General features: G+C 43.4%; 2 protein-coding genes across 4 annotated transcripts; both read right to left on the reverse strand.

Annotated features, from left to right (window-relative positions):
* Window positions 1–1264: 1264 nt before the first annotated feature.
* On the reverse strand, window positions 1265–34733 carry C1HXorf38 (chromosome 1 CXorf38 homolog). Of its 2 annotated transcripts, XM_074994982.1 has the most exons (7): window positions 34536–34733; window positions 27907–28041; window positions 23558–23680; window positions 23274–23423; window positions 17688–17867; window positions 12830–13001; window positions 1265–12075 (listed from the first exon to the last, which is right to left on the reverse strand). In XM_074994982.1, exons 1-7 carry the CDS (start codon window positions 34728–34730, stop codon window positions 12029–12031), a joined length of 1002 nt encoding a protein of 333 aa, XP_074851083.1. In that variant the 5' UTR covers window positions 34731–34733; the 3' UTR covers window positions 1265–12028. The 2 variants fall into 2 exon arrangements, with proteins under 2 accessions (XP_074851083.1, XP_074851092.1); XM_074994991.1 differs by lacking the exon at window positions 27907–28041.
* Window positions 34734–40634: 5901 nt separating this feature from the next.
* On the reverse strand, window positions 40635–100408 carry MED14 (mediator complex subunit 14). Of its 2 annotated transcripts, XM_074995003.1 has the most exons (31): window positions 100023–100408; window positions 98099–98125; window positions 92670–92775; window positions 90822–90995; window positions 89735–89864; window positions 87175–87303; window positions 86698–86805; window positions 84586–84718; window positions 82427–82577; window positions 79977–80088; window positions 79087–79212; window positions 78022–78100; window positions 75623–75782; window positions 75012–75206; window positions 71891–72025; window positions 71333–71409; window positions 67706–67866; window positions 67473–67619; window positions 67280–67371; window positions 65712–65864; window positions 59045–59314; window positions 55904–56047; window positions 55166–55277; window positions 54254–54385; window positions 52109–52291; window positions 48786–49021; window positions 48340–48519; window positions 47994–48101; window positions 47409–47534; window positions 46201–46390; window positions 40635–41387 (listed from the first exon to the last, which is right to left on the reverse strand). In XM_074995003.1, the coding sequence occupies exons 1-31, from the start codon at window positions 100202–100204 to the stop codon at window positions 41314–41316; spliced, it is 4332 nt and encodes a 1443-aa protein (XP_074851104.1). In that variant the 5' UTR covers window positions 100205–100408; the 3' UTR covers window positions 40635–41313. The 2 variants fall into 2 exon arrangements, with proteins under 2 accessions (XP_074851104.1, XP_074851113.1); XM_074995012.1 differs by lacking the exons at window positions 40635–41387; window positions 46201–46390; window positions 47409–47534; window positions 47994–48101; window positions 48340–48519 and having other exon boundaries at window positions 48792–49021; window positions 52109–52248.
* Window positions 100409–144179: the final 43771 nt, after the last annotated feature.

A 144179-nucleotide genomic window follows, 5' to 3' on the forward strand; every position in this document is an offset into this window, starting at 1 on the left:
CCTCCTTCTTCTACTTACCTTCTCCCACAGCTAGCACCCACCATAGTCTGGAATATCCCCTCTGCACAAGTTTAAGGTCACTGGGTCTTTGTATGTGAAGACTCCCTGGCATTCCCCAATCCACTATCTTCAGGCCTCCCCTGGACACTGGTTCCAATGCCACATACCATATCCATGGTCAGGTTTCTCCCTGGCACTTACACAGATGATTTTACTGTAAGCAAAAATGGCTCATGTGACAATGGTTGATTTGCATTCATCAGCTGATGACTTGGGGAAAGAACCATGGGTGGGGCTCCACAGGAGATTGATAGTACACAGGGTTTCAAGGCACCCTTTACAATGCCAGAAACTCATTGCATTTGTCATGCCAAAAGAACAGTGTGGATTCTGTGAAGGATTTAGTTGTTAAATTACCTTGGCTACCTTCGGTGTCATGCTTTTCATGTGACAGATGATGGGCTATATGGTCTGGAAGTTCTGTGCAACAATGCTCTCTTATGATAAAGAGAGCAAAGATACTGGCTGCTGCTGAAAGCTCTTTTCATTACCAGAATCCAGAGACCCACATAATGTTCCTGAAGACATTCCCCTTTATCTTTTATAGGCAGCCTCTGGTGAGATCAATCAATTTTTACAAGAGCCCAGGGAGTGATTCTCTCCAGCGCACACTCTCCACCTTATGCCTTAACTAGACACTGATAAACAGGTCTCTGAACCTGGCAAGGAAACATAGCTTAAGGACAAAAAAATCTGTTGAGATCAATTTGAGATGAGTCATTAGGAAAACTCTTCTGGGACAGATGGCGGAATAATGGGGATGACACAGCTAGGGTGCATCTATGCTCATGCTGGCTGATGACAGCTTTCTGAGCATCAGGACCCTCCTAACACATGGAGACACATCATCAGCTACAAGACCAGAGGATAAAAAGAACCATCCTTTTGGTTAGGAATTTCAAGATTTGCAGCACAATAATGGATTCTACAGCAACCAGCCTTACCACAGATCTCGTGTTATCTATGATCACCTCAACATGTCACTTACTTCCTGCTGAGCAGTTCTAATATTCAAGAACATGGCATAAACACATTCAAAGTGCATAGGGCTGTCAAACTCAGTCTCAAGGGGTCATATTTTATTTATCATGTTGGCCCATTTGTGGTTCATAAATATATGAAAACATACTTGATTCATCCAAAGAGTGGGGTTTATACAAAACCAAGGGTAGAATATGGCCCTTTTGTATTGAATAAATACAAGTTTAGCTTAGTTACTTGTTTATTATCTTATAGTCATGTCTACACCACGCAGTTGGAATATACACATGCACTCATGAGGGCAGCACTGTTTATGTCTTTCATCCTTCTCAGTTTTTCCCCCCTCTACCTCCCACATCTCTCGCTCTGCGTTTTTCCATTTTCAATTCCTTCCCTGCAGCATCAGTTCCAAACTGTTCCCCATCCCTGTCCACTAAGATCATCAGATGTGGAAAAGTGAATGCCAATGTCTAAATTTGATCAATTTGGTGTTAACCCCCAATGAGTTAAATGTGGGGTAGGAAGGTCACATTATTTCAGGCACTTTTCAGACTTCAGAAATACTGCAGCAGTCACATATGGATGGTGTTCATCATACCTATGAAGAGCAATGAATCTATTTGTTGTTAAATGAAAGCTTAAGACCTCCATGGGCCCCATAATTCCATAAATAAAGGGGGATATTTGATACCTCTGCATTACACTCAATATGAAGGGTCTAAAGCAGAGTGCTAAAATTTGATCTTTAGACCTCACTGTATGATCCAAGTGCCAGTGATACTTTTTAAAGTCACTAGTAGTCCTACGTACAAAAGACAGTTACCTGTTCCGTAACTGGCAGTCTTCGAGATGTGTTGCTCATGTCCATTCCAAGTTGGGTGTGCGCTGACACATGCCCAGTTGTTGGAAGCTTTTTGCCCTGGCCAGTAGCCCTAGGGTCGGTGAAGTGCCCCCTGGACTGGCACCTGTATGGCAACCAATATATGCATCACACAACCCACCCCCACTCAGTTCCTTCTTGCTAGCTACTCTGACAGAGGGGAAGGCAGGAGAGGGTTGGAATGGACATGAGCAACACATCTCAAAGAACACCAGTTACGGAACAGGTAACTGTCTTTTCTTCTTCAAGTGATTGCTCATGTGCATTCCAAGTTAGGCATTGGCTTGTATTCACTAGGGAGGTGGGGTCGGAGCCCCAGATGGAATGTAGTACAGCCCTGCCTACTGCAGTGTCTTCTCTAGTGTGCTGTGTCAACATGTAATGGACTGTGAACGTGTGTATGGAGGACCAGGTGGCCATCCTGCAGATATCCTGGATCAGGACCCAGGCCAAATATGCTGCTGAGGAAACTTGAGCTCTGGTCAAGGGAGGTGGACCCCCACCAGCTTACAGCATTCCTTAATGCAGGCCACTATCCAGGAGGCAATCCACTGGGAGGCCCTTCATCCTGTCTGCCAGTACCACAAACGGCTGTTGAGACTTCCTAAAATGTTTGGTCCTGTCCATATAGAAGGCCAGCACCCTCCAAACATCCAAGGTGTGCAGACTCTGCTCCCTAGGGGAGGCATGAGGCTTTGGGTAAAAGTCTGGTAGGGAAATGTCCAAGTTAACATGAAAGGGGGATATCATCTTCAGCAGGAACACTGGGTGGGATCTCAACCTGACCTTGTCCTTGTGGAACACTGCATAGAATGGGTCCACTATATCAGGGCCCTTAGTTCCGACACCCTCCTGGCCGAAGTAATGGCCACCAAAAATGCTGTTTTGTAACTAAGAAATCGGAGGGAACAGGAAGCAAGGGGTTCAGAAGGTGCCCCCATGAGTCTTGACAATACCAAATTGAGGTCCCACACCAGCAGAGGGTAACACAACTGCAGCCTGACCCTTTCCAGGTCCTTCATAAACCTTTTTACCACAGGGTCTGAGAAGACCGATGATAGGCCAGGCCAGGCCCAGGGTGAAAGGCTGAGATAGCCGCTAAGTGCACCTTGATAGAGGATAGTGATAACCCTTCCTGACTCAACAACAAATAGTCCAGAATAACCAGTATTGGAGTCTGTCCAAGGGGATAACACCTTTTGAGCTGCTCAGATAGAAAATCTTTTCCACTTGGCTACTTATGTTGCCCTTGTGGAAGGCTTCCCGCTGTTCAACAGTATATCTCTCATTAGTCCCAAGCATGAGAGCTCCACTGCTTTCAGCCATGGAGCTTTCACGCTGTGAGATGTAGCACTTAAAGGTTGGGGTGCTGCAGTTTCCCCTCCACCTGTGTCAACAGCTCCGGGTGTAATGGGAGTGTGATTGGGTCGCAGATGGACAGCTCCAAGAGGGTTGAGTACCAGTGTTGTCAAGCCCATGTTGGGGCCACTAGAATGACCGATGCCCAGCCTGACCAAATTTTGAGTAGGGTCTGGTGGATGAGTAGCACTGGAGGGAAGGCATAAAGCAGAGGGCCTGTCCAGTGAGTGCTGAATGCATCTGTCCAGGGGCCCAGGCTCCAATTCTGGTATGAACAGAACGTCCGGCACTTTGCGTTTAGATGTGAGGCAAATAAGTCTACTCGGGGACACCCCCACTTCTGGAAAATTAAATATAGCATGTCCAGGTGTAGTGACCACTCGTGGTCCATGGGAGACCTGTTGAGATGGTCTGCCAGGGAGTTGTGGGCCCTGATAGGTAATACGCTTTCAGGATAATTTGATGTTGAATGCAAAACTCCCAGAGCCTGAGGACCTTGTGACATAGGGGAGAGGAGCGTGCGCCCCCTTGCTTGTTTATATAGTACATTGCAGTGGCATTGTCCGTGCTCACTGCAACACCTTGATCCTTTAAACTGTTGTAACACCTCGCATGCGAGTCTGATGGCCCTGACTTCTCGAATATTTATGTGGAGCTGTGCCTCCTCCTCGCTCCACAGGGCCTGGGCATTTGGTCTCTGTTTTTTGGGGAAGGGCCTTGAAACTCTTGTCTCTCCCTATGGTTCACTGCATCAATGACAAGGAAGTCAGGGGGAGGGAGAGTAAAGAGGTGCTCATTGCCCTGGGCAGGAACAAAGTACTGACACTCATTCCTTCTAGCCATGGGTAGGGCGGAGGCTGGGGTCTGCCACACTGTCTTTGCTGTATCAGCAATTGTTTTAATAATGGGCAGTGCTACCCTTGCGAGCCCCGATGCTGAGAGGATATCTGTTACTGGATCTGTTTCGTCCCTGAATTCCTCTGCTTGTATACCCAGGCCCTGGGCTACCCTGAGCAGTAATTGCTGGTATGCTCTACCATCGTCCATAACTGGGGATCCTGAAGATCCGTCCAAGGCCTCGTCTGGGGAGGACGAGGACGATATCCCCACCCCTCCTATGCCCACCAGCAAGAGGAGTTCCAATTCCCCTGTTTGAGTCCCTGGCACCATGGGCTGCGGTGCTGTACTCGGTGCCCAGGGTAGAGCGCTCGAATAAAATGTGGGCTGCATTATGGGCATGTTGGGGTAGTTTAGCGCCTGGGATGGGACCGGCCCTGCCGGTGCTGTTGCCAATGGTGCCGTGGGTCCTGGTGCCTGCAAGGGTGGTGCCCAAAGTTGAGTTGGTGCCATGTGTAATGGTGTTGACGCCGGTGCCAAGCTCACCGAAGGGGCCTCTGGCACGGTCCGTCCCTGTGATAGTTCCGGTGGAGGTGCTCCCAATGATGCCGATGATGCCAACCTGGGGAGTGCCGAGTGCCCTAGTTGGGAGTCCCACAGCCTACCCTTGCATTTCATGGACTGCCCACAGGGTCCAAAAGGGCCACCGGGTTGCACCTTGAGAGGACACCTGCCAACCTTTGTCCACAGGGAGATGATTCCAGGGCCAATGTCCGCTGTGGCACGACGATCTCATGCTCCTACTCCTGACTGAGCTGGAGTAATAAGAGTTGGACTCTGATGCTGACTCTCACACTGACAACCAGGGCGGTGCCATGGGGCCCAGGGTTTGCGCAGGCTCCTGTCTCCCTTAAGACGCACTGGACAGGATCACCCTAGTTGGTCTGCCCTGTGGAGGCTGGTCCGGTGCCAGGAACTGTGACGGTGCTATAGAGGATGACTCCTGCCTGATGGTCTGCATTGATGCCTGCGTCTGGGATGCTCTTCTGGTGGCAATGAGGACTCCCAGCACGGCATCAGTCCCGGCACCAAGATCTGTGACAGGCCCTGTACCACACTGAATGCCTCCGACATTGAGGGCAGCCTCAGACAGCACAGGCTCCCACCTCACGCTGGTGTCGACACCCACACTTCATGACCCAGCTGATGGTACTATCTGGCAGATGCCTTGGAGGGTTCTCGGTGCTTGACCTTTTCGGGGGACCAGCCCTGTTCATGCCTCTTTTTCTTGTGAGGCACCAGGGACTGATTTCTATGTTGCCAGTGGGATTAGGCGCCAATCACTGGTCCCAACGTCAGGGAGCTTTCTGATGGCACTGATGGTGCCAGAGTGCTCTGTACCAACAATGCACCACTCTGAGCTCCTGCAGGGGAAACATCTAGGCGCAAGGCCGCATCGATTAGGACTTTTAAATGATACACTCTGTCCCTTAGAGTCGTAGGCTTGAAGGCCGTACAGACTGAACAACGTTCACGAAGGTGTGCCTCACTGAGGCAACTCAGACAAGTCCTGCGTGGATCATTCTTGGGTATTTGTTTGCCACATTTTGAACAGGTTTTGAAATCTGGGGAGCCAGACATCCCCTGGCACCGAAGGGCTGAGAGGGGTTAACGTCCCACCTCTGCTCACTAATAACTAAGTGAAAACTATTTACAGGTGATAAGTAACTAAAAAATTTACAACTATTTACACTAACAATTACTAACTAATTTGCAAGTGATGGCCACCAGCCGAACTACAAAAGAAGAGAGAAATCCAGCAACCAACAGTGGGGCAAGAAGGAACTGAGCAGGGGGTGGGTCAGGCAGTGCATATATTGGTCACCATACAGGCGCCACTCCAGGGGGCGCCACACCGACCCTCTGGCTACTGCCTAGGGCAAAAAAGCTTCCAGCAACTGAGCATGCGCCAGCACACACCCAACTTGGAATGCACATGAGCAATCACTTGAAGAACAGCTTGATTAATAAGTGAATTAAAATGCACCACCATTTAGGTGATGGTTGGTAGCATTAGCTGGTCTTTTGTTAATCCACAGGTGGTATGGATTTGAGCAAGCCCCCAGGTACATGCAAGCTCCCACCTCGCATGCTGATGAAAAAAGACTCATTTGGCACACGTGCCAGGAGTTGCTGACCCCTGGTCTAAAGTGTCCTGTCCTTGTTTTTTTTATAATTTAAACAAACTGGATCTGAAAAGAATCAAACTTTTTGAATTTTTGCCACTGTGTTTTGATGTGCCAGGACTGAATGTTAAAATACGATTTATCACAAGGATGGTTTTTCACTCCACTGGATGGCATGCGTTACTGGAAATTAATACATTTCTTAGGTCGTGGTCTGGCAAAAATATTTTTTATAAATGTTACATGCCTCATTAAAAAAACAATGTAAATGCAATATTTCATTAAGGGGTCACATCCTATTGAAAGACTCCAGTACAACTATATTTCTTTTTACAGTAAGCTCTCTTTTATCCAGTATTGATTCAACCGGAATGCTCAGACAACCAGCACAAACATGCCACTTTCCCCTGGCCCCATCACTGCAAGAGTTCACCTAGTCCTAGCTGGCTTCCTGGAGCTGCTGGCATTCCCCCACACCCCTGCAGGTTTCCCAGCCCCAGTGCTGCTGGCTTCACCCCAGCCCCGGCACTGCTGGCTTTACCCTGACTCCAGTCAGCTTCACCCCAGCCCTGGACAGCTTCCCAGCTCTCGAGTTCCCTCAGCCCCATTCAGGGGACCTGTAGCTTTGCCTCTCCTGAGCCCTGCCTGTGCCTCCCTAGCTAAAAATTTACTGTATGTGGTAAACCATTCCCTATTAGTACTCACCTCATAATGCTGAATTTAGTCCTTTGTGAGACTAACCAACAAAAGAAAGGACTCTGCTACACTTGTGTAACCTATTACAGTGTTGAGAACACAGCTGAACTGACAGACAACTATTGCTTTCTTGTACGCTATCGTACGCCAGCCCAGAATATCATCAGTCAAAAACCTGGCTAATGGCGAACTTCAACACTGAACCGCAAAACCCGTTCAGCAGCTCAGACAACTCTCTCAAATCCTAGGAATCTATTTCTGTCACCCCAATTCTTTGTTATAGTGGGGGGAAAAATAAAGTGTGCCAATTGCTCTCAAATTCAGATGTTCTAACAACTTAGAACTGCAACTGAGAGCTAGATTAGTCTCCCTTTTATCGCCATAGCAAAACTTCCTCTGACTTTTGCAGGGAGAGGGGAAGGATCAGACTCATTTTTTTTGAAAGTGCGTGTCTCTAGTAACTGTCATAGCCAATACTCAATGCAGCCTTGGATTTTCAAAAGATTAGGTATTGTAGTGTGAACTGTAGTAAATAAGGGATATCACTGGCTTCCATAACCTCCTCGGAGGTGAGGCTAAGCCACTTCCTTAAAAGTAAATGCAAAAAGAGTATGACCTACTCACTTAGCCTCCCTTGTATCTGTTCCACTATTCTAACAACAGGCACAGTGGTGAATTCAAGCAACACCTAGAAGCAGTTATACATAGACAGTGAATCTGAGGAGAGGAGACAAAATATTAACATTACATTCAGAATACTGTATATGAATTTTTTTCCTTTCATAGAGTAAAAGGCTTTATTAAAAATAAATGGTAAGTGCCAAGATGTTGTGGAAGATCTCTTCCAGCCCTTTAGAAGGCACCAGCAAGTGAAATGTACCATAACACACACATTTTGTAAAGATGAGATTTTAAAAAAATTTAAAGACAGAAATGCTTCCGTTAAAAATAAAATCTAATGAAAACAATTGCAGGGAACATTTAAGTAAAAACAGAGTTCGGAAAAAAAACAATGTGACACTAACATTAAAATATTATAATGTGCACTGCATAAAATTGAAACTGACTTTGCTGATTTTCATTATTTTAAAGAGAAAAAAATTAAAACTTTGCTTTTTCAATTTTAAGTGGTGTTTTAAAATTACATCAATTTCAGTATTCTGAAATGTCATTAATTAAAAATGTTTTATTGTAAATGTATGACTGTTTTAATTGTCAGTGTCCCTCACTTTCTATATTTTTGCTCTTAGTGGGGAAAAACTGGGAGAGATTGATATTCTCAAACATTAACAATAGTATGCTCTGCCACTAAGTGCATCATCTGTTGTCATAAGTAAAGGTTTATTTTTTGAATGTGTTATTGTGCTTGCAAGCATGCTTTAATATATATAAAAAAAGAGTCAGGACTTTGCTCCACAGACAATTCTGATAGCTGCAAACTTAGCAGAAATCCTGAATCCGCTGTTTTCAGGGTTAAGTGACTACATAGGACTTAACCCCGTGAAGCACCACACAAAGCAGCAAAGCTAAAGCTCCGGGGATGAACATTTTGTCAACAACTGTGCAGTGGTTTGCATGTGGTACTGAGACACAAACAGAGTTTTGAATCATGAAAGCAAATTATAATGCCCACACTGCAACGAGCACTTGTGAAAGGGAAAAACACCCATGCTGTGAATAAAGATAGGGTATAGTCAGGGAATGGTGGCTCAAATGTAAAATCTGTTGTACACTGTTGATTTTAATGATTTTATGACTGTTCTGCTGCCACCCTTAAGTATTGCTGGTTTACATCCAAGGAGCCAACATTAAATTGAGAACAGAGGATGTCAGGAGATCCAGACACAAATGAAACTGTATCTTTGCAGCCAGCTGCTAAAGGCCTCATGGCATATGCTAGTGATTACCTCTGGGGAATAGGTAGCAAGGGAAATAAAACTGGCACGAGAGTAAGGTAACCCCTGTATTAGAGGGATGTCAGGCCCACCTTTACCCATATCATGTCAGTGGTGGAATAGCCCACCTTACTACATGTAGCCCTCCCCAGTGGTGCAAATACAAAAAGATGACAGACAAAAGAATCAGGTGCAACCACGGTTAAACGTATCGAAGGGATTCAGTTACAGAGTTTGGGGAACAGACGATAGCCACAACATATGACTAATAAAAAATGAACAATGAGCTAACACAGCAGAACAATAAGCTTCCCCTGTGAAAACCATGCCCATGGGACCACAATGGAGCATGGAGCCCAGGCCCTAACTATCCCACTTGGTCAGAAGGAAGAAAAAGGAGATGAAAAAGAACCCTTTATGGTTCTATGGGCAGGACGGCAGTACACGATGCGGTGCCTGGGACCTATAGCCTGCAGGCTAGCGTAAAGCCCTGAAGGAGGAACACCAGGGAGATCCAGCAAGTGATGTCAATTCTCATGAAGAGAAGCCCTCTAGGACGCAAGATTGATGGTACGTAGACTTCTCTTTCTCCTTTGTTATGGAACAGATGGTGTTTTCCTGAGGAACAGTCTGAACCTCTTGAGATTGACCCAGTGTATACCCGGTCCCTAATGGTGGCTAATGGCAGCACGGGAAGGCAGAGCTGACACGCAATCACTGAGATGGAAGGCCCCTCACTGCAGCTCTGCAGAGCCTTATGTAGAGCCTTTAGTGGACAGACCAACTGACCAGGGGGAGAAAAGGGGTGCAAAGGGGACAGCTGCGCCAGGGCCTGAAATTTCAAAGGGGCCCAGAGCTCCCAGACACTGCTGCTGCTGCAGCATCAGCTGGAGCCCCAGACCCCTTTGAATAGCCACCGGAGCACTATTTTGTGTGCCTCTGGGGGCTGGGGATGTGCCGCAGGCTGGGCAGCGCTAAGGGCTGGCTGCCTTTGGCCTCACCCCTTCTGGGGGTGCAGAGCTGCCCCATCCCCACCTTGCCAGGGGCCCGCAGTAGCTGTGGTCAGGAACAGCTCAAAAGAGGTGGTACCATCAGACGAGAAAAGCCAGATTGATCTGGTTCTAGCTGACACAGTCTAGATTCAGAGAGCCTCAGTGGCTGATGCAATAACAATCTGGAGTTTATGGTCATAGTTCGCAGGCTCCATTTTGATTTCACAAAGGCATGACTAATGTATATAAAGCCCATGACAATTAACAGTATAAAATGATTAATCTTGATTAACAGAAAGTATTTAATCCTGACACTAGGGACTGTATTTGTGCTGCCCAACATCCAGTCCATTCAGCTTAACTGCCTTACTAGATCAACAACAACAATCCCCCGGTGGGTCTGCAGTACCTTCTTCTCAGCTTTCCATAGCCTTGCAAGAGGAAGTCCTTCAAGCCTACAGTTTTTTTCCTGGCTCTAGCAATGCTAATGCTTCTCCATAGGCTAGAAACTGATAAAAAGGGATAGGGGCAATCTTCCATCTAATCTTTTCCATCTGGTGTGTGGGTTTTTCCCAACCATGTGAGGAACATTTTTTTATGTGCACCAAGGCATCTGTGAATGTGCACCACTAGTAGAAACAAAAATCTAGCTGTGGGCACTCTGCTAATCAGCTGGATGGCATTTGTATCTCTCCTGAGCAGCCACAACAGTGAACAGGTTACAGGTGTAAAAAATCTGCCAGCAGGAGCTCACAACTGCTGAAGGACTTTGGGAATGTGTCCTTTAGAGATCATTTGTATAAAAATGCAAAGGTGTGCATATGTAATACCTTGTAAACAAAGCTTGATGGGTAGTAGGTGAAGCAATGAAGCCCTGGTAAACAACATGTTGTTGTAAAGTCACAATTTATGCTATCACCCAGTGTAAGAATTGTGGAGTCTCACCAATCCTTGAAGTTGGGAGTGGGGGGTGGGGTACAGAGCAGTCATCACCACTGCGTAAGATAAGCACAGGGCTCCCCCCATCTGAGCATTGTGAGGGAGAAGGGGGAATGGACAGTAGTTGAACCAGCTGGCTGGGAGCCTTTTGGCCATACAGCTGTAAGATTATTTTGGCTAATTCTCCCCGACACTGTTCAAAGATAGATCTAAACCTGAGGTATATAGTTATTTTGTGAGAATCCACCTTGGTGGATACTGAGATGCTATGGCTAGACCCAGAGCTGCAGCTACTATGAGCTGAAATCATTGGCAGCTGAAGCCAGAGAGAGCTGGAATCACCAAAACCCACAATACAGCAGGCAAGCAGCTGGCAGAGCACAGCGAACAAGTGGCTGGCAGGAGTGACTGGGGGGCAGCTTGCAGGAGCGGGCGGCCAGGGGGCAGTTGGCAGGAGCAAACAGACCACAGGGCCAGCACAAATGTGGCATTGCCTCAGTTTCAGTGAGGGAGTGCACCAGTGTGACGTGTCAGAGCTTGCATAGACTGGACAGAGCTGTAACGGGGCATCTGAAGGTTGGGTATGGAAAAAGTTTGGGTATGTGAATGGGACCCTTACAGTATTGAACTGGTGAGCCTGAGAGGCAAAGGACACTACTCAATCCATTACAGTTACTTGAGGGTTGGTTATGAATTCTGCGTGTGTGGTATTTTCCCAAGCTAATGCCACGTGACTTCTCTGCCTCTTTCATTAAAAGTTTCTTTTCTACACTCAGACTTTCAGCTTGTGAGAGGGGAAGCATTGCCTCTCCCAGGCGCCCCGGGGTGTGTGAACTTCCCAAGCTACTGGATGGGGACTTGAGCTGATTGTATGAGAGATGGATGAAAAGGAACCCCCCAGATATTGAACCAGGCCCTCATTGCTGCCAACTGCTTCCGGCCAAAGGGTTACACAGGGAACACGGGTGGGGGATGGAGTACATTACTTTCTCCCTGCGCCCTCCCCAATACCAAAAAAAAAAAAAAAATCAACCCCTAATAAGAAATTTTAGGAAGGTGTCTCATGACAATTCACCTTTTAAGTTTGCTATCTCAGCCACTGAAGGGGCTGACCACACCCACACAAAGTGAAAAGCACAGTGTGTGCTGGCATGTCAATCATTTACAGGAACTTCTCTTCAGAATGCAGTCACCGGGGCACTTTCACAGAAGTTGTTCTTTAGAAATGCACTTTTTCCTTAACGAACAACCTATGAAAAATAAAACAAAATACAACAGTAAATCTTATTCTAATCAAGGGTCGCACTGGTTTCTTAGTTCAGAATTTTTTATTGTTTTTAACTTGGTTGGAAATCCTCCTACAGCTCATGTTTACTCCTTTTAACCTGCACTTCATCATTTCCGTAAAGACAACTGATCTTAACAATTACACACGTGAAGAAATACTACAAATGCTGGAACTGACAAGATGTACACCCATTAAATAAAAAAGTTTTACTAACACTGTATAACCACCTCTGCCACTCATTATGATAGCCTAATTAGGCTTGGTTTACACTAGGGAATTATGTCAATTACAGATATGCAATTCTAGCTCTGGCAATTGCATAGCCAGAATTGACTTATCTGGCCATCGACACAGAGGTAGGTAGACAGGAGAATTTCTCCCATTGACTTCCCTTACGCCTCACATATCAAGATGTACAGGGGCTGATTGCCAACTCCAGATAGTTTGAATTCGCACGTCTCCATAAGGCATGTGAAATCGAACTCAGGAAGATTGACCCTGACCAGGTCAATCTTCCCAGTAGTGTAGACATGCACTTAAACTTTCCTGGGAGATATCCCACTAAAGCATCTGTGTCAATGAAACACAACCTGAAAAAGAGAACTATTCTACATGACAGTACTCTCTTTCTCCAGCTCCTTTATAAAGTTTTTGGTGTAACACCAAGAGCATCTTAACAGAAAGGAAAAACATCTTTCCTAAGTGAGTAAACTTGCCTTCATCTTCCTCCTGATGGGGATATTCTTCCTTGCTGTTTTTCATAGAACTTTTTTGGTTGTACACCCCTTTTTCAAGGGCTTCTAGCTTCTGCAGATCTTCCTGAAGACTTTTTTGGAGATCGCCATTGTCCTTTAAGAAGTGCTTTATCATCTGTATCCTATTTAAGTTCTACAGCAACAGCAAGAGAAAAAACCAAACTTATCTTGACTGGAACCAAATCACTATAATATAAGCTTCTGATACTATCATCCTTTCTTAATATTCACTCTTTAGCATGTGACTGTTACATTTTGTAATTATAGAAAGGCTTTTTTGTTGGCTTGCTTAGGATTTTTACATTTTCTGGACAGAAACATACATAGCTGCTACTAGACTCATTTATTTTAGCAATACAGTGTTGTTGTAGCTGTGTCAGTCCAAGGACTTTGGAGAGACAAAGCAGATGAGGTAGTATATTTTACCGGACCAACGTCTATTGATAAGCGAGACAAGCTTTTGAGCTTATACACAACTGACCTGAAAAAGAACTCTGTGTAAGGTGAAAAGCTGGTGTACTACCTCATCCACCTTGTCTGTTTCTATTTTAAGAGAGAATTTGTTTTAAGCTATTTTTAAGAGCAAAACTGGTAAGTTGGAGTGTAGCTTTAGCAAAACGAGGACAGAAGATGTGGAAAATGTGTGAAGCTGAGGGTAAGCTGCAACATGCATTTGAAGGAATATTCCCAGTTCATTCCTCCTCTCCCCATAAGCAAGAAAATTCAGTGCAAAGACTGTTAAGGTTATCTAAACTTACTCATTTTTTTTTCAAAACGTGAGAGTGAAATGAATTCATTTTAAAAATATTGGCCTATGTGCAATTTCAAACGAAAAAAAAAGTTCCCAATTTTTGGCAGGTTCCCCATTTTCATGGTATGATGATGTGAGAGGAAAATGTACTTGCAGTCTTTTGCAATCAAGTCTTCCCTGGAAGTAGAGGGAGGCTACAGCACAGATCAACCCAGAAGATCTTTTCAGGTGGGCAGCTCTGGGTGAGCTCATGGGCTGTGTCTACCCTGGCACAAATCTTCAAAACAGCCATGTTAATGGCCATTTCGAAGATTACTAATGAGGCGCTAAATTGAATATTCAGTGCCTCATTAGCATTAGCAGTCTTCCAGCTGTGGCGCTTTGAAAGGACCACTTCTGAATGCCCCTGGCATGGCATGGCTATCCGGGGGCCCTCAGCTGAAGGAAATACAGGGATTTCGAAATGTGCAGGGTCCTTTTGAAAAGGACCCCCACGTAGCTGTGCCGCGGCCAGAAGCATGCTAATGCTAACGAGATGCTGAATATTCAATTCAGCGCCTCATTAGTAATCTTCGAAATGGCCATTAGCATGGCTATTTCAAAGATTTGTGCCGGTGTAGAGACAGCCATGAAGTCAGTCCTGGGAAAAGCAATTCTGCCAGAAACCAGCAGGGGGGCACATACTACACAAATACAGGAAGCCAAATTACAGCTATTGTGATAGCCACATCTTTGCATGGCATGCAAGTTTAAAATATCTGATATAAATATTGAAAGGATTTTAAAATGTAGCTATTTGGTTTGTTGATCTACAAGGTACAGTTCTTTAAAGAAATCTCATTGGGTTAAGATGGGGATTTTAGATCTGGTGTACAGAAAGAGTACTAAACTTTAAAAATTATAAACAGCTGATGATAGGAGGGTAAGTGTAAACCACGAGCCAGCTGTTGACCATCAGTGGTGTCACAATTTCAATCTATGAAATTAAACATTTGGTGTTTGGGGGAGAAGGGGAAGAAGGTCAGAGTGAAATGATCTCTCTCAAAGTGGACAGGAAAAATGAGACTGGAAAACACGTGGACTAGAAAGAGATGTATCTGAATGTATGGCACCATTTTAAAATTGTATTTAAAAGAATATTCTCAGCTCAGGTTTGAGCACACAGCAGAAGCGGTGAATAAATAGGAAGTGTGGGACATGGAAATGATCAGCAAAGGGGTAGAAGTCTTTCCCTCTTTTTAAAATGTTCTGTTACGGATTAGCAGCCTATCCTGGGTGCTTCTGGGGGTGAGAAGCATTCAGATTATACTAGAAGTATGGACCCTACATACTGTACTTGTACTTGCACATACTGTACAAGCAATTTTATTTTTACTGAGACAGAAAGGAAAGCCAAACTGAGGGCATTTTCCCAAAAGGAAAAATCCACTGCATGAGCAATAAGTGAGTTCTTCAAAAACACTTGCAAAAAGTAAAAATGAGTTTGTACAATAAAAAAGTCAATGAGAATGGAATACTGAGAATAAAGATATGCCAAGTTTGTTAAATATTTATTTTACTTTCTAATTTAGAGCAGAGGAAGAGAATGAGTCGTATACAGCTTGATCGTAACTCGCAGAATGAGAGGGAGGGTAACAACTGAGACTGGCAAAAAAGGGAGGGTATTTATTACAGCAGAGAAAGGAGACTCAGATAATATGCTTTGCACAGATGACACTGAAAAAAAAAGATGCTTGTACTTACATAAGCATTGGACAGTGTCCAGGTTCAGGGCCAAAAATGTCACTTACTTGACAAGTGCTTTTTGCTCAAGGTTTCCCCTTTGATTCTTTCCACATTAACTTGACAATACAAGAACGATGAAAAGGAGCAGAGGGTAGGAAAGAAATTAGAAAGACACCCAACCAGTCTTTGTGTTCTATCCCTAGGATAAACAAACCTCTTCAAGGCTTTTATCCTCTATTGTGACCAGTCAGATGAAAGTTGGGACAGTTTCATAGGGTCTCACAGACCAAAGGCTTTGGGAATTATTTTATGTATTTTAATACCTCTCCATAGAATTTAAACTGAAAAAAAAAATCTTTCAGCCTGGGTTCAGAGCCTTGTAAAACATGACCAATTCTTCACGTAATAAAAGCTTATATGGAGCTCAGAAAAGCAGCCATCAATCCAGTCTTGTTTTAAAACAAGAAAGGGCTTTTTACATAGCATATTCCTCTTCCCTTTACCTCACAGGAAGGTTTTGCTCTTGGTGCCAGGCACACAACAGCACCTGGGAATACCTCCCTCTTATGAATATCCTGGGAAATTAACAGATAACAGCTGGCCCAGTCCCATTACTCTGACAATCACTAAGGTAACAGCAAGCTCCTGTAGTCTTGATTGCAATGTTCCCACCCATCCCTGGATAGGATTTGCAGAATTTGTCACAGCTTTCAACATACTCATGCAAAGCCTTATGTTGAGATAAAAGTTACATTTTTAAAAATGTCTTGTCACTTAAATGGGGGAAAGATTTAAAATTCAAAGAAACACTGTTTGGGATATGACTTTCTTTAAAAAAGTCTTCTCCAACCTTCTGCTACTGACAAAAGGTTAAAGTATTGAAAACAAAATAATTCGAACCTAGTTTACTTTTCTCCTTTGTGGTCTTTGTTCTCTGATTTTCACCCACATACAAAAAGGAAACACAGTGTCTGTGTTTGCCAACGTGGGAGATGTTTATTTAAAAAAAACCTATTTGTACTGGAATTTAAAAAAAAAAGAAAAAAAAACAATTTCAGGGTTTGTAAACATGTTTTGTTTTAGTCACAACTTTTTGTACAATTAAAATGCCCAGTGGTGTGACCTTCCACTATAAATGCAGAAACAGGTTTTAAGACAATTAGAAGTTTGTGCTAAACACCTTCTAAATCTTTTTTTAAACGCATCTTTAGAAGTTTCGATAATTCAAACATAACACTATAATTTTGCACGAACATTTAAAGAAAATACAGAACATATACAGGGAAAAATTCAGCAACAATATCCTGCTTGCTTAAGAGTAGGGTGACCACGTTTCCCTAGGCCAAATATGAGACACTGGAGGGGCAAAGGACATGATGCCTTTCTGGTGCCTGAAATACAACTGTCCTGACCAAAACAGTATAGATGGTCACCCTGCTAAGGTGGTGGTTGCCACCCTGCTGGTGTCAGGGGGGCGGTACTCCCTGGCTTTGGGGGGCAGCTGTAGCTCCCGGCTGCCCCTTGCCTCAGAGTGCCAGGAACAGGACTTCAGCCCTGCCAGCAAAGCTTCCACCTTCCCCAAGCTGTGAGAAGCCAGGAACAGGAGGGCAGCTGCACTGGTGCTACTCCCAGCCTCCCTGAGCTGTGGGGAACTGGGAACCAGGCAGCGGTTGTGCTCCCTGATCAGATGAAATGGGTAGCTCAGCAGGGGATCCTTCTGGGGCAATTAGCCCTTTTTTAAAAATAAATCAGGATGCCTTCTTGGCTTCTGAAATACAGGGCTGTCCCAGCCAAATTGGGAATGAGGGTCACCCTACTTGAGAGAACCGTTCTATTATAGGTGCAAATATGTAACCACTATTAATGCTAAAGGGAGTTACTTAACCATATCCAAAGAAGATGGGAACACCTTGAAAAGCTAACTATACAGACAACATGCATATCAGAGATCGTGTAGACAGGTTATTGCCATTTAGATCAGAGAAATTCAAAGTATGTTGTATATGGTATTCATGTTTTCAAGCATCTTCTGCACTTCAACTAGCCAGTCTTCAACGATAAAGTTTAGGCATCCCTGGGAAGGTGCTCTCAGCAAGCAGCCACATTCCATTCAATATCCCAGCATCAATTTGCTTGGATGCAGTACTGAAGTGGAAGGTTTTTGGAACCTCTCTTGTGCTCCTGGAGAGATTTCAAGTTTACTATCTGGTAAACTGTAAGCCTGTCTTCATCTGACTAGGCCTTTTCCTGAAAATATTGATTTAAACACAAAAGAGGAACCCTGTTCACTACCCAGATCTGACTAACATGTTAAATCTGCTTTTATGTAAATTGTAAAAATACCTCTTCAGACAGCATCTCCTGCTCCTCCACCAGAAGATAGATCTCTTTAAGCCTTTCCTTTATTAACTCCATCTCTATTTCACTTATTTGGTTCTCAGTCATGCAAACTTCTGTTCCTCCTTCTAATCCATCTAGCTGATCTTCCCCTTGTACATGAACAGCCCAATCAGATGACAAAAGCTGTTTGGTTTATAGGAGGAAAATGAAATTAGTGATTATATGTAAAAAGGCACTCTTTTAAGTATCATGAAGAGGGCTCCAGTTAAACCTTCTGTGACAGAAGAGTCATTCATTTTGTGGCTTCAACAGTGTAACAAAGTACTTAACGATGCATTGAGTACAGATTAAATGAATCTGTAAATACTTTTCTATAATCTTTAGCAGTATTGAGGATCAAAACGGATGTCTCGCTTCTATAACTGTATAAAGTGAATTTCAGGATAACTTTTCACTTCCAACACCACAAAGCAAGCATGAGTGTCATATCTTGATTGCCCTAGATACAAGCTAACAAGGTCTAGCGCTCTAACTATATGAAACTGACATGGAACACCAATGCCATAATTTAGAATATATGGGGGTTCATATAAAATGGTTGTCAGGATTTCAGTTAATTTGTTTGAACATACATAAGCAATCAAACTCAGATGCTCTAAAACAGCGCTCTGTACAGAACTGGCTGACCACATGATGCCAGCTGTCATGCTATATCAAGAGAAAAAACACAGGGAGGGGATAAAAAGAATAAAAGAAATAGACTAGCTAAAAAAATTTTTAAAAAAAGGACTTAAATATTTTAATTTACCTTAAATATGGCTTATTTTTAAAAATAAACCTCTTTAAAATTAAATTGGAAATTATGAAACTTTTGATGATGTCTAAATTCACTATAACCTATTAATTACATGAAACGAAAAACATTAAGCAGTGCATATTGCTGCTAAGTTTTAAAGAAAGCCAGTTCACTGAAATGATAGTAATTTCTGGGTAAACACCTGTAATCTGATTTTGTTGAAGTTTTAAACCAGCTTTTGACAGCAGAAGTCTTTTCTGCAGGGGCACACAATTTTTTCATTTCAGTTTATTCAGCTAATTCAGTTCAATAACTAGTTCCAAGACAGGAAAACAATCAGTTGCAAAAGTATAAACCTCTCTCTTTCAATCTATGAATAAAAGCTAGATGGGAGAGGATGGGATGTACTAGTTTCAAAATCTTGAAGGACCTGGTGATCAGAAGCAAATCAGTCCCATTTACTAACTACTTCCTCCTTTTAATAAATCTGTAATTTTAAATGCAAAGGTATTTTAATACATTTTGATACTCTTTTCTCATGTATCTAGCACAATTAAGAGTTTTAAACAAATGAAACTTCTTAAGTGTCTTTATATATTGTAATTGAATTTCTTTCCAAATAGAGCTTGACACAAATTTAAAAAAAAAAAAAAAATCAATCTAGTAAATAAGAAGTGTACTATTCACCATTTTCCAACAATAAAAATGTAAAAGTTAAGAAACTGAATAAACTTATGTTAAACTCTTTAGATGCTTAAATGTGTATAGACATAGCATATGCTCTTGCTTAGCAAAATGCATGTACCACATTTAGTACAAAGGCTGTATTTGGTTACAAATCAATGTTTTAATGGCTCCCAAACAGCAAGGCTCAACTTTTCATTAGGGAAAAAAAAATCTAAAAAGTAAACATGCAGTGCAAAACAAAATAAAAATAAATTATTTAAATGGATTTTATTTAAAATCATTGTACCCTGAAAAGGAGAGAATGTGAATAACTCATTCTGAAAAGTAAAATCTATCATTCTGAAGACACAAACATAAATACAGGATATATCTGCTGTTATGTTCCATGTAAGAAATTGCTGTGATTGCCTAAGGGGTGGTCTTATGAAAAGGCAAAAAAGACGTGGAGGTGGTCCATGTGACGGAGAATGGCAGAAGGGATCCCTGAAATAATCTGTCCATGGTGTTGTTCACACTGAGAGGCTTAACTCCCATGGTGTGATGCTTGTTATACACAGTGCCTTTTCATCTTACCCATTCATTGATTTCTCTCTCAGAGACAGAGAGAGAGACAGAGAGAGAAAAATGACATCTGTCTGCTGCCCCAGGAGTGGAAGTGAGGAGGTAGGCCCCAAGAAGGCCGGCCCTGGCCACGCATCTCCTGGCCCCCTGGAAAGGCCAGGGCTGGCTGTGAGACTCCCCAACCACCCCCCGCAGGAAGAGAGGGGGTTGGCGAGTGTACTAAACAGGGGACGCAGATCCTTAGTTCTATATTAAAAGCACCCCCCATACACACAAAAGTAATTTTGGTAGAGTTTGGTGATACTGTTTATAAAGAAAGCATCTATAAAGGGTACTTTGTAATGGAACAATGCCCAACCAATCTCAGTCTGTAGCCTCAGTCCAAAGACAAAAGGGCAGACAGAGGTTGTATCACTTGGACATTAGAGGTATAGAGTATCAAAAGTTACCCACTTGCTGGGATGACAGCTTTGGAGTTCACATGTAGCCCTTATATCAGAGGTGGGCAACCTGTGGCCCATCAGGATTCTACGTCTGGCCCACAGACATTTTGTTTACCACTGCCAATGCACAGGATTGCCAGATTCCTCTGTTTGTTGTCTGCGTAAGTTTCCCGCCCCCCCCACCTCCAACTGGTATCATTAAAGTGACACATGTAAAGCAATGGCATGTGAAGTGAGGTGTGTGCTGACTGCACACAACACAGACTGCGAGAGCGGTGTTCTCCCTTTGAATCCAATCAAAGCGCTGTTATGGGTCAATCAGCACACCCCACAGATTCTAGGTATGCAAGTGCAGATAACAAAACTACCTTAACTTAAGAGACCATCTTGGTTACAACAATCTTGAGCCCACCAAGATGAAGGAGGGCCACTCATGAGGCCCACTCATTAGCCTCAGTTGCCCATCTCTGCCTTACAAGGAAGAATGAAAGAAAAGTCATTTGTTCCCTCTAGTGCCTCTCCAAGGGCTTGTTTTGGGCTTTGTCACAGCTGAAGGTAACTGAACCTGTAGTTCCTTGTGTGGTCCAGCATTTCAGACTTGCAGTTCCAGCCATTGCTTTTCTTGGGTGGAGATTGACGTCTCATCCTGATCAGATCAGCATATTTCTAGGATTCACAGTGCCTTGTCTTCACTGTATTATTCACAGCAGAGATGGACTGCACAAGTGCAATTGTTTGCTTTCCCTTCAGAGACTGGCAAGAGTGATTCTCATTCAGTTGCATGTTACCACTCAGCTCTTTTTACGCAAGCTTTTTTTATTCTTAAAGGTAACAAGTATCAGAGAGGTAGCCATGTTAGTCTGTATCTTCAAAACCAACAAGAAGTCCTGTGGGACCTTAGAGACTGACAGATGCATGAGTGGGTCTTTGCCCACGAAAGCTTATGCTCCAAAATATCTGTTAGTCTATAAGGTGCCACAGGACATCTTATTCTTAAGGTAAAAGTGCTACAGGAAAATAAACACTACAAACAATGAAAGAAGCTACGTGTGTGCTGATAAGCTTTCAGACATCACCTCAGCTGCAAGCAGTCCTTCAAACACTTCTCCAAAGGGTTTCTTACTGCATACAGGTTCATCCCAGCCTTAGCTTAGAACTAGCATGTAGTGTTATGTGACTTCAATAGAACCAGTGGTTTCAGCCCAGCCCTACCCTAAGGCGCTCTGCCCATTTGCTCGATCAGGAAGAAGATCCAGAAACAGTTTAAAGCCAGGCCTTTCCCCGCCTACTGGTCCCTGGAGAATCCGGTTTAAACGAGTATATTGCAACCTCATCAGGGGATAGCAAAGGCCTGATAAGGAACAAGTTTCTTTAGCATTCCGCTTCTACCACAGCAGGGGCGCGTGCGCGCGCACACATGCGCGCACACACACAATTACATTTGTAATGCAGTGCAGATCCCAAAGATAGTAAGCCTAATTCAGTGAAGTGTAGCTCAATTCAATGAAGTTCACTGAGGATATTGCTAAAAAATTGTCTGTTGGTCCCAGGTTCAAAAGCCTGTTTTAATAAAACAACTCTATTCTGTCAATTAACAAGAGAAAACAAGCCATATTAACAGTGACTCAAGCCTAGGAAACCCCACCAACAGCTGCATGATCATTTTGGTTCTTTTCTGCACTGACCAATTCCTCAAATTAATATTCCCTTAAAACCACCTTTTAACTGCTCCTTATGCCTGTTGGCCATTAGGTGCTGAAGGCATGTGGGCATTGCGTAGACCTTTCATTTTATCCCCTCCTCCCATCACATTGTGCAGCAGCCATATATAAAATTAAATACGTGTTCTTATAACCTCAAACGCCTAAAAAGCAGACACAGCACTTAATATTGGAACAAGTAATAAATTTAATGAACATGCCACCTCCCCTAGCCTCTGTAGATGTAATAGATAATACAAAAGCATGGGTAGAAGAATGACATACTCTGTGGTGTGGAGCAGGTATTAGTGTGGGACAGAGTCAAGACAGATATCTGCACTGCATGTGAAGGGTGGGGTCCTGACCCAGCATCAGAAGGAAGGTTAGATAACTACTTCTCGTCTGGGTACTGGACAGCTGGGTGGGGTCAGGGCTGAGGACAGACTTTACTAGGCTCAGGGGCAGCCCAGCTCTGGGCCTCTGGAAGAGGCAGGGCTTCAGGTCTAAAGGACGGGGCTGTGGGCTAGTCTCCCTCAACCAACCCATCAGGACCTCTGGGATCGTACCTCCAAGGCTCTGGCAGTGATTTTAAAGGCCTGGGGCTCCGGGGGCAATTTAAACGACCTGAGGATCCAGCCGAGGCCACCACTGAGGTAGCAGCAGTGGCAGCCAGAAGCCCCAGGCCTTTTAAAATCACCATGCTCCAGGGCAGCTTTCCCCTTTGCGCATCACACCTGTCTCGTCCACCAGTGGCTATGGATGCAACAGCCTCAGCTCTGTTGCTTGCAGTAAATAGAAGACTGCATTCAGACAGCAAATTAGGAAGGTGACATCTCTTCAGTACTGAAGGGAGAACAAGATAAGCCTCTGACCTGTACGTGAATATGAACGGACACATAGCAGTGTGGCTACCTCACAGAGTGAGAGTAAATCAGAGGAAGAAGAATAGTTGCACTGATGGAACAAATGGCCCCCAGCAGCCCAGAGAATCTCAAAAGTGGGGTACAGTGGCTGTCGCCGGCCCAATCAGGTCTTGTGCAAAATAAAACTTGTATGCTAAGGGCCAAAGCATCTTGCAGAAAATGGCTGTTTCAGAGAACTGGCTGGTTCCCACTTAGACTTGCAAATAGGTGATTTACAATGGTGAGTTACCATTGGCCTGAACCTGCAAACACTAGACTGTCGTGCTTCCAACAATGAACAGCCCACTGATGTTAGGTATTTGACACTTATGTACCCTATACAAAAATGTCCAGTCTCATTGTAAATAGAGTAGAAAAATATAAACCTCCAATAAAATTCCACACCCTTTTAAAACTCCTTGCAGATTTCTAATATACTAGCCTATACCTGCAGCTTACAAACAAAACAAAACCCTATGGATCAGACTTGTTTCTTTTACCTTGTCTATCCTTGCGGTAGCTGCCATAACTTCTGGAACGTTCTGGAATTCCTTTAATAAATTCTGAATCTTCTTTCTAAACTCTTTCAGCCACAAAGAAGAAACTTTCATTTCTGAAGAATGCATTAACTCGTTGCGGCATCTAATCACCTAAACATGAGAATGCCAAGAAAAACAGCGCTGCCACATTATGATCATTAACTATCCCATCCCACAATTTACAGGATTTTAGAGAATACCTAACAATTAATCATAATTCTTGGAAATGGTATGGTAGATTTTACCTCTCTGACTTTCTTCTGGTCAATACCACTGAAGTGGTCACAAAAGTTGAAAAGATTTAGAAGAGCTGATATATCACACTTCTCTGGTCCAGAAATATCCGCCTGCCCACGGGGCATATAAGCCTACATAACGAAAGTCATTTTCGGTGTCAGGAAGTGCAGCGTTAAGTCATTTCCTTATTGGCTTAGAAGCTCTGTTAATGTTTCAAAATGATATTGTCTTAAGTAAACGCAATAAACTAAAACAGTCTTCCACATCTCCAGTTGTACATTTGCCAATTAATGTGTTGAAGCAAATGATTATTTCCTTCACAACCCTTAAATCACCGTTTGATTATTCTATTCTGCAACGAATTCGCAGTGCTCAATGCACACGACAGCACAGTTATACACGTGACCTCCCTGCATCACTAGTGAGTTGCACACTTTGAGGCCTGTGTTGGCTCACCTCTTTTCTGCACAAGCTTCTTTTGTGTCGCTGCCTATCCCCCTCTATTTCAGGGACTCCCTGCACTGCCAATCCCTCCTTCATACCAGGGGTTCTGTGTTCCCTCCCACCTTCTATGCCTCCCAATTTCCCGCCGCCCTCACCAGCTGCTCTGTGCTCTATTTCAAGGGCACTGGACTGGGGGAGGCCCAAGGCCCTCCCACTCTTCCAAGTGGATAGGCCTGGCCCTTCCATTTTTCACCCCAGGTCTGGCCCCGTCTCCTGCCCCTCCTCTTCATCCCAAGGCTCCATCTTCCAGCTACAGTGGAAGTTGGAGCCTGGCTCTGGGAGTCACAGACCCTCCCCCAGCGTGGGGTCACGGAACCCAAGAGCTGCTCCCAGCCCATGTCCCCATCCAGGGCAGATGGAGGGTATGTAGCTCCTCACAGCTCCCTCTGGAGCTCTTACCATGGCCCAGCTGTGGCTCTTCAGCCCCTGAGGCCACACCCTGTGGCTAGGCCAGAGTTGGATAGGGTTATAGTCACATAGGCAGCTGGGTGGAACCGTGGCCCCTCCACCTGTCCTTGGCAGGCGGGTGAGGACACAGGCCAGGTGCTCTTAAGTTCACCTGCCTCAGGCACATGAAGGGGCATGGGCTCCCCAGCTCAGCTCCAACTTCCAGCTTGGCTGGAGCCCACAGAGGGGGCAGGGCCTGTAGCCCCACAAATTTTAGGAAGAATCCATCAACCCTGTCCCCCTTGTCTCTAACTCCCCCATGGAAGTGAGTCTGTATTTCTCCCTCCCCTTCTTCCTCCTGCCATTATTTATTTTCTTGTTGTTTAGAAAACAAGTAATTGAAGATGTCAACATATTAACCTGTATCGAGGGGCTGGGCAGAACTGAGGCTGGGGTACCGTTACAATGGAAGGAGTTAATGGCTTCCATCAACCAGTTCTTTGACCTATGGTTCTCAACCACAGACAGGTGTACCCCTCCAGGTATGCAGATATCTTTCAAGGGATACATCAACCAATGAAGATATTTACCTAGACTGCATAAAAAGAACTAGCAAAGTCCCGTGTAATCTAAAATTTCATACAAATGATGGACTTATTCACATTGCTCTATTTACCACATAACACGGTAATGTTATATGCATATACACAATGTATTAGACATACTTTTCATGTCATTTACTAAAGCATGTTAATGAGGTGGAAGTTGTAGTTTTTAAGTGAGATGAAACTTTGGTTATACAAGACACAGACTCCTGAAAGGGGTACAGTAGCCTGGAAAGGCTGAGAACCACAGCAATAGACCATAACAGATTTAGTTCAAGTTGCTGGTGTCTGCTGACCAGATGCCCGGGTACCATGTGTCCCCGCCATTTTACCCTTTAGTTCTTGTGATTTTCACCAAAATCAATATTCTCCCCACCAATGCCTAGTTAGCACTTGACAGAAAAACAGACATATCCTATTGAGTGTAGAGCGATGCAAGTTCAGCCATTCAGATGGGAGGTTACTGAGTGAAGGGCAGACAAAAACCATTAAGGTTTTTTCAGAAAGGGAGATATAATACTACTTTTTACTTCAGACGCACCATTGTGCATGTACACCAGCACGACATACCACCACTGTCCCCTAAACACTCATGCAGCTATACTATTCTCTATGAAGTATCAGGATTATGTGGGGCTCTTATCCTTGGTCAACCACCAGCCTGCACAGAGCACCACCACTAAAACATTGGTTCAGACACAAGAAAGTAGCCCATTTCATATGTAATTACGTTTTCCTACTCTGAAGTGAAGCTGGTTAAGCCCAAAAGAGTAGCAACTTGGATAGCCCCGAAATCTTTCCTTTTGTCAGCTGTTAGCAAGAAAAAAAGGACATTACGTGTGCAAAAAATGGCTACCTATGTTTTCTAACTGTTGGTCTTCAAGATGTATTGACTATGTCCATTCCATTTACGTGAGCACACACCAAGGGCATGATTGTTGGACGATTTTTTCCTTAGTGGTTGGTACCTGTTGCGTTAGCACCTGAAGTGGCACCTCCATGGCAGCGTATATATGCTCCTGTTGGCCCACTGCCTTCTCAGTTGCTTCCTGCTGGAACACCCTGATGAAGAGGGAGGCAGGCAGGATTTGGAATGGACACAAGCAATACACCTCGAAGAACAATAGATATGTGAGTTAGATAACTGTTTTTTGACTTCTTTAAGTGATTGCTCACGTCCATTCAATTTAGATGAATCACGCACCAAACTGATGAAGGCAGGGTCAGAGACTAACTGAAAATGGACTGCAACACTGCTCTGTGCTGGTCAGTTTCCTGGTTCCCCCAGGTTGCGAGAATTTTGACTTAGGTGGGATTGTGCAAGAACACAGCCCCCACGTAAGTTGAGTGTCTGCTGTACTCCAACGCGAGGGGAATCCACCTGAATCAAGTTAAACTGCTCCCTTATGATAGCACAGAGGTGGGCAATAATTTTTGACAGGGGGCCACTCCACAAATTTTGGAAGGTGTCAGGGACCACACATTTCTTAGTAATGAAATTACTCATCATTATTGCCAGGGTGGGCAAGATGAGCCCGCTGGCTGCATCTAGCCCACATGCTATTTATATGCCACTGCCAAGGTAGCAGTGGGGACCGGGAGTTGCAGGCTTTTCAGATAGCCCCAGGAGGTGGCCAAGCAGCATAGCAGCAATGGGGGCCAGCAATTAAAAGGGCTCTGGGCTCATGGCTCCCAACCCCCATCTCTACTGCACTGCCTGGGGTTCCTACAGCTATTTAGAAAGCCCAGAGCTACGGCCCACCCTGCTACCCTGGCAACAGGATATGAATAGGATGCAGGCCAGATGCAGCCACCAGGACAGATCCAAGTGTTCGGTGGGCAAGATCTAGCCCACAGGATGTCTCTTGCCCACCTCATGGTAACAGGAGACGGGTGGAAGCACCACTGGCATGGCAGGCTGGGAGTGTGCTGCACGGGGATGCACTCGTGCTGCACGGGGATGAGGAGAAGAGGAGCGACCCCTCTCTGCTCTCCTTCTTATGCAGCACAGGTAACTGGGATTGGTGCCGCACACTGATGCTTGGTCTTGGTGCTGAGGATTCATGCCAGTGTGCTGAGTTAAGGCTGACAGTGCTGACTCTGGGACTGACTGCAGACAGAGAACCACGTCCGTAAGGAGACATTTCAGCCACAAGTCACTCTCCTTAAACCCGTGCAAATTTCGCACTTACCTCCTGGGTGATCCTCTCGCAAGCACTTCGGTCAGGAGCTGTGAGGGTCACCGCAGGGCACAGGCTTCAAGCACCTGTCACAAGGCTTGAAACCCTGGGACAGGGCACACAACAGTTCAGGGGGAAGAGAGAAGTGGGAAATCCTCACTAACCAACCATTTACAATTAACACAAACTGAAAAACTGGACAAAACTATTTCTCCTGTACCGCTAAGGAAGGCATTTGCAGACAAACAAGGACCAGAGCACTCCAACCACCATCACAGGTGGTAAGAAGGAACTGAGGGGGTGGAGGGCCGACGGGGCACATATGTGCTGCCATGGAGGCACCACTCCAGGGCACTCCCCTGCCAGCGCAATGGCTACTGCTAATGGAAAAATATTTCGGTGATCATGCCAGCGGTGTGAGTGCACCTAAATGGAATGAACACGACCAACCATTTGAAGAATAGGCTGTTTTCCAGGGATGAAACCTACCCCCCACTGAAGACAGTGAGAGTTTTGCCATTATCTTCAACAGGGCCAAGATTTCATTCAGTCCAAATCCTGCCTTTACAGTCTCCTATGCAACCAAAGTGAATTCTGCGTGGAACCACATAGGGACAAAAGTGAGGACCCAGAGCTGACCCCAAGTCTGATTCTTCTCAACACTGAATTTAATTGTGTTACCTTTGCAAGTTCCCATGAGTTAGAGGGCCAAAGCCAAGGTTTGCAGTTGTCCCAGTGAATTTCTCCATTCCTGTTGTTGTGATGATTCAAAATCTCCTTTTTCCACTGTGTACACAGTGAACAGCTAGACTGAAACTAAGACCACCAAAAAAAGAAAGGAACCAAAATAATTTCTCTCAGTACACACATCCTTTAAACTACACTTTAAAAACTGCACTGAGTTATTCCTACATCAATGCAGAAGCTAGAAAAAGGATTCAGGGGAGGTTCATAGTGCATTTGATCAAATGAAGAGACTCTAGTATGCAGCGTGCTGAACTGTAATTGAGAACTCAGGTATAAGAAGTACAGAAGGTTAGGTCAGTCTCCTCTCACCTCTAGAGATCTGGGTTCAGGTGAGTCAGGACTCAACCTGACATGAATCTAAAGCTTCTCTCATCAGGGGCTGATGACACTGCTAAACAGATGTCTCAAATGCAGCTTGCCAGACAACCCCCATGGTGAAAGAGAACACTTCAGCAGCAGAATTTAAAGTCAGGATTTTTTTCTTTGGAGTTTATATTAAAACACATATCTGAACATGGTTAAAACTTTAGGGAACTTTCAGCTGGGTAGGCTGTCCTAACTGTTAATGCATATCACCAAGTCATTCCAATGTAACTGTTATTGTTCTTTCTCCACGCGCATGCACATACAAATACTTCTCTACCTTTGTCATTAAATTTTGCAGAAGAACAAGGACCAGAGCACTCCAACGATGTAGGGAAGGAATTAAACGTCCACATGATTTAGACTAAACTCCTTCGGACAGAAACTTTGTCTTATTTCTAAATCTCACATAGTGCCCAGCACTCTCGTAAGACTGCACAAATAAATGTGTCACACTGAAGAATACCAATATGGATGTTTGTTATCTCAAATTAAGTTAAAGGTTTTTGTTTTTTAAAAATACTGTATCAGAGGAAAATCGGTAACTGCCAGCTCTCACCACACTGTTTCTGGTATGTAATAATGATGAGTACTATTACTGCATATTATGGCATTACAGGTCATGCTTCCACAGGTGAGGTTAAATTTAGTTTTGTACTCATTGCAAACATTCAGCCTCTTTGTTAGGTATGAAAAACGCTGTATACCCTCTACAAGGCTATGGAATTTACTCTGACCACAGAATGTGTTTTCTAAGAATGTACAAGTAAACACATTGATTAGTTTCTATTAATTAATATAATTTAAAATAGACATCCTGAGTCATTTTTGGTCCTTTGAGCATAAAAAAAGGCTAATGCAGATACCACCATAAACAACAGGATCATAATTAAGCCACTTCATAATGTAGTCTCAGATTTGACTCAACCAATTTTGAAACAACAATATATTTATTTAATTTCTGCATGGTGGTATGACAGAGCAGTCAAGGTAGTTTGGGTTTCCTTATTGTATCTCCACAGCTTTTTTAGTTTGTTTGGGCTTATTTTAAACCTAAGCATAACTCTGAATTTCCTGGGTTAATAATGCTTGTTTTTAGATAATTACAATATCCACAACTAGCCTCTAATACAAGATTCATATTTCTATGTGACTGTTACAATAGATTAACATTAATGAAAATGAGATATGAAATCTCATTACGGTGCTTAGGAGAAGCTTTCTTCACAGAATTAAACTACCATACATAGATTGGCACAAACATCAGTTTTTCCAAACAAGAGTACTGAAAGAAGGCACATGAGAAGCTTCCACTATGCCCAACCCTGGCCAGTGCTATTAAACCTTCATTGTCATGTGAAATAACAAACACGTACTCTAGAAGAACCTCAGAACTACAAACACCTTGGGAACAGAAATTGTTTGCAACTCTCAGCTAAGCATTGTGGCTCTTTCTTCGAAAGTTTGCAACTGAACATTGACTTTATATAGCTTTAGAAACTGTACAGTAGTCCCTCAAATTATGCATGGCTTGCATTCCCATGCACCCTTGCGTAACTTGAATTTTGTGTAAGTCGAGGGGCAGCTTTTTTCTCTGGCAGAATGCACAATCTGCAGCTGGGGAAGCAGCAGGAGCACCTGGAGCTCTTTTTGAAAGGTATGGGGGTGTGGGGGGGAGGCAGTTGGGGAAGGTTAAAGCCGGTGGTGGGATGGGGCTGTGGGAGGGTTAAGTCTGGGGCGGGTTAGGGCAGCAGGGTGGTGAGGAGGTGGAGCTGAGCTGGAGCCATGCAGGGGTAAGGGGGAGCCAGGCTGCAGGGGGGGTTGAACCGGGGCCAGGGGAGCAGGACTCTGAGTCGCACTTACCTCGCATTAATGCAAGTTACGTGCAACTGGAAATCACACATTTTGAGGGTTTACTGTACTGTGCAGAAGGACAAATGCTCCTTTCACCTTTGTTCAGTAGCTTACATTTAACACAGTGCACTGTGTACTGTATTTGTTTTTTCTGGGGAGGAGAGGGTCATCTCCGCTGCTCCCTGATTGCATACTTCTGGTTTCAACTGAGGCGTGTAGTTAATTGGTCAATTCACAACTTTGGTTTGCATTAACTCTGAGGTTTTATTCTGCTCACCCTTCTTTCCCTTCATGTAAATTGAAGGAGTTTTATCACAACTAGTGTTGTCAAGCAATTAAAATTAGTTGCGATTATTCCTGCTGTGAAATTATAGAATGCTATGTAAGTATCCTGGGGGTGATTTCTACATTTTCAAATATATTGATTTAAATTACAAAACAGAATACAAAAGTGTGCAGTGCTCAATTTATTTTTGAAAACAACAAGAAGTCCTGTGACGCCTTATAGACTAACATATTTTGGAGCATGAGCTTCATGGACGAAGTGGGTCTTTGCCCTCAAAAGCTTATGCTCCAAAATATCTTAGTCTATAAAGTGCCACAGGACTTTGTTATTTTTGAAGATACAGACTAACTTGACTATCTCTCTGATAATTTATTTTTGCTTACAAATAGTTGCACCTAAAAACACTATTTTTCAATTCATCTAGTGAAAGTACTGTAGTGTGATCTCTTTATCATAAGAGCTGAACTTACAACGTAGGACTATGTACAAGTAACTGCACTTAAAACCATGTGAATCTTTGGAACCTGCAAGTCCAGTCAATCCTACTTCTTGTTCAGCCAATCATTTAAACTAGTTTGTTTAGATTTGCAGGAGCTAATGCTGCCCACTTTTTGTTTACAATGTCACCTGAAAGTAAAAACAACTGTCCATATTGCTGGGGATGGATTCTGCTCGATATAATATAAAGCAGCATAGACCGCCATGTCCATTCTCACCATCTGTGAGATACCATACTGTAGGGTTAATTAATAGGAAAAAGGGAAACTGTAATATTGTATTAATTCTTTGTATAAGTAATAAGATTAACTATGAACATAGGATTGCTCTAATGTTATCAATTTATATTTATAATTCAAGTTATGTTATAATATGTACCACAGGACCCACAGGCTTACATCTAACTTGAAGCCTATAAAAGAAGGGGTGAGAAGGGAAGACATCTAGGTAACGTTCTGCTTGCAGACCAAAGAGCATCGGTGTGCGCTTGACAGAGACCCGGCTCTTCCTCATGCCCAGGTTTCCTGGCCAGTTAGTCGCCACGAGCTACAAACTCAAGCTATGGGCATTGGTTACATTCTTATAATAAATGAGGCATACTGCCTTGTCCCCTGAAAAGATCCTGTGTATTTTACCTGTAGAACTATACACATGCTGATTTTCTTTTTTGGTGGTTTGGATTCTGTGGTTTCTGCACCAGAGTGTTGCTCTTTGAAGACTCCTGAAAGCATGGGGAGCATGCTGCACTCCTGTCTCTCAGATTTTGGAAGGTGTTTCAGATTTCTTAAAACCTTGGGTTGAATATGATAGCTGTGTTTAGAAATCTCCCATTGGTACCTTCTTTGTGTTTTGTCAGCAGTCAAAGTGCTCTTAAAATGAACAACATGCTGGGTTGTATGGCAGAATACACGTAAAACACAGAGCAGGAGACACACAATTCTCCCACAATGAGTTGAGTCACAAATTTAATTAACCGTTTAAAAAAAAAGTGAATCATCAGCATGGAAGTATGTCCTCTAAACAGTAGCCAAAGCACAAGAGGGCACATGAATGTTTATCACACCTGGCATTTAAGTACAGGTTGAATTTCTCCCGTCTGCACACACTCATCCAGCAACATTTGCGGTCTGGCATGATTTTAGTTAGCCAGATGTCCTCTTACTGTGGGTGTGGCCAAGTTTCCCTGGGTTCCATCAAGTTTGTTTACAACCACCATCCCTGGCTTTTGGTGTTCTGTGCTGTTATTTAGCTGTAATTTACCCCTAAAGGTCTTCTAAGAGTCCAGTAAGTAGTGGAAGTGTTGGTTATGCTGCTAGACAATACTGACCTCCTGTGGTGCAGCAAATTCTCTTGTTCAGCACTGGTCAGGTCCCGAGGGTGCCAGATGAGAGAGATTCAACCTGTACATTGCAATGCCTAGTATAAAAGTGCCATGTTAATACCTTTTTTTCATTTTCACATCAGATTGTAAATAAGAAGCGGGCAGCATTATATCCTGTAAATGTAACAAGCATGCTTCTCTGAGTGAGTACCTGACTGAACTAGAAGCAGGAATGAGTAGACTTTAAAGCTCCAAAGGTTTAAATTGTTACTGAAATGCGCTGGAAAAAAAACAACCCCAAAATCTAGATTTGTAAATTGCACATTCATGATGAAGAGATCACGCTACAATATTTTTATGCTATGAACTGAAAAATATTTATCATTTTTACAGTGAATATTTGTTATAAAGTTACTGTACACTTTGTATTCTGTTTTTGTAATTGAAATCAATGCATTTGAAATGGCAGAAAAACATCAAATATAGTTTAACAATAGAACAACAATTGAAATTTGTTAACAGTGAGACTAAAACTACAAATACACCATGATTAATTTTAATCATAATTAACTTTGAGTTAATGGCATTTAATCAAACAGCCAAATCATAAATGATTTTCAAACAACAGCAAAATGATATTTATCTCTTTATAACTGCTATGCATCCTATGCAAAGATACAGGAATCTAACAGCATATACAGAGGTCAACAAGGCTAGGCAATAAGAGCAGAAGGAGCACAGTCAAGTTCCAGTCGGTCCCAGAACACCCTCTGCTGAGCCTACATTAGGCTCAGAAACTGAATGCCTAGAATAATAATGGACCATAAAACTGGAACAGAAAGCAAAGCCATTAGCTGGGAATGAACTGCAGCCCACAGGCGTAGTGAGTAGTCATAGCTGAGGACATGCAGGTAAATAAAGCACTTGCTGGCCCCACATTTGATATAACTACAGTTACGTCTGGAAGAAAGAAGCAACCTCCCATCATCAGTGAAGAAAGAAGTTCAATTTTATACTCACTTTAAGAATTAACGTACACAAAAAAATAGAGTGAAAGAGAAAAAGGATAATAGTCCTAACATGACACATTTCTCACAACATTCTTCTTTGCTCCCAAACTCCAAAATATCCTGCCCACACCAGCCCAGTTTCTACACTTAAGTATCTGGGCCATTTACAACATTGCTGATACCGACTGTTCAAATTTCATGAATCAGCCATCTAAAACTCATGACACTTTGAAATAGTATTTTGCTTGGGGAGAGGGTGATACGTTGCCAATGGTTCTGAAACCTTCAAGGCTGCTCTCAGATCAGGTTTCAAGGTTTCTTCTGCAACCAAGGGGGCTAAAAACCTTTCTTCAAATGACAGCCCAGAATCTCTCCTCATGGCCACACTGCAGAAAGTGGGGCTTTAAGAAAACTGTTATCATCAGATCCACAAGGACATCACCAGAGCAGGACATGGTGACTTTCTTTGGCCAGCACAAGGCTGGTGCTCTCCACATAGGCAGGCTGCCAACCTTCCAGGAGTGCCCTGCATGTCTCTGGGAACTAATCTTTAAAAGTTGTCACCTAAGGGTGCTCAAAGTGGGAGGTGGATCCCCTCGGGGGGGGGGGTGCGAAATTTCATAGGGGGGAGAGCACAGCACAGTCAGCTGCTGGGTCTCAGGCTCATCCATCATTAAAAAGGTTGAAATATAAACAGAGAGGGAGCCCTGCTCGGCTATATACTATCAAAACAAAACTGTATACTATCAAAAAAAAGCTACTTGACTGCTTAAGGTTTAAACATGTTACTGTTTTTATGTGTGTGTATTCAATTAATAAAGATTTTACGTTGTACATACTTATTTTCTTACATGTGCCAAAAGCTTCTCCCCCGTCTGTACAGAAGTAAAATTTCCCTCAGTTTGGATTACACTGGACGGGGAGGAGGGCTGGTAATTGCACAGACAGAAAAGTGGAGCCCGGCCTAAAAGGTTCGCTCACCCCTGATGTAAGGAAACGCCCAGCAATACCTCCCGTCCAAACCGGAAGCCCTGGCGTGGCAGGCGGCGGGGGGAGGCTGACTAGAGCTAAGACAGGGTGGGAATAAGGCGCAGGGGAGGCCCTGCTGGGCTGCAAAGGGCTAGTTATCCCTCCCCCTCCCAGGCTCATGGGGGCTGCTTCCAGCCCAGCAAGAGCAGCTCTCCCACCCCGTGGCCAATCCTCCCCCGGAGCTGCCGGGCCCGTCTCTCACCTGCTTGCCCTGGGGGCGGCAGCGGCTGCTGCAGGGGCGGCGCGGGGGCGCCAGGCGGGCGAGCAGCTGGCGGTGGAAGAGGCGGGTCTGCTCGCCAGCGAAGCGCTCCAGCGCGTCCCGCAGCACCAGCAGGCAGTGCCCAGCCTTCACCCAGTTCTTGTACTCGGCGCAGTTCAGCCGCTCCAACAGCGCCATGGCCCGGCCAGCACCGCCCCGGACGCAGCTCCGCCCGGGCCGCGCCGCGCACAGCCAGCAGGGGCCCCCAGAGCCACGTGCGCTCCAGGCGGCATGGCCGGGCCCCAACAGCTGCTCTCAAGCTACGTGAGCGCCGCCCGGCCTTGCCTCCCGTGCCGTGCCCGAGACCTGCCCGCGGGCTGGAGCGGGACAGCAAAGGAAGGCCAGGGCCATGCGTGCGGGGGAAAGCATCTCGTAAGGACACCTCTGCAAGCTGGTCTAGCACCGGCGCGCGTGAGCGGTGTCAAGCCACTGCCTGGAATACAGCGGGCTCGGGCCCCTTATTTCCCAGCTTCTCCTCTGACCTCCGTTCCCGCAGCTGGAGCAACTCTGGCAATTCTCCTACTCGAATGAGACAATCCAGCACCTACAGGTTACGTGCAGGAGTCACGATTCCTCGGGCAATGGGGACGTTTACAAGAATGGGCCGTTTCAGTTCAGCTCGCACCTGCAGCTCCCATACCCCTCAAGAGCTGTTATCCCCTCAGTGGTCAGAGAGGGGAAGCGAGGGAGAAGCACCCCGTTAATGAAACACTCACTGCTCTGATCATACAAAAATGGTGGCTGTTAAGATCAGGATGTCTCTTAAGTTTCTGTAATTGATTTAATGATATTACTGCAGGAAAGCTTGGAACAAGGGTTACACTATTTCCCAAACGTTGCAATGTCACACGTTGAACTGCAAACCCTCACCGGAATCTTGGACATTAGAGACTGGACACTAAAGTGAAGGGTAAGTAAAGCAGTACAGCTTACACCAAGGTAAAGGGTTCTTTCTCCATGTCTGAGCCTGAGCTGTAAGTCCAGCTAAATTAATTTTGTGGCCTCAGAGGTTTGTTAGTGTATTATGTCTCAAAAAGGTTCTACACAGAGGCCAGGGCTGCCAAATAAAACATCTTACTGAGCCATAACTACAGCAGATTTCCTGCTAGCAAGCCCTTCAGCTTACTGAATGGTTGAAAGACCATTCACTAATGTATCGCAAAACCCTTCACACAGTCAGAAGCTGAGTTTATCCATCAGCGTGCAGTGTATATTACATTTTCTACTGTGCCAGATGATCTTATCAACCTATTACATATGCTAGAGCCTAAAATACTACTGCCAGTGCTACTAGTGCTACAGCATGTCAAAGAGACCACTTGCATATTTTAATCAAAATGCATGCAACCTATCATCTTGTCCAGTAGAATCTACATTGCTCAGGTGCTTTGAGGGAAATAAAGATGAACGGCATTTAGAAGGATCACTCACCTGCTTTTCTGAAAATAAATATCCACAACTTGCAGAACGGTCTTCTTTAGTGTTCATGCCACACAAAGGCATGAGGTCAATGTAGTGATATTCTAGGCAAAGCTGATGTCTTAGTAATGAGTGGGACAAACACATTCTATTCATGAGAAACTGTTTTCAGTTACTTACTACTTTGCCAAACTTTAACCATTTAGACTGAAATTTTCTGTGCCAAGTATCTGCCTCTTTTTTTTAAATTTCAGATAAAATGCTTCAGCAATTAACAAATACAAAGGTTGGGAAAGAGGTGTTGCCATTAAAAAAAATTGACTTTGTCTTTGAAAAATTCTAGTGTTCCAAAGCTTTGGAGTAGGGGTGTGAAATTTGGCAAGGGATGAACCTTTGACGGGATGTGCCTTTTATCAACCCAGTGAAAACACACCCAAATTTTACTATAAGACTTTGGGGGCAGGAGAAAGAGGGTGTCTCACCTTGTGCAGTAACAGGTTCTTCAAGCTGGCGGTCCCCACAGATGCTTCACTTTAGGCAGAGTCTTCCCATGCAGAGGAGTATTCGGGCAGCCAGCCCAGCCACACATTTGGGAGGGTCCCCAGAAGCCTAGGGTAGCCTGATGCCAGCAGCAGGAGCAGGTCTGTCCCTGCACTCACCAGTGGTAGTGGAAGCCATGGGAAAGTGACCCAAATGGCTCCCAGGTGCATTGTTCTACTTGGTTATGGCAGCAGGAAGTGGAGCACCCCAGCCTGCTCCGCTCTCCTGAGCAGCATGGGCAGGAGGTGGGCTCAGGGGAGCACAGCAGGGTGTGATGGGATTGCTTTACTTCCAACCACAGTGGTAAGCTAGGGGGAGAGGGAGGAATGAGCATCATTGCTGCAAGTACCAGGCTCTCCAGTAACTCCCTAAGTCATGTCACTTGGGGGAAGGGGCAGAGCAGAGATGGGTTATGGCAGAATGGGGGGAGCTGCAGTCATGGTAGTTGATAAAACCACAATTGTCAGGAAGCTTTTGATAACAAGTACTGCTGTATAGCACAATGCTACGTGAATGCATTGGCTGATGCCCAGGCTTTCACTTTGAAGATGCTCATAATTGGTACATTATTGAGGATGGCTCTCCCAGCAGAGTTCCCTCTGGTGGCATAAGTATGGGTGTGAAGTACGTGAAAATCAAGAATTCACCCAAGTTTGTGATGGAATGCCAAGACTGTCACAAGGTGTATGCTGATCAGGCTCATTGAGTCCTGTGATTTTTTTTAAGTTCCAGTATATAATCCAGTGCCATTGGTAAAGGAGAGGTAGTTACCACTGTCTTTCTGTTCTGGCACCCCATATGGAATCTCTTCTCTTTGTGCAGGTAAATATGCCAAAAGTATACCTTCTGCTGTTTAGAAGAATCTCTCTCACCTCTCTGAACAGGTCATCTCACTGGTCTTAGAACAATAGAGTAGCCAGGTGGAGTCTTGCCAGGTTCAGGTGGTAGACCTGGCCTGCATCCTGAGGCAGGAGATGTGACAAAAGGGAAAGAGTGCATGATGGGCACAAAGCCATCCTCAAGAGATAAGGAAACTATGCTTGTTTGGGCCTGCTGAAGGCTATCAAGATGACTGGACACAAGAGGGATGAAGAGAAAGGCATACAACAGAGGTGCATTCCATTTGAAAAGAAAAGCTTCACCAAGAGAGCAGGGTCCCAGTGCTGTTCTCAAATCAGAAGTATGGGCACCTTGTGCTTTGGGTTGTCACACAGCATCCTACAGTTGGTTTGACTATCTCCATCGTACCTTGATGTTCACTTCCCACTTGTGGTCTTGGCAAAAATTTCTGCTCCATGCATCTGTAGTGATGTTCTGGTCAGCGAGATAATGTGGTAGATGCACCAGAGTGTGTGCATAAAGGGGGTGAAGTCTGGAGGATGTCCAGCAACTTATGATGGGATTCTACAATTTCTTCCAATGTTATCTCCAAGGAATCTGCAACCCTCTTAAATTTTTCTTGGAATTATTTAGTCAACCCATGTCATGAGTGACGGGCATGATAGCATCACCCGGAAAAGAGGATGAAAAATTGACAGCTGGCATAACTACCTGATCTGAAGTGTCCAGTTCCTTGACTGCCTGGTTCCAGAGGTACAGAGGCTCCAGATAAAGAGGGTGATGTGGAATGCTTTGGGCAGTCCCTGAGTAGACTGGGAGGCTAAGGGTAATATTGGCAGTATGCCGCTGATGGATCCCAGTAAGGCTATTGTGCTGGAAATGGCTTAGGTGGCAACATCCATGGGTATCAGTATCATCCTTGAGTTTCAGGTCTGGAATTTATGGTGCTCTTGTGGACCTGGTCTGGCAGTTGTGTGGATGGGCGAGTAGTGATGAGATGAGTAGCTTTCCCCTTCATCATTATCATGGTTGTCACCGCTAGATAAAGGAAGAGCTAATTATGTTGGTGTGGTGAGATAGCACAGTACTGAGTGTGCTGGAGATAAGGTCAGTGCCAGAGATAAGGTCAGAACTGAAGAGGGAAGGTTCAGGTGCCAAGATGACTAGATGAACCTTATGGAGAAGAAATTGCTGTAGTACCAAGAGTATCAGTACTGAGGAAGGTGTTGGCCATACAAATGCCTTTTCCATGGCTGTTGGTGATGACGGTCCTGCACTATGCACTGTAGAGGCAGAAAGTGGCACTGTAGACTGTAGCACTGCCATGTTGCTCAGTGCCACACATTTGTGCAGCTCTGGAAGTACCAAGGCAGTGATAATTTCCCTTTAGTGCCTTTTTCCAAGCAAGTCCGCTCAGCGTCTTTTCCTCACTTGTCACCCAGTTTACTGGATGTTCCCACAGCGTCAGGTGGATTGGTGCAGTCAATGCCGATGAGGTGACAGGTTAGGGAACATCTGTTTTTGGTGGATTCCTGAGAACAGGAGGTCAGAGCCTGCTTATCAAATCATCTTTTTGGAAGAGAGTGTTCCTCTGAGAAAGTGGTGGGGGAACCTCTATCAGATGCCACCTTTGGAATCCAGTGCCCAGGAGGAGTCTGTGATATTTGACACCAGGTGCAGAGACTTCTCCCTTGTGAGGCGTTTTAGATTTAGATCCCTTGCTTTCCTGGCACGAGTCACAAAACTGTGGCAGCGTGAGCACTTCTATGACACGTCTCTCTCACCAAGACAGCGGACACATTGTGAATGCCTGTCAGACACCAGGATTGAGGATCAGCAAGAGAGACAATATTTAAAAAACCTGTACAGCCGGGCATGAGGGAAGGTAACTATATTACACTAAGGTGTATCCGAGGAATGTAGTTTCAGTTATTAAGAACAAAAACAGGAAAAAAAATCATGAGAGAATAAAGAGAAAAGGCACAGGGTAATAAACTATTAACTACTGATTAACTCACTCATGTTCGGAAATTAAAGGTAGGTTAAGTTTAGCTCAGAGGCACTTCCAGTTGTTCCAATTCAAACTAAAGGAGGTAGAAGAAACTGAGGTATAGTTGGTCACACAACACAAGGCACAAAATGGGGACAGCACATGTGACCCAACCAGGCAAGTAGAATTTTAGGAGCAATGATGAGTGTACAGACATAGATTCACCTAAAGCAAATCGCCCACAGAGAGGATGAAGCTGCCTGATTCACATACAGACAAGAAGATTCAGACCTAGGATGTGTTAGGGTGGCGGGGTCGCGGAGAGAGGAGAGAGGCACTGACTGGGAGAAGAAGCCCAAGCAATAAGGACTTGAACTTGAGACATAACAAATAAAATACAAGAGAAAGGCACCAATTCACACAGAAGAAAAAAATAGTTTTGTAGCGGAATATTGAAGTGGAGACCAGCAAAAGGGATGTTCCAAGATAGCAGGAACTTCAGAGACGGCGGCTCTACCACCAGAAGGGACAGATGCATGTAGAAAGCCAACAAAGCAGCCACGAAATCGAGAGGAGGAGAGAGCCTATAAAAGTAGGCAAGAAGAAATCCTTGGGAGGATTTTTAAAATTAATCCAACTGATTCTTAAGGTGAACAGTGAATCAATAGACTTATCTGAGACTCTTCATTAATACTGAAAATTTCCATATGTTCCTTCTACTCTTCAATTTCCTAATGTAGTGTCTAACTCAGGAAGTTAATCGTTACATTATTTCTTCAGTTTTCTTGGTCAATTTCAGATCTCATGAATCATTTTGTCCAACTTCACTGCAAACAATTTGAAAAAAAAACATGGCTTTGTAATTCTTCTCCTTCTGCTCCCACCACCATTTGACCTCTCACCCAACATTATATGTAAAATGAAGGACTTCCAGAGTAAAGGCAGGATGTGAGAAGAGGGAGTGGGCCTTACCATTGAAAAGCAGAACAAGAATGCAGGCCTTTGTTTTTATAACTATAATGTGGTTTCTTTTCACTGTGATAAAAATCAAACTGCATTTATAATAATTTAAATAGTATTTATAAACTAGAATTGATATACTATTTTTGAACCTTAAGGAAATTATATTTACATAATCACAATTATTAGCAGAATGAGTAAGTCATCGTTGGGGAGCAAACTTATTTCTTCTGTGGGGTCGGGGGGGGGTTAGAGAATGGATGGGGCCAAAACCACAAACAGCCATATAAGGCAAGTGATCTGAGGTAGCTGAAGAAACCTCAGATAGTATTTTTATTATAAAATGTGTCACATCTAAGACAGTGCATTTAACAAATTTTAGTCAAAAATTTTACAAAAATTTCTAAAGTGATATAATGAAGGGGGGAATAATTATGGAAATCGCAATCTTAGTTTAAGGGGTTTTATCTAGTTTATTAAATATTGCTTTTTGGGGTCATGTTTACAACAAGACCAAATAATTTGTTTAAAGATTCAAAGCAGTAATATTAAAATACAGTTTCAATATAAAGTTTGTCACAGTTTTACAGTATTCAAAATGACAGATCTGCCTTAAAAAAAACCCAAGTCTATGACACAAAACCATAAGAAAAAAAACAAGTTTGGCATTTTCATAATCTTAGTATAAAACAGAATATTAAATCATTAGCGGCAAGCTGACACTTTACTCTATTACCTAGTCTGAAATATCTCCCATTAAAACACACTATACAAGAGCACTATATAAAAGTTATGTTGATCATTCGATGAAAGTGCATCCCTGAAAGTTTCCCATTTTAATATATTTAACTCTTTTAAAAAAAAAGTAACACGTCAAAATGTCCTTTTCTCTCTTTTAAGTAATTGAAGGCTTTGCTTCAGAGATTTTTTTTCCTCCTTATCTCTTGTTTTTCAGCCTTGATTTAAAAGTGTCTATGGGCGCCCACCAGGGGGCAGGGTAAGATTAATCATTAAATCGCGAACAGCTCCAAATATCGTGCATTCACCTGGAACAGGAAAAAAATACATGTTAGTATCACAGAGGGGAAAAAACAAAAAACAAACAAACAATTAATCAGGGATTAATTTAATGGGTAGCCATCAAGCAAAGTATGCCACCCAAGGTCGCTCCGTGCTGGTACTCATACAGTGGTTTCTGATTTTAAGCTTCTTAGTCTAAGGTGCCACAGGACTGATTGTTGTTACAAACAACTAATTTACCAATACAGGCTGATTTACTGGTGTTTAAATAATGTTCATACTATGATTTTAGCTTTAATAGGGAAAAGGCCTTAAAATAGACTTGCAAATTCTACTATCTCAGGGACTTGGGCCTGCACGAATGTGTCATTTCGGAAATGTTGTTTTTGTATCCCGGCACAACTTCCCAAGCTCCTTCATTCCAAAGTGAAGTCTGTGAATTTGTCAAGTAAGGTAATTTCAGCTTGAATTTCAGCAAAGTCTCTGGCTAGCCATAAATCTGCCAGACAACTAGTGACAACTAGTATTAGAAGTCTTATCCCTTTCAAGCTCCATGAATGCATGGGATGATTTATTATATAAAAGAACATCTAGTTCTTCTGTAGACCCATTCATAAAAAAAGAAGGTTACAAGTGCTGCACCTTATCAGACTATTTGGTTTCATAGTAACTACAAGGAAGTGACAGATGTTTAAGTACCTGAATATGAGCAGCAAATAAACATTTTTTTTTAAATCCCAAGCATTTTGAAACTAGTGCTATATGGGAAATGGTTTCCCATCCCAAAGAAATGTAAAGTACCCACAAAACAAAACAAAACAAAAAACACCCTCCTTAAGAAAAAAACAGGGAAAAAAAAACAAAGTGTTAGATGGGGTCAACTGCAACATTTTGATTGGTTTTTAACTTTTCATTTAAGTTAAATTTTGAAGTGAAGAGCCATTTGAACGTAAAACATGAAATATGTTTCAAAAATGTCAAATTGGGACATGGACAATTTCAAAATTTCTCAATTTGTTTAAAATGAGAAATTCTTCAAAGCCAACCATTTCTCATGAAAAACAAGCTCACATTTCCAGCAAAAAGTTCCCCAAAATGTCCCTATTGGATACCTCTTCTGAAGTTTGGTTTCAGTGAGTCCAACAGTTATTTTAGAAGAATTTGACAAAAACAAACATGTATAATCACCACAAACCAACACCAAGAAATTCTCATTTTTATTCCAGCAAGACTCCAGATCTCAGGCCAGACCGTCTCCTAATTCCTTTCCATAAGAAGTGTACAATGAAAGGTCTGGTACAATGTAAAAAAATAAGTTTAAAACAAGATTTCACCTAGTCAATTCTTTAGGCCGCATGCGTCCTCTCCACTTAACTTTGGGCTACTTAAGCAATGTCATTAAGATCTGTTATGTTCTGCTGCTGAAGGACAATGGTGAGATCTAATGGCTGGAACTAAGGGCAAAGGCAGCCATTAATGCCAAATGCTGAACCAAACAGCATGACTTTGGACAAGTCATTATCTCTTTGCACCACACATCCAGCTGCAAAAATTAGCTAAATAAAATGCTGTGCCTTGCTGAAAACTGGATATTCAGGTAAAGGTTACTTTGGGTGAAGTGAAGAAATAAAACCTGAAGTGTTTGAAGGCCTTGGTCCCATAGGTTCCTTCATACAGGCAAACATTAGCATCCCTGCAGAGTTCACCTGTAAGACCCTGCGTGGATATAAAATTTGTATCCACATCCGCAAATTGATCCCCAGATATCTGCATTCACACCCGCCAATCTGGATACCTTTGGATATAAAGCAGATATGCATGGATTTGCAGGGCTCTATCTACCTGTGCAGGGCAGTGTGCAGGACCAAGGCACAGACAAACATACTGGTCCAAAAAATTCTGTTTCTCTGGGAATCCACTGCCTTTTTTCAATTTAAGGTTAATCTTTTCCTGACCAATTAGTCTTTCACTTCCTGTTAGGGAGATAAGAGTGGAAGTCTTTCCTGGAAGAGATTCACTATATATTCACCAGGAATTAATGTTTCAGAGAAACAAAGATATAGGCAGTGTTTAACAATAGGTATCTGAAAATAAAACTCTGCCAAAAAAGTCACTTTTCAGTTACCAGTATTTTATTAAAAGGCAAATGAAGTTGAGTACAAAATACTCTCTCACAAAAAGAAAGAGCATGGTAAAAGATACAGCCAAACTGAGGCAACACTGATTATTATATACAATACGTGTAAAGGGTACCGTACGTGTTACTTCATGACTTTTTTAATCAGTTCATCTCATTTGTCTCATACTTCCTCAAATATTTCAGGTGTGAGCGTAACACAGGTGGGCCAGTCTTGCCATTTCCTGTAATTTTTATTGCTGGAAATCACATTCCTAGAGTGGGTACGTTTTTGTAACCACCAAGACTGAACATTTATCAGCTAGAGTCACAATGATTCAGACAACAGCCATTTGTCTTTGTTGAAATTAAATAAATTTGAGGCATCTTCCTAAGTCATGTTTATTCTTGCAACAACTATAGGTTTCTGACAATGGATTGGAAGCAGGTGCTAGAAAAGTGCTGTTCTCCTTCCTCTGTTAACACCAGGCAGGAAGCTCTCCCTCCTTTTCTGGGCATAGGGAGCCCCAGTTCCACGGTGGTTGGCGTGGTTAAAATTCACCAAGCAAGGAAATCTGAAGCAAGACCAGCTTCAGGGTCTCCCAATCCTTTCCAACTAGTGGGTGGAGCTGCAGCAGCATTTGTCAGATGGGATGTCCCAGGTAGGAAACCCCTCTTCATGCCCCCTGTATAAAGAGATCTGTTTCCAGCTACCTATCCCTCTCCTTTACCAGAGCAGGGATACTCTCTCCAAAGAGGCAACAGGAGAGCCCTTCCACTCAACTGTATGTCTTTCCAAATGTATTAAATCTTTAAAATGGCTGCAAAATGCATCCAACATTGAAAATGTTTCCAGAAAATAGATCTTTCCCCTGCATTTTTAAACAGTCCAATACAGACACTGTATCCTCATAGAAATGGGGCTGGAGTACACAAAGGATACTGCCTACCCTAACCGCCACATATTTCTTTGACTGGCTAGAATCCTACCTGAGAACATGAGCTTTCCTTGTCCCCATTCTGTTCCCTGGACTCTATCCCATCTCATTGCATCAAGCTCTATGGTGAGAGCTATAAAAGCTGATGAGCTTCACCCTCCTATCTTGATCAACTTACTAAAGAACAGACCTCAATTCTGGACAATCTAAGTAGCTTTGGAGATTGTTCCATATGCTGTGGATTTCATTTAATCATAACTTCAAGGACTGAGATACTACAGTCAGACTCAGAGAAATATCTATCTATATTTTCCCGCTAGTACTGAATGAGAAAGAACTTCTACTTCTGACATTTCAAGTGGCCTTTGTTTTTGGGAGGTGTGCTATTTACTCAGCTGAGCATTCCAATCTATTGTGTACAGAAATATGGTGGGTAAAACTACTTGTAAAGAATATTTATCATTGTTTAGGATGCCATTCTAAAACATCAAGATCAGCAACTTCATTTTAAACAATTAGGTTTGGTTAGTTAAGTGAAACAAACATGTCCCATCATACGTAACATCATCTTCAGTAATAAAGTGCCCAAACCTATTTATCTTTAAATTACAAAAATGGGGAAGTGGTGTAGGACTGAGAGATGTCACGCATCGTATATTGGTCCTTGGAAAAACAAGAAAAAACAACAGTGCAAGTTCAAAGTTCCCGCTGCAAGTTCAACTGCCCTCTTTCCCATCTTGTTTGGTCCCTGGTGCTCAGAAAGGGTTTAACATGGGATGAGAAACAGGGGAAACCCCATGAGGTTACCAGTATTTTATCAAAAGGAAAATGAAGATCTGGGAAACCTTGCCCAAGACTTGCTTTCCCCCCTACTCACCTACATCACTGTTAAATTTACTGTAACAGATGATGCAATATTAATGTGAACTTCTTGCCATGATTTTCATAAAAATATGCACATCTCTACCAACTTAAGATGGATGACCACATTCTAAAATTCTGTACCCCCAATAAAGCATCAAGCATAACAAGAGTATTGTCACTTAGATATATAAATATTTAGAACAGAAACAGAATTCAGCCTTTGACCTCATTTAAACCCCAATGCTGCTGTGTTTTGGAAAAAAACCCACAAGTTTCTGTCCCCCGTCCCCCCCCCCGCCCAGGTGGTTAAATAAAAACATTGTTGCAAACAAACAGTATTCATTCCTATGAACAACTTACATGCAAAAACTTCACAGCACATTTGGTAAAAAGTGAAAGTTTTCACTGAACCCATGACAATAGTAAAACACATATTCAGCAAACAATCACTCAGATAGTTTTTCATTCATCACAATACATGAACAGCATTTGATTAGTGCTTTAATATATCTTTATGCTATTCTATGGAAATGGTTTATTAATCCATACGAAACCATGAAATCAGCTGTTCTACCACAGCATTGCAATTGTTATTTACACCACGTCCACCCATGAACGCTATGTTGCTGTGATTGCAGTTACACAAACCACATCAAAATACATGCATTCTATCTTAGACACACAGTAAATTAACTTGTGCCATTAATACAACCATCTGGCACAAATGATTGGCATGGTCTCAGTAATAATCACTAACACATAAATTAACCCTCATATCAGGAGAAGCAGATCACCTTAAGAAAGGCTGACTGATCCTTTTTTTCCACACTGACATGCATTACAAATCACTAACAAACTAAATCCCACTTATTCTTAAGTCTGAATATATTTTGAGTTCTGTCTATTGGATATGTACGGTACCTGGTCGTGGAGAATTCAGTTCTGCAAACCTCTTTAGAATATTGCTAACCAACAGTGGAGCAGCAACGGAAGAGTTCTGCTGCCTGGGAATGTCTGCCTGTTGCGTTGTACCTGAAGCCATATCATAAATGATTGGGACAATAATACTAACGGCTTCCTGCGGGACTGTAGCCTTCTGTGTTAACTGAAGCTGGGCGTAAAACAAAAATGATAAAAGGTGCATTAGGATCAAAGAGTGTTTCTCAGACACACAATGTTAGGACAGTTGCCCTGCTACCTCAAGCCCTAGATTATTGTCCGGGTTGCTTTTTTTTTCCTTTAAATTTCATTTCCTTTTAAAATTATCCCTATGTGGGCAACCCCTTCAATACAGTAACATAAAAGCTAGGTTTCCCATGAAGATTCTATACCTAAGAAAAGGTATTGCAATAAAACTAATTGTGGCCATAGTTTTCCACATTCTGTCTTCATCCTATTGCACAAACCATATATTCTTCAGATTTCATAGAAGTCCACTGTCCAAAAAAGGACTGCTCATTGCAGCAAGATTTCTAAAACAGTTAAACCTTTCTAGGTCTATATTTTATCCACACCTTGTATTTCATAGTTAACAGCTCAATAATTAGAAATAAATTACATCCAGTCCTAAGACACTTCAGTTGATACAACCTCTTAAGGACCCATTCACACTGCCAGTACAACTGATTTTGTAACAAGTTGAAGGCACCATCTAAACCTGACACAGTTCCATTTGTGTCCACACAGTGGGTTCCTCACACCAGACAACATTTGTATCAAAACATTTCAAGCAAATGCAAGCAGCTATCCCATAGTACTTGGGCATAGAACAGAAAGGCCAGGACACACACAGCAGTGCACAAAGCAATGAATTTTATATTTTATCACAGCATCTCCAGAGAGCAAGGAAGACTATCCAAACAAGGGATGCAGCAACACTTATGGGGTCAAATCTGCAAAAAGGTAAAAAGTGTGCTGAATGAGTTACAGAAAAAATGGTATACAACTATAGGCCTCTTGCAAGAGCAATATATTTGGCTACCACATTGACTAACCCAAAATAAACAAGCCACATGCGAACAAAAAACAGGATTTACAGAACTGACCCTAACACTAGCTAGTTAGTAACACTGCTCTTCTCTCAGACTGCCTCCACACTTCAGCTTTGAATAGAAACAGCTTATACTTACGAAAAACAACATTTTGGATTTCAGCACAACAGCAGGTGTTCCTGGAGGTGCAATTGGTGGGGCACTGGGAGGAATAGTCAAACAAAACTGCACATTCCATTTCAATTGGCTTGCTTGATCAGGGAACTGTTTTAAAACATGCCACAGAAAACATGATACAGCAAGGCAGTGAGGTAAAATAAGCGTTTGACTATTCTAACATGTTGGTACAATTAAATAACATTTAGGTGAGACCTGTCAAGCTTTCAGGTGATCTCTCACTTAATACAAATATAATTAAGAGTAAACTAATCGTCTCTTGCTATGAGAACAGGTCTGTGAACCTACACTGAGATAGCAATGAAAAGATACATACAAACACATTTGTTGATTTTCCTCAAATGCTTCAAGCACAGGAAAAGGATGTTTTTCTTAACCTCTCAGTAACAAGCACAGTGAACACTACTGGGTTTATTAGTTTAACATTAGATTTTGGGTCTTCACCTATACTACAAAGCAAACTTATTCTGCAGTCAGCACAGACAGATTTTTATTATTTCAAGTGTAGACAAAATGTTGTAAATATAGTTAAAACATGTAACTTACCAACTCCAGTTTCATTATGTGAACACAATCCCTGAGGATATGCGTAGGAGCTCCTAGTAGTTTTGTAAAGGCTATTAGCGTATTTGCTTTAAATGGTGGTCCTGCAACCTACAGTAATACAATACCAATTAGTATTGTACAGCTAGATCACAACAGGGTGTTAAATACGTAGCAAATGACCCAATTTTGCACAGCTGTTAATATCTACTTTTATGCTGCAGTCCCTACTTTCATCACTAATTCCACTGTCAAAGTGAAATACTCATGAATAAGGGCTGCAGAACAAGCCAACATTAAGGATACACATACGAACAAGGCATGGAATGTTAGTAATTTAAATACATACTCTTGTTTCGAAGAATTTCTCCAAAACTTGTAATTCCTCTGGCTTCCATTGTTCTGCATTTTCAGGTGTTACTTTTAGCTGCAAAGTCTGGTTGGTTTTTGGATTCAGGGCAACCCTGCACTTCAGTGCATCTGTTTTAAACATTATTACACCTGGTTCATTGGAGTTTATTAGCTGTAGCTGTATGAACAGAAACAATGCAACTAATTAGTATTTCATCCAGCAGCAGGGAAAAAACCCTGCAAATTTTTATTAGTGGCAGCATTCTGGATATCTGCTCTCTCTCTCTCTCTCTCTTCTTCTGAGATGCTGAAAGCAACTACAGTTCAGACAGACTAGTTTGCTATTATGAAACAGGCCTACAACACAATCATGTGAAAAAACTGTTTAGAAAGTTACACTTGAAAGTCAATACTTAGGGAATTAAAAATTCATCAATTACATACCGTTTCTTGCTGGATGATCCTCTGAAGGTGTCGCCTCATAATAACTGATCCAAGGAATCGCTCTAGAGGGGAGCAAAGATAGCTGCCAGCTAGTCCCGGTACAAGCCCAGGTGTAGGAGAGGGCAGCAGTAGGATATTCAAGGCACTGTGAGTGAGGATTGTGGGGATGGATGCAGCCCAGGAGCGCTGAGGTAGTTTACGAGGTGGAGGCATATTGGTTGGCATTGTTTGGGAACCTGATGGAAAAAGAAAAATCTTCAGTTATCAAAAATACACAGAATTTAACTTTTTTTTTTCCCTTCAAATTTTTCATAGACACCATACAACAAAAGTAACAAAGATGACAGACCTTGCCCCAGAGAGTTTGCCAGGTGTCAAACAGGAAGGAACTGATGAACAAAACCCAAAAGTAAATACAGATATTTTTGGAGGAAGAGGTAACAAGACTATGCTTATGTCTACACTATGAGATATCGATTTTAAGTCATTTAGCCCAATTTTACCAAGTGCCTGTCTTCACTGTAAATTCCATTAGCTTGATATATTGTGTACTAAAGTTGATGTAATATCAATATAATATCATAGTAACTTCATGGGTGTAGTGTTCAGTTCAAATTTAAAATTCCAAAGGAAGGGTAGTGAGGAAGCACCATGTCTTTAAATCTAATTCATTGACCCCCAGACATGTCCTGTATGTGCCCAAAATTCTCTGCTCTGGCCTTCTCCATTTCCACTGCTCTCAGGTACAGAGGAATTAGGCAACAGGAATACTGTTTCAGCTCAGCACCTGGAAGCCCCTAGCTGCAGGGTCATTAGAGGCTCAAAAAACTTCTTTTTCTTTGCTATTAGCGCAGCTGTAGGGTCTGTGGTTCTGTATCTACCTGTGCTAGCTGCCTTTTTTTTTTTTCTGCACTTCCTGATGCCAGCCACTGCCATCTCCTACCCCGCACCATGTGGCAGCTAGGCTGTGGGTGGGGTTCGTGCTTGTATGACAGGATAACAAACTTCTTTTCGGCCATTTACCTGTTGTCCTGCCCCCCGACATCCCCTCCCTTCCCTCCCCAAGAGGCACCGTGCATTCTGGAACTTTCCCTTGCCTGCATCAAATGGCACCTAGTCTGTGGATGAGGGTTGTGCTTGGACAAGAAACTTCTTTTCAGTTGTTTACATTGTGTCCTGACCCACCCGCATCCCCTCCATTCCCTCCCCGCTAAGGCGCCTCGCAGTCTGGAACTTTCCTGCACCCAGCCGCATCATGTGACTTGACCCCGAACCAATAAAAGGACCTTCTGCGCAAGGTGCCAGGCAGCTTGTGTGTGGTGAGGGTCCTGTACCTGTCCAGGGAAAGTCTCCCTGGGTAGTCACGATTTTCGGGTGCTGGCAGTAGCTGGGGGTCTTTTATCCACCCAGGGGAAGTCTACCTGCGCAGTCACAATTTTTAGGGATGGCTATAGTCATGGTCTTTTTACAAAAAGGCCACTGAAGGCAATGCAGCAGCTCTACAATTACTATAGTTTTTGAAGTAAGGCTTCCAGCAATGAATATTCTTGTTCTGAGGGTCTTCTTTGCCAGGTCCAAACCTAGATCCAAGCCTGGACATGCTGTAATAGGGGCAGGTGGTGGGTCTCCCTGGGCAGTCATGATTTTCAGGGCTGGCTGTAGTAGGGGGTCTTTTAGCCACCCTGAGCCATACCTGTCTCAGTGATTCATTGCAGTTTCAGTGTAGCGCCCATGTCTATTTAAACAAATTCTTGTTCTCGGGGACTTCTTTGCCAGGAGGTCTAAATCCAGATGCAGTTGGTGGGTCCTGCCCTGGACTGTCATCCAGCATCCTGAGTACGGACGTAGCACTGTTGGACCACCTTCACCTGGACTTCCTCCATGCTGTAGTGGAGTGGCGTCATGCCGGTAGGGTGGTGGTCATGTGGCGTAGGCTTGGGCATTATGGCACTTCACCTTGGGGTCTTGGGAGTAGATCCCCCACAGGTCCAGGAAGGTCTGCGCATTTCACCCAGTCCAGGAGGTACCCGCTTCTCAGTGCCCCAGACTGGCTCTTGGGCCTTTGAGACAAAATTATTGATCTGAGGATGTTCTTTGCTAGAGGGTTTAAATCCAGATCCAAGCCTGCAAGGATCCAGTGCTTTTGCATCCCATTTTTGAAAACCTGTCAGTTGGGAAACCCAAAATCTTTTTTCGAACCATCCCTAAGTGCTTTACTACGTTTCCTCTCCCCTCCACTCCCCTCCATTATAAAAAGCTCATCTCTTATACAGGCAAGCCAGATCCTGTCTGGGAAAAGGGATGTTTGCTTAACACTGCAGGAGAATGAGGGAAATGAAATGTGGGAAGATGTCGTCAGACACCCACATCCACTTGCGGGGCTTCTTTTTTTGCCATGATGCACTAGTGAAAATAGCCAGAATGCAACAGAGCTCAGGGAACTGTGGGATAGGTTCCCACAATACACTCCTGCAGCAGTCGATTTAGCTACTTGCGTGTGACAGCAATAAGTCAATTTTGTGGACAGCATGTGGGAATGTGAGGATGCTCATAATCGAACTGATAAAATCCAGTGTTAATAAAACAATTTTAATAAATTCAGTTTTAGCTCATAGTGTAGATGCAGCCTAATAGTGGTAGCATAAATGCAGAACTTTCATCTTGCCAGTTTCATGTATTTAATGACTAATCTTTGCTTTATCTTCCCGCTCAGATCCTCTTCAAGGGGATTAACAGTAATAGCTGCCTTACAACCTAGGCCCCACTATACCTACAAAAGTCAAGTAGTTATGGCCTTTATACTCAACTCATGCAGAGAATCTCAGTATTATTAGTAACCAGGTTACTGGCCCTCTTTTCTCTCCCAACCAGCAGAGCTTAGGTGCGAGCCAGCAGATAGTAACTTCATACTCAATCAGCAGGCAGAAGTGATCAAGTAGTACAGTTATAGTTAAAACAGTCTTGCAAGATCATTGCACAATGTTGAAATGTGACATTTTACTGTTTTTGTGCACCAGCGTAGTTTTAAATCTTTGTTATGCTGCTGCTATTCAGTTGGACTTCTCACCTTCAGCTATTAAAGGCTCAAACATTTCAATAGCTCAGTAAACAAACAAAACACTTTCAGAACTAGATAAAAACAGATGCACTAACCTTGCTTTTCCTTGCCTTCCATTTGGTATTAATTATTTAAGACCGGATCAGAATAAATGCATATTACTTTACTAGGAAAGAGTAGCAGATAAAAATAAGGAAAGCTACAAAAGACATGGAATTAGAAATATTAAATGTTTCACAATTTAATACTGCTAAATATAACTTACTTGTTCCAGCTCGTGGGGAGTGAGAGGCATCTGGGACTGGAGAATGAAGAGAAGGGTTGGCTGGTGACATTCCAGGCATGCGTGCTGCTGGTGAGGGACCCGACACTTGAGGAGATCCCGGCCAATTCCCTGCACGCTGACTGGGAGACATCATGGTGTACGGTGAACTAGGGTCTATGGTACCTGTGGAAATCTCAAAGTTATTTTTTTCATTAAAGCTTTTCTTCAGTCGCAGAAAATATGGATCAAAACACAATGGCCATGTCTACACTAGCGCAAATCTTCAAAATGGCCATGCAAATGGCCATTTTGAAGATTACTAATGAGGTGCTGAAATACATATTCAGCACCTCATAAGCATGCTGGTGGCTGCAGCTCTTCAAAATTGCCGCTTTTCACTGCCACGCAGCTCGTCCAGACAGGGGTCCTTTCTAAAAGGAGCAGCTAGGAATAAGGGGATTTCGAAGTTGGCGGGGTCTTTTCAAAAAGGACCCCCGTCTGGACGAGCCGCATGGCAAAGAAAAGCAGCAATTTCGAAGAGCCGTGGCTGCCGACATGCTAATGAGGTGCTGAATATGTATTTCAGTGCCTCAGTGGTACTCTTCAAAATAGCCATTTGCATGGCCATTTCAAAGATTTGGGCTAGTATAGACATAGCCAATGAGTTTAAAGTATTCCTCATACCCCATCTGTAGCTGTGTTTTAAAACATAAGAATTATAAACAAGTAATTTAAAATAGAAGTTTACACGCTTATTACTTTGCCTTTAAATTCTACTAGTCATGGACTAGATTTGGCAAAGTGATCCTTCCACAGAGAGTCCCACTGACAACACGGTGTCTCTACCTCCCACTTGCTATATGAATGCTGGACATAGTGAAAGACAAATGGTGTGGTTTACTTGGGAAAATGCCTCAGTAATTTCACTGCAATAAAAGTTCCATAATAAAAATCCATTGGCGTACGCTTGTAAGAACAAATCAGACTGTAGTGTCTACAACAGACTGTTTCCTCAGTTATTTGCTGATACGCTGAAAAATAAAATCCACTCTTAAGTTTTGATGACTTGAGAAAGAGTGAAGCTATTGAGAGCAGAATCTAACATACTGCAATTATAGGAGAAGTAACACAAATAAAGTGTTCTAAGTAATTCAATACCTGAAGCGGAGAAAAGGATCTGGTGTACATTTCTGTGCATTGTAAAATATCAAGATTTGATCAACAATTTTCAAGTTTTATGTTACTGAATCTTTTTAGCTCGTTCTCAATTACTTCTCTTTTATGATTCAAGCTGAGTTGTTTTGCATTTAAAGATACAGGGTAAAGGAATTAAATTTTGCTGAAACACTGGCTTCTTATTGATAGTCTAGGTCAATTTTTCCCATAGTAGTAAAGGAAAGTGAGTGATTTTTATTTAATTTTCAATATACTAGCAACACCTCTAGGTAGCTGAATGTATCACTGTGGCTATAATTACCAAGAAAATTCACATCAGAACAAACTGCTGTTCCAAGCCAATTGTGGAACACACATTTTTTTCAAACACTGTAAGTCTCCTGACCTGAAGAAGAGCTCTCTGTAGCTCAAAAACTGGTCTCTTTCACCAACAAAAGGTGTTCTAGTAAAAAATATTACCTGACCCAAGGAGTGAAAGTAACTTAAATTTCTTACATGTACTGTTGTATTACAACCCCCACCTTGTGGGGAAGGGGCCACAGCAGGGGGGTTAGGAAGGTTCTAGTCTGACAGTACCTGTAAGAAACTGAAGTGTGGGATGAAGTGCTGCGAGATGAGAGCCAGGGGCTGCAGGGAGGAGCCGTGCAAGAGTTGGGGCAACTGTGTGTTGTGTGGAGGGGCTCAGGGCTGGGGAGCCTGAGCAGCAGAGACCGTGCTGCCCAGCTGCCCAAGCACCAGGGACTGCGCTGCCTGTGTACGGGGGTAGCAGTAACATGCTGCCCAGGGTGCGGGCAGCATCCAGAAATCAGCCGCAAGGCGTCCAGTCTCTTACTGGTGCACTGCACCAGGGCACACCAGCTTACTTTCACTTTTAACTCACTAACTTTGTCTGTAAGTGTGTGCAGACAGACATTTTTAATAAACAGTTAATTCAGATCATTATGGAGATTTACGAGTACAAGAACTCACCATGTGGGCTGGCAAAATTAGCTGTTTGCCCCATTGTTATGCCAAGGGAGGAAGGTGAAGGAGTTGGGCCAAACGATGCTGGTGATGGAGCTCTCAAAGCACCACTAGGGGAGCTTGCAGCATGCAGATTTCCTGATAAAGACAGCAATGAAACAGTAATTCATTAAGTTTTCTACTTTTCTTTCAAAAGCTTGAATAAACCAATAGCAAAGAAAATTAAAAAAAAAAAAAAAAAAAAGATTTGTCTCTTTTTCAGAGACACGTCATACGAGCCTTGTCAGAATCTCCTTTAACCCCCAGAAGCTGCATCTTAGACCTGAATCAGCAACACTGCACTCTTATTAAGTAGACAGGATACTCATTTTTACAGTAACCAATCCTTCTTCAAATGCCAATGGGAACTAGAAATTCAGTGGCACTTTCCACATGCACATTACATGACTTCCATAGATAACAGATAATGTTATCCTTGTTACAGCAGGTGCATCAATGAAACTACAATTAGCTTGTAAATATAGTTATACAACCTTTAGCTCTATTCTCACATACTCATAACTTCTTGAAGTTTACACTTAATATTGGCCTTCACACAGGTACAAACATCTGGGAGTAGAAAGCTGAAATATACTTTTCAGAAGAGGACCTCTAAATGAAGATGTTTGATTTGACCAAGTTTGGAGCCTTTAAAAAAATTCCATGTTATGCACGCAGAGTAAATGTCATTTATGCTACCATGGTTGAAGTTCATGCAGAGCTCACATGCAGTGTAGGCCAACCACTCTACACATGCCTCAGAAATAACAGAAGGTCATATGTGAGAGAAGTATGCCATAAATCATACTATTATTGACAATATAAAAAGGTTACATTTCATAACATCTATTGCCAATATAGAATTGAGAGCCATCCTACCTGGTGACTGCGTATGCATCATGGAAGGAGATGGGGTCACTGTGTTGTGATAGGATGTGGGTGGTGAAGTAAGAGGATAAGCACCTGATGTTCCCGCCTGTTTTGCAAATGGCTGAAAGTGTCAACACAGTAAAATGGAAGTCTTCAGTGATTTCACACTGAATCTACTGAACAGTAATGTTAATAAATTCAGAAAAAAAGGTAGTTTGATAAACAGATGTATCTACTCAGCCTATCACCATAGCTTTCAAGTCTCCACACCTAATTCAGAGCTTGCTACTACGTGTGTTCTTCTGGAAGAAACTTCATTCTATTCCCTCAATCCACATAAACACCTTTACACATCTCACCCTCTTCTTCACTCCCTACACTCCAAAGACGAAAGATACAATACAGATCCTCAAATTACCAAAAAATGTTATATTTTAGGACCACACTATCTTCCCTCCATTTCATACTCCTTTTCTGTTTTAAATGAGACATTGAATGGTTCTCCAGAATGGCAGTCAACTTGCTATGTGCTCTCTGTGATGTTATCTCAAAGTAAACAAATTTTAAAGCACGAATAAATCTCCGAACGGCCATTCCAAAGCAGTACAATTTATATTTGTCTCATTTGCTATTGCCACCCCACTGGGGAAGAGACAGCATATATTTTTCTAAAAAGGCTGAGCTAATTATCTAGAACAATGGACACACAGCATAACTCAAAATTTTATTATTTTGCCTACATATTACCTGCTGCTGGGATTGTTGGGGTTGAAGTTGTGATATCAATGAATCCATCATATCTCCCCCGATAGGAGAAGGTGGATTATCATCCTCATTTACAGATCGTCTTCGTGCATCCTGATTGCTGTCAACAAACATGTTCAGGAATGTCTGTGGATATATTTGATTATAATTTATTACGTGTCTCATAGCAATTCTATACTTACAAATTATCTAAATATCATAGCAGTAGTGCATGTGTGCTATTTATAACTCATTTTATTATCCCTGGATTAAAATGTAAGTTTTCACTTGAAATACAATTCACAAAAAAAAAATCAAGAAGCCAAAGACCAATTTGGTTACTAAGAAACTGTTGCTGTTTGCCACCCTGACAAGTTCATCCTCAAAATTCAGAAATCTTTCATATAATTCCAATTAAAAAGTTAGTAAATGTTTTAAGCAACCCTTGTTTTCTAGATTAGTACAAGTTTATTCTGATAGAAGTGTTGGGAAAATAACTCCCCTCCTGTTAAATTCTACTGGCTTGTGTCTAACTATTATCAAAGGATGGAAATCTTAGTCTCCAAACCTAAAGTACAAAACCTCGACTCGACGTGAGTTAAATCAAACTTGGGAAGACCTGTAAGATTTGTGAAGCCCCTTGAAAGGTTGAAAATTTAAAGCTTAAAGGAAACCATTAACCAAGAAATAAAATAAAAAGGCATGTAAGAATGTTAAGTAAATGTATAGGAATCAAACACATACTAGTTAGAGAAAATAATTTTATAAAAATTTTATATTTAGCTAGGACTGTCAAATGTGATATAGGTGCACCTTTAATATTGCAAATGTAAAATTGTCTTGACAAAAATCACTTTACCTCCTCTTAAAAAAAGCAAAGAAAAGAAACTTTTTACTCAGAAGTAGGGCTGTCAAATAACCATGGTTAACTTACATGATTAACTAAAAAAATTAATCAGTTTTAATCATACTGCTAAACAACAGAATACCAATTGAAATTATAACTGTTTTGGACTTTTTTTTTTTTTTTTTTTGCAATACAATGATTTCAATTATAAGAGAATACAGTGCTTATTTTATATTAATTCCAACTATTTACACCGTAAAAGTGAAACAAATATTTTTCAATTCACCTCACAGAAGTACTGTATTGCAATCCCTTTATTGTGAAAGTATAACTTGGAGATGATGGGGGTGCAAGGAAAGAGCTGGCACTCAAAGCCAAAACCAGGGGTCAGCAACCGCAAGAACAGGTGCCAAGAGTGGTATGTGAGTCGATTTTCATCAACATGCAAGGCGGGAGCTCAGCCCCACCGCTCCTCCCACATGCAGCCAGGAGTTTACTCAAAGCCAAGCTGCCTGTGGATTAACAGAAGACCACATAAACAGTAAAGCTCTGCATCTTTATTTATTTATGAATCTATTATAAGCAGGACAACTGGTGACTTCAAAAAGTATCACTGGCAATCACACCATACAGACAGTTCAAAAGGTCAAATTTTGACACTCCACCTCGGAAAGGTTGCTCACCCCTGGCCAAAACAATGTAAAACTTCACAGCCTACAAGTCCATGCAGCCCTACTTCTTGTTCAGCCGGTCACTTAAAGTTATTTGTTATATTTACGTCAGAGAGTAACACTGCCCACTTCTTATTTACATTACCTGAAAGGAAAAAAAAAGGTATTTTGTTTGATATGCTAAATACTCATATACCCCTTCATGATTCAACCACCTTTGCAGAGGACATGCTTCCATGCCGATAACACTCAATAAAAAAATCATGCATTAATGAAATTTTGTAAATGAACTACTTAGAGAAGAATTATATGTCTCCCGCTCTGTTTCACCACATTCTGCCATTTCATGTTATATCAGTCGCAGATGATGACCCAGCACACGTTGTTTATTTCAAAATCACTTTCACTGCAGGTCTGACAAACCACAAAGAAGGAACCAATGTGGAATTTCTTAAGTCAGCTATAGCATGCGACCCATTTTTAACAATCTGAAGTACCATCCAAAATCTGAGGGGGACAAAATGTGGAGTCTACTTTTAGAAGTCTTAAAAGAACAACATTCCAACATGGAAACTACAGAACTGAAATCATCCAAAAAAAAAAAAAAGCCACACACCACAAGTACAATCTTCTGCTCGTAGCATCAGACTCATGATGAAAATCAGCATGAATAGGTCCATACTCTTTTGAAGCATTATCAAGCAGAATCTGTCAGCTCAATGGACATCTGTCCTCTAGAGCAGTGGTTGAAGCATAAAGGGACACGAATCTTTAGTACATACAGCATACATCTTGTAACACCAGTTATGAATGATGTCATTAGAACACCTGTTCTCACTTTAAGATGACATCATAAAACATGCATTATCTCCCATGAATGTAAAAAAACTTTCTGAATGACTGATTGAACAAGAAGTAGGACAGAGTGAACCTTCTCGACCATAAAGTTTCACATCTTTGTTTTTGAGTGCAGTTATGTTTTGTAGATGAACCTACATTTGTTACATCCAACTTTTGTGACAAAAACTGCATTACACTGCTTGTGTTGGGTGAACTGAAAAATACAATTTCTTTTGTTTTTCTACAGGGCAAATATTTGTCATAAAATAAATATAAAGTGAATACTAATTGAAATCAATATATTTGAAAATTTAAAAAAAGTTGTTCTATTGTTTACCAGCACAACTGAACACAATTATTTTTAAATTGCTTGACAGCTCTACTTAGAAGAAAGTTACCCATTGGCCCCTGCTGAAATGTTCAGCTATGAAAAATGGGGAAAAAGTTCCATTAATCCTAAAATATCTTTGAATGTAGCTTTGGCACAAGATTTAAGTGAGCTTTAACAATGAAAGAAGCCTGCAGTGTCTGCATTATTATTATTAAGTTCATTCAGGAGGGGAAAAAAAGTCTCACACTGAAAGCTAAGTTTCTTGTTGGTCTCTCAGACTTAAAAATCAATTTAAATATATTGATTTATTCTCTTGTAAAACAGAACATTTTGTCCTCAAAAAGAGTAAGTGCTGTAATTTCATACACAGATGAGCTTTTCACCTAAAGCCGGTCTCATTAGGCACAACGGAACCACAAGTGATGCTTCCATAACATTCCAGTAAACACAATTACCTTTAGTCCTGGGGCAGGATAAAAACCTTCCACTATTTTACTATTGTCAAAAAGGCTGTATGCTCCATCACGGATTGCCACTACCCCTCGGCTCCGGCAGTAGATGTCAATGCAGTACATATTCCTAAAAGCCAGCCTGATGTGTGTGGGTGACTGTGGCAGGATTGAGAAACACTGATAAGCAATGTTGATGCGGTGAGTCAGACCCAGCATTGGCACAGTTGGAAGTTTGTTGATGGCAACTAATGGAGCCTGAGTATCAAACAATACCTGTAAAAGAACAGATGCTGAGAGATCAATTAGTTTCCAATCAATCAATCAGAGTCTATTTTTAAGGGAACCAGACCTAGTCTACACTACAAAGTTAGGTCAATGCAAGGCAGCTCACCATGACCTAGCTGCACAGATGTTTAACTTGGATTTGCTTCCCACCAACATAACTCCCCTGTTACATTGACATAGTAATACCACCTCGAGTTACAGTTAATGGACTGAGATCAGTGCAGTGAGAATGTCGACACTAAGTTATTTATGGTGAACTTAACAGTCCTCCAGCAGCAGACCCACAATTCCTGACACTAACTGCTCTGGTCACAATTGTGAACTGCACTGCCCCGGAGTCACAAAGACCAAAAGATACCCCTCCCCTTCAAGCCATGAGAATTTTAAAAATACCGTTTCCTGATTGTCCATTTTCCACCTCTCCAACCGTCTGTTTTTCTCACCCCTTAGGCAGAGGGACCATGCAGAGTAATGTACTTTTGTACATAGATATGTTCCTTGAATCCCCCTCAGTGATCTTGGTGAAACTTTCCCAAAGTTTTCTAGCAATGGCACCCTCATTTCTTCTTCCATTATTGGGTACTCTCTCACACCAGACACACACAGGTTAGCACATACAAGTCTGAGTGGCTCCAGGATACAACCCACAGGATAAATGTATCAGCTGAACACTCACTGCCACCTGTAGTAAGTGTTACCAGTACTCAGTGCCTTTGCCATATGCACAATTTCATGCAACCAAGCAATTACCTTCTCATTTCTCTCACATCTGGGAGGTGATACCCACCGTGGGTGGTGCTGTGAATGCAAAAGCACTCTAAGCAAAAGAATCAAATAAGCATCGTTACTCTAAAACTTTAGGAAAAGACGACAAGGAACTTCTGAATCTTAACTTTTGCTGTTATGACTATACTGACAATGGTACTGCAGTGTGTTTTAACTCCTCCAGCTGCCACTCTGGCCTTGAGGGGCTTCACCCTTCACATTTGCAGAATGCCTAAACCAGATAAAGAGGAGAAAAAGGATGACTCTGGATTACACATTCAGGGGCAGCCTTCAAGTCAATGCTACATCAGACTGTGAGCCAATAGCCGCAAAAAGAAAAGAGTGGAAAGGCAAAAGACCCAAGTCTCCCAAAAGGAAAAGGAAAATATGACGATGAACCAAGATGTAATGAGGCTTTTCCAGCAGCAAATAGTGATGCTGCAGATTCTTGTGGCCCTACAGGTGGAATAATCACAGGCTCACCTCCCTTTGGTGTATGCAAGGAGTTCCATTACGACACCTTCCTACGTCCCTATCAACATTCCACCTGGTTCCTGGCTCCCTGCCTCATTATGACCAGTGCTGGTCAGCTTCCTGGCTCCCACAAGTGGAGGGGAGCTGGGAGCCAGGCTGTCACCTGGTCCCTGGCTTCCCTCCACTCCCTGGAGCCAGGTCAGCCTGGGCCTTGGTCAGTTTCCTGGCTCCTCCACCCTGCGTGGGAAATTTGACACATGCAGGGATAGCAAGAACGCAATCCCTGTGTAAGCTGGGGGTCTACTGTATTTGTTGACTAAGAAGTAGACAAAGGATGGATATTCAGTATTAGTATTACACAGCGGGTGTTCTGTAATTTCTTCCCATGCTCCCCATTCCTCATCCATTGTACTGTAAAATAAAATACCAAAATAAAACAACTACCCAGAATTTATAAAATCATCATCAACTGTGGGCTCAGCACCTGTTGGTGTCTGATGCCTCTCTCACTATTTCCTTCCATCTTTCCCTGTCCAGCGCAGAGTGGCTTATTTTCTGTAGACTAGCTCTGCACCAATCTACTATATCATCTATCCATTCTCTGTGAGGTCTGCCTCTCCTATTCAAACCATCCATTATGCCAAATACCAGGGTTTTTATTTTTCGCTCGTCATTCGTTCTGCAAATATGCCCAAACAGTTGTAGCTTCTGTTTTATAACTTTCTGCAGCAGGTTTTCTTTCAGCTGTACCTTTCTATATAATTCCTCACTGGTTACCTTCTGCATCAATCCTGTTCTCAGCATCTTTCTATAACAACTCCTTTTGAATGCCAATATTCTTTTGAATCTTTCACTATCACCCATGTCTCACATCCGTACAACATGCTGCTGAATACACGTTTTCAAGATGCTCAGCTTTGCTCTTAAGCTAACTGCTTTGCTTTTCCAGATCTTATCCACCGCCTTCAAACTTGCTCTTGCTTTCGCTATTCTACTCGTGATTTCCTTCTTACAGTCTAGCTCATGTCATGTTGTTCCCCAGATATATGAACTTCTCTACATATTCTAGTTCAATACCATCTACACTGGTTTTCCTTCCTATTTCCTTATCTCAAATACCATTGTTTTTGTTTTATCAATGTTCATAATCAGTGCTTACCACTTCCCTTCATTTAACACCTGCACCGTTTGCTAGCTTCTCCTCATCTTCCTCAATGATAATTATATCATCCATGAACCTCAAGTTGTTAATTCTTTTCCCGTGCACAGATACCCCTTCTACCTCTTCCTTGATCTTGTCCATCGCCCTCTCCAGATGTGCGATGAAGATACTTGGTGATATTGGATCTCCTTGTCTTGTACCTCTACTTGTTTAAAACCAACTTCCCAACTCCCCGCACGTTCTCACCGCTGCCTCCGCATTATTATTGACATCCTTCACCAACTGTATCAGTCTGCTATCCACTCCATATGATTCCAACACCGCCCCAGTCACTTTCTGATCTATAGTGTCAAATGCCTTTTGAAAATCGACAAAGCAAGCGTATACGTTCTTGTTCTTTCGTCAAGCTTTCTCCGCTATCAGTCTTAGTGCCAGTATCTCCTGCATGGTACTTCTATCTTTTCTGAACCCCGCTTGCTTGTCTGCTGTATGTTCTTCTATCTGCGATCTTAATCTCTCAGTCAGCATCATCATCAGCACCTTACCTAGATGACTCGTGAGGGCAATCATTCTGTAGTTCTTGCACTCCAATGTACTTCCTTTCTTGGGTATTGTCACTAGCACAGAACTCGTCCATTCCTTCGGCGCCTTCCCTTCTTTCCATGCTATATTACATGGTCAGTGTATTTCCCGAATCATGCTTTCTCTGCCGTATTTGATCATCTCTCCCGTGACGTTATCATTTGCAGGGCTCTTTTTGTTCTTTAGTCATTTCACTGCTTCTTCTACTTCCTCCTTCGAAAGATCAGCCTCGCTCTCGATGGAGATGTCTCTTTCAGTTCTTCAGTCAGTCTTGGGTTCAACTGTGCTTTGTATAGATCAGTGCAATCTCTCATCCATCGCTGTACAATCTTCTCCCTGTTCATGAGCACTTCTTCATTCTTACCTGTAATCGCCACCTGCTTCGGTTGCCATTTCCTATTCATATTCCTAATTTGTCTTATACACCTCCCTGGTCTTACATTTGAAGTAATACCTGTCTATATCTTCACATTGCTCCTCTAACCATTTCTCCTTATCCTTTCTGGCTGCTTTCCTTACCTCGTTGCATTTCACCCTATATTGCTGTTCTGCCATCTCAAAAACATCTCTTCTGATCTTAACGCTCTCTTCTCTTGAGCCAACTTCAGTGTCTCCTGGGTAATCCACTTCTTATTGATCTTTTCTTCTTCTGGAACAGTCTGCTCAATTGCCTCTTCTACAGCAGTTGATATCCCTGCAATTCTCTTATCTAGGTCTTTCTCTGTGGCGATATTCTTAATCTTCTCTTTGAGAGCTGCTCTGTATACATTCCGTTTCTTCCTCATTTAGCCTTGCCACGTCTCTTCTTTTCTTAAACTGTCTTACATTTTCTTTTGGGTTTTATCTTGATGTTTGTAATCACTAGACTGTGGTCTGAGTCTATATCCGCTCCTTGGAAAGTTTGGCACTGCTGTACTGATATTATCCATCTTCTTCTTATAAAATCGTATGTATCATGTTCTTGGACTTCCCATCATTTGATTGCCACGTCCACTTCCTACAGTCCTTTTGTTGGAATCTCATGTTGCAGACCACCATCTCATGCTCTGTAGCAAACTCTAGTAGTTTCTCACCTCATTGGTTTCTTTCTCCATATCCAAACCTTCCCATGACTCTCTCCCAACCTTCGTTAACTGTTTCAACCTTTGCATTCCAATCTCCTCCGAGGATCAACACATCCTTCTTCGGTATCTCCTCCACCGTCTTTGTAGAGTAGCCCAATCTCTTCCTCCGTACTGTCCGACATGGGTGCATACACCTGAAATGGCTGAGATGTTGAACGGTTTTGCTTCGAATCTCGCTACCATCATTGTTGCACTCACCAGTTTGTATCCTAATAACGCTCTTCTAGCTGTTTTGCTAAGAAGGAATCCATCTCCTGCTTCATGCTTCATTTCGTTTCCTGACCAAATGACGTCGCAACCGCGTATGTCTCCTGGTGCTGTCCAATGCATCGACCACTTGTTATTGTACAGTGTGATAACTCATAGGATTGAAGAGAAAATGTAATAATCATAAGTGTACATGCACTGAAAAATTAGTAGGTGCATTGAGACTTAAATTCATAGATGCACTCCTAACAGGCCTCAAAACAGTACAATGCAGTGCAATACTGTGGGTCACTGTTAAAGTGACCTTTCAAAGACTCTCTGGTGAACAGCTCCACACTGAGCTCTAACCATCCTTCCATCTGGCTGTTCAAACTCAGCAGGCAGCTGCTACACCTCTGCCCTGTTGGCAATTTTTTTTTCTTTTGCTTCATTGACATTACGCAGGGCATGGCAGGCAGATTAAAACCAATGGGATGGGTTTTTTTCACTGAGACCCACTTTTGAGTAACTGTCACCAGCATCCAACTCGTCAATCTACTAAAAATGCAATGGCTGAAGTTTTATTTGGTGCTGCTTCATGATCCAAGGATGCAAATGGTAGCCTGGGCCTCCCATGATAAAAACTAGTATTTCAGCAGCAACAGTAAATCACCAGTTGGGAAAGAAAAGTCTCTGCTTGCAGCCTTCTAAACAGTTCTGTGTCCTTAAAAATGCAAGCACTTTCCCTGAGCAGCCAGCACTTATGCTGATGAAATGTTTTCAGTGAACCATCAGTGCTTGCATAAGAATAAAAAAAAAAAAAAAAAAAAAAGAAGCTACTTTTGGACTCTTGGACAAGGTGGTCTGGTGCCCAAACAGCAGTGTGTGCACAGACTACTGCTCCAGTGCAGTTCAGGAACCCCACAGCTGCAAATCTATTCATTATGTCCTGCAGATTGCCAGGAGTCACAGTGTTGCACAGCAGGAGATAATGAATAGCTCTGCCACTTGCATCACAAGAGCCTTGAAAGCAGATTTTCCTGCTTCAAAATGATTTCCCACTAACCAATAGCAATCTAGCGCTGCAAATTTCCACAAAGTGATCGGCACTCCCTTCCCCCCATTATCAGTGATGCTCTGACTGGGCGTCCCTGTAATGGAGGGATGGGGGAGCTTGGCACAGAGATCCAGGAACGTGGCCTTGCACATATGGAAGTTCTGCAGCCACTGCTCATCATCCCAAACCTGCATTACATGATCCCACCAGTCAACACTCACTTCTTGAGCCCAGAAGCAGCACTTAGCTCTTAGCAGTGGCGCTATGAACACTACCCCATCAATGCTGTATCGGTTCTTGCTGTCCAACAGCAATCAGTCAAAGCAACTGTCACAATCTCTGCTGATTCAGTACTTCTCATGTCTGCACAACTACCAGAGGGTTCTACTATTGCAACACGTATGACAACAGTGCAGAGACATGCAGGCTCCATGCTTCTGTCAGACAAGGCAGTCAGTGAGGAGCACAGTATGAGTTCATAGGATTTTTACAAAAGGTGTGAAAATTATGGGATAAAGATGGCATTATGAGATGGAAACAGCAGCACACTGGGAAGCCAATAGCTTGCTCCCAATTACTCTGCAACATGTTTCTGTTTTGCCATACATTACTAAAGTTTCCCAAAAGAGAGTGTGCTGGACAGTTGCAGATTGCACACTGGGACATCCATCCACGGTGCACCACACTGTCCAACAACACAAGCGCTCTTGATGAGTATGTGCAGCTCTGATGCAAGAAGCCAAGACTATCTGTGCACAAGCAACATGTTAACTGCAGTGGCTTTATGCCAGTGTAGTGTGCATTGACCCAAATTTACAGTGTAGACATGGCCTCAGAAGAAAAATAAGTCATGAAGCATAAGCAGCCCCGACCACGTCCTGTACTTCCTCAATCAACAAGAGCCAGCCGTAATTTATTAAGGACCAGATTTTGATACCCTTGGAAAAGAAACACAAAACATCAGAATCTGGGCCTTACTCATCTCACACGTTTCTAAATTCTATCTTATCATAAACAGAAATAAAAGACAGTTACCTGTAATAACTGGACCACATTTGGTGTCTTATTGAACATCTCCTGAAGCTGGTGCAGGATGGTGTTATGACAGTTACTGCAACCTGAATTTGGGCCAACTGTTCCCAATGAAATGTGGAATTTTTGATGTATGGAATTCCACTGAATACTGATCTATAACACCAAGTAAGAATAAATTAAATCTTAAAAACTGAAATGAGATTGCAAGCTTTGAACCAGAAACTGAAAATTTCTCATATGTAAATTAGCGATATTAATGATCAACCAGTTAACTAGCTGGGGCTGGAGAAAGCCTCCCCTCCCACATGGCACGGGCAGGGGACTGCTCCTGTCCTGCAGGGCCACTGCACGTGGGGAGGGAGCACTCCAGCACAGCCAGTGCAGTCCCCAGTCTGCAGCAGCCCTGGGGTGCTGTTGAGGAGGCCACTCCAGCCCAACCAAGCTGGCCCTCCACTGCGGACAAGGGCTGCTCCAGCTGGTCTGCAGCATCCCCACCCATAGCACACTGGGCAGTGGTATCCAACAGAATTCATCCCCCGCCCCCATCTCCCACAGAGCCAGGCATCAGCCCCCCTACCTCTCCCGGCAGAGCCAGGCACCAGCCCCCACCAACTGCCGGAGACACACGAGAGGCCCTGCAGCTGGAGACACACACCAGGCCCCCCACAACTGCTAGGCCCTGCACCTAGAAACGCGTGTCAGGCCCCACCCCCAACTGCTGCGCCCTGAGGCTGGAGTCCAACCAGCTGCTGCCACCTCGCATTTTCCCACAAAGTGATGGGGCATGTGCAGGGAGTGGTAGGCGCTCCATTCGCCACACTGTGGTGTCCCATGGCCAACGGGAGGCATATCGGACACTGCAGGAACTGAGAAACAGGGCTGTGGACAGGGGCTGCTGTGGCTCTCCAGCCCCCATTACAAACTGGTTCAATGGTTAAGCAGTTAAATCTGATGTGTAACCAGTCAGCTTATTAAACAGGATTTTACATCTCTAATGTGAATAGAAAAGTAACTGAAATCAAAATGCCATGTAGGAAGTTTGCATAGCTTTCTGCAAAAGTGTTTTTTGATTTTTGTTAAGACTTTATCTAGGAATTCCCCATGAGGATGATTAGTGAGGGAGGGTGAGAAAAGGCAAGTATAAAAAGAGACTGGGCTATTTCCTTATTATGTTAGTTCAAATGGCCATGGTGAGGCTAAGGGGTTCTGAGTGTGGGAAAGTGTTTTACAACTCCTTTTTGAATTAAAAGAGGGAAACATTTTGAATTTCAGAAGTTTTGTCAGAGCTTTTTTTTTTTTTTTTTTTAAAAAAAAAAAAAAAAAAGACCACTTTCTGTCCATAACTGTCCTCCTGCCATTTTACACACTAATTTTGCAAATATTTATGCATCAAACAAATTAATATGATCTAACATCCATTACTTACAGATTCCCTGCTTTTCTTAATCTGAATATTTTACTGTTCTTTAAATAAGGTGGAGGATTTTTTGCTTAAGTACCAAAAGCTCTCAACCTGTATAGTTTGTTTTCGAATGCAGCTTGAGAAGTTTACTAAGGGAGTTACTTACTGAGCTTCCCTTGGTAGTTCCATAGCAAAGGATTAGCTTGCGGTAGTTGTAAACACGGACCTCTGAGAAAACATTTAGGTGGTTGGGTATTTCTTTGGAAAAGGGGGAAAAAAGAGATTGTGTGAGAAAGCTTATTCATTTACATAAGATGCAATAACAGTGTAAAAAGAAAGAAAGAAAAAGGTTTTTGTACCTGGCAAAGATCGTGCAAACTCCAGTACACATTCATACAGTCGAGCAATACTGTTCCAATCATTGAGGAACATCTCAACAACTTTTCGACCACCAACTGGTTCAGACAATTGGTTTTCATAAGTCAGGTAGACATGACGTGTTGGCCCTGTAGCATCAATAATTATTGGCATTTGACAGAGAACACAAAGAGAAAGAAGTCACATCTAGAAAAAATTGTTCTGCAAAACTAACCTTGTTCCCTGGAAGATGTGCTGTTAAGTGGACAATTTGCAAATATCAGCTCAGCAACCCATGTACGGTTATTTCTACCTTGTAATCGGAAAGTGCAATCAAGAAGAGAACGGTCCAGAGCCTTCTGGGTTTCCTCACTTGTACCTTTACATGGAGGAATTCTGTCCATGAAGAAAACAGTGCACAATTATGCATCGAATGTATGGAATGCCAGTCTTAGAACGCAAATAAATTACAAGCAAATTCTACAAAACATTGTTAGATGAGGGACAGGTCTGCCTCAGACCCACCTACAATCAAACTATGGTCAAAGTAAGTACTTCGACAGAGCTGAATTCAGCCCTTCTGGCTAAAAATAGAACTTTTCCGATCAGTTCTTTCAAAATCAAAATAGTTAAAGCTGCACAATTCGAGATAGACATTATAAAGGTGTTTTATCAGTATAGTTTATTTTAATTACAGTCATATGAAAAAGTTACATTACAATAGACAAAAGTGTTTCTAGGATGGATATAAACACTCCTGTTTCAGAGTATAAGCCAGTCAATAGCTGAGGGAAAGCTTTGTAAGCAACTTCCCCTAACAAGCAATTTCTCCATGGCCATTTCTACATGTCACTTTCTCCAAAAGTGGCATGCTAATAAATGGCCCGAAATATGCTAATGAGGCATGGAGGTAAATATCCCACCCCTCATTAGCATAAGGCCACATGATTCAGAGTCTAGAAGAAGCAATTCCAGACTCCAAAACAGTGTGGCGAAGTGTGGCCCCTGGGGGAACTTCCAGAAAGATGTACTCCTACCAGAGGTCCCTTCTTCCCGAAAATTTTCAGGAAGAAGGGGCCTCCAGAAGGAGGACTTCCTTCTAGAAGATCCCCCAAGGGCCACACTTCGACACACTGTTTTGGAGTCCGGAAGAGCTTCTTCTGGACTCCAAATCATGTGACCTTATACACTAATAAGGCACAAGGAATTTACATCTGCACCTCATTAGCATATTTCAGGCCATTTATTACATGCCACTTTCAAAGTGGCATGTGTGAAACGTTCTGTGAGAGATAGAACACTGAACCAATACACCACTGGCATAACGCAGCATGGCAATTCATACGCATGGCTCGAGCCATGACTACATCAGAGAACTCTCCTCAAAAGCTAACATTACAGAGGTCACCTGGAAGTGCCCAAGCCAACTGTCTCTAGATATTAGGATCTGGGGGCTACCAGTATTCTCAGTGAAAAGCCTTGAACTAAGGAATTAAGTTTCCCTCCTCTGCTCCACGAGAGCCCAAGTCTGTGGGCCTTCAGGGCATACCACCAGGGACTCTGATGAAGCACACAAGCTTTTGCTAAAAACAAGTGATTTGAGAGCTAAGGAAATAAAAATTGCTAGTTTCTACAGAACATCCCTTTCCTTTCACTGATTGAAAAAGCTAAAGTAATGTTAACTCCTGTGTGCCCCAAGATATGAGAAAAAGCACCGTGTTGAATTTAAAAAAAGAACAAAGTAGTATAGTTCAAGAGAACCATAGGCTTTTATATTAAAGCCTTCACCTGAAAGAAGGATGAGAAGGAAAATGGTAAGAACTATGGACTGAATGCATTAGTATAATTCACATTCCCAGAGAGAGGTACTGTGAAACCTTCCAAGCCAATGTTGTAGCCTCCTGACTGCTAATGCACAGAGCTCTGCATAGATGAAAATAGCCTATCTGCAGATGCGGATATCCAAGAATAGACATCGGTATCTACTGATCCGCAGGGCTTTACTCTCAAGAGAAACGGCAGCCAATGGAAAGGAATGTGGCCACATCACTCCCAGGAGCCAGGGCCACCTGGCGGTACAGCTGTACCAACCCAAACTGCATTTCCTGTCTGGGGCTGTACTACGCTGCTGGTGGCAGGGCCAGGGGCACTATGAATCATAGAATATTAGAACTGGAAACCTTGAGAGGTCATTAAGTCCACTCCAGGACCAGGAGCTATCTACATCAGACCTGAAAAACATTTGACTAACCTGTTCTTAAAAAATTTCCCATGATGGAGTTTGCTACAACCTCCCTAGGCAGTTTATTCCAGTGGTTAACCATCCTGACGTTTAGTAAGTTTTTCCTAATTTCCAACCCTAAACCTCCTCTGCTGTAGTTTAAGCCCATTGCTTCTTGCCCTATCATCAGAGGTTATGGAGAATAATTTTCTTCCTTCTCATTGTAAAAACCTTTTAGGTAACTCAAAGCTGTTATCATATCCCCTCTCAGTCTTCTCTTTTCTAGAATAAATAAACCCAGTTTTGTCAATCTTCCCTCGTGTTTCCTTGACCTTCAATCATTTCTTTTGTTCTTCTCTGGACTTTCTCCAATTTGTCCACATCTTTCCGGAAATGTTGTACGCGGCACAGAGAAGAGTGGAAAAATTACTTTGTGTCTTGCTAAAACACTCCTATTAATACATCCAGAATGAACTTTGTTTTTTTGGTTTTTTGCACCATTGTCACATTGTTGACTCATACTTAGCTTGTGGTCCACTATCACTCCTGTGTTCCTTTCTGTGTAGTACTCCTTCCTACACTCTCATTTCCAGTTTCGTATGTGCAAAACTGATTATTCCATTCTGTGTGGAGTACTTTGCATTTGTCCTTATTGAACGTCATTCTCTTAACCTCCGTCCATTTCTCCAGTTTGGCCAAATCATTTTGAATTATAACCCTATTTCCAAAACGTTTGCTAACCCTCCCAGCTTGGTACCAGCTGCAAACTTGACAAACATTCTCTAGGTCACTATCTATATCATTGATGAAGATACTGAGCAGAACTGGTCCAAAAACTGATCGATGTAGAACCCTACCTTTTATACCCTTCCAGCATGACTGAACATTGATAACTACATTCTGAGAACAATTATCCAACCAGTTATGCATCTACTTTATAGCAGTCCCATCTATGTTGTATTTCAATAGTTTATAAGAATGCACACAAGACTGTATAAGATGATTTACTTGTACATCCGCACTGCTGGGAGAAGCTGCTGGTATAGCAACTGTCTCCTGGCAGAAGTGAGACCCCTTTCTTCTCCATTGGCTGCTGTCTCTCTTGGGAGCAGAGCCTGTGGATCAGCAAACACCAATGTCTATCTGCAGATATCTGCACCCACAGGCAGACATTTGTATCCCAGAGTGCTCTACCAACAGATATTCAGGGAACCTGGGATATAGGCTATTAGTAGAATGGCAATTCCTGCCAAGGATTCAAACAGAAAATGTTAAGTTAGCAGCGACCATTCAGATAGCTCTGGCTGGAACAAGGAAGGACAGATCATCCCTTCTAGATGCTGTGAATTTGTCACGTCTGGAACAGACAGAGACTGTGCCCCTTAGCTGGTCAATTCCCACCTATAAACAGACACTAGGATTGGCTATTTAAACAATAAAGGGCAGTACATCCTTTTCCAACTCTTCCCCTCCCCACTCCAGGTCACATTACCTTAATGACTGGGGATGTAAGATAAACAAGTGTTTAAAATGAGAATGCCTTTCAAAGTTTAGAGCTGCAAGGTGTCAAACTCTTCCAACGTTCCTTTTCCTAATATTGTTTACGTACTTGATAAAATTAAGTGTATAACAATATCTTACTTTAATAAACGTATAGCATGGCTGAAGCCATCTCCTTCTACCTGTACTCCTTGATGTGGAATCTCCATGTTAGACAACTAAAGAAAAAGTAAGATTTCATTAAGTTGTAACAAAACCAATCTCACCGATGGGTTGCGGCAGGGGGAAGCATGCACTTTGAAAGTGTGCCTCTTGCTCTAAGGGACAGTCACATTCTGAGCATGAAAAATTGAGATCACTGGCCTGCACACTACAGTCTTTTGCCTCCCCTCTTGACATGCCACTCTCTCCTCTGTTCTCTCTTCACTTTCTCCTGTCTCATATCCTGCCCTTCCCTCTCCCAAAGTATCAACAGTGGCAAGGAGCCACAGCTCAATTCAGATTACTGAGTTATAAAGCACTCAGTGTCCAGCCTCAGTTGGACCATGCAAAGAGATTGCTAACATTGGCCAGACACGTATTTTGAACAGAAGGCAGAAGGAACTAGAGGGAATAGTATGCAGACACATGGCCCCACATACAGATAGATCAATTTATACAAAAGAAATTCCAGGAAAATTTCAGTCTCTTAATACTTACCTCCATACGAAGTCCTATAAATGGCATATTTGTGTCACACATTGCTACAAGGTGAGCTAGAACTTTACTGAAGGCACACACTTCTCCAGACCGTTTTGGTTTCTTAGATTCTATAGAACATGGATCACCAGACAACTAGAATTGAAACAGAGGAAGATAACATGCATTAGCTTATTTGGAATAAAATAGTCACCTTCAGAAAGGTGATAATGCAGAACAGATGCTTAATCAGCTGAGGTTTTAAATGAAATACTCACTTAGCACTTATAATTATTTTTAAAGGTTCTTTACATTAGAGGACTCAGTTGGGTTCATTTAAAACCATTTTATCATTTTCTCTTGCAAAACAATTTAGAGTTTAACACACTAGCCAATCTTCCTTGTATAAACTGGCTTGCTGTGTCCACACATGGCACTCCCCACAAAATGCTCTGGGCATCCTGAAGTACCTTCCCATGTAGTGATTAGACTAATTCCTCGAATTAAGGGGTTGAGAGCTGCAATCCATAGCCCCTTACAATGCTTTAAATTCCCCCTGAACATTCGCTTAAGCTACCAGGCTTCAAGATACCTCCTACTTACACCTTTTACATATTCCCTGTACCATTGAAATTTATATGAAATACACTAGGTTTTGCTCAATAGTCACAATATCTTATTGCGTTTGCCCCTCCTTTCCCTCATCCCTCCTCACTGTCCAGTCATCCTCAATGCATTATATCTGGTTAGTTTGTAAACCCCATCAGCAGATGATAGCTGGGCACTGCAGCACAAATACAAAAACAAGTCTTATAAGCAAGCATTTTAAATATAAAATATGGTATATTCTGTAAAACAGAACACTTTAATGCATAAACATAGCTGATATTTTGAGAATTACAAAGGCTCCCAAACTGTCACAATTACACAGCAGGACAAGGGTCTACTTAAGAACTGCCATAAGGAATGTCCCACACCAACAAAACTTACTGAAATACACTTGAAATAATCAGGAACTATCACACTCAGCCTGTTTGTTTTTAATGAAATAACAAGTCTCACTTAAAAATATACTTTACACATCTTTAAACATAAGGCCCCCAAACATTCCACATTATAGGGTATGTCTACATTACAATTAGACACCCATAGCTGATTTGTGCCAAATGACTTGAGCTTGGGGGTCTGTTTAAATGCAGTGTAGCTGCTCAGGTTCAAGTTGGAGCACCAGCTTTTGCACTCTGACACACATGAAGCTCCCAGAGCTCCAGCTACAACCCAAGCCCAAACACTTATGCTGAAGTTCAACAACCCTACAGTTAAGCCCAATACAGCTGGCACGGGCCAGCTACAGGTGTCTAACTGCAGCACAGAGATACCCATAATCATATAGGAACCAGAAGCTGAAAATTTTGCAGCTCAGTACCCAGCAGTAAGTTCCACATAGGCAGACTTCTTGCAGGGGTTCCCATAATGACTTCAGCAGGAATTTGTCCACGCACATCTCAAAGTAGGATTAAATTCTTAAAGTTTTCAACATTTATATTTTAAAAAAGCACTGCGAATCAGGAAGATAAATGCTATTCCGTATCATAGATAATCTAGGTACAGTAAACTCTTTCATATCCGGCCACTCTGGAACCAGGAGGTTGCCAGATATCCAAATATTCTGGGTAATAGGGAGGTAGTATCTACCAAAGCGTAACACTAAAGAAAAACAAGATTAGATATTAAGAAACAAACAAAAATGTATGCAAAGTATTTTATTTTCCAACAGCAGTAGTATTGTACACTGAAAACTTAAATTGTATTTATTTGTATTTACTTCCATTACATCTTACTTATGGAAAATATACCTAAAATTTACTCATGGTTAAAATGCCCGTTACTTGAGAGTTCTGGATAACAGAATGCCAGATATGAAAGAGCTTACTGTAGTACAAAACCACCAAGTTAAAAACTGATCAAGAGGCCATTAATTTTTATTACATTTCACACAGTCATCACATTATTAATTAGAAAATTTACACTGCAGAACTGAATCACCTAAAACCAAAAGTTTTCCATTTATTCACTTCTTGTGAAACACCTTCCTAAAAAGCTATCTACATATACACACCAACAGTAACACAAGACAGCATCGAGAAAGACTACTTTAAAAAGTAAATTGTTAAATTATACTTCTAAATGTATACAAACTCGTGATTAAAAACAAATTGAGTATCAGATTCAGATTTTATTATAATATTATCAAAACAAAAAAGCAGTCCAGTAGCACTTTAAAGTCTAACAAAACTATTTATTAGGTGATGAGCTTTCGTGGGACAGACCCACTTCTTCAGATCACAGCCATACCAGAACAGACTCAATATTTAAGGCACAGAGAACCAAAAATTTTTGGTTCTCTATATTTCCCTATTTATCCTATTCCTGGTTCTCCCAACCTTGATGACTATTTTTGGTTCTCTGTGCCTTAAATATTGAGTCTGTTCTGGTATGGCTATGATCTGAAGAAGTGGGTCTGTCCCACGAAAGCTCAGCACCTAATAAATTATTTTGTTAGTCTTTAAAGTGCTACTGGACTGCTTTTTTGTTTTGATAGTATGTAGACTGGCACAGCTATCTCTGTTACTATTATCATCATTATGCTGCCCTTACCTAAAATCTATTTTATTTAAAATAAATATGTGAGCCCAATTTGTCAAAACTACCAGTAGTAAAGTCAGAATGACTTAAGGCCACTAATTTTCTTATATTGTTGCTAAAACAAGAGATGCTCACACACACTGGAAGGGTATGACTAAATTTCATCAATAAAGTGAACATATTTTGGAATAAGGTAGGGCGAGGATTTAAAGCGAAATTGCAATAGCTACTCCAGAAAAGCTAAGTAGCTTATTACAATGTAGCTATTCCAATTCATTTCCATAAGTAGACAAGCTCCAATTGTTGAGACATGTAAGTTATGCAACATTTCAGATATGCCATTACTAAAAATGGCAGCAATCCTCAACCTGCATCTAGCTTTGAGCTGGGATAAATTAATATTTTAGGTACTTATAATTCAGCCACAACCAGACACTATTCACAGTCCTAGGGCAAGCACGAGTTTAATGTCTGCTTCCATACTGGATTTACACACCTTGCGCTTGGCACCACTTTTTGCTTGTTTTCCACTTTTTGTGTCTCGTACTAACTCCTCGACGTTTGGTTTGAATTGCTGTAGTAAAAGTGCAGTAGCAGGGCTGTCATCTCCTTCAGGATAGCTCACTGAGAGAAAATGATTTCTGTACTCCAGTTCTGTGGGGTTGCCAGGAACTTCAAACATCTCTACCACCTATATTTAAAATATAACCATCATTTTGAGAAGAAGTTGAACAAAATTTTTAAAAAGTTAAACGACATTAGTTAGCTCCATTTCCAGATGCTATTTTGTCTCATTCTAAAAAGTGATATATTGTAGTAGAAAAATGACTTCAGGAAGCAAAAAGTGAGATCAGCCTGATCGGAAATAAAAGGGAAGCTTGAAGGTGTGAGGGGTAATAAAAATGGATTACATTCATGTAAAGTTTGTAAACCACACTGCTTAAGACACAGACTCCAGGAGCTAAAGAAATGGAAACTAGGCATTTAAAGCATTCATCACTGATACCCAGTATGTGATGCTGAATTTACCATTAACAAAAAAAAAAGTGTTTGTTATGCTTCTGCCTTCAAGCACAAAGTTCAGACAAGTATTTTCCAGTTACTTACAATGTAGTACTGTGGAAGGCGAGTGAGTTTGATAAACAATTTGTGCTTGGAAAGGTTTCCAACAGGATGGCTAGCATAATTAGCTAGCTGCAATGTTTCACTGGTCACAGTAGGCAGATGTTTTATAGACTGTTTGCATCGCTGCTGTCCAAGCCAAAACCTTGGATTAAAAGAAAGAAATTTTAGTGCTTTGAGTTCCTTTGTATTAGGATGCTCCACAACAGCACGTCATACAAGGTCATTATCAAATTAAAAGTCAGATGCAAACTGAAGTGAAAATTAATTATACTAGACCAACAATAGACTTTTTACAATTAGATTTAACTTGCCCCTATTTATGCTTATATTTTGTCTCCCCCAGCTTTATCATGATAATTCAATTTTATTTTCTTATAGTCTATTTCATTTTTAGACTCTTATTGCTGCAACATTTGGATTTCAAAGAATACATGGAAGAGTTCTTTTATTTAAAACTTATATTCAGTGAGATTTTACTGGGCATTGCTGGAAACATTTCTGCAGAATCACAGAACACCTTAGAAAACCCCGTGGCTACATCTACACTAGAAGAATCTGGCTACAGAAGTTAGTGTTGGAAGAGATGTTCCAACAAAACTTCTGTCAACAAATCACATCTACACATAAAAGTGGACCTATCCTTTGAGCCACTCAGTCAACAAAAGGGCCCACTGAAGCATCTACACAGCTTTTTTGTTGACAGTTTCTGTCAACAAAACACATTGTGTGTGTTGATGTTCTGCGAGTTTTGTCAGCAAAACTCTCTAGTGTAAATGTAGCCTGTAGGTTTTAGTGAGTTCACAAAGTGGTCTCTTCCAACTTTACCATAACCCATTGACAAATTTTACTGAAGGAAAAAAAAAAATCTTACTTCAGTATTCTGGCAAGCAGTGCCACTATTTTTAAACAGACACTGACACTGCGCTACTCTGTTACTTTCTGCCACTTTCTAGCTCAATTACATGAACTTGAAATGTCAGGATGAAGAAGGCCTAACCTATACAGAAGGTATTACAGTACATTTATCCTAACATTCTGACTCAGCTTCAGTTTGATATTTGAGGTATTTACAATTTGATTCTAGTCACAAAAGCAAGATTACAAGTCATGGCTAGGTCTGAGAATGAGCAGATATGTACAGCTTGATTTTCAGACGTACTAAGCATCCAATTTCTGCGGTCTCCAGCTGGATCTTTGGGTGTTCGCAACTGCTACAGATCAATACAATAATCCCCAAAAGTAAGACTGCTGGGTCTAATGCCTGTTTTAGAACAGAGGATAACTGCCTCAAGGATTGCAATTCTATCTTGCCCTTCTGTTACAGATCACAATTTGTAATACAGGAATGTTGATAATTTTTCAGAGCTCAAGACAGTATGCTGGGAGTTTTGGGAGCTTTTCTGGGGGGAGGGGTGAGATAGAATTTTTTTTTCACCTGGCTTTAAATTGTATTTGTATAATTATTAGTCAGTGGGTCTTAGGAGACTCTAGGAACATGAGAACATATCTTTTATTGAGTTAATATATTAGTTTAAAATTATTAGATGCCTCAGTCTTAGAGCTTCAGAAGACATTTAACCTGTAAGCTAGAAAATACCTTAATGGCATACATTGATCAAAACTGAAGTGTTGAAATCATTGGATAATAAATGGAATACACTATGCTGACCCTAGGCAACTCCTGTTCCTTCCTTTGGAGGATTTGGGGGTTTTTTGTGTGTGTTTGGTTTTGGTTTTTTGTTTTGTTTTGGTTTTGGGTGGGAGAGGGGCAGCAGAACCAGTGACATTCGATTATGTAAGAACAGGGGAGACAGGGAAAAAGGACTGAGGAAGATATGCACATACGGTGAAATTTTTACTCCAATTAAGTCAGTAGGAGCTGGCACAGATTTCATCTGGAGACAAGATTTCACACATACCATGTTATGAAGGCCAACTACAAAGGAGCTCTCTGTCCAAATACACATGAAGAGAGATTCTTCAGACAGTAGAGGACAGGAAAGGACTTTGGAGTCTATCTCAAGGAAATTAGTGTGCTGGCTATATCCTCATCTCTCTGGCTGGGAATAAAGTCTAGGGGGGTAGCCTTGTTAGTCTGTAACTGTAAAATACAACAAGCAATTCTGAGGCACCATAGAAATGAATACATTTATTAGGTCACGAACTTTTGTGGGTAAAACCCACTTCCACTCCAATTCACCTGATGAAGTGGGTTTTACCCACAAAAGTTCATGACCTAATATATTTGTTAGTCTCTAAGGTGCCAGAAGACTGATTGTTACTAGTTGGTATAGGGCAAAGCTCTCTCTTCCACAATGCTAAAGAACTTAATAACAGCATAAGAATATTTAAGTCAAATGAATCATTCCAAGATAACTTACTTGAGCTGCTGAAGCCAAGGGATAATGCGTTTCACATCATCATTGACAGACTTCTCTATGTCATCCAGTGTCAGTTGGTCTATAAAAATGATAATTATTTAAGTGAGCAAAAAGTCTAATATCTATTTTATAAACTGTGGAATTTGGACCTGAGTAAGAAACAACTTCTCGTATTCCCACCTCAGTCTACACATATACTTGCATTTACACACACAAACATACACACAAGCAAGCCATTCTGAAAAGCTAACCTACTTTCACTTTTCTCATACACTTTGAAACAAGTCACCATAACCTGTTAGACATACTGTGCTGAATGTACATGCATACAGGAGCAAAATCTCAAAGTCTATGAGGTCACACCAGGTGGCTATAAAGAGTTCTAAATGAAATGTGAATTAAAATCACTCCATGCAAAAAAACACACTGCACAATCATTATGAATTATACAAAAGATGCAATTAAATTAAGCCTATTTAATGTGTATTGTAAGAGGGTTTAGTATTCTGAATATCTTAAATCAGGGTTTCCCAAACTTTATATAGTTGGAACCTGTTTCTTTTCAGTACCCTTTTTGTGGCCCAAAAATATAAACACACAAAAAACCACAATGAATGAAAAGTGAATAAATTTTCACTGTTTATTATTTATTCACAATAATAATAGTACATAAGTATTTTATATCAAGATACATATTATAAGTGCCTAATTTGTTATTACCTTAAATACGCAGGAAAATACAAAATGTACCAAATTAACAGGATTGTGTGCAATAATTTGAATATTTTGTAAAGGACCGGTATCTTTTTCCCCCAGGGACTAGTACTGGGCCATGGACCACACTTCGGAAAATGATGTCTTAAATTAATTGCAAATCCAGACACATTAAGGATGTGTAAACTTACATACCTAAATTTAGAACAAGACTGCAACATTCACTATGTAAGCCTTATTCATCCACACAATTCCATAATGTCAGTGGAATCACATGAAATTCATGCACACACTGGAAGCAAAATTAGAACCTTTGTAAAGTATTAAGTACGACCTATTTCACCTACTTACCAAGTCCATAAAGCATTAGTTGGAACACCCCAGAATGAAGATCTACAAAAATGTGAAGACATTCTGATCGACCACATGGCTCCAAAATTGGAATAACAAGAGTGGGAAGAGCCGTCTCAATGAATGCTAAATAAAAATTAAAATTACTACATTGTACATGATGTTCTGCCCACTTTGGTAAACAATGGCACAGCACAGTGACAACCAAAATTAGAGTTCCAATCTTGCTCATCCATATTCATCTCCGTAATCCTCACTTGTAAATAGTCAAACCAAATTCAGCAGGCCTATTTGCACACTACCGCATCTCATGCAAGCGAGGAGTTGCAAAAATAAATAAATAAGATTTAAAAAAAAACAAAAAAAAACAAAGCAGCCCCTATGCTGAAACAAGGTTAATGTTGGACTAGCACCCAGAAAAGCAATTTATAGTTAAGCAATTTATACCCTAATATATATATTGGTATAAGGATGAACAAAGAACACTGAAGACCATACCAAATTGCTATCCATTTCAACAGTGTTGGATCTGACCTAACCGCTCAGTTGAAAGGCTACTTAAGTCACTGAAAGAACTTGTATTTCTTTTTGAATATAAGAAGTTTCAGAGTAGACTGCTTCAATCCCGCTATCCAAAATACAATGTACTACAAACTTGAGCTTCTGTACTATATGTAAAAGGTATTATCTGCTGAGAACGTTAAGTGCACAAACTTTCCAAAGTAGCTATTGATATATGATGACTTGAAGTCATTTCTTGCAGCATTTGAATGTATTTTATTTTTATAAATTTGTCATTAAGCTGAAATAAGCACTGAGAAGAGGGACAAAGATAATAAAGCCATTTAAATGCACAATAAAAGAAATGCAGTAATCATAAACACACATACAATTGTCATTAACATTGTAGGTCTTAAGGATGGCTTTCAGCTCCTGAAGTTTCTGATGAGCTCTTGCATGTACACTGTCTATTAAGAGTTTTTCTATTGATAAGTGGTCAATCTGTAGAAATAAAATTACAAGAGCAAATTCATCATAGAAATCAAGGTGCTCCAAGAGGAACTTACAATACATTTGAATAAGACTTTCTAACTTTACAAGTGAACATTTTAGACTGAGTCACTGTACAATTGTCAATGACCCTTAATACACCATTTGTACCCACAATTGAAATATATCTGACAACATTAAAATAACCTTAGCTCTGCCCCTAGTGCAGCAACTTAACGTTGGAAGGATAACTGGGGGAGAGACCACTAGAAGAACTTACGGCTTGCCTACAGAGAAGAGAGTCACAAGTTATAGTGATGTAACTGCCTATGTGGACAAACTTTATTTCAGACCAAGAGTGACATTTTTGGCACATCCTAAACCACTTCCAAGAGTCTAAAACTACCCTGAAATATGATCTTGTTATACAAGAATACAAGTGTGTCTGCTCAGAGTTACAACAATACTACTACAGTGGTTTAGAATTTACGCTTTTGCTAATACTCCAGCACGTAAGACTAGCTCTCGGAAACAAATCTTACCCATCCATAACAAAGGGTTTCAACTCAGTGACCAATAGCAACGGCACTCCTTTCTCATAATCACATATTGGATGACTCCAGTTTCTTCTACAACCATACAAAAACCACAAATATTGTACAATACCCTGCTTAGACAAACCACTTAAAGTCATCAATCTCCATTAAGACTCTACAGATTCATCTACCTGAAGTTTTTTCTTTGTTTAGCCCTTTTTAACTATTTCACTGTAAAACTATCTACAGTGATTATTATGCAATTAACAGTAAATACAAGAGTGTGTGTAACTCTTTGTACAAGCTCTCTAGACTCAGATCATCAGGTTAGAATTGTGAGGTGAAGTGAGACAGGATATGTCTACATAGCAAAGTTATTCCAAAACAACAGCTGTTATTTCAAAATAACTTTGTGAGCATCTACACTCTGTGCACACTATTTTGAAATAGTGGGTGTGTTATTTCAAATTTCATAAACCTCACAGACGGAGGAATAAGAACTATTTTGAAACAGCTATTTCGAAATAGGTGCTATTAAGACATGAAATAGTGCTATTTCTAAAGAAGTCATAATGGTGTTCAATGGCACTATATGTCCAGACATTCTATTTCAACAACAATTTTTGTGTGCAGCGATGTTATTTCAAAATAAGCCATTTCAGAATAGCTATTTTGAAATAATCCATTTTAGAATAACACTGCTGTGCAGATGTAGCCCCCGTGTACAGTAAATCATACACTCTTTATATCTGTTCTGAAGACAAAGTAGAAGGAAGATACATTGTTACATCAGTGGCTATCAGCCAACCACTGTACTAGTGTCTAAACTTCTTAAAACACTGGGGGTGCAGTATCCTTCATTCTTACAATGAAAGGGTTGACATGATCAGGAATTAGGTATGAAGAGAACAAAGAATGGAAGATAAGGGGCTAGTGTTAACATCTAATGTTACAAGAGGGACACAGTTAAGGTTTATTTTGTACTGTAAAGATTTCTCACTTTAAGGATGTTCATGACACTTTCAGAATCATATATGTAACCTCAGTAAACTATTTTCTACTGCTTTCTTTTTATGGTAAGTACCGGTATCAGCATCTCACAGTTTGACTTGACAAGGAAATTATAAAAAATTTAATTACTTAAAAGTTCAGGACAACTGAGATCTGTTTTGCCAAACTTAATTAGTACCATGTCAATGGAAGTTACCAAAATAGAAACTACAACCGAACAGGAACGGGGGTCAGACCACTCTGACTAGCCCCATATATTTCATTAGTTTAAGATCAGGAGCATTACTAGATTAAATATTCAACAAAACACACACATGACATTATCAAGGTTACTGTACAGAATCAAGTTTTACATTTCTACTGATTATATACTAATATTTTAGTACAATATTTATAAATGTAGGCCAAGGTTTTCAAATGTGACTAGTAGCTTTGGGTGGCTAACTTGAGACACGCTGAAGGGGATTACTTTAAGAGGGCAAGCAAGCACAAACTCCTGAAAATTAGGCCCTTCAACGTATCTCAAGCTGCATAATCACTTATTCCTATTTAAGCTTTTTGCCTTTTGTGATATATTACATGAGGGATTTAAAAATGTGGTGATCTCTGAAACATACTCCAGATCAGCAATTTGTGGAGGTCACAAAAGAAATAGCATCTAACTTAGAACAAAAGAATTTGGTACTGAAGTAGAGTTCTGAACTCTTTAAATTGAATCTGATAGTGAGACCATGTATCAACTCAATATAGTTAAAATGGTTGATTTAAAAAGCTCAGTGCCTGCTGTAGCTGGAGAGATTTACCTTCATGGCTCTTTCCATTAACCTGGAATCACAAGATGGCAAGGGAGGCTCATGGAAAATTTGCAAGGGTTTTGAGACATCACTCTCATCAATTTTAATCGTGACCTTGTGAAGAGATGCAGTGCCTGTTTTCCTCCCAACCACCTGTTGGCTTAAAATAAAAAATATGCAATATTAAATAATTTTATATTTTAAAATTAAAGTCTAAAGATTATTCTTGCTGAAGCACTCCTAACCAGTGGCAATTTTACAGGCAGCGAAATCACAGTGAGAAGCAAGACATTTTTTTAAGTGGCCAATACAGGCTGAACCTCTTTAATCTAGAACTCTCTTGTCCGGCAAACTCCATTATCTGGCATGATTTTAGTTAGCTGGATGACCACTTATCATGGGTGTGGCCAAGTTTCCCGTGGTCCCATAAAGTTTGTTTCCAGCCACGAGTCCTGGGGCTCTTTGTTCTGGGCTGTTATTTAGTTGTAATTTACCCCTAAATGTCTTTTAAGAGTCCCATAAGCATTTAAAGTGTTGGTGATGCTGCTAGACAATATGATCCCCAGCAAATTCTCTCATCTGGCACTGGTCAGGTCCCAAGGATGCTGGTTTAGAGAGGTTCAATATGCATTTGATTGCAAAAGCCCTGTACAGAAAACATTAAGCCAGCTGTGCTACATTAAAAGTGATTAGAAAAATATAGTGAAAAAATGAAATATTTAAACTCATCTTACAAGATTCACTGCTTCCAGGATATCAACTAAGATCTCAGATCAGAGCATATTAGATTTCTGAATCAGAACCACACTGAGTTATGCTAGTTAATATATGGCACCTACATAAATGTGGTTCAAATTTCTGAGATATTCAGCACACACCACTCCCACCTAAGTCAATTTAACGTGCAGGTGGTTGGCATTTCTGAAGTTCAGACTACATACTGGCGTGATTAAATATGGCAATAGAGGAGACCTAGCTTTCAAAATGCAGGTTTGAAAAGCCAGGCCTAAGTTTATTAATTATAAATACAGCATGTAGCGAGGTGCAGAGGCCTCCCCTGACTCAGAGGCTGAGGAGGCCTCTCAGACCTGGGTGGGCAGGCCCAGAATACCTGTGCCCCACTCCCCAGAGAGCAGCACCTGGGACTGGAAGCACCAGGGGCAGGGCTCGAGGCTCATTAAAAGGCTGGACTCTGACCAGACTCCTGGAAACCGGAGCTGGGGGACCCGGGCCAGACCGGCAGGCTGGTGAAAGCCACTGGCCAGCTCCCCAGCCAACCCAGGGGGCCGCAGCCAGCCTGCTGTTAGCCAGGTACCCAGACTTTCCTGATCTACCGGGGCCTTTGGCAAACCCCCACCCCAAGGCCCCGCTGGAGCTGGAGAGCATGCCCGTGGCCAGCTACCCTAGGGACCCAGACAGGCACAAGCCTGAAGTCCTGCCTGCCGCCCACAACACCAAGGCCTTGGACCTGCCGGAGCCCATGATCCTGCCCTCTGCATACTACCCAAACAACGTGGAGATGCCCGACTGGCCGGACCCGCCCACTGCTACTTACCCGGAGGAGACCTGACTTCCTGAGCTGTCCAAACACTGAGCGGGACCAAACACTGATGGAGGTGGAGGTAGGAAGTGGCCCAGGGAATGCTCCACCTGAGCCCATGGTAGTGTGTTGCGGCCTGGATCCCCACTACCCAGCTCACAGTGAAAGCTGTTGCTAGGGCCCAGGCTGGGACACAGAGGAGTGGGAGAGCCTGCATCCCCGCACCCCACCACTGGAGAGGCAACCCCACACCTCTCCCGAGCCACACCACTTTGGAGGCTGTTTGCCTGCTGCTCCACCTGGAACCAGGGCCAGGCTTTCTGACTGTTTGCCTGCTGCTCCACCCTCAACTAAAGGCCAGGCTCCTTAACTGTCTGCCGCGGCTCCACCATGAACCAGGGCCTGGAAGCGTCCCCTGCTGGCCAGCAGCCCCGTAAAAGGGGACAAGACTCCAAGGAGATGGCCACCGGCCCCGAGGTTGGTCATATGCAGACTGGGGCAAGGAGCAGAGGCCCATGCCGCCCAGAGGGGGCACCCACCACCAGCCGAGACCGTTACACAGCAGCATTCAAAACTTTTCTTGCATGTCTGTCAACATAAATAAGTCATTGGAAATCACATAACTTACTTCCAAACAGAGAGCGAGAGACACTTCCCTGCATGATATCGCTCTACTTGCACAAGGTCACCCCAACGTTCCCGAATCAGCATTAGTGTCTGTGAATGCAAAACTTCTAACTGAAGTGATAAGCAGAAGGAGTCTGAGGAACGGAGTTAAGCAAATACCAAACACTTGCTGTATGGTATACCAATTCACTCTAAGATAACAGAACACCTTATATCTTTTTCAGTGGTTCCTTATACATACCCACGGCTCCCCCAAAACATGTGAATACTTGACGGCAGTTTATTCTGTATACAGTGTTAATTATTTGTGTAAACTGTCTTACACAGTTTACACAAAGTTACACAAAGTTCTTACACAGCATACTGTCAAACTTGCAGGATACTCTCTTCTAAGTGCTCCAGATATTTGAAATCAGATGGTCTTTCAGTGAAAGAAATATTACAAGAAATGAAGTTCATAATTAAGTTGTTGGAAAAACTTATATACTGTTATAGTACAAGCTTAAGAACACTTGTTTCGTCTGCATAAAACATTAACCTATCCACAACAAGGGCTATTTGGGTAATGTGAAATATTTAAATATTAATTTATCCCTTGTGTGAATCAAGTCAATCATTTCTGCAGAGATTTTCTATTTTACCGTCCAGAGGCACAAAAGGGGTTTAAACACACTGTCATTCTATTACTCAAAAAATGATTGTTGGCTACCGCACCTTGAAATAGGCATTTTATTCTATATCATTTGCCACATGCAGCTACCCAAATGTTGTCAGGATGAACAGTTTGGTACACACAGACTATGTCTACAGTTGTAATCAGGGTGACGAGAGATTACTAACAAAGTGCTGCAATGAATATGCAGCACTTCATTAGGCAAATTGTCCCCCTTGGCAACTTCAAAGTGCCGGCATGCCGTGTACCCACAGGCACTTCTAGTACCCACGCTACTTTTAAGTGCCTTTACTCCACTTAGAAGTTGCCGCGGGGGAGAATTTACCTAATGAAGTGCTGCATATTCATTGCAGCATTTCATTAGTCATCTCCCATCATTCTGATTACCATGCCCACTTCTTTGAAGGAGGCAAGTGTAGACATAGCCAAAGCTACCCATCCTGCTGCTTTCACATGACTTGAACAAACAAATCAACTATGCAATCCAAGTAACTTCTGCTTCTACTAATGACTCTTCCTTGGTGGACCCTGAGAATAAAACTCAAACTATTTCTACAATACAGTAAACTCCTTCATATCCGGCAGCCCTGGGACCAGGAAGTTGCCAGATATTCCAATATTCTGGATAACAGAGAGGTATACCTAGCAATGCATAACACTAAAATAAAACAAGATTAGATATTAAGAAACCAAAATGTATGCAGAGTACTTTATTTATCAACAATAACAGTATTGTACACTGTAAACTTATAGGCAGCATCTATACTACATTCTCCTTGCAGCAGAGGAATTCAAATCAGGGAGATCGAAAATGCATATGACGTGCTGATTTACAAATCTCTCACTTCATTTGTGTAATTCTCATGACAGCATGTTGCCGAAATATTTTTTCAAAATCAAAAACAGCAGTGTAGATGGGATTCCTTCAGAAAAAATCCCCCATGTTCAAAAGAACCCTTTTTCCTAATTTGATTCAGGAAAAAGGGTTCTTTTGAAAATGGGGTTTCTTTCTGAAGGAACCCTGTCTACACTGCTGTTTTTGTTTTTGAAAAAAATCTCTTCCAGAACCACGATTGCACAAGATTATGCAAATGAAGTGTGATATTTGGAAATCAGCATTTAATTTACATTTTCAATCTCCATCATTTGCATTCCTCCTCTGAAAGGAGAATGTAGTGTAGATGCAGCCATACTGCGTTTGCTGTATTTATTTGTATTTACATTCACTATACTGTACTCACGAAAAACAAATTTACTCATGGCTAAAATTCTGGTTATTTGAGAGTTCCAGATGATAGAATGCCAGATATGAAAGAGTTTACTGCACTAGTGGGCATTATACTTGATCTTAACAGCGCTTATGTTCTCTTTTGAGCTCTAACCACTAGAAGGTGAAGCTATTACATCATTCTGTTTAAAAAAGAATCCTTGGAAGGATACGCAGGCAGCTGTACATGTCCTGAAGTGGTTTCTCATCAGCAAAGAGCCGAGACTGGACCAGCTGATGAATGAAGTTAATCTGCATACTATGAACCAAAGCTCGACCATCTTCCATGAATTAAAAATAGTTCATATTAGAGATCTAGGTATCAAGTCATTTTAAGAAAAAAACTCTACCATACTGAACACCTTCCAGATGGTTAAAAGGTATTTAGCAACTTGGGTTTGAAGGAAAAGTAACGGTTCTCTTGGTTTATCCTGGGAAAATACTATTGAGGTCATACCTCTAAAACGTAGAAAATATACTGAGCAAGGTGGTGGAAAAATAGGACATGTATGATTTATCCATATCAAGTTGGTTGCATTCGAAAAGGCTGTGCAATTAGTTTTATTGCTTATAAATAAAACATGACCATTTTGAGAGCAGCATCCCAGATCAACACTAAGAACTTAAGAATAAAAGACTTCAGATGTTACCTCCAGTCTCTTTATCTTCAACTAGAATTTCCAGTTTTAGGAGGCGCCATGGGACATCAGGGTCATCTCCCATCACTGTTAAGGTTGCTTCAAACTCCCCCTCAACTCGAAATTTTACACGGCCATTAGCTAGGAGAAATCATGAACTTAGGGTGGTTTTTAGGCTCATCATGTTAAATGGACACCTCAAACCTTAGAGTGCAAAAAGAGTTCCGATACAAAACAAAAAAAAATCTTCTATGATACCTACTCTGCTACATGCATTACTACAAAAATTTATTCACCTATTAATGTTTTATGCAAGAGGAAATACCAGATGAACAGTGTGGGCAGGTCCCGTGTATTACTTTTGTCAAGACATGTAACACACCTGCCAGTTGAGTACAGATTATCTCCTCAACAGTATGCAGACAGTGAATCACATGAAAAAAATATTTAACTGATAGCTTAACATTTCCAGAACTACTTCACCAATCACTAAAAGTGCCTCTGCATTTAGAGATTAATCCAGTACAGCACTCCTCTGTTGATGCAGCCTACACTGGCAGAAGTTGTTTTTTGTGTCAGTGCAGGAACACCGCTTCCCAGAACATGGTCGTATCTTCATTCACTGGAATATTAGTCAGCACAATTAGGTGAGGCACAGGTGTGATTTTTTGCATATCCTAACTGAGATAGCTATGCCGAGATAGCCTTATATAGCCTAAAATGTCTAGCCTCATTTTTTAAATTCTTTGATGCACAGAAGTTTACAAAGTACTCTGTACGTGCTCCCAATTGACTGTTTCACAGATTTGTAAATGCTGGAAGAGACACACAAGTTTAACCTTAGTACAAATAATGCACCTTGCTGAAGCCTAGGGGTAGGCTACCTGTACTAAGCCTGACAGTTCTTAGCTCCATCCTTAATTGAAAAAGATTCTAATAGACAAGGGTATTTAAGGCATCTCTTAGATATTTATCCCAAAAAACATCGCAAGCCATATTACCTTTACTTTAGATAGGGCACCATGATGCAGAAGACTAAATTGCCAAAGCATAGGTGACTGGTGAGGAAGACTCCAGGGAAAAGGGCTGCCAACAAGCTACATGCTCCCCTCTTTAACTCATTCTCCAGCCCCACCTTACCCTCCTCCTTCTTCTTTCCTCCAGGAGCTGCATGACATTGGTAGTGAGTGTGGGTAAGGAGGATGCAGGGCACCGCACTTCTCCAGGAGAGTGGCGGGTTTGCAACCACGCTTACTGGAAGCAACGCAGCACTGATGGTAAGTGAGGGGAGCAGATAGAAAGGTTTGCTGGGGGGTACATGTGACCCCTCACCCCCCCCCCACGCATTGTGCCTGAGCTAAAGCTCCAAAGGAATTACATGGTGAAGGAGGGAATTGAACCCAAGTCTTAGGTTAGGCTGGTGATTATGGTGTTATCCTTCTACTCAAGGGCTACTACAATCACAACACTAAGAATGCCTAGGATTATGTAGTTTACCAGTCTTTTACAAAACCACAGTGGGTTAGATTTTCAAAATTAAGAGTCACTTATGTATTTTTGAAATGTTTATCCAATAACCACACATTAAGACGTTAGGTTAACTGACTAATCCAGAAAATTCAAATAATAAAAACCAAAGGCCATGTCTACGCTAGCTAAAAACTTCGAAATAGCCATGCAAATGGACATTTCGAAGTTTACTAATGAAGCGCTGAAATACATATTCAATGCCTCATTAGCATGTGGGTGGCCACGGCACTGGGAAATTGACACAGCTCGCTGCCGCGCGGCTCCTTTTCGAAAGGACCCCGGCTACTTCAAAGTCCCCTTATTCCTATGAGCAGATGGGAATAAGGGGACTTCGAAATTGACGCAGCTCGCCTCTGCGTGGCTCGTCCAGACGGGGCTCCTTTTTGAAAGGACCCCGCCTACTTCGAAGTGCCGCGGCTGCCCGCATGCTAATGAGGCGCTAAATATGCATTTCAGTACTTCATTAGTAAACACTGAAATGGCCACTTTGAAGTGTTTGGCTAGGGTAGACGTAGCCAAATTCAGTAACCCTACCTAGAAAAAAATGGATCCAATACTGAAGTTTCAATGAATTTTATTTACTATGACCTACGCTAATGGACATTTTAATATGCATGTTGCTAGTTGCTAAAAATCAGGTTAAAAGTTAACACCAATGGAAAGAGCCACAGGAATAGAGAGAAAGAGAAAGGAGAGACTAGAGTAGCAGCAGTCCCAAATCAGCAAAAACTATGTGCAGATACATAAGACACAATGGTTCATGAAGACAAATGCTACAGTCATAGAACAGAAGAGCAACCCTTCCTTTCTGTTGCCAGAGCAGGGCTTATTGGATATTTCACAATAGATGTAAGTAAAATTATACAACTCCCAGCTCTTTCAGGCTGTGTCAATTATGTATACTAATGTCACACAGGGGCAAGGTTTCAATCTTTACATTCTTCAAAAATTTTTCCCAGTAATGTTTTTATTAAAAGCCTATAATCGCTATTTCAAATAGCCTGAAACAAACTAGTCTTTAAAAGTAACTTCAGGTCCTTACCAACTGTAAGGTTTGCCAACTGCGGAGGAAGATCTGTAGTCACTAGTCGATGTCGAAGAATCTGGTTTAGCTGATGAAGTGTAGTTTGCTTTTCACTTTTTGTTATTGGGTCAGGAGGAATTATTTTATCCTGTTAAGGTAAGTATCAACATGTCTGTATATATCAAAATGAGATAAAACAACTAATAAATAAATCAACTTTCACAAATGATACAGAAGACTAACACTGGAATACTGAAAGTAGAATAGGATGCAGTATGTATAATTAAGCAGGCATTTTTAAAACATGAATCCTATATCCTCGTGAATTTGCCTTCCTATGAACTCGATTGTGCCCTAGACAGACCACCTTGTATTTAGGAAGAAATCACTAAACTCAGCCCTTTAGACTACCAGACCCCGCACGTCATCAAGTTGCCTTATTATTTTTAAATGATATTGCTGTAACAATTACGATTGATAGCTAGATTTTCATATTGGCAGGAAAATAATCTAGAATTCTGCCATCTTACATGACTTCAGAAAAGCTTGCTTAACCTGAATGGAAGCTAAACAAGGAAATTACAAAGCGATAGCTGAAAATGTTTCCATGCATCTCTGGATACAAAACACGAAGTTATTTAATCTTGGAGGGATCCTATAATAGCATGGATTAAGAGGATCACAGCTACAACCAGGGATAGTGCAAGCAGCAGATTTCAATCTCATGTTAGGTTAGGTATGTATTTCTCTGAGGTTTAGCTTTAATCAAATGATGGATAAACAAAGAAAAAGGTTTGCTCCTATCTTGGTACTAGGGCAGAAGTAGTCTAGCAAGACAGAATCTTTGACAGGGAAAATGTACCTTGTTTATATACAGAATGTTTCTTACAAAGTTAGAATTTTGCATATTGTATGACTTTTTAATTAGCTTGTACTTTAAAGAGATGTAAGTACTTTATCTGAGGTACATATTATGTAATTTATATGCAGTACATGGACATCTACAGGACAAGAAAGATGTCTGACTCTGTTTCACTAATCTGTGTTTGTTACCTGAAGATATTTTAGAAGAGATCTTTTTCAGCTACGCTGGAAAGATATTTACCCTAATACACGTTGGCAGACGTGGATATGACCCAGTTGTCAACACATCAATAGCATATGGGATAGCAAAGCTGGGCAGGCGAGCATGAACCAAAGCATCCCTAGCTAGTGATGCTAAACGATCAGCAGTGTCCACAAACAGAATAGCTTGTTGATCTAGGAAACTTGATATCGTCTGTAAGAAACAAAAAAGAAATACTGACCGCCAAAGTCAATCGTGTGCCAAAATTGTCTCCAAACAGTATTCCTCCCATCTTCCACAATTCAAGAAAACTTATATTTGCGTGAGGTGGAAGGAATATTTTGGTATTCTTAAATACTCACTCAAGGACATATATACATTTTATTTCTCCCATCACCATATCCTTTACAGATAAAACAGAATATCCCCACTCTAAGTAAATGGCTTATTTTTCTTTGATTACAGGGAGGTTCAAGCCTGAATTTAAGCAATTTTTTGGGAAGCAAGAAAAATTCAGGGAGCTTAGTAGATACACTCTGAGCTCCCTGCCTTTGCACATTCTCAAGTTCCAGAGAACAGAGCTTCCATGAGTGGTAGCTCTCTTGACTCTTCTTCACAGACCATGTGGAAAATGTGAATAGGACCTTGCGGATTTTATTCATAAGTATTTTGGATGTAGTGTGGGTGTACTTGTGCTGTAGTATTTTTATTGGACCTTCTTCCCTGGTGAGAGAGAGAGAAGCTTTTTTTTTTTTTGAACTTACACAGAGCTCTTCTTCAGGTCTGAGAAGTGCACTCTTTGATTCAATAAACAATACTATATCATCCACTTTGTGTGGATAATATTTTGGATGTAATGCTAAGGAGAATAATTTGATTTCAGCTCATACTTCACAGCAGAGGTTTCCACTCCTACACATTACGAAATGTTTGCAGCAGTTCACTTGTGGACAGCTACTAGATTGTCAATAAACTGACTTTTTGCAACATCCTGGATTTTGAATATATGGAACCAGGAGCAGGACTTGACTATCTCACAGTACCTACATAATGCAGATTAACAATATTAGTGCTGAGATCAATGTTCCTGCCCCCCACCTCCGCCCTATCACCTAACCTTTAAATGTTTTCACTCCTGATAAAGCACTGAACATGATGTACAACCCTGATGTCTACCTTCCCTATTCATGAGTTTAAGAGAGTAACCATCTCTTAGAGACCTAGTGACACTAGGGCTGTGGCCACACTAGCCTCTCCTTTCAGAGGGGCTGTGGTAATGTGGCACTTCAGAAGATGCTAATGAGACGCTGCTATGAATATACAGCACCTTATTAGCATAACAGCAGCCGGGTGGGATTCAAAAGTGTCCGTTTCAAAACGCATGCTACCCAGGTAGCTGGGAGCCTTTCGAAACGACCCCCCTAATTTCCAAAGCCCCTTCTTCCCAAACTCATGTGGGAAGAAGGGGCTTTCAAAATCAGGGGGTCATTTTGAAAGGCCCCCAGCTACAAGGGCAGCGTGCATTTCAAAACCAGCATTTTCAAACAGCGAGCAGCTGCCGTTATGCTAATTACATTATGCATATTCATAGCAGCACCTCATTAGCATCTTCCAAAATGCCACATTACCGTAGCCCCATTGTGACCAGAGTGTAGCAGTTCAGAAATTATAACTTACAATTATTGAACAGAATGAGGAAAGCATGTCACTTAATGTATAACTCTTACGTACATCTTCCTATGTAACCTGCCTTTTTTTAAATGATGACAGAGAGATAGCTGTGTTAGTGGTTTTTTAATGTGAGCATTTCAGAATCTCTTCAGAAGGTACTAAATGCCTACCCACAATTTTTAGGTCATTTTATATCAAGTTAGGTTGCTAACTTACCGCACATTTTTCCACTTTCCCAGCATTGTTAGCCCATTTTACTAAGGCTAATAATCGAACAAACAGTTGACGTGTACGGCTTGCAAACTGCACTATTTCTATTTTTCTGTAAAAACAAATCAACAGTCAAGTCAATACTTAAAAAGCTCACAAAGGCATGGTTTAGTTGCAGGGCAGTTTTCTAAAGAGAATTCCATAGAAAGTCCCTTGAATCTAGTCAAGTTTATGTTTTGTATAATACAGCATCAATTCCAGTTGTACAATTTCCCCTCCTCCCCATATGGTTTAACCTTTTCATCCATTAGGTGTGGCACAGATGCAAGTTTCTTCCTGAGACTTGTCTTTCCGCTCTCTGCTTGCAGAAATGCTGCACGCCCAATTTTCTTTCCTTTACCCTCACTATTTTAAACCACTGCTAAAAAATAAAAAATATCTGTTCACTACTGCTTGAATGCTACTGTCTCTATCCACAGCACCATGCACTCTTCCCCACACCAAATAAGAGAGCAAGTGAGTCATGCTTGGATCTCAACTAACACTTTCATTCCAGTCTGTAAAATGCTACCTAGGACATGGGAAGTGTCTAATGTCATATAATTTGGTCAGAACCTATTGATTTCAAAGGAGTTACTTTGGATTTACAGTTTTTGCTGTAAATGCTGCTGAAAAGACAAAGTTTATGCTACATTAAGCAATTTCCAAAAAACAAATTGTGATTTTTAGTCAATAAAGAGATATAAATTTAAGGCCAGAAGGGACTGTTATCACCTAGTCTGTCTGACCGCCCGCAAAACACAGGACACATAATTTCGTCAAATAATTTCTTCAACAAGCCAACACTGTCTGTTGGTACTAACAAATGCATTTTAGAAATATATCATGATTCGTAAGACTTCGAGTGATGGAGAAACCACCACATCCATGGGCAACTTGTCTTAACAATTACATTTAAAATTTTACGTTTTGTTTTTAATCTGAAATTTTCTAGTTTCAGTTTCCAACCAGAAGTTCTTATCGTTTCTTCCTACTCATTCACAGGTTGGCAACCTGCAGATCTGGAGCTGCATGAGCCTCTTTAAGGACTTCTTTGTGGCTCCTTACACTAACTGCAAAGTGGAGAAAAAAAAAAAAGGCCCTCTTGATTATTTTCAATAAATGGTAAATGTCTAAAAGCCCCAAAATGAACAACTCATATCTAAATAGCAAACGATATGTGATCTCGGAACATTGGATAAATCCCCCTAGCATCCTCTAGAGAAGATGGTTCAGGAGTGAAAGCCAGGAAGACAGTGGTACAACACACACACGCACAAACACATGTAAAATGCGAGGAAATAGAACATGTAAAAAGTTTGTGACCATCCTGCAGTAAACATGTATGCATTCCAAATCATTGTGCATGGGCTGTCCTTTAAAGAGGGGTTATAATAAATAACATCAACCATAGTTTTTAAGGACTGTCTCGCACTCACATGCATTGGAGCTCTTGAATTATTGATTTTTTTAACCAAATTGGAAAAAATGGATCTTCTTGCTATTTTGTTTGCCAATCCTTATACTAGCTTAAAGAGCCTTCTAGTCACTTCAATCTATTTAGTCCATGCTACAGAAGTCTGAGCCCCTTAAATCTCACTATAGTGAGCTTTTCTAGACTGCAAATCCTTTTGGTAATGCTTTTTTAAACCTTCTTAAATTTTTCCAACATCCTTTCTGAAGAGTTAGCACCAGAACAGGACATCGTACTGTAATAATAATCTTAATCATGTCCAATACCACTCCCCTGCTACTATTACTTTTAATAGTAATAGGTAGTCCCCAATTTATCAAGGCTCCCACTAGCTGGAGCAGCATTTCACAAACTGAGGGTAGGGACCCTAAAGTAAATCACAACCTTGCTTTAATAGGGTTGCCAGGACTAGCAATAGAATTGCTAGGATCCAGGACTGAAACCCATGACCCAACACCCAAAGCCAAAGTCAAAGCCCAAGGGCTATAGTTCGGGGTGGCAAGGCTCAAGTTACAGGCACCTCACAGGACAGCAGGACTTGAATGTGTTCTGGCTTCAGTTCACTCTCCTGAGGTCATATAGTAATTTATGTTATCAACAGGGAGTTAGAGAACCCTTAAGCTAGAGCACTGAATGAGTTAAAAAAAAAACAAACAAAAAACTGGTTTTCCATCACTGCCCTTTCCATTATTCCCCTTAAAAATCCTTTACAAAGCTACGGCATTCCAGGATACAGTTCCCCATCATGTAAATGTGACTTACACTCTGTTCCTAGATATAAGAGCTTGCATTTGGCTGCATTAAGAGACATGTTGCTTGATGAAGATGGGGCTTTAAAAAGCTAGTGGAAAGCCTCTATGAAATAAGTATGAAAGGAGAATATATAAACCTAAAAATTTTCTGATCACTACCTAGAAGAGATCACTAAAAAGCCTGCTCCTCTATGTGAAGGGATATTTAGCAAGTATTAAAAATTCTCTAGAAGGTAGACTAAGAGTAAACTAGGAGGTGAAATAACTGTCTTGCCATTAAGACAAGGTCAGTATTTTAAAGTTGTCGTTGCAACTTAATATTAATTTATAATTATTAAAACCTTATCCACAAACCAACTTCAAAAGTTTGCTTTTTAATTTGAAGAGTAGATTCTTGCAATCATCCTACGTAGACAGGGCCCTTATTGCAAATTAAAATAACTACTGTTGAGACAACACTCATTTGCTGACTAAAAATACTGCAATTATTTTGGATCACTGAATGTTTATCCAACTATCTGAACAAGAATTTTCTTTTAATACACTTGAACCTCTCAGCTGGCAAACAGACTATGTTGTATTATGGAATTTTCCTGACCACAGATGTTTGTTCATACAGTAAATTCCCACTTTAAGTGATTTCAACATACACGTTAATCATATTAACCCAAATGTCAAAATCCTGGGCTCCAGCCACCTGCTTCCCCCATCTGGGGGAAGCCAGGGGGGATGCTGCTGCTGCTGCGGTGGTGGAACCCTCAGCCCAGGGAGCCAGGATCAGCAGCACCTGGTCAGTTTTCTGCCTCCCTGCTGCTCCCCAGCACCAGCTCCCCACTATTCAGAGGAGTGGGGAAACTGACCAGCTGCTGTGCTGGTCAGTATGGTGGCTCCTGTCAGGGGTGGCAGCAGAAAGCCTGACTGATGCACTGGTCAGCTGCCTGATCTCTGGGAGCAGGGGGGAGCTGGGAACCAAGCAGTGATGTGCTGGTCAGTTTCACAGCTCACACCAGCGGAGGGGAGCCAGCTCCTCAAGACCTGTGCAAAATTTGAGATAGGCAAGGCTGCCCAGGAATGCAACCTTCCTGTAACTTGGGGGTCTACTGTATGTATAACAATCATTAATCCACTTAGATCAAAAATATAGATTACTTCTATGTCACTGGAGAACAAATAAGGAAACAGGATTTACAAATGGTGAGAATGAACGAGTTACTTGTTATCAAAAGCCAAACCCATGTTCTTTTCCTCTGCGGTACAAATGAGTTCTAAGTATCACTGCACCACATTATCAAGGCAGTTCCCTATTCAACTGCTGTTTTGGATTATTGTATGTAAAATTAAAAGTAATTTACTCTTATCTATATGAAGCAGTTATAATCTAGTATTAGTGGTATCCTTTGCATATATGCATGTCTTTAAAAAAAACAATCCTAAAATATCAGGATACATAATTTCCTAGAATCATTGCTTAACAAAGATTTTCCTAAGAATAATCTAGCACGGGACTTAAATTTAACACAGATTTTAATTAGAGTTTAAACCTGCCAGGTATCAAGCCTTCATCACTGATGGGTGTATACTGCGCATCACCAAGACAGCATCTTTCAAGCTGACAGTATTCCTTTAAGAGGTGCTTCTGGAGTCTGAAGCTATTAAATTTCTCTGCATCGTTACTGATGCTATGGTAGCTCTCATATGCAGGAGCAACAGAGTGAGTTGATTAATTAAGGAACATCCCTTACAGCAACTGTAGACAACATTAAAGAGCTAGAGAACCACTTCACCAAATGGCGTCACACAAAAACAAAAAAAGCATAATCTAAATCACACGGCAGCATACTACATATTGATTCAAGCATCACAATTCTATTTCAGACACCACAGATTGCTTGTGCATCTTTGTAAGCATTCAACATTTTTTCATCCTTCCCCCTTCCCCATTGTTAACGAAAGAGATCCAAGCTGATTCAGTCTATTGACCAGCGTGACCTTGTGAGCCTCACAATGCAAGTTCCAATTAAACTGACAAATGCCACAACAGCCGCAAATTCCACTCCCCTTCCCATGTCCAGAACAGCCATGGGGCTAAAGATACAGGTTGAAGGTCCTCGTCTATAGTAAATGGAGTAACAATCATAAGAATCACAGAACATTAAAAATGAGGCAGGGGGAAATATTGGGCATGCAGCATGACTGCAAGAGTGAAGAGAAAAGTCTCAAGAAAACATACCAATTTTACTGACTCAAAACCAGGATCTGGCAGTAGAACATCTTAAACCCCCCTGAAAATATGTTTTAAAAAACTGAAATCTATGCTCTATTAGGCAAAATACATGCTTACCTTGATACACAACATTAATTCTAATTATCAGTAGAATTATTGGGTTTGTATGACCTGTGTGTCTTCAAACTAAAATAAGAAAGAGTTAATTCGATAGCAAAGAAGCCACATTACACTTTTCTGGCAAGTTTCACAGAAGCAACTCAAACCTTCAAAATAAGCACACTAAGTACTTCAATCTCAGTAGAAGGAGAGATTATCTTAAACCTGAAGAGAAACCAAGTTCTTTGTTTTCTACCAATCTATTCTACATATTTCTGAAGTGTACAAAGCAGGTTCAACAACCATAAAACAAAGCTTCTTTAACTGTTGTTTAAGAAGGGAAAGGTGACTCTCTTATTATACAGAGGAAGCAAGGAGGTTTTATTCTATATATATTTTTCAGGTACTAGTCCTGTATTGAGAAAGAAGACCTACCAGTAGTACAGCTGCATTTGTTCAGGTTATTATTCTCTTTCCCCTTAGAATCAATACCAGATAAGGCATTCCCATCATCCAAGTTCTAATGGCCTGTTACTGCCCACAAAAAAGGGAAATCCCTCAGCTGAACTGTGCAGTTCTTGCTGGGGATTTCAGAAGCACATTAGCAACAAAATCCAACAATCATAAGCAGTTTCAAATTAATGTAGTGATTGCTGTCAAAAAACGCTACTTCTGTATAGTCACACAAGGACAACCCAATGAAGAAATCATTTCAAAAGTTGTTTGGCTGGTTTTTAAATTCAGACATATCTTGAAGTAAGAGAAAGTATTTTATTTCAATGACCCCACACTCACCTTAATGTTAAATTTAAGCATGCATTAATATTCCACTCTTGTTGTGACTCACCTTTCCATATCAGTCTTTCTTGGTAGTCTATTAAAAACAAAAAAAGCATTAATAAATGATAATACATTACAAACATATAGATATTTAGGTATAAATTAATCTTCATCCAGTAAACTCTTATAAGGTAACAATTAAATTTAAGAGCTACTATTCTACCAGGAATAATCTACACACTTTGGAAAGTGTGTTTCAATAAGTTGGGTAGCACTTTTTCATATTCATATAACTAAATTGATCAAATTTCACTGTTCAAAAAGTGCTACTTTGATAGCCCTAGAAATAAGAGTTGTCTACTTATATATACACAACAGTCAAAAACAGGCAGCACCAGCATGATATCCACTACTAGGCCCTTAAAACTATCATTAAAAGAATTAACTTGAAAGATAAGACTGTTGCCTCACTGCTAAGCTAGACAATACAGGAAGCAATAAGTACTTCTAAGACTCCCCCCTCATTGTAGGTCTTTGACAGTCCTCCAGAAGACAGGACAAAAACTAACTCATTCATTTCACATAGGCTACTGAATAGACAAATATAATTTTTGGCACAAATGATACAAAATTAATGGCAAGGAAGTGCCCATATATATTCACAAAGCTCTCATTATCCACCTCCAAATTCCTCCTCAAAAAAAAAAAATTTTTTTTGTCATGATGCTTACAAAAAGCTTTCAATGACTAAGCCGCTAACGTGCAAAGACCACAGACTATCATGCTGACCAACAGTGTCTCTTAGTTGAGCTCCTTTCACATATTTATGAGTGTGTGTTGTCTCATGTCATGCTCAGATGGTAAGCTTCTCAGGGCAGGAAATGTTCTTTGGCTTGGAACCTACATTTTTTTTGCATTGTAGTGGAAACATCCATTCTTTGTGACAGTTAATTGTAAGGGAGACCTTCCCGCAAAATTAAGGATATTTTATAGAGATGAGGAGCCCCCATATTAGCCAAATGTCCAGAACATAGGGCAAATGCTGAAAATCCAGGCCATTCACATTTGATAGTAATTCTGGAAAGTCTATAGATCAACAGTGAATCTACTGCCCAACATATTGCTCAAGCTCTGTTGTATGTGACTTTTTTGACTTAAATTACATATTTGCCATCATATCCCAGTACACAGTGTGTATTGTGCAAATATTTTGGTAATATATTTGACTGTGAGAGAGCAATTCAAGATGCTAGTAGCAGATATACTGAGTGCATTATACTGTGAAAACCCTAAAACTTAAATGAACAACACTAGACAATGAACCAAGTTTTTTATTTTCTTTACAGATTATAAGTCTTCAGATAGGATTTATAAAATGACAGAAAACCCACAGATGTGCATCTCCAAAACTAGCTGAAATTCTCAGGTGGCTGGGCATCACATGAGAGTATGCCAATGATGGAAATATAATTTTCATAATCAGATACAATAGTTCAGAACAGAATTAGGGGTGCTTTTCCCCTTGGCCCAATATGTTCTTTTCCATATGTCCACCTACTTCACACTGTGAAATTAATAACTCAAAAGATGAGAAGTAGTTTAGAGACTAAATTAAACAAATTGCTTAGATTTAAATTCCTTCACTGCATTTTCATACAAAACACTGCAGCCACCACCAAGAGAAAGAAACAAGATATACTTTATCATCATGTATGTTTTAATATTAAAGAGCTTAAGTGAGAAATTAGAATTTTAAATCCTTCCCAAACAAAACTATCTTCAAGCTTGTCCTCTGCTTTCCAGCTTTTAGATCATTTGACTGATTCCCACAAACATTTACTAGAGGATGGAATTGAACCAAGAGGAGGTATAAAGCCACGTAGGAGCTAACTCCCCTGAGGTGGAGGCTTCGGGCAGGGACACCTCTGGACACCCAGCCACCTCCCCCCCTCCCCAGGGGCTGGGAGTGGGGCGCCGAGCGCGGCACTCACAGGTCCGCCAACACCGTCAGCTCCGCGTAGGTCCGGTGCAGCAGAAAGTCGATTAGGGTGCTGAGCCGGTAGCCGGGGCTGGCCGCCGCCGTAGCGGTACCAGGTGCCGGAGGGCCCGGGGCCGAGGCAGGGCCGCCGCCAGCCGGGACCAGCTGGTTGCTCTCCAACTGCACCGGCGCCATGGGGGCAGCAGCGCGTCACCCCAGGCAAGAAGCGCGCGCGGGCCCCGACTTCCCTCCCCCCCCCGGGACCAGACCAGCCACAGGGACCCCGCGGCGGCTCCCTCCCGCCCGGCGCGCGGGGCCGAGCTCCGGCAATGAGGAACGGGGAGGGAAGGCGGTACTAAGAGCCTCCGCGGAGCTCAAAGCCCGCTCAGCGCAGGGGCCGCCGCCATGATGGGCGACAGCGAACCGGAAGAGAACTGCTGCGGCGGACCGGAAAGAGAACCCTTCCGGCAAGTCCCGTTCGGAACCCCGGCGAGGGGCGGCAAGGCTGAGCAGCGGCTCCCTCCGGGCACCGCAGGGGGGCGGGGCCAAAGCGCCCTGAAGGGGAGGAGGCGGGGTGAGGGATGGTCGACTGCGGATCGGTACTGGAGCAGACGCAGAGGCGGAGGGGCTGAGCTCGGCGCGAGCCGGGTGGGCGTGGTCGCGCTGGTGAGGGGGCGGGGCGTTGGTAGGCCGCCCGGGAGCGTCTCCGTCTGTTCGTATCAGGGATCGGGGAGGGAGCCGTGTTCGTGTTGTCTTCGAGAACAACAGTAAGTCCTGTGGCACCTCATAGACATCTGACGAAGCGGGTCTTTGCCCACGAAAGCTTGTGCTCCGCAACAGCTGTCAGTCTATCGGGGCCACAGGACTTCTTGTGCTCTGGGTCTGCTAGGGCTGCGAGCGGGGCGTCAGGGCGCCAGGCTGCAGGGAGCTGGCACGGGGGGAGGCCTCGTGCCGGTGGGGGCCACGTGCCACTGCTTACCCCCTTCGCGGGCCTGTACCATGCAAAGTGCATCCTCGGGTGCCGGGTGCGCCCGTGGTGGGTGGCCAACACGGGACAGGTTAAAGAGTCCCGGTTTTCGGACGCGGCTGAGCATCCACCCCCCCCCCCCCCCCCCGTCCATCAGACCCTGGAGAGGTGCCCGGCCCTGCGCACCCAAGTGTGCGGATTTGAAAAACACTAAAAACGTGGAAGAGGTGGAATATTGTGCCTCGTCCTTAGTCCTTTTTTTCTACAGAAAAAGGTATTGGGACTCAAGTCTGATGATTCCTCATAGGGGTTAGGGTGGTCAGTTTTACCGCCCCACTCCCTGCATTGCTGTGGGACCAGCAGGGGCTCCTGCCCTGGACCTCACACTGCTAGGAGACTAGCAGTGAAAACTTTTCTGGTGTTCCAGTGGAAAAAAAGCTGCCTCCCTTCCAGTGCATTCTTCCAGAAAAAAGCCTTGGATCTTACAATCTTAAGCAGAGTCCACTCTAGACATTTCTTACTGGAATTTAACTAGAGCAAATGGTGGTGAACATACAGAAGCAACAAGCAAAATAAAGGAAATAACCTGCCTCATGGTGAAACAAACATGTAAAAATAAGGAGTAATGAATAACTGGTTAATTTCCAAAATGTATTATATATTTGTACAAAAATATTTAGGATAGTGAACATTCGAAAGCAAGATAAGGCTCAAAGTGTCCTACACATATGTATTAAAAAAAATTGGAATGTCACTATTTTTTAAAAATAAGATAAATAGCACAGCTCTGTGTCTTATTTCAGTGTGTACTTCAATTTTAACCCAAGAATAATACATTTAGTATTAATGCTGGATAGTCTATAAATTGAAAATGTAAGATTGAAACATTATCATAATTATATTTTTTCATACAACAAACCTCACTAAATTATACTAACTTGGACATTGATAGTAAATTACTGAATTTTTATCTTAGTACGTAAGCAAGAATAATACAACATAAATATACTTTGTCTGGCAATAAAGTGTTTTGGAATTTGACTGTTACAAAAAATCTTTCCTAAGAAGCTAAGAACAGAATTAGGAGGTTTCCAGACTAGTTAAATCCTGTACTTTCATTTGCAAGCATTTGTTTAGGGTATGTCTATACTTACTTACAGGGGGCCGAGGGGGAGGTTGGCGCGCCGCGATCGATCTTCCAGGGACTGATTTTGCGGCACATGTAAAGACGCAGCAAAATGGATCTCTCAGGGCTTTGCTGCCTACCCTGGTACTCTGTGCTCACACATGGAGTAAGGGACCATCGGCACAAGCCCAAAGAATCCCAATCTACACCAGGGAAGAAAGTTGATCCTGATACATCAGTTCTAGCTACGGAAATGGTGTGGCTAGAATTGCCTATCGGGAATTGACCTAGGCCTGCATTCAGCAGTGCCCAGTCTTCTTTAGCAGGCATTGCTTGGATCCTTACCTCAATTAGTTTTGCTTTTCCTCATTTAAATCATTGTTCCGGGATGAGGGTTTCAACATGAAGGCTGTGTGGGAAGAGGGGGCAACCCCAGCCCTCTCTCAACACAGCATCTTGGGGACAGGTGAAATGTGCCTGTCCATGGCTGCTGCAGCTGCAGGAGACAAAGCAGGGGGTGCATGCATGGGCTGTGCGTGAAGCTTTAAGTTGGGGAGGCAGGTCCTTCCACAGGCCCTGCCTGGGCTCTGCCCTCTTTCCACTATCTCCTTCCTGTCTTCCATCCCCTTACTGCATGCTTGGCCCCTTCCAATCAAATCCCCAAACCCCAATAAATCATTTTTGAAAAAGCCTTCCTCTTTTCTGCAATTCTTTCTCAACAAAAGTGAGCATGTTTTGTACTATGTGCCAGAGATACCTTGTTGCCTATGTCTAGATGCCTATGGAAATATACATACATATCTCGTAAAACTGGAAGGGAGCTCAAGAGGTCATCAAATCCAGTCCCCTGCCCTTTTGGCAGGACCAAGCACCATCCCTGACAGTTTTTTGTTTTGTTTTTTTGTTAATCTATTTGCCCCAGACCACTAAATGGTTTCCTCAAGGATTGAGCTTACAACCTTAATACAAGGCCAATGCCAATGCCAATGCAGAAGGTAATTAATTACAAGTGTAAGGAATGTGCCGGCAAGAGCTCAATACTGCTGAAGGATTTGGGGAATGTGCCCTTTAGACATCATTTGCATGAAAATTCAAAGGTGCACATATGTAATGCCTCATAAACAAAGACTGATGAATAGCAGGTGAAGCAATGAGCTTTCATCTGTTGTAAACATCATGTGGTCATAAAGTCACAATTTATGCTTTCGCTCAGTGTAAGAATTGTGGAGTCTCACCAATGCTTGAAGTTGTTGTGGGGAAGTAGGGCGGTCATCACTGCTGTGTAAGATATGGGTCATACAGGGCTCCCTCCACCATTGTGAGGATGAAGTGGAGAAGTATTGGCATTGGCTGGTGGGGAGCTTTTTGGCCATATAGCCATAAGGCTGGTTTGATTAGTGTCCCTTTCTCCTCGCTGTTCAAAGATACACCTAAAGCTGGGTCTGTAGTTATTTTGTGAGAATCCACCTTGGTGGGTACTGGAATGCTGTTAGGCCTAGAGCTGAATGCCACAGAGCTGAAATCACAGGATTTTGCATAGAGCAAAATCCACAAGACAGCAGGCAAATGGCCAGCAGAGTACAGCAGACAGGTGGCTGGTGAGAGAAGCAGCAGGTGGTGGGCAGGAGTGACTAGCAGCTGGTCAGCAGGGCAGTGGGCAGGAGCAACTGGCAGGCAGCCAGCAGGGTGGCTGGTAGGAGCAACCAGTGGGTGGCCGGTGGAACAGCTGGCAGGGGCAAGAAGAATGCCGGACCAGCACAAAGGTGGCATTGCCTCAGGCTCAATGAAGGAATGCATCAGGGTGAAGTGTCAGCACCTGCATGGACTGGACAGAGTTGTAAGTGGGGCATTTGAAGCGGGATATGGAGAAAGTTTGGGTGTGTGGATTGGACCCTCACAATATTGGACTGGTGAGCCTGAGAGGCAAAGGACGCTGCTCAATCCGTTTGAGCTGGGACAGTTACTTGAGGGTTGGTTATGAACTTTGGGTGTGGTATTTTCCCAAGCTTATGCCAACTGACTTTTCTTCCTCTTTCGTTAAAATTTTCTTTTCTGCACTCAGACTCTGTGCTTGCGAGTGAGGAAGCATTGCCTCTCTGAGGCGCCCAGGGGTGTGTGAACTTCTGAGGCTATTGGGTGGGGCTCGAGCCAGTTCCATGTGACATGGATGAAAAGGAACCCCTAGATGTTGAACCTGGTCCTGGGTGCTGCCGACTCCTTTTGGCAGAAGGGTTCCCAAGCACTATATTTGGGAATAAAAAATGTTAGTTGCAGGTTTTTATACATTCTGATAGCTGACATGCGGGGAGAAGACCCCCAAAGCCCCAAAGCCCTTTCAGTGATCCTGGGGAATACAAAATGGCAAGCACCAGCTAAAGCTAACTGAGAAATCTCTGGCCTTTCTTCACACAACAAAACCAGGTTTCAGGCCTTACCCTCACCTGGCATTTGCCTCTTGACAAGAAGGAAATGGCTAGAATCAGACTGCAAAAGTTGCCACCTCGTTCTCACTTCTTCATACAAACAAGCTTGAGTCCTTCCTATGTTTATTGTTTCAACAACACCAAAAAGCAGTCATGTAGCTCTTTAAAGACTAACAAAATAATTTATTAGGTGATGAGCTTTTGTGGGGCAGACCCACTTCTCAGACCTGGAAATCCATCTGGAAACAGCACTATTTCAAGATCTGAAGAAGTGGGTCTGCCCCACAAAAGCTCATCACTTAATAAATTACTTTATTAGTCTTTAAAGTGCTACAAAGTGCTTTTCAGTTTTGTGAAGATGCAGACTGTTTCAACAGCAGTAAGCCCCTCAGACAATGTGTAAGAATTGCTAAGAGATGGATCCTGTCAGTAGAATACAGGCTGGCTGCTGCTTTAACAACAACACCCATACAGCTCATGGAACCAACAAGGCAACATGTCCCACTGAGGTATCATGATGGTGCCACATCAGTAGACCCAATAACTCTAGGAGTGAAGGGACCAATCCTGAGCCCTGTTCTCACCAGGCAAATGTACTCTGCCATCGATTGACAAGTGTTGAGAGAGAAAACCTTGAGACCTATCCTTCCAGTACCTTCTCTCATCCCTTCACCACATCCCTCCTCATCCCCTTTCATTTCTCCACACCCCTCTCACCCCAAGCTCCCTCCCTCCTTGCCCTCCCCAACAAAGCACTTTGCCAGTCCCACCCATTGCAGAATTTGAACAATTAAAAAAACTTAATTGCCCCAGCCCAGGTGGAAGGGGATTCATTGCTCCTGGATATTTATTGCTCTGCCCAGTTCCACTTAGATGGCCCTGAAGCCACAAATGATCCAGCCCTGCCTGCAGCACACCTACACCATAATGCTGGCCGGCCTACCTGTGTCTGGCTACGTCTACACTTGAAGCCTACATCGAAGTAGCCTATTTCGATGTGGTGACATCGAAATAGGCTATTTCGATGAATAACGTCTACACGTCCTCCAGGGCTGGCAACGTCGATGTTCAACATCGACGTTGCGCAGCACCACATCGAAATAGGCGCAGCGAGGGAACGTCTACACGTCAAAGTAGCACACATCGAAATAGGGATGCCAGGCACAGCTGCAGACAGGGTCACAGGGCGGACTCAACAGCCAGCCGCTCCCTTAAAGGGCCCCTCCCAGACACACACGCACTAAACAGCACAAGATACACAGAGCCGACAACGAGTTGCAGACCCTGTGCATGCAGCATGAATCCCCCGCTGCAGCAGCAGCAGCCAGAAGCCCTGGCCTAAGGGCTGCTGCACACGGTGACCATAGAGCCCCGCACTGGCTGGAGAGACAGCGTCTCTCAACCCCCCAGCTGATGGCTGCCATGGAGGACCCCACAATTTCGACGTTGCAGGATGCGGATCGTCTACACGGCCCCTACTTCGACGTTGAACGTCGAAGTAGGGCGCTATTCCGATCCCCTCATGAGGTTAGCAACTTCGACGTCTCACCGCCTAACGTCGAAGTTAACTTCGAAATAGCGCCCGACGCGTGTAGCCACAACGGGCGCTATTTCGATGTTAGTGCCGCTACTTCGAAGTCGCGTGCACGTGTAGACACAGCTTCTTTGTCTAGCTCAGGGATCAGTAACTCCCAGCATGTGTGCCAAGAGTGACAATTATTGATGCTGTAGTAATCACAAAGTAATATAATGGATTATATTACCAGAGAATTAGGGCATTTGTTTTTATTAGTGAGTACTTTATCTTCTAAAAATTAGTGTTCTGCACCCCAAACTATTAGTTTATCAGTTATGCCAGATTTTTATACCTACAGTAGAGCATTCTTCGTACAACTGGGGGAGTATTATTTAGTCTGTTATTTATGTGTAGTGCTTTATGGCAGTGTCTACACTACCTCCCTACTTCAAAGGGAGGATGGTAAGTAGAGTGTTGGGAGTTTATTAATGAAGTGCTGCGCTGCATATGCAGCACTTTGTTAAGCAAATTCCCCCCCGCAGCAACTTTGAAGTGCCGGCTCGCGTCTAGCCACGGCTCACCCGCCAGTACTTCGAAGCGCTAGGGCAACTTCGAAGTCCTTTTACTCCTCAAAATTTTGGGAGGAGTAAAGGGACTTCAAAGTTGTCCAGGCACTTCAAAGTATTAGCGGGTGAGCCGCGGCTAGATGCAAGCCGGCACTTCAAAGTTTAACACTTCGAAGTTGCCGCGGGGGGGAATTTGCACAACGAAGTGCGGTATATGCAGCGCAGCACTTCATTAATAAACTCCCAACACCCTACTTACCATCCTCCCTTTGAAGTAGGGAGGTAGTGTAGACACTGTAGACACAGCCTATGCGTCTAATAAAAATCCAAGTTTATTTTTAAATGCCTTCTAAAATGGTGGTTGTATTTTCTTTGCATTTTGTTCATATGATCAGAGCTGGGAAACCTTTTTTTTTTTTTTTTTTTTAAATTGTAGAATAATTCACAGTAACGATTACCACAAAGGTTTCAGTCACTGATGCCTTATAAACCAGCATGTTACTGTGACATACAGAATCACTCGTATAGTTTAGTAAAGTACTTTACAGTTCCAATTATATGTCCTGAATAACTTAAGAAACATTCTTTAAGTCAGAAAATAGAGTTTTTTATTTTTATCTGTGAACATATAAAAGTCCCTACTCGTGAAATACTGCAAATAGGATAGTTTTAGATTTTGATCATTTTCACATTGCTCTGTGCTTTACTAACAAAGTACAGTAAACTCGTATCCAGCAGTCCCAGGACTGGGAGGTTGCCAGACATTCAAATAAATATTCTGGGTAATAGAGAGGTGTACCTAGCAATGCACATCCCTAAAGAAAAACAAGATTAGATATTAAGAAACAATCAAAAATATATGCAGAGTATGGTATTTAACAACAGTCATATTGTACACTGTAAACTTATACTGTATTTGCTGTATTTATTTGTATTTCCTTTCACTATAATGCGCTTACAGAAAACATAACTGAAATTTACTGATGGTTAACATGCAAGTTATTTGAGAGTTCCAGCTGATAGAATGTGGGATATGAAAGAGTTTACTTTAGATATCTACCACAAATTCTAAATCAGTTTGTATAAAACAGGAACTAGAGTTACTAACAGTCCTTTCTAGTCTCAAAAGAGTGGTCATCATCATTGTTGTAATCCCATTCATTATAACAATACAGTGTGCAGTTTTGCAAATAATTCTAAAATAGGAGCAAAACAGTTATATAGTTGTCTTGACTCCACATCTTGGAAAGGACATTTGATCTAGCTCAGAGGTCAGCAACCTTTTCAAAGGCGGAGTTCTGAAATTTGACCTTTAGACCTCTATGTAGTGTCCAAATGCTGGTGCTACTTTTGAACGTCACTAATAGTCCTACTTACAACAGGTTCATTAATAAACAAAAGGCAGAGCTTTACGTTTTAGGTGGCAGTTAGTAGCATTAGCCAGTCTTTTGTTAATCTACAGGCAGCCTGGCTTTGAGCAAGCTCCTGGCTGCGTGGGGGTAGGAGCGGGGCTGACCTCCCGCCTTGCATGTTGATGAAAATTGGCTGGCGTGCCACTCTTGGCACCCAGGATGGGAGTTACTGACTCCTATCTAACTCACACCAATTAAGTCATGAATTGTCTTGTTTAGTCACTGTCTTAAGTTGAAAATATTGTCAGGGAACCCCGGGTTTTCCCTACCTACTGCTTAGTGCTATTCAGAGACTTAAAAATATGCAGAATGAAAATATAATGTGAGTCAATATTTCAACTTGAAACTGTTAATGGACACATTAATTTATCTATAGAAGCTCTTTAAAAGATGGATAAAATGTTAGCAAAGTAAGTCTGATTATTCATGCCCAGCGTGAAGTGATTTGCAGTTGTGAAGTGTTCTGTCCAGAGACGTTGGTTAAATTACAAATAGACTGCTTAATCATAGTTAACAGTTGCTTGCTAATACATTCAGACTGTGCAAATGTGCAGTGTGACCCACTCTTCTATGACATTTAGTTCTGGTTCTCGCTCTTAATTGAACACCCTTTGTAAATCCACAAATATATCAAAATAAATTTAAGACAGAGGCCTATAGCAGTCAGAAGCAAGGACATTCAAAGTTAATCCTGAATCACCATCCTCCGCCCATACCACTATGACTTAGGTAATTGTCTGAGTTTCCAATTTGAATTACTCTCTGTAAGGACCTTTCTTGAACAATTTCCGGGACTGGCGAAAATTTTGAAGGTGTAAACACACAATCTCACACAAAATTTACGAAACATAGGGGCAAATTACCTACAGCAAGTTATCAACAGTGTACGAGTGATTTTAGAATATGGTAGATCCCTGGTATCTAACATATGACTTCATGGTTAGCTGAATGCCTGAAAGGTTTTTGGTAAATTTGAACTCATTAATGAAAAGCCCTGGTAAAAAGTAAGAGATATAGTGATGGAGCAGACTGGTATTAGCAGCCACTTCAATGACTGTAACAGCAACAAAGGGTCCTGTGGCACCTTATAGACTAACAGAAAAGTTTTGAGCATGAGCTTTCGTGAGCACAGACTCACTTCATCAGTGATGAAGTGAGTCTGTGCTCACGAAAGCTCATGCTCAAAACTTCTGTTAGTCTATAAGGTGCCACAGGACCCTTCGTTGCTGTTACAGATCCAGACTAACACGGCTACACCTCTGATACTTCAATGATTGTGGAGATGAGGGCACCGCACAAAGGGCTTTACCTGGTAGCACTCAGCATAGACAGGCAAAATAGTCCAAGAGAGCAGCTTTGTTTTAAAGAAAACTTGTTGAAGTCACAGGAACCATCCCAACGTGCAGAAAGAAATATGTGATGCGACCAGCTCGTCCTAACATAGAAATCTTCGGTGAGCTGAAACTCAAAAGGGAAGATTACAAGAAGTGGAACCTTGGGCCAATGACTAGAGAGGAGTTTAAAAATATTGCTTTAGCATGGGGGGGTGAAATCAGGAAGGTCAAAGTGCAATTGGAGTTACAGCTAACAAAAGACAAGTACAACAACAAGAGACATGTTAGCAGCAAGAAGGTGGTCTGGGAAACCGTAGGACCCTTACTGAATGGGGAAGGCAACCTTCTAACAGCTGATGTGGAAAAAGCTGAAGTGTTCAATTCCTATTTTTTTTTTTTTGCCTTGGCCTTTACAGTCAAGGCCAGCTCCCAGACCACTGCAGTGGCCTGTTAAACACAGGGTTGTGAGCTCAGTCCTAGAGGTAGACCATTTAGGGAGTGGGGCAAATAGATACCAGGGATGGTGCTTGGTGCTGCCAAGAGGGCAGGGGACTGGACTAGATGACCTCCCCAAGGTCCCTTCCAGTTCTAGGAGATGTGTATCTCACTGGGTAACACAGTATTGGAAGGAGATGAGCAGCCCTCAGTAGTGAAAGAATAGGTCAAACAAAGTTTAGCAAAGCCTGTGCTGACACTATGTACATTGGACAGACTAGGCAAAATCTTTGCCAAAGAATAAATGGACATAGAGCAGACATCAAGAAACTCAATACACATAAGCTGTCGTACTTCAGTGGAGTGGGCCATTCTGCTGAAGACCCAAGAATTTGTGTCCTGCAACACAGAGAATTTAACAACAGATTCTGAGTTAGAGTACATATTCAAATTTGACACATTAACACGTGGTATGAACAGAGACATCAACTACCTCATGCATCATAAAAACTGCTTCCCTTCCTTTGATGTTCGTAATTATCTCAGACAGGACAATTCACATCCCCCTGTCCCCACACTTCTTGCCCTCCTTCCTTCTATCCTATTTGATTTCTCGGTTTTTTATTGCAATTCTTTTTCTTTTTGGTCTTCTGTACTTACATAAGTCAGTCTGTACTGGAAATGAAATTGATCTGAAAAAGTGGGTCTGTCCCACGAAAGCTCATCACTGAATAAATCTTTTTGTTACTCATTAAAGTGCTATGTTTCTGCTGCTTTTTTAGTAAAGCTAAACTTTCACAAGCTTATGGGGCTGGATCTAATGCATGTGGAGGTGCTAAAGAGTTGGCTGATATGTTTGGAGAATCATTGGCCATTATCTTTGGGAAATCATGGTGATTGGATGGAGGTCCTTGATGACTGGAAAAAAGGCAAAAAGTAGTGCCCATCTTTAAAAAAGGGAAGGATAATCCATGGAATACAGACCAGTCAGTCTCACCACAGTCACCTAAATATCCTGGAGCAAGTCCTCATGGAATCCATTTTGAAACATTTGGAGGAGAGGAAGGTGATCAGAAACTGTCAATATAGATTCCTCAAGGGCAAGTAATGCCTGATCAAACTGATTGCTTTCTGTGATGAGATAATGGGCTCTGTGGATATGGGAAAAGTGATGGATGTGATATACCTTGATTTTAGGAAAGCTTTTGGTGTGATCTTCCTCTGTATTCTTACTAGCAAGTTAAAGAAGTATTGCTTGATGAATGGACTGTAAGACGGATAAAAAGCTGGATAGATTGTCAAACTAACAAGTAGTCATCAATAAATAGATATCTAATTTGCATTTGTGTCAAATGGAATGTCCCTGGAGTCAGTCCTGGGACTGGTTTTGTTCAACATATTCATTAAGAATCTGGATAATGGGATATATTGAACCTTCAGCAAGTTCACAGATGACACTAAGTTGTAGGGAGAGGTTAGATATGCTGGAGGGTAGGGTTAGGGTACAGAGAGACCAAGACAAGTTGGAGGTTTAGACCAAGAGAAATCTAATGAGGTTCAACAAGGACATGTGTAGAGTCCTGCGTTTAGGACGGAAAAATCCCATGCACTGCTACAAGTTAGAGATCGAATGGCTAAGTGACAGTTCTGCAGAAAAGGACCTGGGGAAAACAAACGAGAAGCTGCATATGAGTCAACAATATGTCCTTGTTGCCAAAAAGGCGAACAGCATATTTGGCTGCATTAATAGGGGCATTGCCAGCAGAAGGAAGTGATTATTATTCCCTTCTATTGAGCACTAGTGACACCACATCTGGAGTATTTCATCCAGGTACAGGCTGTAATATTTAGGGGGAATTCTGGCTACAGCTGAGAGGAAGCCTGGGTATTTGAATTCATTTTCTTTCTGGCCAGCCTGGATAGCACACCTCAGGAGCGATCACATCTAGCCATCACAAGTTCTTAGGGCTCTAGTTCTGATCAGAGTGTTCAGGGTCACAAAAAAGCTCCAGCACAGAACCTTCAGGAGATGCAGGATGTCATTTCCATGTGGGGCAATGAATCTGTGCTGAGCAAACTGCGAAGAAGCAAAAGAAATCCAGACATGTCTGGGAAGATTTCTCAGGGCATGGTGGAGGAAGGTTACACCAGCAATGTTCAACCATGCTGGTTTGAAATCAAGAAGCTCAGGCAGAATTATCAGAAGGTGAAAGAAGCTAACGGATGATCTGAGACATCTTCCAAAATATGCCATTTTTGTGAGCTGCTCAATGTGATTTTTGGGAAAAACCCAACCACGGTCACCAAGAATTGCTTGGACTCCTCACGTTAGGTCTCTGTCTCCTTGCCTGGACAGGGCTATGCTGGGGACCCCTAACAAGATAGTCCCTCTAGTTCGTGTCACTGCCTGTCAGCATCTATCATCTGGTCGACCAATTATGTTAACCAATAATGAAAAAAAGCAATGATTATGTAAACCAAACAGAAAACCCTTTATTAAGAAGTGAGGGTGTACAATGAATGGAGAGAGAGAAAGCTAAACAATAACATAAACACCCTTGATCATAGCAATCAGTTCCCAAATTAATATGCACATAGGTTTATGATCACCCTTTTTCCAGGTTCCTGATGGTTGCCCAGAACCTTCCACCGTTGGACTAATTGTAAGTCCTTCGGAGGGAACTCCGGGGTGATCCCTTGACGGTGAGTAAAGTAGATAGTATGTTGGTCTCTAGTGTCTATAGTGGCGATGTCTCCGGTGACAACAAGCAATGGTACTTGCTGTGAGTCCTGCGGTGTTAGGTCTTGATGCTGGTAGAAGCCTGTGCCACTCTGCAACTCAGATGGGCAGCACCCGCTAAAGGCTGGATGCTGTCCTTATAAAGTCTTTGTGGCTGGAAAAGCTTACATAATCCAGCCCCTGCCAGGAGACCCCGGAGGAAGCTCCTGAGGTGATTTAAAAAAGGCGGGAAAAACCTGCTGTATCAAGATGACTCAGTGAGTTTTGGCCCTCCATTTTGGGATCCAATATAAGATAAGGGCTTCAGTCTGGACACGTGACCATCCTCCATTTTGAATTTGGGGGTTTGGATTTTCACTCCCAACACTCAGGAGACAATACTTGGCTCTCTGGTGAGAGCAGCAAGGGTGAGGAGATGGAGGCCAAGGAGGAAGATGCCAGCAATTCAGCAAGCAATTCAGCAGACAGCCGAGGAAGTTGAACACTGGAGACAATCCCTGCATCATTGTAGGATGCTTCACAGTCCAGTAATGCTGGAGAGGGCTCTTCTGTTGAGCATATTTTTTGAAACTGCTACAAGCGGGTTGCAGGTGGGGTGAGATGGATCTGTTCCCCTAGAGCAGCTTGTTAATATTTCTGGGGATGGAGCCCATATCCTTTTTAGACATCTCCATAAAGGTCTCAGCCAGGTACTCTTTTATATTTTGCATGAGGTTTCTGTGAAGGCCTAATTTATTCCAGCTTCCATGATAGCACACCTTGCCACACCAAGCCACCAGTAAGTAATCTGGCTTTATGGCGTCACACAGCATTTTTGCAAATTTTCCAGAGTATGAGCATATTTTCTTTTTCAATCTCTGTAATTCTTAGTAGGCTGATGTTTCCTTTCGCATCTTAGAAGAAACATGGGAAAGTTCACTGAAGTTTGTCCCTTTAACATTATTGCACTGCTCCATGTCCATTTAAATTACCCAGAACTGCTCTACTGCACCATATGGCTGGTGGCCTCTCTGTCTACCCCCTTTTCCATGTGGCTGGCATGCTCTCCTGGCTCCCTCCCCTCCCACCACACTGCTGGTGGGCTCCAGGGCTCCTTCTGCCCACCCACCACAGCCATGCAGCTACAAAGGATTTACGTATCTAAATTTTGACCTTGACTGTCTTCAAAAGGCAGTGTGAATGGGGGTAAAGAGGTCAGTGTGATGCACGGGAGTAAGCTAACAAAACAGGACCTCATCCTGTAGCAGCTGCAAGAGGCCCAGAAGGAGTGAGCCCAAGCCACTGCTGATAGACAGAGGACACAGCTGTAGCTGCAAAGCATGCTCCAGCACAGGAACCAGGACTCAGCAGAGCTCCTGATGGCTCTCAAGGAGCAGACCAACATCCTTTGGTCTATGCTGGAACTGCAGAGGGCCACCTACCACAGAGCTCACAGCTATGCAGCCTCCTCACCCTGTTGCCTGATCTCCCCTCAGTGTTGCCCAGTTCCCCGCCATCGGGGGTGCTGAACATGGAGGGGAGTGCAAGAACAGTCTTGCCGTCCACACCCCCAGGACCTCTTCACACTGCAAAAGGCTCACATTCCCCCACACATGCAGGAGTCCCTTTCTTTTTATCACCCGATAACCCTCACCCCCGCCCCGCAAAATGCCATTGTGAAAATCACAGTGTAAGAGTGTGAGAGGGAGGCCAGGCAAGGCAGGGGTTAAACAAGGCCTGTTGGCCCAATCAGCCCCACCACGGTTCACCTGTGGCCAGTGTCAGGCCTGGAGGGGTATAAAGGGAGAGAAGCCAGCCCAGTTTGGGGCTGACCAGCCAAAGGGCAAGAGCTGGCTCTGAGGCAGGAGGCCCCAAGCCAGAGCTGCCACTCGGTTGGCCACTGGAGGTTGCAGCCCAGGACACCTCCCCCACCCACCAGGCACTGAGGGGAGTGGGGAGCCCCCCCCAGGAACCCCACTCCTGCCAAAAGAGGAACTAGATTCTTGGGGCCATGCCCCAAACCTAACCCATAGACTCTAGGGTGGGGGCTGAAGACCCACCCAACAGGCCCTGGCCTGGGGGCCTAGCCATTAGGCCACCCGGGCCCAGGTGCAAACCACTCACATGTGGTGGAGAATGTGGGCATAGTCTGGCCCTGCGGAAGGGCCATCCTCCTGTGCCAGCCATAGACCCAGCAAGGGCGAACCACTGAAGCAATGGAGCCCCTGCTGAAGTGGATGGTGGAGCAACAGGCCAGCCAGCAACAGCAACAGCAGCAGCTGCTCCTCCAACAGATGGCTCAGCAGCAGCAGCTAATTGGGGAATTAGCAACCCACCAGCAACAGCTGATGCAACAGGTGACCTCCCTGCTGCAACCCCAAAGCCCGGATGAGCCTCCAGCGCCTGCGCCGGCACCAATCAAACTAGCAAAGATGGGCCCGGAGGACAACCCGGAGACACTCCTGGAGACGTTTGAGTGGGTGGCCACCGTAGCCCAGTGGGCCCAAGGGCAGTGGGCGGCCATCTTGGCACCTTACCTGACAGGGGTTGCTCAGACTGTCTATCGGGCAGTGGACGCTGTAGCTGCTCAGGACTACGCCCAGATCAAGGCAGCAATCCTGGATGCCCTGGATATCTCGGAGGAGACTTTCCGCCAATGCTTCCAGGGGAAGTATGGCCACTGGGAGCCAGACCCCGTCTCATCGCCCAGAAGCTGCGGGATGCTTCTGGAAGTGGTTGAAGCCCGAAACAAAATCCAGGGTGCAGGTGGCCAAGCAGGTCATCTAGATTCTGCCCTCGGGGGGGAAGGGAGTGGGTGATGAAGAACCACCCAGAAGATATGACGGCATCCAGCCATTTGATGGAGAATCATCTAGAGGCCAAGTCCTCGGGGATGACTCCCTCTCTAGGCCCCAGGTCAGCCAGAGGCACCCCGGCACACGTGAATGGGCGGGGGCAGGAGTCGCAAGGCTGGGGGGGGGCACCTGCCGCTCCCTCCTGGACCTCAAAAGACCCAGAGTTACCAGGCTAACCTGGGGTTTCAACCCCAGGGTCTTGGACCAGCCCACCAGCTCCTCCATAGGGAACCCAGCCATCCCTCGGACAAGGTACCAGCGATTCCACTCACGCCTCAGCCTGGAGATGCTGTTCCACATCCATCCCCATCCCTGTCCCCTCTAGGAGGCACCCCAAAGGCCATCCTAGACCATGACTCCTGCTTCGCATGTGTGGGCAGTGGGCACTGGTCCCGAGACTGCCCATACATGGAGTGTAACCTTGGGAAGCTCTGGACCCCACAAACATGGGCGCACCCCCAAGGCCCCGTCAAGCTAACCATCCCTGTGTGTGTCAGTGGGACAGAGGGAACTGGGCTGATCAACTCAGCGTGTGCTCAGACCCTGGTTCGGCAAACGCTTGTGTCTGATGTAGGGCCCCCTCAACGCACCATCACGCTGCAGTGTGTACATGGGGATGTGAAGGCCTATCCCTGCCCCCGGGTGACCCTACAGGTGGGAAGGCACGAAGAACGAGTGAGGGTCGGCCTGGCCCCAGCCCTTGCCTATCCGGTAATACTGGGTAGAGACTGGGGACATTTTTACAAACTACTAGCAGGACTTGGGAAGCCTTCAGCTAGGGAACGGCAACCCCAGCCATTGAGCGTGGAGAAAGCAGGGGCCACAAATCTGGCTTGAATAGGGGAAGTGGAGGACCCAGGGGAAGGGACTTCCCCGGGACCAGCACCAGTCCAGGTGGACCCAGGCTCCCAACAACTGGAGAGGGAACCACCCCCACTGCCTGAATCTGCAGTCCTTGCACGACCCTTGGACTCTGTGGGGGAACAGCAGGCAGATGAGACGCTGAGCCAAGCATATGATCAGGTGGCAGTAGTGAATGGGGAGACCACCGGACCCTATCCAGCAGGACAGTTCCCCCATTTTGAAATCCAGGGAGACCGTCTTAACTTCACAGGGAAGGACCCACAGATGGGAGAAGTGCACCCTCAGCTCCTGGTTCCCCTGCCACACCAGACAGAGGTCATGCTGCTTGCCCATGCCATCCCCAGGGTGGGACACCTGGGCTACGTCTACACGTGCACCCAACTTCGAAATAGCTTATTTCGATGTTGCGAAATCGAAATAGGCTATTTCGATGAATAACGTCTACACGTCCTCCAGGGCTGGCAACGTCGATGTTCAACTTCGACGTTGCTCAGCCCAACATCGAAATAGGCACAGCGAGGGAACGTCTACACGGCAAAGTAGCACACATCGAAATAAGGGAACCAGGCACAGCTGCAGACAGGGTCACGGGGCGGACTCAACAGCAAGTCGCTCCCTAAAAGGGCCCCTCCCAGACACACTTTCATTAAACAGTGCAAGATACACAGAGCCAACAACTAGTTGCAGACCCTGTATATGCAGCACGGACCCCCAGCTGCAGCAGCAGCAGCCAGAAGCCCTGGGCTAAGGGCTGCTGCCCACGGTGACCACAGAGCCCCGCAAGGGCTGGAGAGAGAGTATCTCTCAACCCCCCAGCTGATGGCCGCCATGGAGGACCCCGCTATTTCGATGTTGCGGGACGCGGATCGTCTACACGTCCCTACTTCGATGTTGAACGTCGAAGCAGGGCGCTATTCCCATCCGCTCATGGGGTTAGCGACTTCGACGTCTCGCCGCCTAACGTCGATTTCAACTTCGAAATAGCGCCCAACACGTGTAGACGTGACGGGCGCTATTTCGAAGTTACTGCCGCTACTTCGAAGTAGCGTGCACGTGTAGATGCAGCCCTGGGAAGAGACAAGATTCTGGCTAGGATCCTGGCCCACTTCTTTTGGCCTGGGATCCACAGAGAGTTTGCAGACTTCTGTGCCTCCTGCCCAGAGTGTCAGCTCACAGCACCTCGGTCTGTGGAGAAGACCCACTAGTTCCCCTCCCACTCGTGAGTGTACCTTTCAAGCGTATTGGTGTTGATATAGTCGGCCCCCTGGAGAAAAGTGCTGCTGGATACCAATTCATCCTTGTTGTTGTTAATTGTGCAACTCGGTACCTGGAAGCCGTGCTGCTACGCTCCATGAATGCCAAGAGGGTGGCAACTGAGCTCATGAACATCTTCGCTTGGGTCGGGGTCCCTTGGGAGATCCTATCAGATCAAGGGACAAACTTTATGTCCCAAACGGTGCAACAATTTTGCCAGCTGCTAAAAGATCAAGACTCTCCGAACGTCCGTCTACCACCCCCAGACTGACAGACAAGCAGAGTGCTTCAGTCAGACTTTGAAGGCCACGTGCCGCAAGTTTGTGCTGACCAATACACGTCACTGGGACCAGCTCCTCCCAGCCCTTATGTTTGCAGTTTGGGAGGTGCCCCAGGCCTCCACAGGGTTTTCACCCTTTGAACTCCTGTACGGGAGGCAGCTGCTGGGGATTCTGGACCTAGTGAGGGAGATGTGGGAGGAACAGCCCTCCCAAAGCAATAACGTGGTGCAATATGTGTTCAACCTACAAGAGAGGCTTGAAACTCCAGGTACATTTACCCAAGAGAACCTCCTCCAAACGCAGTGGGCCCAGGAAGCAACTTACAACAAACAAGCAAGACTCCATGAGTTTCAGCCAGGGAATCAAGTGCTACTGCTACTAGAAAGTACAGACTCTAAGCTTCTAAGCGTAAGGGGCAACAGATCTACCATGTTAACCTCTTAAAACCCTGGAAGGCCCAGGAAGGGCTACTAATCACCCCCTACCCACCAGACCCGGAACTGAGGGATGAGACCACCTACTTAGGGTACACCTTGGGGAAGGGCGTGGTACACCCCCTAGTTGGGAAAGTCCAAGCCCTCCAGCAGTATGCCTTTCCATCCTCAAAAAGACAGGTGCGCCAGTTCCTGGGGTTAGCAGGGTACTACCACTGCTTCATCCTGGGCTTCTCCTCCATCACTGCCCCTCTTACCAACCTCCTCAGGAAAGAGGTTCCCAACTGTGTCCTACGGACCCCAGCTTGTGAGGAAGCTTTCCACGCCCAAAAGGCCCAGTTCTGCCAAGAACCAGTCCTGTACAACCCCAACTTTTCAAAGGAGTTCCTGCTACAGATGGATGCCTTGGAAGTTGGGGTGGGAGCTGTGCTCTCCCAAGTTGTGGGAGGTGAGGAGCACCCAATTCTGTGTTTCAGCTGGAAGCTCTTCCCAAGGGAGGCCTACTCAGTAATACGGAAGGAGGCCCTAGCAGTTGAATGGGCCATGGACTCTCTCCAATACTACCTCCTGGGCAGACACTTTACACCCGTCACTGACCACGGCCCCCTGCGCTGGCTACAAGTGATGAAAGAGACAAACCCCAAGATCATGAGGTGGTACCTCTCCCTCCAACCCTTCTCCGTCTGGATCCAGCATCGTGCAGGGAAGTATCATGCAAATGTGGACTTTTTTTCCAGGGAAGAAGGAACACAGTTGGAGGAGGGGCAGACCCCTATAGGGGTCTCGGGGTTGTGTGTGTAAGCGTTTGAGAAGGAGGCCAGGCAAGGCAGGGGTTAAACAAGGCCTGTTGATCCAACCAGCCCCAGCCTGCTTCACCTGCGGCCAGTGTCAGGCCTGGAAGAGTATAAAGGGAAGGAAGCCAGCCCAGTTCGGGGCTGACCAGCCAAAAGACAGGAGCTGGCTCTGAGACACCAGGCCCCAAGCCAGAGCTGCCACTCAGTCGGCCACTGGAGGGTGCAGCCCAGGACCCTTCCCCAGGCACTGAGGGGAGTGAGGAACCTCCCCCCAGGGAACCCCTCTTCCGCCAAAGGGGCAACTAGATTCTTGGGGCCACGCCCCAAACTTAATCCATAGACTTTCAGGTGTGGCTGAAGACCCACCCAAACAGGCCCTGGCCTGGGGGCCTAGCCACTAGGCCACTGGGTGCCAGGTGCAAACCGCTCACACACAGTGTCATTTATTGGTTAATTTGGGGTGGGATGCACCTGGAGGTGCTTTCATAAAAGTCAAGCACATATCATTGTGGGGTTGGGGGTGGTATCACAGCAGTTAAATGCAGCAGATTCATGTGGCTGTCTGCTCATTCATAAACCTATTTTTCAAAGCATCCCTGGTTTTTGTTGCATCTGTCTGTGGCTTGATGATTGCCCTTGTGTCTACCTGTTCATAAACTGCCCAGGGCATCTGTCTGTGCCACCCAGGCTGACATGACATTTTACCCCTTTGATTCACAAATGTTATAGAGAATACAGTACACTGAAACGCAGCAGGGAGGTTGACTTCACAGAGGTCTGAATTGGTCAAGAGACAATTGAATCTGGCTTTTAAATGGCCAAAGGAACATTCCCCTGCCATTCTGCACTTGCTCAGCTTGTAGTTGAAGTGCTCATTGCTATGGTCCAGGGTGTATGGCTTCTTGAGCCAAGGCAACAGAGGGTAAGCAGAGTCACTCTGTCACTATGGGCATCTCCATGGCTCCAATCTTGATTTTCTGGTCTGGGAAGAAATTCACATCCTGAAGGTTGCTGAACAGACCTGAATTTCTGAAGATGTGTGAATCGTACATCTTTCCCAACCATCCCATGTAGATGGCAGTGAAATTACTTTTGTGATCCACCAACACCTGCAACAACATAGAGAAGTACCCCTTGTGTTGTATAGGCCAGGTGGTCTGGGGCCAGGTTGGGCATGTGCATTTCATCTATCACACCACTGAAGTTAGGAAAGCCCATGGCAGCAAAGCAGTCCACTATGTCCTCCACATTACCCAGAGTCATGGTCTTTTGAAGCAGATGCACATTGATTGCTTTGGCTACCTCGATCACTGCGGCCCCCACTGTAGCTCTGCCCAACCCAAACTGATCTCCCACTGGCTTGTAGCTGTTGGGTGTAGCAAACTTCCACAGAGCAACTGCCACTCACTCCTGAATTGTCAAAGCAGGTCTCATTTTGGTATCACAGTGCTTCAGGGCAGGAGGACAGCAAAGCACAAAGTTCTATGAAAGTAGCCTTGCACATGCAGAAGTTCTGCAGCCACTGCTGGTCGTCCCAGCCTCCAAAACAATGCAGTCCCACTGGTGTGCGCTGGTTTCACTTCTCCAAACAGGCACTCCACTGCATGCAGTGCATCCAGGGCAGCCAGCAGCTGTGCATTCCTGGTCTCCAGTGCTTCAGTGTGATCCAAATCAACGCCTGCATCCTCCTCATCCTTCCACTCACTTTGGCTAATAAAATACCACATGACATTTCAGGTAGTGGACGTAACACATTGTGCAACATCTCTAAGCTGTTCAGGATCCATGCTAGCACCCTGCAGCAGCATGAGGTAGGGGCAGGCTTTGGAAAATGGTGTGAAATCCTTGGGCTGTTTGTTTCCCAACGGGAGGTGGGGTATGGGGATTGGGGCAATGCACTCTGGGATGACATCAGACACCCACAAACACTTGTGTTGCATTTTTTCCCATAACACACAGGCACAAAAACCCAGGCACTGCAATGTAGGTACCCACAATACATTGCTGACACAGTCGAACCTAGCTAAGGCAATGGAGACACAATATGCCAGCCCTCCTGGACTTCATCAAATCTAGTGGAAAAAAGTCAACATCAATGAACTGGACTTTATTTCATAGTGTAGATGTAGCCTAAAGGACAGAGGCTGAGGGAACTGGACTTGTTTAGTCTGCAGAGAGACAAGTGAGAGGGGATTTGATAGCAGCCTTCAACTACCTGAAGGGCAGTGGGGTGTTTCCAAAGAGGATGGAGCTAGGCTATACTCAAAAGTGGCAGATGACAGAATAAGGAGCAAAGGTCACAAGTTGCAGTGGGGGAGATCTATGGTCCTGTGAGCAGATGGGAATAAGGGGACTTCAAAGTAGGTGGGATCCTTTCGAAAAGGAGCCCCATCGGGATGAGCTGCGCGGCGGTGAGCCGCGTCAATTTTGAAGCGCCATGGCTGCCAGCATGCTAATGAAGTGCTGAATATGCATTTCAGCGCTTCATTAGTAAACTTCGAAATGGCCATTTGTGTGGCCATTTCGAAGTTTGGGGCTAGTGTAGACGTAGCCGAAATGGAGTAGTGCCCTACTTGGAAGTTTAACTTAAAGTAGGGTGTGTGTAGACACTCAACTTTGAAGTTATTTTGGTAGTGTAGACAGCCATACTGTATAATAATGGCTACGTCTACATGTGCAGCCAACATCGAAATAGTCTATTTCGATGAATAACGTCTACACGTCCGCCAGGGCCGGCAACGTCGATGTTCAACTTCGACGTTGCTCAGCCCAACATCGAAATAGGCGCAGCGAGGGAACGTCTACACGTCAAAGTAGCACACATCGAAATAGGGATGCCAGGCACAGCTGCAGACAGGGTCACAGGGCGGACTCAACAGCCAGCCGCTCCCTTAAAGGGCCCCTCCCAGACACAGTTGCACTAAACAACACAAGATACACAGAGCTGACAACTGGTTGCAGACCCTGTGCCTGCAGCATAGATCCCCAGCTGCCGCAGAAGCAGCCAGAAGCCCTGGGCTAAGGGCTGCTGCCCACAGTGACCATAGAGCCCCGCAGGGGCTGGAGAGAGAGCATCTCTCAACCCCCCAGCTGATGGCCGCCATGGAGGACCCAGCAATTTCGACGTTGCAGGATGCGGATCGTCTACACGGTCCCTACTTCAACGTTGAACGTCAAAGTAGGGTGCTATTCCTATCTCCTCATGAGGTTAGCGACTTTGACGTCTTGCCACCTAACGTCGAAGTTAACTTCGAAATAGCGCCTGACGCGTGTAGATGCGACGGGCGCTATTTCGAAGTTGGTGCCGCTACTTCGAAGTAGCGTGCACGTGTAGACGCAGCCAATATGTCCTATGAGGAAATGAGTCAGCTCTCCTTTCTTTGGGCTTGAAAGCATGATTGAAAAGCAAAGCAATAGAAAAGCTGTCTCCCTCACTCTGTCTCTTCGGCTATGTCTACACTAGACCCAAACTTTGAAATGGCCATGTAAATGGCCATTTTGAAGTTTACTAATGAAGCGCTGAAATACATATTCAGCACCTCATTAGCATGCGGGCGGCCGCGGCACTTCGAAATTGACGCGGCTCGCTGCCGCGCAGCTCGTCCCAACAGGGCTCCTTTTCGAAAGGACTCCGCGTACTTTGAAGTCCTTTTATTCCCATCTGCTCAAAGGAATAAGGGGACTTCGAAGTAGGTGAGGTCCTTTTGAAAAGGAGCCCCGTTGGGACGAGCCGCATGGCGTTGAGCCGTGTCAATTTCGAAGTGCCGCGGCTGCCCACATGCTAATGAAGCGCTGAATATGTATTTCAGCGCTTCATTAGTAAACTTCAAAATGGCCATTTACGTGGCCATTTCAAAGTTTGGGGCTAGTGTAGACACGGCCTTCCAGTGTTAGACTTTTAGCTTAGTTCTTCAGGTATAGCAGCTCAAAGCAAGACTGAAACATGTGCAAAAACCTGGTACCTTTTTCAGCATATTTAGGACAAGCAAAAGAGACTTCACAACTAATTTTAAGCAGCCTTCAGAATGTAGCATAACACCTATGAAGTCACTCATACTTAATTCACTTCAGGCAAGTATTTTTAGAAGTCATGCAATTCAGCAGTACTCCAGCTTTTTTTTTTTTTTTTTTTTGACTGGATGACACAGCTCTAGTTCCCCTATTTACTTATATTTAGCTTGTCGACTTTGCCTACACACAAAAGTTGTATGACGTCAACGAAACTGGATTAGAAATTGCATTAAATAAGTTCAACCCCCTTGTGCAGCCTTCTTAAATCAGTTTGAGAGTCCAGTATATGAACTGTCTGACAAAAGGTCAGCGTTTCATGGGCATGAGTTTAAGCAGAGTGCAGCAAAATATAGGTTTAAACCAGGGGTGGGCAATAATTTTTGATGAGGAGGCCACTCCAAGAATTTGGTAAGTGATCAAGGGCCACCTTCTTCCATGATATTAGTGGAGGTGATGTGGGCTCTGAGATGGAGGTTGGGTGCAGCAGGGAGCTTGGGGTAGGGGATGGGGATGCAGGATTAGGTGTGGACTCTGGGAGGGAGTTTGGGTGAAGGAGGAGGTTGTGACTTGGGGTGGGGAGTTGGGGTGCAGGGTTTTAGACGAGGTAAGGGTGTGGGTCCAAGAGGACCTGGAGAAGGAATGTAGGAGGGGGTTCAGGTTCTGAGAATGAGTTGTGACCTAGAGCAGGGGGATAGGGTGCAGGTTCTAGGGAGGGTTATGGGTGCAGGAGCAGGGTGCAGGGGATTTGGGTTACATTGGGTGTGGATACAGGGGAAGGCAGAGCGTTGAGGAGAAACGGAGGGGGTGGCCAGGAGGTGGTTACCTTTGTGGCTCCCAGCCAGTACCCCAGCAGGTCCCTGAGGCAGGCTTCCTACCTGCCCTCCCCACACATGCCAGCTGAGAGCAACCCAGCTGCGGGGGGCCATGTGTTTCTCTGAGCACCGCTGCACATGGGGGAGGGAAAGAGGCTTCACACACTGCCCCCACTGCTAGCACAATCTCACAGGCTCGCCAGCCATATTTTGTCTACCCATGGTTTAGACATATATTCACTAGTCCATGTTGTCCCCAATTTGGCAAGTCAGTGGAAAATGGTGTGAAAATAATAAAGTACCTAGTACTGTTAAATTATAGAATGACAGCTGTGAAGCCTTCATTGTCACTTGCTAATGATTTGTTCAATGGAAAGCTGAAAATGAGAATGTTTGCTCCATTAGAAAGTAATATCAATCATGGGGGATTTGCAAACATACAAAAAGATGTACAAAGCAAAAATTATATATGCTGTGCATCCGTGTGATGGGAAACAATGGTCACAAACCACTGTGATTGGGGCCATCCTTACTCATATGCAGAATACACAGCTGTACAGAGTACCTGAAAATAAGGGGCACCACTGGGTCTTAATGTCCTTCCTCTTTCAATCCCTGTTCTACAGCTCTACATCCTCCAGAGAGACTCTAATTAACTTAAAAGTGAAGAATCCTGGCAGCACTATTAGCAGAACACTGAATCTGTGAAAGTGTCATTCAAGTGGTAATGAAATCATTTAACAGGGATTTGCCAAGCCCTAGGTATATACAGTCAGTTTCTGAATTTTCTGCCTCAGAGGGATAGCCATGTTAGTCTGTATCTCTAAAAATCATGAGGAATCCTGTAGCACCTTAGAGACTAATGGCTGTATTAGGGTATAAGCTTTCATGGGTAAGCTTATGTGCTAATAAAGTCATTAATTGCTAGGGTACTATAGGACTCCTCACTGAATTTACAAATTTAGTCTACAGGCCCTTAATTTAGAATATGTCATTAGTGTGTTGCTGAAGAGTATAAAATCACATCTCTAAAAAGCCATTATCATCATCCTGCCCTGGGCTGCCATGGGGCATAGGGTCACCAGATTAATGGTGCTGCCTAGGGCTCCATAAATCTAAGGAGAGACCTGGCAATGACTGTCCAGCAGCAATATGAGAGGGTAACCTCAAAAATTGATAACAGTAAACCCTCAAGTTACACAGGGGTTGCATTCCTGCAGCCCCAGCGTAACTCAAATTTTTGTGCAAGTTGCAGTGGGAGATGGGAACCAGGCTGCCCCCTGGTTCCCGGCTCCCCTGGGCTTACAGGATCTGGGAAACTGACCAGCCCACCAGGGCTGGTCAGTTTCCTGGCTCCCAGAGTGGCAGGGAGCTGGGAACCAGAGGGCAGTCTAGTTCCCTTCTCCCCCCCTGCTTGCAGGACCCGAGAAACTGACCAGCCATGTCAGACTGACAGCTGGGCAGCTGGGGGAAGGCAGGAGAAGGGGCTGTTAGCCTGCCCAGCTGCGGGCAGCTAGGCAGGCTGACAGCCACAGAGCAGCTTCAGTTTGTGCTTGATTCATGTTAAAGTGAGTTACGCGCAACTTGAAGCCGTGTATTTCATGGGTTTACTGTACAGCTTTTCCAAGCCCTTATCCCCAAAAGGAGGGAGGTAAGGGGCAGTGACTTTGATGTTTTCACCAAGAGGGTTTCTAACAAGCAATGCCCAGCTGATCAAGGCAATGGAGTCCCAGAACATAGAAAAACTGGAACAAGTGGGCTTGCTGCCTCCTGATAGCAGTGGAGGTAGATAGATGTCCCAGGGGAGCTCCATGCGACAGTGCAGGTCATCTTAAATAATCAGCCATTGTTAATGCATTTAGTTATTATGTTGGTTAAAAGTATTTGTCATTGTGTGTTCTATTAATATTGGGTGTCAAGTGTTACCCGTATTAATGTTTGGCCTAAAAGGGAAGATGCAGAACTGGGGACTGTCTCTTTACTGATGAGCTTCCCAGTCAGAGTCTTGGTGGGGTGCCATGAGGCTGCTGTAGTTAGGCGCAGCGAGTTGGAACCAGATGCAGAACAAAGAAGCGTTTTTGCAAACTCCTTAAGCACTGAAGGCTTGTCTACAGTTACTGAGGGATCAGCACTATGCTAATTGATCCCCAGGGGGGCAGTTTAGTGGGTCTAGTGAAAACCCTCTAAATAAACTGCCAATCGCTCTCTTGTCCACTCTGGTATTCCAGTGGAATGAGAAGCATAAGGGAAGTTGATGGGAGAGTTTTCTCCATCCTACCCATTTCTTCTTTCACTTGGTCTCTCACATGGGCTACGTCTACGCGTGAAGCCTACATCGAAGTAGCTTATTTTGATGTAGCAACATCGAAATAGGCTATTTCGATGAATAACGTCTACACGTCCTCCAGGGCTGGCAACGTCGATGTTCAACTTCGACGTTGCGCAGCACCACATCGAAATAGGCGCTGCGAGGGAACGTCTACACGCCAAAGTAGCACACATCGAAATAAAGGTGCCAGGCACAGCTGCAGACAGGGTCACAGGGCAGACTCAACAGCAAGCCGCTCCCTTAAAGGGCCCCTCCCAGACACAGTTGCACTAAACAACACAAGATCCACAGAGCCGACAACTGGTTGCAAACCCTGTGCCTGCAGCATGGATCCCCAGCTGCAGCAGCAGCAGCCAGAAGCCCTGGGCTAAGGGCTGCTGCCCACGGTGACCATAGAGCCCCGCAGGGGCTGGAGAGAGAGCGTCTCTCAACCCCTCAGCTGATGGCCGCCATGGCGGACCCCGCTATTTCGAAGTTGTGGGACGCGCAATGACTACACGGTTGAACGTCGAAGTAGGGTGCTATCCCCATCTCCTGATGAGGATAGCAACTTCGACGTCTCGCCGCCTAACGTCGAAGTTAACTTCGAAATAGCGCCCGACGCGTGTAGCCGTGACGGGCGCTATTTCAAAGTTAGTGCCACTACTTCGAAGTAGCGTGCACGTGTAGACACGGCTATGGTGTGCTAGTGCCATTGTTTTCAACCTGGGATGTTCAGACTATGTCTGAAGGGTTAGAAAAGTGGTTTCAACCTGCAGCCCATGGAGCCCTGGGGATCCACAGTCTATAGCTAAGATTTCCAAAGGGATCCATACCGCCATTTTAAATTTTTAGGGGCCCACAAATGAAAAAAAAATTACATGCACTCTGCTAGTGCAGAGTGCATGGCCTTGCCTCTATGCAGAATCTGTCTTGGTTCTCCTTTAAGAAGGGATTTTATACCAAACGCTGTTTTAGCTTCCACTGTGCATTTTATGAGGTCCATCTTAATGGCTGTGGTTTAGTTTAGAAGGCTAATTCCAGAGTCTAATAATGACAAACACACACCTGGCCCTCATAGCCAGTAAAGTCTTTGACCTGAACTCAGCCAGACAAATGATCTGGTTCTCTGGGTTACTGAACTCTATCTTGGGCTGCTTCAGCTGGGAGTTAGACTCATCTTCTTAAAATCTCATTCACTTCTGCCACTGACTCAATTTTAACAACAATATTGCAAATGTGGAGATTAATAATTCATCATTTATATTTGATCACGAATATAAAGTGTGTTCCCTAACCTGTACCCCTGACTTATAAAATGAAGTGTTTGAATAAGCCCTATCACTGCAATCTCCCCAGTTGCTTCCCGCTACTTCCTCCCCAGGCCCAAGAACAATTCTACCTGAGCCTGGAGTGCTCTCACCAGCTGGTTTGCCCTTCCCACCTGCAACTGCTCAGGGCTCTTCCAGGGACTAAGAGAAAGCAGAAACAACAGCTCTGGATCAGTGGCTCTCAACATGTGGCCCAATCAGCACACAGCTGTGGCCCAAGTGACATTCTCAGGCCCATACAGGTAGCATATATATCGTATGGATGCAGCACATATAGCACACAGAGAGCAGCGTATGCATCTCACAATGGTAAATAGATTGAGAACAACTGTCCATTGCCCCTTACCCTGCCAGGCTGTGAGAGATACAGGAAGAACAGACCTATTTGTTCTTTGCGTCTGTGATGGACCTCCAAATGGGATCCATCTGTTAAACCAAAAGGGCCTTCCCCTCTACAGAGGGGAAGGACTAGGAGACAAAAACAAGGGAGTCAACTAATTTCAGGGAACAAGTGAGAAAAAAAAGAGGAAGGCAATCAAGATACGTATTTGACTGGCTCTGCCTGAGCCTAGGGGAACACCTGCCAACTGATGATGTCTGTCTCTCCAGACAGCCTATGTGACGGTAGGGTAGGGTTGCCTACTTCATACCATTTAAAAAAGATACTCTAACAAGAATGCCAGACCGACCCTGCCCTTCCTCTTCTCTGAGGCCCTGTACTTGACTTGTCTCTTCCCCAAAGCCCTCCCACCATGCCCATTTGGTCCTGTTTGTGCCTCGCCACCATTGCTCACTGTTCTTCCCCTCTTTCTTCACCCCTTGCCTGGGTCTGCAGGGAGTTGTCTGCAGAGGTGGGGCTGGGAGTTACCGCTGCCCAACACTGAAAAGAGGTATCCCTGGCTGAGTGAGTAGGGTGTGACTGCAGGTGATGACGCAGTGCCTTACTGCCTACCACACCCACAGTAACTGGACCTTTGGAGACAGATTTCCTGATCAGGCACGTTTGCTTCCCCACCAGACGTTTTAGTTGAAAACGAGACATCTGGACATCCAGGGGTGAAAGAAGAGAAGCTGAAAACAAGCAGCCAGCTATGACTCCATCAGTAGCGATCCCCCCACCCCACATGCCTTTTGAGACTTGACTTATGGTTATGAATATGCATAACTTGAAGATGCATTAAACAAAATACCTCGTGACCTGTCAATTTTAATTATTTTATTTTATTTAGTCTATCAATTTACATTCTGCTGGATCTTTTCCTCTGAAAGAAGTGGATTTTACCCACCAGAGCTCATGACCTAATACATTTGTTAGTCTTTAAGTTTCCACAGGACTGCTTATTATTTGTGAAGCTCCAGACTAACAGAGCTACCCCTCTGAGACTTTCTGCTGAATCTGTATATCCTGGTTTTGTGCATGTGAAATTAGAAATATGAAGTGGGAGTCTGTTTGTAGTTTTAAATGTACTAATAAGAACTGTTGTTGGTGTGTTGGAAGCCTAATGGCATGGTGATCAACTCAGTGACTTGTAAATAGCCTCGTTTGTTCTGTAAGCCCAAGTGGGGGTTGGTGCTAGAAAGACATGTGACCCTGCCCCTTGGTACTGAAATCCATTTTGAACTTAATCATTGTCCATGGGAGTGGGGGATGTAAAACAAAGGATTTCCACTCTGGGTCTGTTTAAGCAATGAAATCTAGCACCAATTTTTCTTTGACTGGCCTTTGAAACTGATTGACACATCATTAGAGGATACTTGAAAAACTATGAAAGGCTGGAGACACAAATCAGAGTAAATCTGATTTGGAGTGTATACTTGAAATAAGAACAGCTGTGTAGCATAAGAATTTGCATGTAACACATTTAGTGAATTAGAACTACCTATGTATTTTCTATTCATTTTAATTTAGAGTAATTTACCTTAATCCATCTGTTTTCACTTGCAACCACTCAAGTCCTACTGTTTGTACTTAATACAAACAATATTGTTTATTGTCAGGCCCAGTGTAAATAATTCTTATGTGAGGGAAGCAACCACTGTGCCTCTCTCTCTTTCACTGATAAAGGGAGCTCACCCGATGAGCTTTCACAATATAAAACTTTTACCCAGAGAAAGATGATTTATTTGGGGCTTTTATCCCTTTTGGGGATTGGCTTCCTGTGTGCAGTGCCCTAGAGCTGGAGCCTCACAGAGCTGAAGTCGTTCAGTGTCTCAATTGCTCTGCAGGTGGGCAGTAATCCCACCTCGTGCCTTGGCTCAGGGAGACCAGAGAATCTGGCTCATCAAGATAGAGTGGTGCAGAACCCCGGCGAGCAAGAATTTGAGCATCAGTGGCATGATCAGCAAATGGGGGAACAATTCCAGGGGGTTTCTGCAACTGCCTTCTGTCATAGCACCAACTTTTCCTCTAGGTGGGGGTGCTTGACCCTCCCCCCCACCTCAACCTCACTCTGACTCTACCGCTTCCTCCAAACGGTCTTGCCTCTTTCCTCCCTCTCCCAAGCTCATTGCATCCTCACCCCTCCCACTCCCGCCTGTAGCTTCTGAAACAGTGGGTGGGAGGTACTGGCAGGGAAGGGGTGGAGGGGGGAGCTCTGCTGTCCGTAGACACTGAGCACCTGCTAATTTTTTCCTGATTTTTCTCAATCTGTTTACCATTGTGAGCCACAGGTGCTGCTTTCTGTGTCTTATGTGGGCCTCATCCACACAATCTATATAGTCGGCACCTATATCTGCCTCTTTGACTCTCTGCCCCAGCCCGATCACAACTTAGCATGCTTGCTCTAACTTATGGGGCTGGCAGGGACCGTGCACAAGTGAGGATAGACCCTCCCATTCCCTGCCTCTGACATGCCCCTCCCCGGCTTAGCATTCCTCTGGCATCGGCCTAGGAAGGCAGGCGAGGAGGCACAGAAATATAAGACACACGGTCTATGCTCTGGACCCCCCTACTCTGAGGGAATCTCCAACAGGGGCTTATAGGTTGTTTTTGCTAAGGAAACAGAACAGGGAATAGAATCTTCTGCAAAGTATTTATTTCAGTTCCTGAAGACTTTTGATACAAAGCGTGTGGCCCTCAGGCTGGAGCGGATGATACCACTGTGCTAGATATTAAAACCAAAACAGGAAATTAAACACAGAGAGCCTTGATTTTGATCTGTTACCCCAGCATAAATCCAGATAATGCAGTTGCTGTAACAGATCAGAATCAGGCCCAAAGTTCAGTAATAAATCAATTAAGACTGGAAAAAAGACAAATAACGGGACTCTAAATAAGGGCTAAGCCATCACCCTGAACTGTGCCTTCATTTTACCCAAGACAAAACATGTCTGTCAGAGGAGCTATCAAATAATTCTTACTCTTTGTTTTATGGAAATGCCTACTGTCCTGCATCAGGACTGGGATCCCTTTGTACTAGGTATAGGATACGCACATGCCACTGCTGCACAGTCACTGTGGAAATATGTCTGCGGTGTGGGATGAATGTATGAACAGCTCATTTTGCATGTTTTTTGAACTACAGTATTTTTGTATAAGGATCTGTAGGAGTGAAGAGCCTGGGTCACAAGGCAACAGTACCAGAGTCTGAAGTTGCACAGGACTGGCACGAATCTATTTCTAATATCCTCAGATAAAGCAGCATTTTCCTGCAAGATGATGTAGGGTTGCAATCTAGAAAAGGGTGCTTTCATTTAAAATAATAAAGAAAGAAACTAGTTAGTAACCAAACAAAACAATGAAAGCTTCCAAGTGGGTAGCCGTAGCATTTGAATACAGGTAGCACATTAAGAACTAGTAGAAGCAAAAAATAAGTGAATGGAGCTAATTTACTTGAGAAGCAGCAAGACAACCTTGTGATCTGTTTATGATGGCACATGTGGTGGAAGGAGGATTGTGGCAAAGAAATCTTGATATTAGAAAAGAGGTTTGTCATTTGGAATACTAAAGGAAAGACATTTGGAGAAATGAACAAGCTACAGGCAACAACATTGGGATGTTTGGTGCAGTTAATTTGAGAAAAGAGAAGCAATCCATGGCTAGTCATAATCAGGAACTTAAAAAGACAAATAAGAGTGAAAGTTACTTAGGAAACTAAAAGTAGGACAAATATCTGGAAAACTACAGTTTAAGAGAAATTTTTAAAAGGTGAAATTTGTAAAAATTTGTAAAAATCTATCACCAAAGCCAAGGGTACCAGTGCCATTTGTATTTGTGATTCAGACACATTTTTCAAATGACTGTTTATTAAACTCTGAATTTAAGGCATTATAGCTAAGAAAAAATTGTTTTGAATTTCTGGTGCTTGGTAATCCAAGGATGCTGTTCTCTGTAATTACTGTTTAGACCCAAGAACAAACAGATCAGGAATCTAATTTAAGAAAACTTTTGCTAGTTGGGAGGAAGATTAAAATTCAAGACATGCAAAGATCATCTCCTAGAGGGCCTGACCCTGCATTCCATCCACACCCACAACTCCTATTTGCTTGAGTAGGAATATGGGGCAAGGAATATGGGGCTGAGTCCTATGCTACTGCCAAGATGCCCTGCTGTGGTGCAGGGGTAAAGGTGACAAAGCATTTCTAAGCACTGGGTTAGGACTTAAGCTGCTGTTTATATGTGCAATAATTATTCTTCCAAACCGGCAGTTTTCAAACTATGGGGCAGTCTCCCCAGAGAGGTGCAGGAATGTGCCAAGAGAGAAATAAGCTGTGTGCTTATTTTTTTGAGGGCTCTGTCTGTCACCCCTGGGTGGGTGGGGCTTGTGCAGAAGGGTTATGCAACCCGGGACATGCGAACGAAAAGAACAGCCAAAGCCATGCAGCTCAGGCTCAGGGTCTGCCTCCCACCCTCCCACTGCCTCCACCAATGGGAGACAACCTGACCTCCGGGCCTCCTTCTCTTCCCCTCAATTCCGCACATGGAGATTGGAGGGGAGGGGAGCTCTGGCAGTTCAGCCCCAGAGTGACAGCAGCAATGCAGAAGTAAGTGTGCAACTGAGGGCTCTAAATAAGCTGTGAAAAGTGATATTGATAAATAGCAGTGTTCCCATTGCCCCCTTCTGTGCTGCTGGTGGTGCAATGCTTCCTTCAGAGTCCAGCCAGCAGCCATTACTCTCCAGTCTTCCACAAGGGGTAGGTGGCGGTGTCTGTACAGGGGGCAGAGGTGTAAAAAGGCTTCAGGTGCAAGGAAGGTGGGTCCAATCAAGTAAGTCTGAGAACCACTGTTCTAAACAAATGTGGATCCCACGGATTCCAGCACTAGTGAAGCTGTTATAAGTAGATTAAAAGAGGGGAAGGAGTTCTAACTGCACCAGCCAGAAAAGTTAGGGGAGCAACAGGGGAATTTTTATCTAAGTTAGGGAGAGAAAAATTTAGAAGAGGAATGGGAGTTGTACCCACTTCTACTCTGTCCACAGCCCTTTCAAAGTGCCATTCTATCCTGTCCTAAGCCCCCTTACTTTAACACTTCTATATTTTACCTGTGGATAGCTACTGCCATTACTAGTGGGGTTTGCCATGCCACAGTCGAGCATTAATTATTTACTGTGTATCACCCATTTCTGTAGCATTCCTGAGGAGCAGAGTGATCTTAGAAGTCTACAGATCACATGCCTGAAAGGGATCCTATACTGCACCTTCTGAAGGCTGTTAGGAGAAAAGAACTTTTCACTGTCTCAGCAGAGCAGGGGGGCTACTAGGTGCCCTAGAGAGCTCCAGAGAGGAAAGTACAAGATGCTCCCCATGCCCAGACTATCCCCTCATTTTCCCAGGCTGCTGGGGGAAAGGCAATGTGTGGGGAGTAGAAGCATGCCACGACTGTGAGCAACACAAAGTCCCAACAGCACAACTGCACTGCCATGCTTGCTGTCCCACCTCTCTTCCTTTCCCCACGCCTTGGGGGAAGAGCAAGGCTCAATGCCCCAGCAAAGGGGAAGGAGAAGCACATGGTGACTGACACTAACAAAACCCCTACTCACCACCCACCCCCACAGACACATACCAGCTTGTAGCATAAACCTGCTTTTGCAGTCACAAGCTTGGAACCATGCCCCCGGTCTGTGGCTTACCATGGCTGGAAGTGAACTGCATCTAGACGATCCTTTAAGATCTTTATGTAGAGCCTGCTGCACAGAGGATGCTTAAAAGCCAAAAACTGTCCTTGCAGAGAATGCATCCCTATAGTCTTTCATAGAGTTTCATTCATGAGATTCTTATGTGTGATGTTAAACTTATCTACAGGAAACAGATCTCCTCAATGTGTGGCCTTCACTTGCGTTTTGTTGCACTGTGCTCAACAGCCGGCACTTTGACCACTGCTCACCCCTCCCCGCAGCTATTAGACTAGCAGAGATCCGCAGGAGAAAACAAACATGGGAGGATATGTTCATAGAGCATATGGAAGCTGTCTGCAAGGACAGGGCACAGTTAAATGCAGGGATGAGAACCACTTTGGAGGAGAAACAAGCTGATAAAGATGAAAAGAGAACCCTCAGACAATGTGAACTGGACTCCCAGGAGGAGATGGTGCAGCTGATGAGGCAGCAAACAGAGCTGATGCTGTGCCTGGTACAGGAGCACAGAGCCCCATTGCAGCCCATGATGAACAACCAGATGCCTTCCTAACCATGTTCCCTAACCTCCCCCCATCAGCACCCCAGAATGCAGGGCAGGGGGAAGTCAAGGGCAGCATTCCACTCCCAGAAGGAGTGGAGCAGAAGGTTCATATTCCTCTACCTGTGATGGCAAAGTGCCCTTGCTTACCCACCCCTGAACTCCCTTCCATGAACTCCTTTGGTGTCCCCTGAATAAAAATGATTAAGCTCACATAATCAGTGTCTTTATTGCTTGGGTTGCACAGGGGAGGAGAGGTTTACAGGCAAGCACACATCATTCGGGGGCACCTCCTCAAGAGCAACAGACTTCACTGTTGTGTGGCTTTCTGGTCATTCGTAAAGCTGTTTTTCAAAGCCTCCCTGATTAGCAGTGCCCCTTGCTATGCTCTCCTTATTGCCTGGGTGTCTGGCTGCTCATAATTACTCGTCAGGTTATCTGCCTCAGCCCTCCAGCCTGACATGAAATTTCCCCCATTGCTCTCACATAAATTATGAAGCACACAACAGGCTGCCACCACAGTGGGAATGTTGCCCTCACTGTGGTCTAACTGAGTCAGGGGGCTCCTGAATCTCGCTTTTAAATGACCAATGGCACATTCTACTACCATTCTGCACTTGCTCAGCCTGTAGCTGAACTGCTCCTTACTGTGGTTCAGGCTGCTTGTGTATGGATTCATGAGCCAAGAGAGCAGGGGTTAAGCTGGATCACCATTGGCATTTCCGTATCTCCCATGGTGATTTTCTTGTCTGGGAAGAAAGTTCCATTCTGCAGCTGTTTGAAAAGATCAGCGTTCCTAAATATGCACACTTCATGCAGCTTTCCCAGCCATCCCTATCATATAGAGCTGGAAGGAACCTTCAGAGATCAGTGAGTCCAGTCGCCTGCCAGGATCACCCCAGCAGATATTTTTAACTATTTGCCCCAGACCCCTAAATGACCCCCTCAGAGATTGAGCTCACAACCCTGGGTTAACAAGGGCAACGTTCTAACTACTGAGCTATCCCTCCTCCCACACTGATGTTAGTGAAACAACCCATGTGATCCACCAACACCTGCAATACCATTGAGAAGTACCCTTGTGGTTTATGTATTCTGTGGCAAATTGGTCTGGTGCCAGGATGGAGAGGTGCATTCCATCTGCTGCCCTAATTTTTGGAGCATTCAATCTGCTGCCCCTGACAAAACCCCACTTTGTCAGATGGTGATGAAGTGTAGTTGTGCCCACAAAAGCTTATACCCAAATAAATCTGTAGGACCATGTCTACACTAGCACCCCACTTTTGAAAGGGGGATGCTAACGAGACGTGGGGATATGCTAATGAGGCACTGCAATGAATATGCAGTGCTCTATTAGCATAATGGCAGCCATGGCACTTCAAAAGTGTTGCTTTCAATTGTGCATAGCTCATCTACATGGTGTCCTTTTCTAAAGGACCTTGCAGATGTCGAAATCTCCTTATTCCTATAACCAAATATCCTAATGTGTCTTATTAGCATCTCCCTTTCAAAAGAGGGGTGCTAGTGTAGACAGAGCTTAAGTCTTTAAGGTTCCACAGGACTCCTAATTTATTGTAAAAAGTATTTGTCTGCAGATGTCTTTTATCATTGTCCTGTAAGAATTTACCAAAGTGATTGTCTGATATTACCCACTATACGAGGACTTTTGTTAGTAAAACTTGTCTGGGTCAGTGATGTCAAAAAGCACACCCCAGACTGACAAATGTTTCACAGACAAAAGCACCAATGTGGACCTTGATATGTTGGCAGGAGGGACTCTCGGGCCAATATCTCCTTTGGGAGGATTTAATTATACTGGCAGGAAAGCATTCACTGGCAAATCGTAGCCACACAGGAGACGTTACAGTGGCACAGCTGCAGTGGTACAGCTGTGCAACTGTCAGACCAGTGTGTAGACATAGTCAGTTGTGATTGGAGCAGTTAGTGTACTAGATGAAGCGTGCCATGTGTGATAGGCATGTGCAGGATCCCTAGATCTTGAAAGGTGAAACCAGACAATCACTACACCTTTCAAATGCCACAGCTAATGCAACTATTGTTTTTGTTGAAACAGTCTAACACGGTATTCCTCTAAAACTTGGTACAGTGTCAAAGGAACACACATGGGACACTGATAAAAGACAAAAGCATGTTGTCACCTGTAGGCAAACACTTTTGCACAAAACAAAAAAGCAGTCCAGTAGCACTTTAAAGACTAACAGAATAATTTATTAGGTGATGACCTTTCGTGGGACAGACTCACTTCTTCAGACCATAGCCATACCAGAACAGACTCAATATTTAAGACACAGAGAACCAAAAATAGTAATCAAGGTCAACAAATCAGAAAAATATTATCATGGTGAGCAAAAGCAGAGGGGTGTGGGGAAGAGTCAAGAATTAGATTAAGCCAAGTATGCAAAAGAGCCCCTATAATGACCTAAAAATTGCCATCGCGGTTCAAACCATGTGTTAATGTGTCGAATTTGAATATAAAAGAGAGTTCAGCAGCCTCTCTTTCCAAAGTAGTGTGAAAAGTCCCCTTCAGTAAGATGCAGACTTTCAGGTCATTAACAGAATGGCCCACTCAATTAAAATGCTGACTGACCAGTTTGTGAATCAGGGGTGTTTTTAATGTCTGTTTTATGCCCATTAATTCTTTGTCTGATAGAGTTTGAAGTCTGTCCAATATACAAAGCATCTGGGCATTGTTGGCACATGATGGCATATATGATGTTAGTTGAGGAACATGAGAATGTGCCCATGACTCTGTGAATAACCTGGTTAGGTCCAGTGATGGTATCTCCAGAATAGATATGTGGACAAAGCTGACAACGGGCTTTTTTGCAAGGAAAAGTTCCAGGACTGGTGTTCCTGTGGTATAAACTGTGGTTGGGGGGTGAGAATTCTCATAAGGTTGGGAGGTTGTCTGTAGGAGAGAACAGGCATGTCACCTAGGGCCTTCTGGAGTGTGACATCCTGATTAAGGACAGGTTGTACGTCTTTAATAACGTGTTGCAGTGGTTAGAGTTGGGGGCTGTAGGCAATGACCAGTGGTGTTCTGTTCCTGGCTTTTTTGGGCCTATCTTGGAGTAGCTGGTCTCTGCATATTCGTCCGGCCTTGTTGATTTGCTTTTTTATTTCTCCTGGTGGGTAATTCAGGTTTATGAATATTTGGTAAAGATCTTGTAGTTTTCGGTCTCTGTCAGTAGGATCAGAGCAAATGCGATTGTACCTAAGGGCTTGACTGTAAACAATGGATCTAGTTGTGTGTGCAGGATGGAAGCTAGAAGTGTGAAAGCAAGTATAGTGATCAGTGGGTTTCTTGTAAACGGTGGAACCGATCAGACCATCCTTGATTTGTACTGTAGTGCCCATGAAATGGTTCTCGTGGGAAGTAACTGAGGCATAAGTTGATGGTGGGGTGCAGATTGTTAAAGTCTCTGTGGAATTCTTCTAGAGTCTCTATACCATGGGTCCAAATCATAAAGATGTCATCAATGTATCGTAAGTAGAGGAGGGTAATAGGGGACAAGAGCTGAGGAATTGTTCCAGGTCAGCCACAAATATATTAGCATATTGTGGGGCCATGCAGGTGCCCATAGCAGTTCTACTAATCTGGAGGTATAAATTGTCCCCAAATCAGAAATAATTGTGGGTGAGAACAAAGTTACAGAGGTCAGACACCAGATTGGCTGTGGTGACATCAGGGATGGTATTCCTGATCGCTTGTAATCTGTCTTCACGTGGAATATTAGTGTACAGAGCCTCTACATCCATGGTGGCAAGGATGGTGTTGTCAGGAACTTTTCCAATGTTTTGTAATTTCCTCAGGAAGTGAGTGGTATCTCGGAGATAGCTGGGAGTGTTGGTGGCATACGGTTTGAGGAGGGAGTCCATGTAACTGGATTGTCTGGTGGCAAGGGTGCCAATACACAAAATGATGGGGCATCCAGGGTTTCCAGATTTGTGGATTTTGGGAAGTAAATAGAATAATCCAAGTTGGGGCTTAGATGGTGTGTCTGAGTGAATAAGGTCATGAGTAGCAACAGGGAGTTCCTTAAGTAGTCGTAATTTCTCTTGGAATTGCAAAGTGAGATCAGCGGAGAGAGGTCTGTAAAATGTGGTGTTGGAGAGTTGTCTGGCTGCCTCCTGTTCATAGTCTGACTTATTCATGATGACAACAGCACCCCCTTTGTCAGCTAGTTTGATTGTAATGTCTGGGTTATTTTTGAGACTCTGGACAGCATAGCGTTCAGCATAGTTGAGATTGTGTCTCATTTGGTATTGTTTGCGTATAATGTCACTCTGAGCACGGTTGCAGAAGCACTGTACGTAGAAATCCAGACTTTCACTACAACCCTTGGGGGAGTCCACAAAGAGTTCTTCTTCTTTTGGTGTTGGTGTGGGCAGGAGGTCGAGAGAGTCAGACTGTTGTTCATAGATGTGTTGGAAGAATTCCTTTCGACGGAGGCGGAGAAAGAAGGTTTCAAAGTCACCACAGAATTGTATTAAGTTCGTGGAGGAAGTGGAGTGGAAGGAAAGACCCCAGGATAAGAGAGATTCTTCTGCTGGGCTGGAAAGGTTAACAATATTGTTAGTTGAGCTGTCGTTGTAGTTGTAGTATCCTGAGGTATGAAGTAATTCAGAAAATTTATTCTCTTTTTTTTTTGTAGGAAGTGGAAGTGTGTTTTATAAGTTTCTTGTCTAGTACAAGTAAAGTCTCGTTCTGTGTGGTCTTGCATGGGTGCCTGATGGTTGATGAGAATTTCAAGTTCAGAGAGTTCATTTTTAATCATCTTTTGTTTATTGTAAAGGATTTTGATCAAGTGGCTCCTCAGTTTCTTGGAGAGCGTGTTGCATAGATGCTCGCTGTAGTCGGTGTAGTACATTGATTGTAACTGTTTTTTCACTGTCAGTCCCTTGGGTACAATGTCCATTTTCTTACATTTGGAGAGAAAGCTGATGTCTGTCTGGATCTGGGTGAGTTTTTTCATGTAGTTGATGGATCTCCATTCCAAACGGCTAAAGTGTTCACAAAGTGATCGCTCTCCATCTGACCTATCAGTCCTCATCCTCAAAGAAAACCTGCTCAGCACTTCTCATAACTCTGCTAGACGCTAAAAATCATGGATTGAATGGAGACATTGGATTTACGGCTAATTGCAACACTCCATAACCCATTAACCAGCTCTTTTTCTCCTATGATTGCAGAGATATTAATAGGCCACTCTGCCTTGAATGGGTCCTTTGAATAGGCGTGAGCAAAGTTGGGGGGACAGGCTCCCTTGGGAGGCATGAAATTTCCTAAGAGGAGCACAGCACAATTGGCTGCTGGGTTTCAGGCTCATGCATCTCATTAAAAATGTTGAAACATGTTACTGTTTTCAAGTATGTGTATTCACATGTATGCATCGATTAATAAAGTTTGTACATTCTACACATTTCTTATCTTACACATGCCAAAAGTGTTTTTTTTATATGAACAAAACCAAAATTTGCATTGTTTTGGATGACATTAGCCAGTTTGAGGGGGTCCCTGCTAATTGCTGGGATGAAAAGCGTGGCCCAGAGTAAAGTTTGCTCACCCCTGCCTTAGAATATGAGCTAATTGCTTATGGGAAACAATCGCTTCCACCTTGCATGTAGCTGTGATGCTGGGAGTATCTTTCTCAGATCTGAAGAAGAGCCGTGTGTGTGGCTTGAACGCTTGTCTCTCTCAACAATATACCCAAATTATAAAAGATATCTTGTCTCTCTCCTATCCTGGAGCTTACAGCCTGCAACTACACGACACATGAGAAAAAAAAAAAAAGACATGCTTCAATGTCTGTAACAGTCCACTGACTCACTTTTTCTTATACCTGAGCTGAACTTCTCCCTGCCATGATCCAAGTCCCACTAAGCATCTCCTCAACTTTGTAACTCATTTGCTCTTTAAACTTACTTGATCACTTGTAAAGCTATTACTTGAAATGACCTACATAAATAAATCAATTTAATGACTAAATTATGAGTGAGACAGTTAACATGTTAGTGTGTGTAGGTGGATGACATTAAGGACCAGACTGGTGAGACCAGCAGGAGCTATAATTTCATATGCTGTCTCCATCGAAGCACCAGTAAAGAACAAGGATAATTAGGGAACATTTCCATATCACAAAAAGAATCCAGGGCATGGCACTAAATTGATGCTAATCTATGTGGCTTTGCAGCTCCCTATTTAGTCCTGCACAGGGGCTCACGGCTGCAGCGGGAAAATATACCTCTCCCACAGCACAAACCTGCCCTGGACTTGCTGCGACAAGGGGAGAGCCACCCCCGCACTGGCCCCAACCACCAGGCCCAAATAGACCTGCCGCAGCCAGAAGAGAGGCCTCTCTCGCCTGCCTCCCACTCCTCCAGCCCAGGTGCTGCTGTGCTGAGAGAAAACTGAGGGAAGTCCTCTCTGCCCGCCATAGCACGTGGGCAGCCTGCATCCCATATCCTCAGCTGGAGCCATGATACACACACACACACTGCATCCTAAGATGCTGCCCCAGGCCTGTGCCCCCTCCCACATTCTGAACCCCTCAGCCTCACCCCCACAGCGTGAATTTTATTATATGCTCCAACATGGAGGTGGTATGTGACACATCACCTCCATGGAGGGATTAGTGCACCTAACCAAATTCATTCTGCATATGCATGGGGTAAATTAGAGGGAACACTGCCAGGGCAGTGAGTTTCAGAGCCCGACTCAAGTGACTTGGGGTTGCCCCGAGGAGCTAAAATTAGCAGTGTAGAAATTCAGGCTCACACAGGAGCTTGTGCCCCGAAACCTGATGAGTGGGGTTGGGTCTCAGAGTCCTTGCTCCAGCCTGATCCCAAACATCTGCACTGCCATTTTTTAGCTCCCACTCCTCAGTTTGAGCCCCCTGAAGATAGGCACCAACTTCCCCTCTAGCCATCTGGTGCTCAACCCCCCACTCTGCCTCAGGACCTGCCTCCATTCCATCCCTAAGCCCTCACCTCTTCCCACCCCTTCTCTGCCTCCCCCCGACCTCAATCCAGCCCATTCTCCAAGACCCCAGCTCCCTTCTTTCCATTTCTGCTCCATCCTCACGCCACTCCTATTCCACCCATGCCCCTGAGGCCCCTCTTCTTCCCCCAAGTGTGCTCCATCCCTGCTTTTTTCCCTTCTCTCTCAGAGTATCTCAAACACCTCAAAGCCATTGTTCACAGACGCAGGAGGTGCCCTGGGAAGGATGGAGCTTGGCTGACACTGGGTGCTCAAGCACCCTTTAATTTTTCTCCCAGGTACTCCCAGCCTGGAGCACCCATGGGGCTACTGCCTATGCCCAAGAGCCCAAGTTGGTGGACATGGGCTCTGAGATTTGCGGGCGTGGGTTTGTCTGGTGTATTTGTTTCACAATGTCCTCATACCCTGTTCTTTGGACGCTGAGCACTCTCATCCCCAGCCATTTTCAATGCCTGACTAGAATAAGGTATAGAGAGAACTTTCCAAATTATTGGCTCAACAATGGGAGGCTAGGCCCTGGGTTATCTGCCCTGAAAAAATGTCTGCCCTGTTCACTTATGGGTTTTGTTTAATACTTGGTGAATTATGGCATGATTGAAGGGAATGGCAAAAGAAATGTTCAAAGTCTGGCTCAGAAGGACATTTAATGCCATATATTCTTTCTCTAGCCAGATAGGGCATGGATTTGTCACAGAAGGTAGTTTGATTTTCATTCAGTGTTTCTACAATTTCATGGTGTCTGAATGCACGTACCATGTGTGTTTGCTAGTGTGTCCTTACTTGTCTCTGACAGTTTATCTTGATTTTGACAGTTAAACTAGATTTCAATAATGAAAATAGACAGGGGGGCGGGATTTGGCCATAAATCTAAGAGGTAAATCAGGGAAGTTAGTTTTCAGACTGAATATTTTATTCTTGACTTAATCTCATTCAGTAGCTCAAGGATAAAATATGGAAATACATTTAAGAGACTTAGGCTCTTACCATTCCATTTTCAAGAGAGACTTAGGCTCCTAAAAGCCTAAGGCTCACTGAAAACCAATGGGTCTTAGATACCCAGCACCAGCCCTGCATGGGTGAGGGGAAGGACTGTCACAATGAACACAGGGGAACCCCTGCTGCTGGCTCCAGGCCAAACCCCCCAGGTAATTCCCTCAGGCCCAGCAGGGCCACCAGCTTCCACAGGTGGTTGGGGGGGGCTGTGGGGGGTGCTCTGTACCTTGGAAGTGGCAGGACCTAGAGCAGAAGGGGTGGAGCAAAAGGGGGGCCTCCTTGAGTCTCTGAGGCAGCCCAGATCCGCCAGGAAGCGCAGGGATGCACAGAGGCTGACAAGGGACTTTGGCACAAGTAGTTATATCAAAATTGTATTTCCCTTGTTTAAGAGGTCATGAAAGACAATACCAGATGCCTTATGTAAGGTAAATCCATTATATGCTGTTGCTCCATATTCTTTCACTAAATAACTGGTGAGCTTTGTTATTTGCTTTTCCTCTTGAAAATGAAGGCGTTTTAATAGACAGGAACAGTTATAATTTAAAACACTATAGTACAGGTCCTCAGCTGATTTGATATTTGTTGTCGGGATGCAATATGGTGTTAGCTGCAGCAACTTGGAACATGGCAAAGCACTGAAGTACGCCGTTGGGACTTCATCTTGCTGTCTATGTGCAGATCTCTTATTAAATCAGTGGGAGTCTAGCATATGAAAGGCTTGTAGGAGTGAGCCCAGATATTAGCTGTTGATATCAGTATCTTCTGATGGGTGTTTATTATTTAATGTCCCATTGCATAATACAGACCACAAAAAAGGAAAGTTTTTTTTTATTTTCCAGTGTTATTGTGCATGGAAACAGAAAGTGACAGTGGCAGTGACTGTTGTGACAGGACATGCTCTTTTCAGTCAAAATTGAAAAGCTGGGGAAAAAGGTAAGGAGACAGACTTGTGCATTCCTTTGCACCTTCGTATTGCCTCCATCACTGTCAGGAACAAAAGCCAATGTTCAAGCCAATGTTCTGAAGCTTTTGGTTCCAACTTCAACAGATTCACAAAAGCAATGTAACACTTTGACTTCATGCTTCCAATCTAATTCTTAGATGTGACATCAAGCTTTTACATCAGTTACATTGGACTCACACGTTATACATTTAACTAGTTACTCTGCCTTAATATTGGTAAGGTCACTCTTAAGTATTCACATTACTGTGCCTGTGCATATGGAAGGCATTATCAACAGCTTAGTATTAGATCTTACTTGCTTGTAAGTAACAATGTTCCCCCCTCCATAATAGGTTCACTTTCATGCACACCTTATGACAGAAAAAGTTTGTTAAAAGTTCCCAAAGAAACAATCCGGGTCTATGATTACTGGTGTATTCTAGGAATCAGCACACACAGAACAACGAGGCCAAAAGACAACCCAGAGCAGGTTAGATTTCTAGCAATAGGGGTCCAAAGAAAAGTGAACAACTTTCTAAAAGGATGACAAATTCTATTACTTGTCTCAGTATCAATTGATGCCTCAAACCACTATGAGAAATTCCAAGAGGACTCAGTTTATATTTTGTTTTGCTTTGCCACTTCAGTGAGATTTTTACAAATTAAGGTTTAATGCTCCTGCTAAAACCAAACTCTGTAACTAGGGACCTTCAAGTGATTGTCTATGTGCATTCCAAGTTAGATGCGCATGCACATGCCCACTTAATGCAATATTTTTCCCTTAGTGGGTAGCTGTTGAGTCAGCACAGCACCCACTGCCCTGCCCTGCCCTGCCCTGAGGCCCCACATCCTCCCCCTTTGCTCCCTCTCTCTCAGTCACTTTTACTGGGCTGAGGCAGCAAATTGAGGTGTAGGAGGAGAAGGAGGGTTTTGGGGTAGAGCCAAAGAAGAGTGATTTGGGGTGCACTAGTGACTTTGAGCTGGAGAAGGGGTTGGGATGCAGGGGGCTCGGGCTGCAGATGGCCCCAAAAGTGAAGGGTTCAAGGTGCAGGAGAAGTCTCCTAGCTCAGGGAGGGGAGCTGAGCTATGGCTGAGGATGTGAGCTCTAAGGTGGGGCTGAGGATGAGGGGGTTGGAATGTAGGAGGCAACTGAGGGCTA

Source organism: Carettochelys insculpta, chromosome 1 (genome assembly GCF_033958435.1).
Source record: "Carettochelys insculpta isolate YL-2023 chromosome 1, ASM3395843v1, whole genome shotgun sequence".
Classification (NCBI taxonomy): domain Eukaryota; kingdom Metazoa; phylum Chordata; order Testudines; family Carettochelyidae; genus Carettochelys; species Carettochelys insculpta.

Coding starts and splice junctions, on each gene's coding strand:
- C1HXorf38 (XM_074994982.1), bottom strand. CDS start 34,730: ATGGCGCTGTTGGAGCGGCTGAACTGCGCCGAGTACAAGAACTGGGTG. Junction 28,042..34,535: donor GCCGCCCCCAGGGCAAGCAG/GTGAGAGACGGG, acceptor TGGTGGTCTTAG/TTTCAGTCTAGCTGTTCACT. Junction 17,868..23,273: donor CTACCGCAAGGATAGACAAG/GTAAAAGAAACA, acceptor TAAACCAAACAG/CTTTTGTCATCTGATTGGGC.
- MED14 (XM_074995003.1), bottom strand. CDS start 100,204: ATGGCGCCGGTGCAGTTGGAGAGCAACCAGCTGGTCCCGGCTGGCGGC. Junction 75,207..75,622: donor GCCTTCCACAGTACTACATT/GTAAGTAACTGG, acceptor TTTTAAATATAG/GTGGTAGAGATGTTTGAAGT. Junction 55,278..55,903: donor CCCAACAATCCCAGCAGCAG/GTAATATGTAGG, acceptor TGACACTTTCAG/CCATTTGCAAAACAGGCGGG.